At 37.9% G+C, this 125,832-nt stretch overlaps 7 protein-coding genes across 11 annotated transcripts; 4 read left to right on the forward strand and 3 right to left on the reverse strand.

Annotated features, from left to right (window-relative positions):
- Window positions 1-2,515: 2,515 nt before the first annotated feature.
- Window positions 2,516-16,173, reverse strand: gabra2a (gamma-aminobutyric acid type A receptor subunit alpha2a). The gene is made up of 10 exons (XM_053503077.1): window positions 16,039-16,173; window positions 15,505-15,590; window positions 15,182-15,297; window positions 12,918-12,985; window positions 6,265-6,485; window positions 6,103-6,185; window positions 4,839-4,982; window positions 4,518-4,670; window positions 4,179-4,381; window positions 2,516-3,036 (listed from the first exon to the last, which is right to left on the reverse strand). Exons 2-10 carry the CDS (start codon window positions 15,573-15,575, stop codon window positions 2,740-2,742), a joined length of 1,356 nt encoding a protein of 451 aa, XP_053359052.1. The 5' UTR covers window positions 15,576-15,590; window positions 16,039-16,173; the 3' UTR covers window positions 2,516-2,739.
- Window positions 16,174-37,336: 21,163 nt separating this feature from the next.
- On the reverse strand, window positions 37,337-50,346 carry gng2 (guanine nucleotide binding protein (G protein), gamma 2). Of its 4 annotated transcripts, none has more exons than XM_053501935.1 (4): window positions 50,164-50,346; window positions 39,265-39,357; window positions 38,314-38,434; window positions 37,337-38,221 (listed from the first exon to the last, which is right to left on the reverse strand). In XM_053501935.1, the coding sequence occupies exons 3-4, from the start codon at window positions 38,398-38,400 to the stop codon at window positions 38,093-38,095; spliced, it is 216 nt and encodes a 71-aa protein (XP_053357910.1). In that variant the 5' UTR covers window positions 38,401-38,434; window positions 39,265-39,357; window positions 50,164-50,346; the 3' UTR covers window positions 37,337-38,092. The 4 variants fall into 4 exon arrangements, with proteins under 4 accessions (XP_053357910.1, XP_053357908.1, XP_053357909.1 ...); XM_053501933.1 differs by having other exon boundaries at window positions 38,314-38,437; window positions 50,164-50,342; XM_053501934.1 differs by lacking the exon at window positions 50,164-50,346 and adding an exon at window positions 49,855-50,029.
- Window positions 50,347-59,641: 9,295 nt separating this feature from the next.
- Window positions 59,642-68,823, forward strand: pprc1 (PPARG related coactivator 1). Its single transcript, XM_053503036.1, is given in 14 exon segments — window positions 59,642-59,740; window positions 59,742-59,837; window positions 62,119-62,214; window positions 62,334-62,486; window positions 63,124-64,951; window positions 65,040-65,093; window positions 65,784-65,844; window positions 66,108-66,175; window positions 66,335-66,956; window positions 67,063-67,251; window positions 67,397-67,475; window positions 67,567-67,688; window positions 67,808-67,959; window positions 68,371-68,823. Coding segments are annotated over 14 exon segments (3,720 nt in total). The 3' UTR covers window positions 68,472-68,823.
- Window positions 68,824-71,475: 2,652 nt separating this feature from the next.
- oga (O-GlcNAcase) lies at window positions 71,476-83,077 on the forward strand. 2 transcript variants are annotated; one of them, XM_053501658.1, is made up of 17 exons: window positions 71,476-72,131; window positions 72,748-72,799; window positions 72,905-73,002; window positions 73,127-73,257; window positions 73,351-73,522; window positions 73,627-73,725; window positions 73,815-74,099; window positions 74,554-74,712; window positions 74,808-75,436; window positions 75,833-76,007; window positions 77,537-77,590; window positions 78,898-78,983; window positions 79,982-80,086; window positions 80,452-80,543; window positions 80,696-80,888; window positions 80,986-81,145; window positions 81,327-83,077. In XM_053501658.1, the coding sequence occupies exons 1-17, from the start codon at window positions 71,969-71,971 to the stop codon at window positions 81,461-81,463; spliced, it is 2,790 nt and encodes a 929-aa protein (XP_053357633.1). In that variant the 5' UTR covers window positions 71,476-71,968; the 3' UTR covers window positions 81,464-83,077. The 2 variants fall into 2 exon arrangements, with proteins under 2 accessions (XP_053357633.1, XP_053357634.1); XM_053501659.1 differs by lacking the exon at window positions 77,537-77,590 and having other exon boundaries at window positions 71,477-72,131.
- A 538-nt stretch (window positions 83,078-83,615) lies between these two features.
- Window positions 83,616-89,117, forward strand: npm3 (nucleophosmin/nucleoplasmin, 3). Its single transcript, XM_053502376.1, has 5 exons — window positions 83,616-83,790; window positions 84,177-84,262; window positions 84,393-84,512; window positions 86,547-86,640; window positions 88,088-89,117. The coding sequence occupies exons 1-5, from the start codon at window positions 83,718-83,720 to the stop codon at window positions 88,183-88,185; spliced, it is 471 nt and encodes a 156-aa protein (XP_053358351.1). The 5' UTR covers window positions 83,616-83,717; the 3' UTR covers window positions 88,186-89,117.
- Window positions 89,118-90,135: 1,018 nt separating this feature from the next.
- On the forward strand, window positions 90,136-96,667 carry arl3a (ADP ribosylation factor like GTPase 3a). The gene is made up of 7 exons (XM_053502042.1): window positions 90,136-90,143; window positions 90,376-90,496; window positions 92,350-92,493; window positions 95,055-95,171; window positions 95,383-95,433; window positions 95,709-95,894; window positions 95,998-96,667. The coding sequence occupies exons 1-7, from the start codon at window positions 90,136-90,138 to the stop codon at window positions 96,043-96,045; spliced, it is 675 nt and encodes a 224-aa protein (XP_053358017.1). The 3' UTR covers window positions 96,046-96,667.
- An 8,048-nt stretch (window positions 96,668-104,715) lies between these two features.
- On the reverse strand, window positions 104,716-119,302 carry trim8a (tripartite motif containing 8a). Its single transcript, XM_053502121.1, has 6 exons — window positions 117,023-119,302; window positions 109,116-109,211; window positions 107,566-107,799; window positions 107,235-107,266; window positions 107,033-107,148; window positions 104,716-106,949 (listed from the first exon to the last, which is right to left on the reverse strand). Exons 1-6 carry the CDS (start codon window positions 117,617-117,619, stop codon window positions 106,315-106,317), a joined length of 1,710 nt encoding a protein of 569 aa, XP_053358096.1. The 5' UTR covers window positions 117,620-119,302; the 3' UTR covers window positions 104,716-106,314.
- Between the last annotated feature and the right edge of the window lie 6,530 nt (window positions 119,303-125,832).

Below are 125,832 nucleotides of genomic sequence, written 5' to 3' on the forward strand. Positions count from 1 at the left end.
TGGTTCACCTGAACGTCCGACTGAGAAAGAAAGAAAATGTCCACAGCAGGCTGCTGTATTCAGCAAGCTTCCTGCTGTGTATTGATTAGCAGAGTTTCAGTTCAGCAGTGTATGGCAGTGCCATTCCAGCTCTCCTGCTGAGTTCAACGGTTTGGGCTTCGTTTTGTCTGCTATGCATGGGCCTATATGTGTGTAAATAAGAGAATAGTGTAAAAAGCAAACAATCTTTTTTTATTATTTCTGTCCTGTATACTAAAATTAGATTCAGGTATTTCAGTGACAAACCCAGCATGTTTTCAATGTTTAAAAAAACAACACAAAGCAAAACAAAAAAGTAAAATGTACAGTTGTTGAGAAATCTTACTAGCCAATTGAAAGTAAATAAGCTTCCTCCCTGTACTCTGCAACTGTACAAACACACACACAGGAGTGTATTAGGTTTCCCATGTAAACACCCTACTGCATTCCCTGAAGCCAGAAGAGAGAAAGCTCAAAGAAAGGTGCTGTTAGTGAGGCTGCAGGAGTTCATTCATACACCAATACCGCTGCAGTGAGACCTTTTACTCAGAACAACAGAGAAAATACGTCTATCTGAAAGTGACAAAAATAGGTCATATAAAAAGCCTGGCAAAAGGAAAAACATTAGATATAACTGGAGGGTTCTTTTAAGTGCTTCAAGCCTGCAAATCCCCTATAATGAGATATTTAACCAAATTTGATAAGATATCCGAAGCTGTCTTTGCTGTAATCAGGACATTATTCTTCCTTTTGCAGGGGCAACAGACACTTCATTTTCTTTGCTGTTCAAGAAAAAAAATCAATGAACGTAGACAGTTTTACAGCATCATCAGCCAATGTTATATTTTCATGTATCTTTAAAGCTTTACATGTCATCTTCTGTAAACAGTGACCAGTTAACAATTTAATAAACCTTTTGCTACTTTACATATACCAGTCAGTCAGCTACAACTCCAACAGGCTGAGCTACAGAATTAAGTACATTTTAGTAACTTTTTTTTTATTCAGCACTGTAAAACATTTGTCAGCTGTACTGTTTGAAGAAAGTGGCTACAGAGAAAACAGTGCAAATTTGACGACACTAATCACGATTCACAGTGAGCATTTGTAAATAGACACATATACAGTACATACATTATAGGAGATGTTGGTGATTTAAAGGGTTTTAAATCAAATCTTCATAATAATGCTTGTCAGACAAATTTTACAGCAAACATTCTCTGAGCAGGACAGACATTTGACACCTCAGCATTGTTTTAATACTAAAATAAAACACTCCAGCTATAATGTTTTATATTTTCCAAAAGAACAAAGTCAGCAGTGCATTTCAGTGTCATCAAAAATGATTTTTAAACATATATAAAGTTCCACATTTAGTTTGAAAATGCTACATGGGGAGCCAAAAAGTTGCTAGTGTGCACTTACACAATACATGAAGGGTATTCAAGTCCAACTGAGAGTTTTGTTAGTGCAAAATAACACTATTTATTACACACAGTTATTTGAGTAAAAACTCTTTAGTTTTCTATATACTCCTCTGCTATAATAATTCGATTATGCCAGTGCTGGGATATCGTCAAGGTACGCTTTGGTTTTCTAAGGTTTTCTCAGTACGCTGGAGTAAAGGTTTGGAGCGAGGTCAGGACTGCATTTGTGATGTAGCAATAACTCCCAGCCAAGTTCCTGTAATGTGCAAGTGGTGTTTGTGAATGATTGTGTGTAGACAGACAGATGCATCTCGTCCACACATTGGCCACAAGTTATCTGTTGTTTTTTTTAAAAAATCTGTTGTTCCATTTGTTGACTGTTTATTGGAACAACTGCATTCTCATTCATGAGAAATTTTATCACCGGTTTGTCACGAACACCACTCATACTTTAACATTAGAAAAGGACAGATATCTGACTGAGCATATTCGTATTTAGAATTAAGTCTTAAAATGTATAACAGAGGTGTAATAAATTTATTTGAAAAACTTTTTAAATATACTTCAAGAAAGTATTGAAGTAGCAGAGGCCCTGATTGATGTTTTTTAATATTACATTCAAGTGCGGAAAAGATCAATAATTCTACGAATGACTGCACAAAATATATCTAATATTACTCTCACAGCTGTGCCATGTGCTATCCTTAGTACTTAAGGGTATAATTGGCAGTGCTTTCACTGAGAGAAAAGGATGGCAGCCTTTCTCCTTCCACCTAGAAACGTTTAGTCAATTGAATAAGAACTTAAGCATGCTCATATCCTACTGTATCATACTGCATTGTATTTATGAAAATCGGGTAAAAGCTATATATTTTTCTTGCTCTTCCCAAGTAAACACGTGACAAATTCTTCTTATTTTATATACTATTTCATTGGTAGAATTTAATATTTTTTTTAAAAAATATTGAATTTTGCATATTATTGTAAATTGAATCTTGCAAAAAATACGGTATCAATGTCTAATAAAAAAAATAAATAAATAAAAAACCTTTGTAACCAACAGTCTTTCCCAAATAAAAAAGCCATCTTATTTTGAAGATAGGCCTGGCAGTGAAAGTTGTTTTGAAGAAGAATGACATGGTAAAAACTCTCAGTAGTAGGACAGAAATGCCAAGCATAACACAATACGAAACAGGTACAAAAGCTAAGCAATATTTGAAATCTATGTCTGTGTACGTAAAGATACTGTGTGTGCATGTCGGTGTGAAGTGTATATTTACATTTAATGGGATGATCAGTGGGAGGGAACCATGTTCTTGATGACAGGCTCTCGGTTGAGGTATGTAGCCCAGTAAACCAAGTTGAAGCTGCCAAACAGCACAGGGAAGATGATTCGGGACATACGGTCGATCTTGCTTACACTGTTAAACGTCTTCTTGCTCTCTTTAGCCACTGGCTGAGCTTTAGTGGACTCTGCTGTAGCACTCTTGGAAATGGTCGGCAAAGCTGAATCCTTACTGATGTGTGGAGCATAGTTCGCTACAGCAACTGCATAAGCGTTGTTCTTCTTCATAACAGAGCCCTCTTTTTTCTGTAAAATTGTTGTTTATTAATACTTAACTCAACAAATCAATTTATGAGAGCAAATAATGAAATTTGTGGGAAAACATTCCTGTATAATGGAGGATCATCTTAAGGAAATAAACACTAATAAATAAACAATTATGGTTACAAACAATTATAGTTATATTCAAGCAGTACCAGTTTTAAAAAAACAATTTGGCACAAATCAGTGAAGATTTTTTGTTAATTATTGTAATACTTTTTTATTATTAGAATTCTAAGAAATTATTGTACTTTTTGTAATTCTAACTGATTATACAGTATATTTATATATAAAGCCACTATTAATCAAATTTTCAAGATCTTAAAATAAATCAAAACCACACGACACTGCACATTCTACTTCAAACTACTCAGTCATGCACACCAAGAGTAGGCTTCTTACATCAGATGAATGTGTGCAGTCATTAGAGAGTTCTTAGAAATCAGTTCAAATAGCTTTTGAATGCATTTTCTTTTAACCATAAAGTCACAGTTAAGCCTATTTCAGACATGCACACCTTACCATGAATCTGACAATTAATTATTCAATTTAAAGGGTCTTTATGTCTGATTGCACTCATTCCATAAAAATCATACTGGAAATTTTAATAGGTTGGTCCTATTGACATTCATGGACAAGTTTAACATGAAAAAAGTTTAAATTCTATGCATTAACAATTATAGATAGGCATGCATACAGTAATATTACCAATATTGCCCTAGCAAAGGGCGCTGTAAAAGCTGAGAGAGATGTATTGTCAGACTGGGGGGGAATTTTCTCCAAAATTAGATATTTTTTTATTACCTTAGGGAAGGTAATATAATTTGGGTTAGTTTCAAGTAGTGTAACGTTGAAATTAGGCCTCATCTCTGAGTGGGCTGAAAGAGCAAGTCTTTGTACCCAGTGTTAAAGACTTTGACACTTTGAGGCAAGTAATTTTAGAACACTCCTGACAGAAGCCCTTTTAGGGGAGCACATGGTTTTATATACTGTTGGTTGTGGTTATGTCTTAATAAAGCTGTTAAGAACATTTATGTAAAAGTGACCTATGTCTGAATGACATGAAGACATCATGTTACTAGACTGATAAAGCCAGAAATATTACATATGTTTGAAAAGGGCTTTACCTTGTCATTGAGAATGCTCTTTCCATCCCAAGCCCAGCCCCGTTTGGTAAAATAGTTGACGGTCGCAAACTCAATGAGGGCAGAGAAGACAAAGGCATAGCACACAGCAATGAACCAGTCCATCGCAGTTGCATATGCCACTTTGGGCAATGAGTTGCGAGCGCTGATACTCAGAGTGGTCATAGTAAGCACTGTAGTCACACCTGGACAGACATTTGGCCAGACATAGACTCATTTGTGCACTTTACTTACACAATAATGCTGTTCAACATTTAAAAGTTTATATCACCAAATATAAATATTCAAACATTTATCACCAGGAAAACAAAAATCACGCACCAAAAACTGTTCGAGCAGGTACTGATTCACGATTAAGCCAGAAGGAGACCTGGGACAGGATGACCGTCATGATGCAGGGCAAGTAAGTTTGGATCACAAAGTAACCAATCTTCCTCTTCAGATGGAAATGAACAGTCATCACTGTATATTCCCCTTGTGTAAGAAAGAAACAATGACAGAGAGAGAGAGAGAGAGAGAGAGAGAGAGATTATACCAGTACATTTTCAGATACACTTTCAGCAACGCAATTATGGAGCAGTTAGAGATATGGTACAATATTATTTACAGCAGTGGCAACTAATGTAAAGTAAAATAACTTACCAGTACTCGATTTAATGGTTTCTTTGCCAACAGTTTGGCCCCTCAAGTCATACTGGTTCAATCTTGAGCCATCTGGAGCCACCTCCACAGAAAGAGTGGCATTTCGCGTCCAAACATAGGTCACCTCTGTGAGAGTATACGCATCTACACACAAAGAAAAAAAAAGTTAAGTTGAAAAGGTACATAACAACTGGAGAATAAGAATACACAATTTGATTATTTACAAAGAATAATTATCACTGTATATTCCCCTAATCAATATAATTTTTAATTATTAATTATTTTCACACAGATTGCAATTGTAATTTAAACTGTGATATGTTGCAAATAAGCCATTTTCTATTCAAATGTATTTACAGTATCTAGGCCTACAGCAGATAATTGAACAAATGATCTCATTAAATGTTTGCCAATATTGTTTTATCAACTAAATTTATAAAAAAAAAAAAAAAAAAAACCTTAAATTATTGACAAACTGAATGAATTTCTGACTACAGTATTTGCATATTATCTATAAAAAATTTTACAATTAAATAATTGGACTTTCATGAATAAATAATTGCAGAGGTCCATGTTGCAATTTCACTGTGCAGGCAGACAGGAGAAACATTAAAAAAAAAAAAAAAAAAAAAAAAACAGTATCGGTGTTCAAATTCTTCAAATTATGTATAAACTCCCTGGATGGTAGTCAGTCTTATCAAAGACACACAGTTCATAAAAACATTTTGACAGCACAATGAGATAACACAATTTGCGTAGTTTTAAGAAAGAAAACTTTTTTTAAAAGAAGCAAAATGAATCACAAGGCAAAGCCAAAATTGTTTGTATGTGAATTTTGTATAATTTTAAAAACTATAACTTCATCTCCCATAGTTTTTTCAGAATGAATGCATCAGACTGCAGTTGTGTTTGGGTTTCAGGCATCATCACTCTCCTCCTATACCAGTTTCAGCTTTACTTCAAAGTTGTAAGCTGTAAGCTCGCTCTCATAGTACAGATATGTGCCATTTAACCTCTGTTCGTGCATCAACCAACTGCATGTCCATCAGTCATCTGCTAAGATTATAGATTTGTAGTCCACGTGACAGAGAATAGTAATTTGACAAAAAAAAGTAAAAAAATGGCATTTATCACATTTGGCAGTGAAACTGTCTATACAGGATAGCAAAATTCATTTGAAAAGAGGGGGAGTTAAATGCACTGTAATCCTCAGCATCTCCCATAATAGTAGTGTAGTTGGGGGAAAAAAATAATTTGAGCTTACAGCTGCCAAATTTCAGTGGACATGAATGAGAGTCCATGGGGAAGTCTTCCAGATGCATCGGACATTCTGCTTGCACAGTCAGCCTGGACCACACACATGAAATAAAAAAGTTAATATCAGAATGAAAGAATGGTTAATGTGTGGAAAATGTAGGCTGGATACCTCATGGTATAAAGTAGTGTCCCATTCTCCATAATCCGCAGTAATTTGTTTGGCATGGTCATGTTGTGAGCCACAGACTTCTTGCCATTATGAAAGAAAGTGTCAGGGGTCCAGATCTTACTGGCCATCAGATTATTAAGCCTCAAAATGTTCATTGGCCCATGGAACTTTAGTCGCTCATCTGTCCAGCGCTGACGGAAGAACACATCCACTGTATACTCCTGAAAAAAGAAAACACAGTCAATAGCTTTAAAATTTGCATTAGAGTGCCTTCTAACAAATAAAACTGTACTGAATATTATGGTCATTATAGCAGAGGATTTGTTTTTGTGCTGTCAATCGATTAAAACTTTTAATTAAGGTAATGGCATCCATATTAAATGATTAATCCTGATAAATCACAATTTAGAAATATTCAGTTTTACTTGTGTTATAAACATGCAATGTTGGAATAAAAACATGCATGATAAACCTGTGAGAGGAAACAGATTATACTGTTTTATAATATCATTTATAATAACATTAACCTTCAACAAATATTAAATTAAAATCTCTTAAAGATGACTGGCACTGCATGCAGTGACTTGGTAGTATAGGGTGTGGCACCCAACCAACAGCGGGACTCGAACCTGGATCCTTATATCCAAAAACCAACAAGCTAGAGCCTTCGCCACCTGAGCCACCACTCCCACAGCTTATATTTACTGCATTCTTATAAAAATAGTTCCTCTTGAAGGTAGCTCAAGCACATAACTTCCATCTAGTAGCTTTTAATAATGAAACTAGCACACCTGGGGATGTTTTTTCAGTCATCTTATTATGCACACCGACAGACCATTATTACACACAGCCAGTGAACCGCACTGCAATTATAGGATGCCATTAGGGTCCAACTTGATCATATAATTAATTTGTATGAAAAAAATTGTAATGTGTTAAAATGTCTAGATAAATCACATGCGTTAACCCATTAATATTGACTCCTCTAATTTATTTACAAATTTATTCCCACATATAAGTAATAGTTTGACAATGCGAACCGACCAGAGATCAGTAACCAAATAAAACACCTTCCATTAATTAAAACACACACATTTTATTTATTGATACACTTAGTGAAATCAATCTTTTAGACAAGCACCTAACATTTACATGCTCTTGTTTCAATACATAACTGGATTTAATTGGATTACAGTTACACTGCTTATAAAACAGTAACATGGACTGAGCTACTAAACTGTATAAAATTGGGAAATTTGTGCAAGTTGAAAACTACAATTGCAGGTTTAAAAAACATCCTGCTTCAAAATTCACAGTAGGCAGTTTTATACTTCCAAACAAGGGATGCAAAAGACAGATAAAGGATGAGACAAAGCAGCGTGCCTCATGTGGCATCAGCCATATTGGCTACGTACTGTAAATATGAAGGCAGCAAGATCACTGGCTGCACATTGTCGACCAGAATCAAGATTTCATTCAGGGAACATAAAAGGTACTGGTGTCTATAAAATTAAATATTAAGAATAGTAAAATATTTAAATGGTATGTTCTCCCTTTTGAAAGGCACCCCAATAAAATAATCCATTCAATTTTGTCAATCAACAAAACAAGAAAAGAAGCCAATCTCTAATGGAAATACATTTCAGTGTGTGTGTGTGTGTGTGTGTGTGTGTGAGTGAGTAAATGTGCTCTTCAGGCAGTGACTTGAATAGAGCTATTTTACCTAAAATATTTACATAAAATATAAAACTAGTTAAATATACAGATGTAAGTACCATTAAGAAAACACATAAAATGTCAATCAGGCCAAGAAGTTTTTTCCAGTAGTTTACATACAATTTTTTTTACAATGCTGTGAAAAAGTATTTTCAAAATTTCCTGATTTTTTTCCCGCATATTTGTCATACTTAAGAGATTCAGGTCATTTAAATAATTTCAATATTAAGCAAAGATATACCGATATGCAAATACATTTTTTAATGATCATTTCATTGGGGGAAAACTCTGTCTAAACCTGTCTGCCCCTATGTGAAAAAGTAATCAAACCCTAAACCTAGTTGAGCTACCCTTGGCAGCAACAACCGCAGTCAAGCGTTCGCAATAGCTGGCAATTAGTCTTCAAAAAATAAAACAGTACTTGGTCACACTGTTATGTCTGTGAAAGGTTATGTGCACTCAACTTAGGTCCAAAGGCAGTCTACAGGGGGAAGAGAAGCCCATTTTAGGCCAGGTCTCCAACATGATACTTTCTAATTTCCTCAGATTAAAGTCAGACACTTTAATCTGCTTTTAAAGCAAAACACCACTCCATCAGACTGCCATAATATAGTTTGATTTATAAGATGACAAAATGTTACAGCACTGATTCCACATATTCACAGAGCTTCACTCCCTCATCTTCAGATCATGCTTTAAATTGTACCAAGACCAAAGTACATATGACTTTTAAAGCAGGTGATGAGACATAGGGCAGGACAGGGAAAATAAACATTTTGCCTATCATCGGGATTTGGAAGTACAACCATGCAATCACTTTAACAACACTAGAATGACTGGTGCCACATGTAGCAAGGTATCCAGGCCATCGTGGCTGCACAATCACACTAAGTGCCAGATGCACTCAATTCCTTCTATGTTTTAAGCACTAAAGTGAGGAAATCCACCCATCCATCTGGTACTCTGCTCATCCCTAGTGCACACGTTAAAGATTCTATACCGATTTAAGGGATTCAAGAAATTCAAGAGATTTTATTTCAGTTTAGATTTTTATTTCATTTTCGTCAACTTTCGCAGTTTGCAGGATCAAAAAATTTACTGTACATGGGCAAACACTCAGACACTGAACAGAACAGCTGGCTGGTGTCCTGATAGATATCTTTTTCTCCCTGAGCCAATTAGTCATCCCGCAGTGCTTTAAGGCTACCACCATCATATTGGTGTGAAATAAAGTGTCGTCTGGCTAACTGGCTAACTGTCCTAAAGTACCCACACCAGTCATTACAAAGTGCTTTGAGTGGCTTGTCATGAGTTAAATCAATTTCAGACTCTTTGCAGTTTGCGTACCACCCCAAAAGATCCACAACAAATTCAACTTTACATACTCTTAATTTGGCCGCTAATAGCCCTTAAATACATACATCATAATCTCCAAATCAGTATGCAATGCAATCATTCCCAAGCAGCTAACTGTCAACCTCATCAGAGATGTTACTATTCCAAAAGAAGGCATGCAGCTGGTCAGGATAAAACTGAAAACAGGCCTGAGAGACCCCAATCAGTTTGGGTCAGTAACAGGACCTTGTACACCAACACCGTCAACACTGGTGCGCCCTAGGCTGTATGCTCAGGCCACTGGCCTTTCATCTGTGACAGTAATTCTTAATATTAAAAGAAAGGGGTTAGTTTACAGTTTTGTACAGGAACAAACCATCTTTGAATGTTAACAAAATAACATTGTGCCAGGGAGCAAAGATCCACCAATCTTCCAACTATCCACACCATATTCTAAAAGTTACCACAGAAAGCATCTTTCATACTGTACCAAAGGTATATGCAGTCAGCCCTGCATGTTATACATGTATCTTGTGCTTTGCATCTGAAAGAAATACTATTTCCTCATGCTGTGTACTGCACAATATAAATGGCCCTGATAACAGATCTAACTTGATTATTTTCCCCACAGCTTCACAGAAATAGCTTGCTGCTAGTCACAAGTATACGATAAGACCTCTGCTGCAGGGCCATTCCTGATGCCTGTTACTTGATCCTACTTGGTCCTGACAGATTCATGCTCAGCTCCACTCATTGATCCCCCCCCCAAGTTTACGTGTATATCATTCCTTTCTCAAACCTAAATTAGAGGGTAGTGTAGTTGCGGTGCAGTTTTAGAATATATTACAAACCTTGTTTGTTAAAACAGTTAGAAGCGAAACGTGCCATCTAAATTTCATTGACAAAGATATTAGTGAGTGTATATAGCTTACTGGCCATACCGGATACATGTCTGGCGCATAGCCACAGTGAAGGAACACTTTGTTGGTGTCGGGCTAAAATAACCAAAGAACACTTTGGTAGCAGAAACATGTCTATTTAACTAGCATTCCATTACTATGAGATGCAAGCCCATTTTGTGCTTCTGTTCAGTCTCTGTCCATAATGTGAAACACCCATGAATCTGGTGTTAACTTTGTACGCACAAAACATTATGCACAAAATCTGTAATGGATATCTGGTAATGCTTTTTGACAATGACTATTGTTAAAAGTGCTATACAAATAAAATTAAATTAAATTGAAAAGTCTCTAAATGAACAAGACTCTAAGATGCTTAAGACTTCTAAGATTCTCATAAAACTGTATATCTGAATTGAATACTATTTTAAAGACATGACATTGTTTAGTTTAGTTATTGATTTTCTAATTTATTCATATTTATTGTTAATTTAATATGTACTATACATACAGAAAGGTTAATATCAAAACTCCAAACAGACAGTTACACATGTGAGAAGGAGTTTGGATGGCACATGTGTGTAGTGATTACATGATCAAAGTGATTATCCTGATTATAACAATCAGCCTGAAAATATTCACCCTACTTTAGACCATTATTGCATGTTTATTTAAATCTTCGCATTTGTCATTTGCATATAATCATAGTACTAACATTTTTTAGTCCTTTGATTTAATGCTACATCTTACTGCAACTGGCAGAAAATGAACACATTCTTTGTAGTGAATATTTTCTATGCCCTCTTTTTAAACTTAAAGGAAAATGCTTGTTTTTAAATTTTTTATTATAAATATTTAAAAGCAAAGAGTCTGTGAAACAGAGTGAAATGGGTTTCTCAAAAAGCTTTTAGGCATGCAGCACAAATCAATGCTATGAATAGACAACAGAGACATGAGTGAGAGATAGAGAGAGAAGAGGGAATAAAAATAATATTGAAAATAATACTAAAAGACATACACAATATTGAGACACAAACATGTGATTACTGACAAGAAAGAAGAAGATAAAAAATATTTGACAACATTTTCACATTTCCATCTAGTTCTGGCCTAAACTGGTGACTTAAATGTCAAGTTGTATTTCTGTCACTTTGAATCCGAAGCAATTTAACAATTGTTTTAGACCAGAAAATTCAGACGAGCTCTTTGTATTCTGGATTGATGAGTAGTCATAAGTACTCATGAGCTATGTTGTGATTAAAATCAAGCCCTAGTTTTCTCACTAGCTTAGCTCTAGCTTTTAAAATAAAAATGATAATAATTGTAAATTCCTGAACTATTTTTCAGGCACACATGATTATTTGTACATGATTGATGTAACACATTGAAACTGCAAGGCCAATTCTTGTTGTTTTTGCTTTATACTGAACTATACTGGTTTGAACTCTCGTTCTGTTCAGTGGGTCATAAGCTTGATGCAGTAATTGCAAGAAAGGAAGCTGTAACCTTGGACTTAAGTGTTATTTATTTATATTTACTTAAAGACTATCTATTCTTATACTTCTGCTGACCTACACATTGTGTGGTCTGCCACCAAAAGATTCCACGTTGTTTCCAGCAATTTTGTTGGGTAATTAGTGGGATTTTCTTTTTAAGAGTATGATAGATAGCAAGATGACAGCCTAAGAAGTACTGCAGGAGAGGTACAGATCTGGTTTTATAACACAAAATTTTATTTCCCTCCTATTACTAGCATCTAATTTTTTAAATAATTTTTAGTATAACTGTCATAAAGGAATTTTATGGCAATATAACTACAGTACTATAAAAAAAATTGGTAAATTACTTATATGATTAAATAACAGATTTGTGTCATCGCCACGTACTACCATCCGACATCCGCCGAACATTCACGAGCATGTCACATTTTTCAGTTTAATGGCACTGATTGCCTGGTGATTGTATTTATAAAATGTCCTCACCCCCACTGCGTCCACATATTTTCAAATTACTTGCCCTGGCTTACTGATATAGTTAATGAAGAGAGAAAACTAGATAGACTATTATTCTTCCTGTTTTTTTCCCCCTAACATGGCTGTTTTCATTTCCTTTAATAACACTAAGAATACTCTGTTAAATGCCCCATTACCTGAATCTGGGCTGTATTATTATGCATCCCCCATCACTGCAACAATATTGTAAAATCACAGTAACTCTCACAGAATATTATTTAGTAATTTAACAAGGAGATCCGAACCCACAAATGCTTTACAGCTGATATATACCACTGAATAATAGAATAATGCAGTGAATGCAGGATTAATAGAGATCTCAGAGCTCACATGCCCTCCTTCTAAACAATTTGTGTCGAAGTATAAAGAGGTCAGAATATACCAATGTGGATAAACCAGAAAGCATTGAATAATACGGCCAATTCCTCCTTTTCATGGTAACCTCTATTCTGCTTTTTTCAAAACATTTAAAAGCGGAGAGAGCCTGTGAAAAAGAGTAAAATGGTGTTCTGGGAACGCTTTTAGGCTTACAGAGGAAATCATTGACATGAACAGGCAAAAGAAAGTGAGATTGTGAGAAAAACAGGGAGACAAGATATGTCTATATAAACACACAATGTAAAAAATACACAATATCAAGAAACAGCACACTATCACTGATGAAAAAACATTCTGTATCAGAATATTTTACCATGTCTGCATCCGATACTGGGCCAAAACTGGTCACATAAATGTCAGTCTTTACCTCTGTCACTCGATCTGAAAAAAATAAACAATTAACTCATCATCAGTAACAACTGGAAGCTGGGGAACTAAGAAGTAGAGCAATGTTGTATCATTATTAATCTGGAGCAGACAGCAATGACTTAAGTCATAAAACTAAAAGAAAAAAAGAACATGAAATGTCTTAGCGTCTTAGTTCTGGTCACTAGAATCCACAGCTTTTAGTGTACCTTCGTATTGATTCTAAAAGAATGGAACACAATTTTCCCAAAAGACATTCTTTCAATTCTTGTTTTGATCTTTTGACTGCAAAGGCAAAAACATAGGTTTTTCAGCACTTTCATCCTTATCTAACCATTCAGGGAGCCCTTGTGATCTGTCAATGGCTAGCCTGTCGTCCTGGAAGAGACTACTCTAATTTAGATAGAAATGTTTCATGGCAGGAAAAAAGGTGATCGGTCACAATGATGTTGTATTGATTTGCGCTACCTTGCCAGCAAATACCCCTCCAGAGAGATCTTTTTTCTTCACTTATCTGTACCTCTGCATTGATTGTGTGTGTGCCTATGCATGCAAATGTTTGCATTCTTAATGAAAAATCTCACACAATTATTTTTAAATGCTACAATAATTGTAACCAATGTCGATGAGCATGTCTTGATATGTAGTCAGCAATGTTTAAGACTATTATCTATTTGTAGGAAGAACTTCAAAACCAAGTCACGATTAATAATGACAATCGTCACTCATATATAATTCTGCTCTTTGTTTAATTTCTGAGAAAACCCTGACAACACATTAAAGCTTTGTATAGTCATTAAAATATAATCCTTACATTAATGCCACACACATACTGTAGATCAGTTGATTTGACTGAATTTTAGTGAATGATACTTTAGATCATATATACTACATAATAAATTGCTTTAAAAGAAAAAATTTAAATGGCAATGGATAAACATTGTTTTTATTTTGTTTTGTTACTTTGTTTTTTACAAAATTTCCTCAATTAGTGTGTTCATAATGGTAATGTTGAGCGCTGTCTAACAAATTAGTCCAAATCTGTTATTATCCTCCATAGATGTTCAACTGGGTTGAAATGTGAGGATTGAACATCATATAATTTACACTTTCATTTACATTTTCATACTTGTCAAACTATTCATTAAGCCCTCATGTCCTGCCAGTGGGGGCATTGTCACTCCGGTGGAGATCACTCCACCGGATAGAAGTGTTTCATCATAGGACAGACATGAATAACTTTGCATTAATTTGCTGTGACCTTTCTCTCCTAAGACAGCAAGTTGACCCAAACCATGACAACAAAATGACCCCAAAGAATAATAAACACCCTATGGTAAGGGTCACTCTTTTATTCTTGCATTGTTTTACTGTTGTGGAGGGGCATAGACTCCAATAACTGCTGAGAATTCAGTGAAGGATGACTCTTGTGCTTTGTGCTCCACTGAACTCTCAAATATGCATTTGTCTTCATAATGAGAAGCTTATACAGAATACTGCAATCTATAATACCCCTCTCTCTTTGAATAACTGTTTTTGTCATTCTGATTAACAACAGCAAAGTTGCTCTTCTGCTCACAAATAACACTGTCACTGAAAGGGTCCTTTCAACCACACCCTATTTACTGATGTCTTTCATATGGTTTTAATGCAGGTGTCACTTTAGACACTGTTGCTCATTAAACAAGTTGGGGACTGAAACCCTAAATCGTGTTTACTCCTGTCATCTTAAGCCAAAATTTAAGTTAACTACACCTACTTAGCACTGTAGTACATGTAATCGAACATGGGGTGTTATTTGTTAATGGGGGTTAATTGTGCCATGCAGTAAATATTTCTAGAAGCATATATTGGTTTTCAAACTATTTATCAGGTTGTTCCTTTACATTATCACATTAGGTTTTTATTATGTTTATTAAAAAAGTTGTATTTAGATTCAGTTTGAAACTAACATATACTTAAGCATTTATGAAGTTACACACTCAATTATATGCATTCTTAAATATTTGTTCTTATTATAGGATAAATGTAGAATACAGAATAACAGGCAATACAGAATGACCAAGGATCTCAAAAGGCAAATGCCTTCCTCAATATAACACATCCCTTTGCTTAAACCATTTGTTACAGATGTCTACAGACAACAAGTCCACAGATACGAGATGAGCCACCAGTCTAGTAAGAAGGCACTTTAAGTGCAATGTCACTCACCTCCCAGACCCGGTCTCAGCCTGTTATCATAGCCATCCAACAGTCGGTCCAGGATCCATGTGAAAAGTGTGATGTTGTTTTTGAAAGCCTCTGACCCAGACACATCTGATTTCGACCTTCATATATTGGCAATAAAAAACACAGTATTAAACATTTATAGACTTGCGACAGCACTGTCTCTAAGCCTTTGCACATTCTTATAAAACCTGCTTATAAAAAGAATAAAGGATCAAAAATCTGTCAACTGACACGAGAAACCTGTCCTCTGTCTCACAGAGGCCAAAAGCCCCAAGACCAAAAAAAAAAAAAAAGGATGCACTCACCTTGTTTGCCAGACTCCATTTAACATCAGGTAGATCAAGAATCCATAGGAGCGAAAATATCGGCCATTCATTTCTGAACAAGCTCTCTAATTATTAGAGACAAAGAGATTTTTTTAGGAAATAGCTTTGCAAAGGTAACGCATACACAAACGCACAGGAGAAGCGCAGCATCGTTTTTGGAGTATAGTTTTAATGGATTGCTTGTGATGATGCATATCTTAGTATTCAATGTGGTCTTATAAAGCATTTAACTTGTTCTGTCTTCCATCATAAGCTATAAAATCTCCTATCAGGCGCGTTTTGTTCCCTTCAGTTTCTAGGTCTGTTTATTAGACAGTAAAACCCAGAAGAAAGGTGGTTAGAGCAAGGCCAAAAACTGAATGAAGTACTGGTGAACTCCTGCAGGGTTAAATTAACACCAGTCTACATTATAAGTCAACTCTCTCTCTCTCTCTATATATATATATATATATATATATATATATATATATATATATATATATATATATATATATACTGAACAAAGAGTTTTACCTGCCGAGGACTGAGGAGTGTCTCTCCTCGCTTCTGCACTGGAGAATCTAATAAAAGATGTGCGTACAGAGACAGCTGTTTCCCAGTCCTCCCTCTAGGTCAGAATAGCTGTCTTCAATCAAAACCCAGCTCGTGCGTGCGCCGGTTTCCCCACAGAACCCACCTGTAAGCATCCGCCGCGCACGAGAGAGAGCGAAGCGTGCAGAGCGCTCGCGCACGCAAGCCACGAGGAAATCGCCGGGTTCTAAAGTGTGCGCGTGCGCTTGCTTGCTTTCTCTCTCTCTCTCTCTCTCTCTCTCTGTCTTTCTGTCTGTCTCTCTCTCGCGCACACAGACGCGCGCGCGAGGAGTCACAGGTTTCTCCTACTATTTCATATTGGCCCTTTCATTGACATAATTATTACTTCAGCAGCGACCCCTAACCTTAACCCCAGGGGTGAATCGAACGAGGCAGAAGCGTTGCTATCCGACATGCACACACTGTTCGCCGTCTCACCCCTCTGCATGCAAGTGCACGTTCAAAACACGCTCCATTTCAAACCGTCAGATATTATTTTTACGTTAGACTTAGTCTAATAATTCGACAGAATAGCAACATGTAATTGTCGTTTTATATTATCTGTTTGTAAAACAAATATGGATACATTGATGATATATAAAACATGAGAAGTAAGGAATTCATTAAGTCGTTGCCTCAGCAAAAAAAAAAATCTAATAAACAGCATAAAAAATTATCCATTATGACGTTTCATATTTATCTTTATTACAGGCTCTAGGCCCAATAACAGGACATACAACATATACAGGGGAAAAAAAAAAAGTTACATAAACATATTAAAAAAATACACCCTTTTTCACAAGAGTCTTAAAAGGCACTCATACCAATGCTTCCATAGATGTGATTGATATCGGACCGAGCTACATCTAGGACTTGTGAGCCTTACTATAATACAGTTTTGTAACTCATCAAGTTACAAATAATGTTTAAACTTAAACATTAGGTTCCTCAGAAGGGCCTGTAAACAACTTAGCCTCCCGTCACAAAAAAGCTTACTTGCACTGCTACTCCTAGGCTTCTTCAACAATATCCTCAGACAATCATTATATGCTACCTGCAGTTTGCGCATAGTCTCCTTTTTATAGTTGACCCATAATAGGGCTGCATACATAGGGGTGCAATAAACACGAAACAAATGAACCTTCACATCATCAGAGCAGTAATGAAATTTCCTGACCAACATGTTGGCTTGGATATACAACATTCATCTCTGCCTATACATGTCAGTATCATCTTCCATCTTGTCAGTAATAATATGCCCAAGATATTTTGTACATATATATTTAGCCACTATTATATACTGTATGTAGCCTTATTTTACATCCATCCACCAGGGACCGTAAAGGCCAGTGGTTACAAATGTATTTATTACCGCTGTACAGCAGTGGTAGGACCGCTGTTCAACATTCACATGAGTATTCAAACACTATGTGCAATTTGTGAACGCCTATTAGCCCAATCTGCATTTCTTTGGACTATGGGAAGAAAACCAGAGTACCCAGAGAAAACCCATTAAGCATGGGGAGAACATGCAAACTCCATGATTCTGGCCGGAAATCAAACCCAGAACCTGTAGGTACAAGGCAACGATGCTACAGAGTGCTTCAGTACTGTCTATAATCTATACTGGGGAAGGGGTCTGTGTCTTTGTCTGCTGTCTACATTTTGCACCACTTTTGAACCTTGCAGCAGTGACCGAGAGAACACAACTAGAGACTATGTCAAAAATGCTGAAAAGAGTGCGATGTTTGCAAGGTGGGGAAGGGTAGGTGGCAAATAGCTATGGGGCAGCACAGCACAGCCAGACTTGTGTGAGGTCATCACCACCACTCCTAACCTTTAAGGAGACGGCAACTGCAACCTCTTCTTTTTTGTCTTTCGGCTGTTCCCTTTCAGGGGTCGCCACAGCGAATCATCTGCCTCCATCTTACCCTATCCTCTGCATCCTCTTCTCTCACACCAACTAACTTCATGTCCTCTCTCACTGCATCCATAAATCTCCTCTTTGGTCTTCCTCTAGACCTCCTGCCTGGCAGTTCCAACCTCAGCATCCTTCTACCGATATATTCACAATCTCTCCTCTGAACATGCCCAAACCACCTCAATCTGGCCTCTCTGACTTTATCTCCAAAACATCTAACGTGGGTTGTCCCTCTGATAAACTCATTCTTAATCCTATCCATCCTTGTCACTCCCAAGGAGAACTTCAACATCTTCAGCTCTGCTACCTCCAACTCTGCCTCCTGTCTTTTCTTCAGCGCCACTGTCTCTAAGCCGTAGAGCATCGCTGGTCTCACCACTGTCCTGTACACCTTTCCTTTCATTCTCGCTGATACTCTTTTATCGCACAACACACCTGACACTTTTCTCCACCCATTCCAACCTGCCTGTACCCGCCTCTTCACCTCCTTTCCACACTCTCCGTTGCTCTGGACCGTTGACCCAAGTACTTAAAATCCTGCACCTTCTTTACCTCTGCTCCCTGTATCCTCACCGATCCTCCTGGGTCCCTCTCATTTACACACATGTATTCCGTCTTGCTGCGGCTAACCTTCATTCCTCTGCTTTCCAGAGCATACCTTCACCTCTCCAAATTTACCTCCACCTGTTCCCTGCTCTCGCTACAGAGCACAATGTCATCTGCAAACATCATAGTCCATGGGGACTCCTGTCTTACCTCATCTGTCATCCTGTCCATCACCAGAGCAAACAAAAAGGGGCTTAGAGCCGATCCTTGATGCAGACCCACCTCCACCTTAAACTCTTCTGTCACACCTACAGCACATCTTACCACTGTCTTTCAGCTCTCATACATGTCCTGCACCACTCTAACATACTTCTCTGCCACTCCAGAGTTCCTCATACAATACCACAGCTCCTCTCTTGGCACCCTGTCATACGCTTTCTCTAAATCTAAAAAGACACAATGCAACTCCCTGTTACCTTCTCTGTACTTCTCCGCCAGCATCCTCAAAGCAAATACTGCATCTGATGTACTCTTTCTAGGCATAAAACCATATTGCTGCTCACAAATGCTCACCTCTGCCCTTAACCTAGCTTCCACTACTCTTTCCCACAGCTTCATTGTCTGGCTCATTAGCTTTATACCTCTGTAATTGCCACAGCTTTGCACATCTCCCTTGTTCTTAAAAATTGGCACCAATACACTTCTCCTCCATTCCTCTGGAATCCTCTCACTCTCCAAGATCTTGTTAAACAAACTTGTCAAAAACTCTACTGCCACCTCTCCTAAGCACTTCCATACCTCCACAGGTATGTCATCAGGACCAACAGCCTTTCCACTCTTCATCCTCTTCAACGCCCTTCTCACCTCACTTCTACCAATATTTGCTACTTCCTGTTCGACAACAGTCACCTCTTCTACTCTTTGTTCTCTTTCGTTTTCCTCATTCATCAACTACTTAAAATACTCCTTCCATCTTCCCATCACCCTCCTGGCATCTGTCAGTACATTTCCATCTCTATCTTTAATCACTTTAACCTGCTGCACGTCCTTCCCATCTCTATCTCTCTGCCTTGCCAACCTGTACAGATCCCCCTCTACCTCCTTACTGTCTAGCCTAGCATACAAGTCCTCATATGCTCTTTGTTTGGCCTTTGCCACCTCTACCTTCACCTTACTCTGCATCTCCCTGTACTCCTGTCTACTCTCTTCAGTCCTCTCAGTGTCCCACTTCTTCTTAGCTAGCCTCTTTCCCTGTATACACTCCTGGACTTCCTCATTCCACCACCAAGTCTCCTTGTCCACTTTCCCCTTACCTGATGATACACCAAGTACCCTCCTACCTGTCTCCCTGATCACATTGGCTGTAGTTGTCCAGTCAACTGAAAGCACCTCCTGACCACCCATAGCCTGTCTCAACTCCTCCCTAAAGACTTCACAACATTCTTCCTTTCTCAGCTTCCACCACTTTGTCCTCTGCTCTGCCTTTGTCCTCTTCGCCTTCCTCACCACCAGGGTTATTTTACACACGACCATTCTGTGTTGTCTGGCTACACTCTCCCCTACCAACACTTTGCAGTCACTGATCTCTTTCAGGTTACAACGTCGACACAAGATGTAGTCGACCTGAGTGCTTCTGCCTCCACTCTTATATGTCACCCTATGTTCCTGCCTCTTCTGGAAGAAAGTATTTACCACTGCCATTTCCATCCTCTTTGCAAAGTCCACCACCATCTGTCCTTCTACATTTCTGTCCTGAAGACCAAACCTGCCCATCACATTTTCATCACCTCTGTTCCCTTCCCCAACATGTCCATTGAAGTCTGCACCAATCACCACTCTTTCACCTCTGGGGATGCTCTGCATCACTTCATCTAACTCACTCCAGAATTTCTCCTTCTCTTTTAACTCACATCCTACCTGTGGGGCATAACCACTAACAACATTGAACATTATCCCTTCAATTTCCAGCTTCAGACTCATCACCCTATCTGATACTCTCTTCACCTCTAGAACATTCCTTACAAACTCCTCTTTTAGGATAACTCCTACTCCATTTCTTTTCCTATCCACACCATGGTAAAACAATTTGAACCCTGATCCTAAGCTTCTAGCCTTGCTACCTTTCCACCTGGTCTCCTGTACACACAGTATATCCACCTTTCTTCTCTGCATCATATCAACTAACTCTCTTCCCTTCCCTGTCATGGTTCCAACATTCAAAGTCCCTACTATCACTCCTAAACTCTTGCCTTTCCTCTTCTCTCTCTGCTTACGAACACGCCTTCCTCCTCTCCTTCTTCGACCAACAGTAGCCCAACTGCAACCTCAATCAGGTGAATAGTCTCATTAACCCAAATACCCAAAATGCTGCCTCATATTACCCAAGCCCTGTCATTGAGCGAAAGAGAGGGAAGCAGGTACTAGTGCTTCCTGTAATGAACCCCAGTACCAGCCTAGACGCCCTGGAGTTCCCTACAGAGACATTTAAAACCCAAGGGCAAATGCAAGTGATAAAGATGTCCCCACAAGACATTGGCCAAGCCCCACAATGCCTGCCCAAAGATAAGAATGACAGCTCTGTCACTAAATCTGAAGATGACTCTGACCCATCAACTAACCTGCTTTCTTCTGTGATTTAGCAGGCTACCAACAAGGGTAACTTTGGCCAGGATAACTTTGACTCTGGTTCGCCAGGTAAAAGGCCTCCAATGCCCACATATGATACTAGTTTCTCTCATTGCAGCATTTTCTACTTCCAGGTCCAGCACCAAGCAGGGGCACAATGCAAATGGACTCTTAAGAAGGAATGCCCTGGGGCCTCCGAGTGGCACAGTGCTAAAGCACTCGCCCTATTATCCGGGGCTCGTGTGTTCAATTCCTGGTTGATGCTGTAACCTCTCGCAGCCGGAAGTCTAGAGAGAGCTGATTGGCTCTTTCAGAGGAGAGGGATGAAAGGTACTTCATGCTTCCACATTAATCACAGCTCTACTGCTAACTGGGGGAATCTGTAAGGAGCGGATAGCGCTGTTCTCCCAGTGTGTTACGCAGCCCTCAACGGTGCATGAGTGGGCAGTTCGAAAAGATGCGGTTGGCTGGCGTTGTGTGGTTCGGAGGAAACCGGAAAAAAAAGTCTTCGGCCCTCCCGACTGAATGGTAGTAGTAGCTTAATGTGGGAGCGCCCCTAGTGACGGGGAGGAATTGGGCACGACTAATTTACGGAGAAAATCTGGGGAAAATCCCCATCCCCCTGTCCCCCCCAATGCCCATGATCCTGTCTGTGTTCTGTCAGTCATTACTGGTTACCACTGGTTTCTGCAGACAATAAGAAAAGAGAAATATCTCATGATAACACGCCACAGTTGGACATCATTATGCATTACTTGATGGCTCAACTTGACCTCTTTGTCCATAGTCACTGCTCCCCACACAACAGTCATGATACCACTGAACTAAAAAGACAGGAATTAACAGTCATGAAATCACCATTCATACGTGTTCATTTTTGCAAGGGTTTTCAACAGCACTTGCAAGTGCAGTATTGCAGCTTGTGAGGAAGAAATCATTTAAGCACAGAGCTCAGGTAAAATGGATAAAAAAGTTACATGCTCTTGAGTGCAGTTGAAATCCCAATTAAAAATGAATACGTGTCCATGGATGTTTGATTTGCATTTACAGGCCTTATAAATCCTCATGGATACATGTCATTTGTGCTCACTGATTTTAAAATTATAGTTGAACCCAAGATCATAGAGCATAGAGCTCTAGAATCTTTGGTATGATCTGCTAATCCGATTTTTCTAATCTGATTATTTATTTATCAAAGGTGCCAGAACACTGTTTCAGCCCACCTTATCCCCTGTCTTACCAGCATTCAGATCCAAAATATGCCAATTTGGTGTCAGCTGTGTATTCCATATGCAAGTATAATTACTGTAAAAATAGTTAATTGTATCCTTTTAAGTAATAAAATAATGTTCTACAAGTCTCTCCCTACTGGGAGTTACTATCTACAAGGTAAGTTAATATTAACTGACCAGTTTATTTTATAGATAGCCGGCATAAAACAATGTAATTGGATAAATTGAACTCACTGCCTTGGCAAGTAATCAGTAAATACCTAAATACTGGCTACCAAAGGATCTTAAAGAAAAGGTTGTTAAAGTGTATAAAAACAAGAAAAAGCTGAAAATTTTAAAGGACTTAAAACTATTAATCCCAAGTTTTTAAACCCTGCTAAGGAAAATTGATTTTTTTTTTTTACACCAAGATATGGTCAGGTAACAGCAAAGATTTCAGCCAAAACTGTCAGGAAAATTGTTTGGCATGCAAAGAAAGACATTTAAATAAAGCTGAAATACAGCCTTTCTTCCAGAAATTGGTGTGGCTGTTCCAAGATGCAAACACTTAAAAAAACACTTACATTGTACAGCTCCTAGATCAAAGGTTCATTTGATGGGATGAGGCCCAAAATTGAACTCTTTGTCCATGACCATAAATGCTATGTACACCATCCCTACCACGAAGCATAGAGATAGACATCTGAGGTTTTTGGGGTGAGTGTCAGTGGACGTGAAATTTAGTTTCTACTACATTAGAGATTAAAAAATTCATGGAGAGTCTAGCATATTTCCATTCATCAGCATGGACTATAAAAAGTTATAAAAATCATCTGATTGCAGTAGGTCTTAGTATTGGGCAAATCCAACCTCAGACAAACAACATCATATAATGTTTTATTTAGTAAAAAGTAAGCCAAAAATATGATGTACTCCCATAACATACTAAACATACTAAATGTATGTTGTACTCCCATAATTCAGTGGCTTGTAAATACACCTGTAGCAATAGCAATAGCAGCAATAACTGTACCTGCAGTAACTACTGTACCTGTGTGATTTTATTTGTCTCTTACAACATTGTAGAGAATTTTTGGCCCTTTCTTCTTCACAACATTGCTATAGTTCATTAAGGGTTTTGGGGCATTCTCTTATGCACAGCTCTGGGTCCACCCACAGCATCACAGCTGGGTTGAGATTTGGGCTTGATTTTTTTTTTGTTGTTTTGTTATGATGTAGATTTTCTGATGTGCTTTGGCATGTTGTCCTGTTGCATGACCCAATTTTAACCAAGCTTTATCCATCTACAGATGGCCTCGCATCGGCCTCTAGAATACTATGGTAAACAAAGGAGTTTATGGTCAACTCAATGACTGCAAGGTGCCCAAGTCCTGTAACTGCACAATAAGACCAAATTATAAACCCTGCACCACCATGCTTGAAAGTGGGTATGAGGAGTTTCTGCTGAAATGCTGTTTGATTTTCACAGTGGCCTTAATGCTGCATGACACTTAGCATTAAGGCCAAATAAACCTTACTTGTTCAGTCTTCTTCTAATTGTCCTGTAACATTTAACATGCTCAAGGAGTGCTGTAAGGTCTGGGATGGGTTTTTTTTGGTTTTTTGTTTTTTTCATATGTCTGAGCATTGCACGTTCTGACCTTGAGGTGAATGTGCTGGAATGTCCACTCCTGGAGAGACTGGCAACTGTTGTCGATACTATCCACTTGTGAATCTTTCTCACTGTACTGTAGAATGTTGAACTCCAAATTGTTTGGAAATGTTTTTTATGACCCTTTCCAGATTGATGTGCAGCAGCAATTGCTTCTCTAAGACCATTGTTTATGTCTTTACCTCCTGGCATAAAACACACCTAAATGCTCCAGACAAGCAAACTGACAAAACATTCGCTTTTATAGCGGCCTGCACACTTGCTGATGATAAATTAACCAAGGGTTGTTGATTAGCAGCACCTGGCTTCAACTTACTCTCTTAAATCCTATGAAAGCAGTAATGGATTTTTAGTATTTGCCACATGTTTTTTTTTTTTTTTTTTCAGTTTGGCTTTGTTATTTAAAAAAAAAACATAATTATACTTTTAAAAGTTATATGTTGTTGTTCGTTACATTATATTCGCCTAATACCTGATACGATCAGATAATTTTAATTATGTTTTTTATACAAAAAACACATAGAATAAAAATAGGGCATGATTTTTAAAAACTTTTGAACATGACAGTAGTAAGAACTAAGGATATGCAAACTTCTATATGGGATAATTAGATTATAATTATTATAATTATAATAGTATAATGCTATTAAAATTAGTAAGGTCTAACGGTTTTTATTTTAAAATTCTCCTTCTCAGTAAACTGATAGTGCTGTACAGAATATATTGTAGTGTCTGAATATTTTCACCATTTAAAAATTTGCCTTAACATTATAACCTGCAGTTAATTAAGCAATATGACACAAATAAGAGTGGGGTTGGTAAAGGATGTCCCTGTGCCTGTGGTTCGGACACAGACACAAGCAGTGTGGTGCATGAAAGGGATAACTGTTTATAGAACATTCAAATTTTTTGCAAAATTGTGAACTGAACTGATTAGTTTTAAACTAAATAGTGTAAATGTGAGCTTTCTTAAACATTCAGAGGGAAAAACGTGAGTGGGAAAGACTTCCTGCATATTAATAGCAACACCCTGATGACTGCAAATCATATAAAATACCCCAAAAATCTATTTTTTAAGAGAGAAAGAGGGAGAGAAAGCGTACTAATTCATCTGTTCTTATCTAAAGTGAACCACTTACAGATTTCTTTTTTTGCATTTTTCTGTTGCCCATGGTGGGTTTAATGGTTGTAAAAGACATGTTAATGTGAGTTTAACAGCCTACTGTAATTTCTCCATTGGCATTTGATAGCTAACATAATTGAACTCACTGGCTAGTTGCTTCTCTGTACTAAGGCCCCATGTGATGAGCTCAAACATCCTGCTTACTTGGTAATTGAGCTAATAGATAATAGCACATAATAATTATAGATAATAGATAATAATAGATAATAGATAATAGATAATAATAGATAATAGCACATATATATATATATATATATATATATATATATATAAAATAAGAGTGGTCTGTCACAGGTAAGACTGCTCGGGCATTCCAAAGTTCTTTTTAGCACAAAGCCACAGAGTATGGCACAACTGCTGAGATTCTTTACTGTACCTCACTGCTAAGCACAACCTGCCATTCCAGGTGTGTAAGCGTTTTGGCAACAATTCAGGATAATATTTACACATTTCCTATGGGTAGGAGAGTGGTGGAGTAGTGGCGGGAGAAGTTACTGGTACTGATGAGGTTTTGCAAGGCGGGATATCTGTTAACATTCTGTAAACAGAAGAAAGAAGTTATCCATCACTTTAATTAAACCAGTCAGAGATGCAGCTAATTATATGAGAATTGATTTCTCACGCAAAGTACGACAGTGCATGCAGTCTTTTTGCGGTTATGAAAAAAGGCTTTCTACTGTTCAAAAGAGGGAGAAAAACTATGAAATTCTGATTTCAAAATTGTGAACTATAAATGTAAACTAGTTTATTAGCAGGATATCCCTATTATTATAGGATATCCCTGCTAAAGTATTGACCAGAACTAACAGTTTATAATGTAGCTTATGTTCCAAACTAAAATAAACTTATAAAAGGTCAAAGAGTTTTGGAATATTTGGTGGTCATGGTGACATTTACTGCTGTTATGAATTGGCAGCCATTTTCCCTACCATGATTTTATGAACTAGGCTTCATTCAGGCTGGTTGAATTAACAGTGCACCCTCGTTAAAATAGATTATAAGTTAACGTTTCATCGCTCTGACCATGAATAATAATTAGATGTGGACCTTTGAGCTAAAAGAAAAATTAGAACTCTGGATTAAAAAATATCATAAAATTTTTTCTGAGTTTTTTTAAAATATAAGCTAGTTAACAAGTTAAATATTCACCATTACGTGCAAGATATGCAGACTATTAACTTTTAAAGTTTACATGGGCTGACTTAAAGATCCATGCAAAATATCGCCAAACATTCATAACATTTAAATCATGACCTAGCACTGTCTCATGTTTGTAAACTGTTAATTACAATCTGGCCAAAATGTATGCATACTGGATCCCTATGTGGTATTTGGGAGATTGTACTTTTGGGAGTGATCTATACAGTGACTCTGCCATGACTTACTGTTCTACAAGACACATGAATAGACACACAGTGAAGCCTTTAATTTAAGCATATTTTTATTCTAATTTTTCCACATAAGTGTTTTTTTGGGCAATTGTAGCTCAAACAATTAAATCTTTAAATACTGATTAGAAGTTTGGGTGTTCACGACCATCAAGCTGACCCTGCTGAGCCTTTAAGCAAGGCATTTAAGCCAATCTGCTCAAAATACCAAACATATGCGCTTACTTATATAAGGATTATAAAAATAATTTTATAAGGAACAGCTAAAACACCTAATCATCACCTATATAAATAAAAGAGAGGTTTTATCTGTACATTACTCAGAACCTCATTCAATGATATCTTCACATGTCATACACTGGAGGATCCAAAACCAGTCTCTGAAAATGTTTTGTCTGTATGTTTGTATGTCTGTCCAGCCAATATTTGTCACAGCATCACACAAAACTGGCTGGACAGAATTTCATGAAACTTTGTTTAATGAAATGACTTACTATATGGCAGTCAATCTGTATTTGCCTAATGTGAAATCTGTGCCATAAATGAAATTAAAATGTTAAGCAGAAGGGAATTTATGTGCAGTTTTATGCCAGATTATGGCCCAGCAGCCAGCGAATTAAGATAAATATATTGGACAAATATAGAACATGGCTTACTCCAGAAAATCCAAGTACGCTATGAAACCTAAACCTTTAAAGAAGTATGGACAGATTAATGTATACTTATTTATCCTGCGGGAAGTTTAAAACCAGTTTGTCAATTGCAGTAAAGCTGTCATTGCAATTTTAGACATAAGCCATTGTGACCACACTGTTCAAATAATTTGCAGTCCAAAGCCAGCTTCATAGTTTCTTTGTGCAGTCCATATGGGGCCATCCTCAGCAGCAGTGAGTGATCTCCAAATGATCAGAATACCAACCAGAAGTAGGGCATCAGGATGGATCAAGGAGGTCCAAAGAGCAGAGGGGGTCAGAATCACTGCTGTCCCAGGAGATGTACACTACCATTCAAAAGTTTGGGGTCACTTGCAAATTTCTTTGTTTTTGTTTAGTGATTTATTTACATTCTACAACAATACTGGGGATTTCAAAACTATAAAGTAACACATATGGAAAATCCGTTAAGCACCATAATGAAACTGGCTCTCATGAAGGCCATCCCAGGAGGGCGAGACCAAAACCTATTGTACCTCTGCCGCAGACGAGAAGTTCATTTAGAGTTACTGTATCAGCCTGATAAATGACCAATAAACAGCACCTCAGATTAGTAGGTGCATAAGTAGCAGATACATCTCACCATTAACTGTTCAAAGGAGATTAATCCATTTTTTGGACGCCTTTAACATTTCTTTACAATGTAGAAAGTCAAAATATCAGAAACCAGAAACAATCATGGAGTTAGAAAGTGACCCCAAAATTTTGAATGGTAGTGTGTGTATAGCTTGAGGGCGAGAGAGAGAGAGAGAGAGAGAAATACATCTCACGTCAGCACACTACACATACCCCTAGCTTGACACATAATTTTTTAAGGTACTGTTTACTGCACAAAACATATAGATTGACTTAAGTTTTATTCAAACAGAACCTTCATGGTCCTTTCCAGTCTCTGGTCACACAGAGGTCTTCAGATGTGCAACGAAGAATAGAAATCCGCTGAAATATGAAAAACAAATTACAATATAAAAATGACAGAGCAGAAAAGTACATTTTTTTTTACAACATTATTATGATTTCACTACTAGGATATTTGTTTATTAATTTTAAAGTTTTTTTTTTCCTTTTTTATTCCTTCATTATTTATGGAGCTATTTATTTCTGTTATTGGTTAAAGTCAGTATTATTAGCCCGTTTTCTGCCAGTAGTTTTAGTTTTCTTCTTTTGCCTATGTTGACACTATTAACAATTGTAGTATAAATTCAAGAGGAACACTCTCAGTTCTAGATACACTTGAGGCAAGAATCAGTATAAACACAGTTTAAAAGAACTGAATATTCAAGGGGATAATGTTACTCAGTAACACTATTACATTATACAAACACTTACTCTATTACATTATTGTTTGGCAAGTTTATGTATAATAATCCCTAATGGGTTATGCTTTCAAGCCCAGGAAAGTAGCCTAGTAATAAGTTTTTAGCTCAGCTGGAACAGACTTTTTATTTGTTTCAATGCAACACAGACACAGAAACCATAATGACCGTACACAACACATACAGTCTTAAATGGGTCCCCAGTGCATTCTATGTAACCAAGTTATATCGCAGTTGTCTTGCACTGATGATTTTAATAGTTGTGCATAATTTAAACCATATAAGGCAGGAAAATTTGCAGTCCTAGTGAGTGATTATACACCACATTTTACACCATGTTGAATTATATAATATAATGCCATGGTATGCCGTCAGGTAAATCCACAGGCACCTACACCCTGAGTTGCTAGGCACATCCTGTGTTGCTAGTTTGACACGTTGTACAGTATATGGGAGTAAATCTATGTGACCCTGCTTGAAAGCTTTTGTAATTGATAAGTTTGTATCTTTACTACCTCCACACAGTACATGCAATCACTTCTGTATCCATTGGACCATCTCACCACTTCTGTGCAGTCTGCCCTAGACTTACCTGACATCTCCCTTTAGATGCCATTACATCAGGATCCCCCCACACCACATAACAGTATGTCCACACCAACCAGTGAGTCTTTGATTCAGTTTTTCAGATGATTCAGTTGATTCAGTTCTGATTGGATGTCAGAAATGGTTTGGCTATCCTCCACCCATGTTTCCCGATCAGGCAAAGATGGAAGTTCATGCAGCCCAGCACATTGTTCGATGTTGCAACAGAACGTGCATGGAAGAGGTGAACATGCCCAAGTGCAGGATTCAAGTGGTGACCCTGGATCTTTGAAGCAATAACACTGTCTAAAAAACAGGACTCTGTTTTTTTTTTCATTTATTAATTTATTCTACACTTACGGTATTTATTCAACCTACAGGGTCGTGGGGGGCCTGGAGCTTATCCCAGGAGACTTTGGGCACGAGGTAAAGAACACCCTGGACAGGGTGCCAATCTATTGCAGGGCACACACACACTACAGGCAATTTGGAAATCAACACCAGTTAACCTAATCTGCGTTTTTTTTAACTGTGTTAGAAAACCAGAATATCTGTGGGAAAGCCATCAAGCATGAGGAGAACAAGATTGCATGTTTTTTGGTGGGTGTCATTCCACAGTCCAAAGACATGCTCATTAGCTTAAATTGCATTAACACACACATTCCCAAGTGGGGATTGAACTCTCAATCCTGGAGGTGCAAGCCATGCTGAGACTTTTTAATATTTAATTCTTATTTTAGAATTAGTAGATGTATTTGTAATCAATCTACTTAAATAGCAATAACCCATTTATGACTAATCTTTACACTTGATTCTGGAATCCACTTTGCTTCACCATCTATCATTTCCCTAATGTTTGCTAGCAAATTACTGCTCATATAGTGCTTATAAAGCACTATAAAAGCTATAGTAAGTAGGTAATATTTAATAATTTGGACAGCTTTTCTCAATCTTAATCCCCATATATATATATTTTTATTTTTTTTTTTACAAAAAATGAGAACTAACAAAAATACAACTTATTCCTGAGGATTTTATGGCATTTTTTGTGTTGAATGAAATTATGCTAATAGTCAAGTAAAATAATAGTATTTAGTACACATGATATAAAAGAAAATGTGATTTAACAGATCACACCACCTTTTTCCTGTGATCCATAGTTTAGTTATAACTCTCACATGCCCATTGTAGACACCTTTGGCAGGGGACGGGGGTCAGCATGGGCATTCTGACTGATCTGCAGCTATGCAGCCCCAAGCTGAGACACACCATGTGTTCAGACACCATTAAAATAATAGCTAACAATAACAGCTTTGCATGGATTTCCTTCTGGTTCTCTATCTTCCCACTCAAACTGTCCAAGTAGACATCTAAATGTCTAAATGTGTCAATTAATGAATGAAAGAATGAATGAAAAAATGAATGTGCTGTTTAATTCAATGTTTTATGTCTAGTCATGCATCAATCTACTTTTGCTTTAGTCTAAGTAAAATGTAAACCCTGGGTAAAGTATATAGATTTAATTAACCACAGGAGTGTAAATGTACACTTTTCTGGTTCTATTTCATTTTAGCACTGATTCTAAATATGTAATTATTTCTTCTGTTTTGTGTGACTAAATGAAAGCTGGAGTACATAGGTTATACATGCATGTGTGGATGCTTGACCATGAGTGAAGGTCTGGAAGTTGAAGAGAAACAGAGAAAGAAGGAAAAATAAACAGAGAGAGAGAGAGAGAGAGAGAGAGAGAGCGTGCTGCAGTGACTCACACATTACTGATCTCCATGGAAACATGCTACACATTGTGCAAGGCATCTGCAGAGGGCTGTCATGATGAGTCTGTTATTTCACTAAAATATGGGCTTTGAGGTTGGCATATGGGCTTGTGTTTATATGTTCATTGTATAACTTTCTTTGATTTTTTCGTGCAAAAACCTTTACCTCTGTAATGCGACAATATGCAAAATGTTAAGAGCATTTTCTAAACGAACTGCATGACCACTAAGGCTTTTATTGTAATTCTATGGTAGCAAACTCTTTTTCTCATTACAAAAGCTATTAGAAGGATTTGTGCCATGCTTTTGTTGAATATTCTAATGTTCCTATTCCTACTTCCTGGTTTCCTATAACGAAAGGTTATGACAGTAGTCTGCTATACAAATCAAAGGATAATATTAGCCTTTGTTCTAAGACGTAAGACAGATGCATTTCTTGACCAAGAACATCACTGGCGTTTTTTTTTTTTTTTCCTTGGCAACCAGCAGTTTCTAAACTGCTTCTAAATACTCAATCAAGGCTGTCTGGCACTAACAAAAATGCTGCATTCAAAGTCAGTAGAATCACATTTTCCCCCGTTCTTATGTTTGAACATTAACTGAAGCCCTTGACCTCTATCTGCATGATTTAATGCTTTCAACTGCTGCCACATAATGTACTGATTAATTATCTGTATGAATGAGCAGATTTACAGGTGTTACTAATATAGTACCCACTAGGTGTATCTGTGCATGAAACAGCTGCACTTGAAGTCAACACTCACAAGAAAGTCATCATCACCCTTTAATGTAAGCCCTTTTATTTTAACTATTAAAATAATTAAGTTAAATACTATTAAGTTAATTATATTAACTATTTCATCAATTTGGTGTTCTATTTTGGTTAACAGTTTTCCCTATTACCCACAATGCTATTCGACTCGCATCTGGTAGTGGTGCTACAGAGACATAACCAGATTTTTACCTAAAGGCAGTGACACAACAGCACTTTAGCTCCTCACTTTATCCAGCTCATTGACCTCCTCATCTATACAACATGTTCAGCTGGAGTTTCAAACAATTTTGGTTATGAAGCCAAAGTGCCTGTCATCTTGTAGATCATTCATTAACCTCTGATGTAACTCAATACAACTGTATCGTAGAGCTGATTTGCATTATTTGCATTGACTCCTGTCAAATACACAGTGGACTGCTCATTAATATGAAATAGGACATTGCTGCAAAATGGTGAGTGAAAAAAACACCTAAATCTTCTATTCTATTTTTGAGAATAACAAGAATTCTAACATTTACTGTGATTAATATATTACTGTATGTGATTTAAGTCAGTGTAGGAAATTCTTTATCAAGAGAGCATAATCTTATAAAGATATATTAATAAGTACACTTTTCATGGTGTTGAGCTAATTTATTAAATGTTTATATTAGATTTATGTTTTAATTGTAATTTTTGTAATTTATTTAAAGTAGCAAAGTGCATTATGAGTACATTTTGTTAAATCCTGCTGTTAAGGATTCAGACTTTCTAGGTTTTACCTCCAACCCTAACTTTAGAGAGCTTTTCCTGAAATTAGTTGGGGTTATAAATAAAGTATATATATTTACAACCAGCCAGGATTGACACTTACTTTATTGTCACTTTACTCTGACTGTCTCTTGGATCTTTCTGAGATCCCATCACCAGTTTCTATTAAAGCGCTGGACTTTTGCCAACTGATATTGTTTGTTTGTTGTTTGTTGTCTGTATAATTCTTGTTTTGTAGCTTTATGTATGTACATATTTTGACTAATGTATGTCAAATATGAATGGATTATAATAATTTGTCTTAAATTTGAACATATTTAGCAGTATGTAAATATAATTGGGTTCTGTAACTTTTAGAGCATGATAGCACAGAAACTGCAACTCTTGCGTTCTGATTATGTGAAACTTGTAAATCCTCATAAATAAATATGGAAAAAAAAAAGTTTTTGGATTAGTTACAGGTCCCCTGTATGTAATCATAATAATGGTCAAATTAAAATAATATTTTGGAAGCTCTATTCTATAATAGTGGAGAAACCTTAGCCATCCCATCCATTAGAGTGATGTGTTTTGGACGAGACATGAAACAATAACAAGACATACCACTATTTTACATTCATAAATTTTTAGATCAAGTGAATTACGAGTGAGATAGAATCTTGAGATAGAATCTAGAGCTAGTAATGGGTCTTTTTCAAGGCCCTATTTTTTCTCCCTGCTAGCCAGTCACCAATTCATTGCTGATCCTCCACTGCCCTCTGTTGGTATTAATTTTTACATATTTTAATTATGTACCCACAGAGAAAAAAAACATAAGGATTTAGAGTTTTTTTTATTATTATTATTTGCTTTATCCTGTCAATTCCAGAACAAATGGATTTGTTTGCCACACTAATCCACATGTGATGCTATGGTTAATCGCAAAATGCAGTATCCATATACGTAGAAACCTTAGTGAGACTCTTTAGACAGAGAAAAGTCACCTTTCTGGTTTTAAGAACATAGTGGGAGAATATGCAATGGATCTACATAGTATCATGAATTTAAAAGATCTACAAAGATTTTTGGTGCCTTCTACCTTGTTGCCTTCTACCAGTGTGCAACACCATTAATTAACAAAGGCACTTTTGTATTTTTTTTAAGCAACACTGAATCTTTTTGGACAAGAATCTACCAACATAGCATATCTTAATTTTTCAATTTTAATCCACTCATCCTAGTAAAATAAAGACTCTCCCATTCTATCATATTGCAAAGTGATCTGCTGTACACAGCCCACATTTTTCCACATGTGCCAGTTCACATCATTCCACAGGTTTTCTCTTTTATCAGAAGAGAATTATGTGCATGAAATGTTAGAAAATATGTATGAATCAAAATTATCAGATTGTCCCTGATGAGCAAACCGAGGGCAATGGTGGCAAGGAAAAACTCCCTGAGATGGTAGTAGGGAAGAACCCTTTGAGAGGAACCAGACTCAACAGGGAATCCATCCTCATTTGGGCAATAATGGATAGCAGGAATTGTTTTGCAGTCATACTGTGTGTTAGGCAGCTGGAAGTTCGATATAACAGAAGATGTTAATATAGTGTCTAGTTCATAATTGGAGGCTCAAGTACAAAATTGTAAAAAATTCCACTGACATCACACAAAGTCTTCAAAGAACAGCAAGCAGAAGCGGGCCACCAGGAGGTTCAGAGGGCAGAGAGGGTCTGGATCATTGGCAGCTCAGGAGCGGCATGTGTAGCTCGACAGAGAGAAACAGGGAGAGGAGACGAGAGATAACATTTAGGTCTGCTCACAGTCACACAATGTATGAGGTAGAATGTATATTTAGTGCAATCAGACCACTCCACGATCAACAAACCTGATTGATCAATGAGAATGGGAAAGACAGCATTTAAACATACCAGCTCATTATAATAATCTACGTCCATAAGTCCCCAGATCTGCTTCTTTACCTAAGGCATATTCATTCACCAAAATGCTTGGCTAAATAAATAGCCTTATAGCTTATCCTTAAGTCTATTCCATAACTTTGGGTCTCTGTAAAAAAAATATTTAAAAAAAAAAAGCCCGTAGGCATGGCAGATTGTAAGAAACTAGCAGTTCCCTTACAGTAAATAACGTGGCATGAGACCATTTAGTGCTTCATAGGTCAAAGTGTTTAGTGACATTATAATCATATACTGTATTTTTGCAATATTTCTAAGATAAAGAAATGCTATTCTGGTAAGATTATCTACATGAGCTTTAAATAAAATAGGATTTAGATCTGGTATCTGGATGTGCCATTTTAAAATTTTGAACATCTACTGTCTTTCCTCTTGTGGTGTTAATTTGCAGGTAAAACCTTTATATACAGTTGTCTAACAGAGTCCTAAAGGTTTTGTTCTAAAATAGATTGGATCCAGATTTGGAGCAATCCATTATTTCCAGTATGTTGACTACAGCCACAGTCCCAGCTGTTCTAGCTGCTTCACTGTGAGCAAGGTGTTTTTTGAGTAATAAGCTGTCATGTTTTTGTGTCAAACATACACTATACAGCCATAAGTTTGTAGACATCTGAGCATCATACTTCACACCAATATGCAGTCTTTTCCCAAACTATTGCCACAAGGATGGAAGCATATAACTGTATTAATATCTTTGTATACTGTAGCATTACAATTTCCATTGATTGGAACAAACATGTAGTAGCATGACAATGCCCCTATGCACAAAGTAAGGTCCATGAACACCCAGGCTTTCCAAGTTTAGAGTGGCCTGCACAAAAGTCCTGCCCTCATTCCTACTAACCACCTCTAATGTTAATGTTCTGTATGTCTGTTTACAGTCCCTCTGTTCATTAAGTTTGGTGGGATGTCATTATCTCATCTTACCTTGTCACTGTATTCCCCCATTTTCTCCACTTATGATCTTAAAGTGAGACATTACAACTGTTCTCTCCTTTTCGCTCTTTTCTCCTCTCTTTCTCCCTCTCTCTTTTTCCCTCTCCCTGTCTCACTATCAAGCTATACATGTTGCTCCTGAGTTGCCAGTGATCCAGATCTCCTCTTCCCTCTGGACCTGTCTGACTCATCCTGGTGTCCTGCTTCTGGTTGGGGATCTCGTCACATGGATGCCCCGTGTGGTCTGCCTGGGATGCGTGTGGTGACTGGGGACGGTTCCACAGTCCTGTCCTCGAATGATGCAGACAGTTGTTCTCTGAGGACTTGAGACTTTCCTACAGTCTACCTGAGCCTCCAAGAACAAACTGGACTCCATTTTAAACACATCTCCTGTTATACTGAACTTCCAGTCTCACACAGTATGATGCAGATCAATCCCTGCTATCCGTTTTATCCAAATAAGGATATGTTCCCTGTTGAGTCTGGTTCCTCTCAAGTTTTCTTCCTATTACCATCTCAGGGAGTTTTTCCTTGCCACTGTCACCGTCGTCCTCGGCTTGCTTATCAGTGTCAAGGTCTTATCATTTTGATTCATACGCATTCACATTTCATACAAACTTAAATAATTCTTTTGAGTGTGTAAAGCTGCTTTTATGACAATGTCAATTGTTAAAAGTGCTATACAAATAAAATTGAATTTAAATTGATTTAAAAATGTTATTTTTTATAAATAGTTTGTACATCTCTCCTGATGGATACATTTTCAAAGTTAGAACGTGTATGTACTATACTTTGTAAGCTCTATGCAGACCATAGCTTCAGAAGTCAGATGAAATGAAGAAGATATCAATATCAATTGTTTTTCTATTTACATATCGTTAATGGCCATTAAAAATGAAAAATTGGGGGTTCTTATTTTCCATTTTAATAGGAGTGTAATGACTTTTCATATACAGTGTAGTGATTTTTAATAGTGTTTAGCACAGTTGCCTTTCAACTGCAGGGTTGTGTGCTGAAATGTGTATCTGTTGTGTCTTTATTTAGTTTTCTCCCCATGCATGGTGGGTTTCCTGAAGGTACCCTGGTTCCCTTCTAAAGTCAAAAGATATTAGCCTAGGATAAATGGTGCTCCAACATGCCCGTAAGACATGCACATTGTTTATGTGTAACCAGGGACAGAGATGTACAGTAGTTAGTCATCAAATAAGGAAGGGTTGTGTTTATTATTATTTATTGGAATTGTGAAATGATAATTCTGCATGTTCTGGCATTAGTACAGAATTGCGATTGTGTCCTATTTGTAGTGTGAGTTTTACATACTGGGAATTTTGAGAAACTGTTTGCGTTGTACTGTGTATTGATTGGAGAAATAGAGTACTTACCACCCTTATAGACTTTAAATATTACATTAAACAAGCAAGAAAATCAAATAGGTAAGGGACAGAAGTTCACTGTCAAGTCATTGAGTCATATAGCTGGAATTCCTGTACATTTACTATCATAAAAAAGCAGGAATTTACAATGAAATTATTCTTTTATTATATTTTTAATTATTATAAGTAGTATCAAATTACTTGCATAATCACTTACTGTTTTTTCCACCTTCCTTGTCACTGTTATGGATATCGAGGGCACTTTTTTTTTTACTATCACCTTTTAATGCTTATTCTGCTTTTGAGTTTCCAAGTAAGCAAAGAACAAAAGCATTTTTTGGTGTAGACAACCAGGTAATAGTGTGGTTATGTTATGGATTTCATGTAAAAACACTTCTTCATTTGAAATTAAATACTTATTTAAATACTTATATTAAATATCCAAGCTAGAATATCACAATCACAGTTGAAATTCCTAATTGTAGTTTTCATAATTAAAAAAAGACAAAAACCGGGCCATTTTTCATGCAGTTATTATTGGAATCACCACAGACATTCAAACCATACAGCACAACACAGTTGATTTTTACAAATAGTAAAAAGACCTATTTTTTTTGAAGAAGAAGACAAAAGATGAAATTGCCTGCTATACATATTTAAATGTTGTAATCAGTTTCATAAAGATAACGTATCTGATAGCAATATTTCTATGTGTGCAAATCTTTCATAAAAAATGCTTTCACCTATCTATTATTATTAAATTAAAAAAAGTACATACGTAGAAAGCTACCTAAGTATATATATATATATATATACTGTACTATATATATACCAAATTCATTTAAGAGAAATCAATGATTATTGAAATAGAGCAAACAAAGGAGAAATCAGAACATTTTCCATGGCAATCCATGGTTCTTTGCTCAGTGATCAGCTTCACAATCATGATCAAATTCTTTTGCTTAAAAAAAAAAAATGTAATACCTCATAGGGACCACAAAATACCGCATTAATACTGCAATTTACACATCATATCCAGCTTTAGCTGCTGTAATGCCAGTTGCTCATGTTGGCTGTGCTTTCCCTTGTAAACATGCACAGCTCTGGCTCTCCCTCCATGCTGGGGTTTTGCACGGGGCACATGGAGAACCAGGTGAGGTTGAAGAGTCACCGCACGCCTGCCCCTCGGCCCTCACTAAAAGGTTTACGTTCTTAACATCAATGTGTGTGGGTCCCAGATGGAGCAGGCATGCCCAATGCCAGCCATCACTGCTTACAGGATGGCACAGAAGAACTTCTTCTCCCTGAAAGGATTCTCAGAAGCAGGCACGGGTGACAGCAGAGGGTCCTCCTTAGCGTGGGCTTCGCAGTATGACATCAGATCTGCAGCCGCTTTAGACACCTGCCAATGAGAAATGTATAAACTTGTCGTAGATGGTAAGTTCACATAGTTCCGAATAATACATGAGGTAGCACCTTTTTTCTTCTTCTCACCTTTATGCGATCAATGTTAGCTTCCATCTTGAGCTGTTCCACCAGTTTGCGTGCCTGGGCGATGCTGGCAGTGTTGTTGCTCGCCATGAGTCTGCTGGACTGGGAGGCTTAAACACGAACACTACTGCACAAGAATAAACACTGATAATAATTATGTTTGTACACTGATTCATGTGCCACAAAATCACATGGTTGGACATTTCCTTTTAATATCAGTGCGTCACTGTGCAAAACTGCCTTCCATGCTGCCTAGCAACACCATGAGATAGGAACTGCTGATTTGACTGCCTTCGTGCTATTTTTTTTTCTTGACGCAAAAGGAAAGAAACAAATAACCCTAATATATCATGCATCATAAATAACAAATGAATGAAGTACTTCTTGCTAGTTGAAAGAAGCGATTGCTACAAATGCAGTTGTTATTTGCAGTTGGCTCCTGTTTGCCTTCACCCATTTTGCCCTCCTCCTTTGACCCCTTAAATCTACAGGATAATTTCTTTTACATAATGTGCAATGACTGGTAGTTTGCTTTGCATTTCATGCAATTCATAATTAACCCATTATTAAACCCAGAATGACATCCATTTTGGAGATGCTATAACGGCACTGAGTGGCATTGTGCTCAGCGTTACTGGGATTGGCATGTGTTGAATGACTTGTTGGGCCATACATCATTTCATTCGGGTCCATTTACGTGCCATCATTTCTATGGCAGTTACTTACAGGGATGGGTTGCCAGTTTGACACCTGATTGTATCTGACTATTTGGGGTAAAGAACCATAATTAAGGTTCCAACAGTAATGGCCTGGCGGCATCAGGGCTCGAACAGGGACATCCTGATCAACAGTCCAACACCTTAACCACCAAGCCACCCCTGCCCCATAGGGTCATACAGCCAGTGTAAATGTTGTGTGTGTATCTAATATATAATCTTTGTAAGAAAATTGTACCTTGGATCTTTCTCCCTTGGTCTTTTTAGCTCAGTACCCCTTAAATATAACTACTCAAGGTCCAGTCTTGTGTTCCTCTGTTCAGACTTTGGCCTATAGGAAAGAAGTCAAACACAGATCATTACATCTGTATACACACACACACACACACACATGCACACACTTATCAAAAGACATTTCTTTCAGCAGTGTAGACTCCTGGGTTAGCTCTACTGGGCGTCAGCATCACAGACTAATCTCTGCATGATATTTCCCAGTTATTAATGTGAAATGGTAGGGTGTGTGTGCATGTGTGTGTATATGTGTGTGTGTGTGTGTGTGTCACTGTTGTGCAATATTGCCACATGGACAACAACGACATGCTGTGTCAGAGGGTGGGAGTGTGCATTTAGGCTTGGTGTTGTTTGTTCCTCTACATGGATGTTGGTAGCATGCTGTGACACACCTGTCAGGACTGTGAGCTCAAAGGGTGTGTGGTGTATTAGAGTTTTTAATCTCAGTAGGCCCATCTGCAGAAAGGTTAGCCACAAAGGCCTACTAATGAGACAGAGCAGCAGGGGGCGCCAATGTGTCAGCTGTCACTGACCCCAGTCTCACTAATGAGTCAAGCTTAGCCTGCTGGCTTAAATATATCCAGGGGGAAAAAAAGAAAGAAAGAGACAGAGAAAGGAAGATGGAGGAAGTAACCAAGCAGTCCTTGATTACACTGTTCTATTATTTTCTTTACAGTAATGCCTCCATGCCTCTATAATTTGTCTAAGCACAAGTGTACAATCGCCTGTGTCTCTAGTTAAACACATCCCGACACAGCTTAACTTCATCAAGACTATCAGTTTACTGTAATGCAGTATGCCGTACTAATAAACTTTTTAATGAAGTGAGTCTCCTGCTGTCTATACAATTATTTATAATGTTTTCTTTCTTAGCAGATTGCATCCAATCACATTTCCTGGACTTATCGCATTATTGCACTGAAGTCACTGTGTCATTTTTAAATCCACGCTTAACAATGTTATTGTGGCAAGCAGGAAGCAGAGCCCTACTGGGAATTCAACCTAAAATGGTATGTGTACTCTCCAGAATAGCTCAAATCTAAATTGACCAACTGCTGCTGGTCTCATTTTCATCCTGAAGCTCAGAGCTAAAAAGAGAAGTAAACCTTTTCACAACCATTAGCCTCTGTTAAACATGACAAGTCGGTGGTTAGGACAATTTCAGGCGATGTTTTCATTAGTGCCCTTCATTAAGACTTAGGGAAAAAAAATGTCACACTGAAACCAGTAACCCCTCTTTTGCAACGAACATCAGTTGCTAGGCAACCTAGATGGCAAAGCATCTAGGAGAGGTGAAATGTTCCACTCTGAAATCAACACGGAGGCTAGACCCAGGCAAAGCACACAGGAATCTGCATTTAAGTAGCTGAGAGTGGAAGTCAGAACCAGCCCAGTCTTGCTCAATCAAAACGAAATCAGTTTATAGAAACTAAGAACATCAGCATACATCGGGAACAGTGAACCTTTGGATGTCAGTTCCTGTTTGTTCTCACATCATACTGCTCACTGTTTTACCTTATAGGGGATCAGAGAGAGAGAGAGAGAGAGAGAGAGAGAGAGAGAGAAAGAAAGAAAAGTGAACTGAGTATGTCAACTTAAGAGTTTGGCCAGACTCAATAATATGCAAACTGTGGTATGTGAGGTGAGAGGTGCAGGAAGTGGGAGCATTCCTGTGTAATGGTTGGTGTATCTTATATCCTAAAGGTGTAGATTTCTGTGCGGTGAATCTGTATATATATATATATATATATATATATATATATATATATATATATATATATATATATATATATATATATATATATTCTTTCGGTGTCTCCCCGAGGAAATGGTTAATAACAGAGGATGTATTAAGTGGGGGAGAGCATTGTGGATGATTTTGTTTAATCTGAACTCCTGGAAAGGGGACCATATGCCCACTCTTTACTCAGCTCAATCTCCTACGGATACACAGGAAGGAAGCTTAGTCTTTTCGCACCATTTCAACATTATGCAATATAAACTGTAAAGCTGTGTTCGTAAAATAAAAAATTAAATAAAAAGACAATGGAAAATCTTTCTCTGGTAAGAATTAATAATTGCACTTGGTTTTACTGTCAAAAAGAAGAATTGAATCTAAAAGAAAGCAAATATACTCAGCCACTAATTACTTATCTCTAGCTACTGTAACGCAGATGTAAAGCCTCTTTAGAAGGTAAGAAACAGCTCTGTGGAAGATGCTGGTTAAAGTACTGCTTTGGTTATACATCATAAGATCATAATCTTTAGTAGGGTAAACAAACCAAAAAGTTTCACTGGTGTGACTGCTGCGAGTAGCCAAGTTGTGGGTATTTGTAGAAAAGAATAAGCAGTATGTACAGTATATTGGGACATATCGCAACCTCTCTTCCTCTTTTAATACGGTGCTCTGTCTTTCACTCACATCTTACCCATGATCTTTCTCTTCCCTATTTCTACAGTCTGCCAGTGGTGTGATACCATTGTTTTTCTCTTTTATTTACCATATCTACTTCAGCTACTGTAGAAACAGAAATAAACTCATGAGTTAATGTTTCATCAAGATCATACAAAAACAAGACTTGCTTTTATCCACAAATTAACGAATGCAAAGTAGTTTAATTGGAAATTGATTTAATAGTGTTTAAATAAGTTTTAATGTAGTGACTAAAAGAGCCCTATGATATGAATTATAACAGACATCATGTAATTCTGGGCACTCCTATCAGAAGATATACAGTAAATTCTAAACTTAATCTAATATAGCACGGTGTTGTCATTCACTTTGCTGAAACAACCTCAGGGCAGAGGAAACTATTTTTTGGGATATTAAAATGTGTGGTTTAAAAGATTATAGCACCCTTCTGGGGTCATACAGTTCCACGTAGAAACTGCTTCAAAATGTAAAACCTTGGGCCATTCAAAAAATGTGGTCTAATTAATGTGGACTAAATTAGACATTACAGAAAGAGTGAGAGCAGTGTTATTCTTTCCAGAGAGACTTAACTCAATCCAGTCTTGAAGAAAAGTACAGTGCTGCTCAAGAAACTGTTTTATGTTTGAAATAAATATTATTTGTTGTTTATTGAGCTTATTGTTTGAATACATGTGTCTAAACACAACCTGTGTTTAGATATGTATGATCAGACCATTTTTAAACAAGGTGCCAAAATGAGAAAAGGGAAATATTACATTTTTATGGATTTTTCTTTCAGATTTTTATTATAATACTTTTGTAGAAGTATAAAAGAAATCAAATAAAACTATGCAGCATAGTCTTGTGATGATTAGCATTGGCCCTTTGCACTTCGAGGGTCTGAGTTCGATTCCCTTTCCCCGTGTGCATGGAGTTTGCATGTTCTGCCCGTGCTTGGTGGGTTTCCTCCATTAGGAAATCTCATGCTCCCACATTCATAAATTGCTTCCCCACATAATTTACTCTTCCTTAGTCAATAGATGTTTTGATGGCAGTTTGATTACAACAAATCTGATGCACTGCTATACAGTAAAATCCTACATTCTAGTAAACTAAATTTGGGCTCATAGCTTCCAGAAAGGTTCTTGCAATCTTAAAGGCTTTCTGAGGAACAACTCAAAGTTTTTTTCTAAGCATGTATTTGAAAGCAAAGTGAAATCCTTTCATACAGAATATCATTTGTTTAGAATAAAACACTAAGGTTGTGCTATTATAAGAATATAATCTACAATGCAATGCAATGTGGTGTGTTGAGTTTCCACCCCAAAGTTTCCTAGAGTATTTTATACCTTTTACAACTCAGCAATTTGTCAAATTAATAAATGAAAAAATGTAATAGTTATGTTTATTGTTTCAGAAAACGTCAGCAGTAAGATGTTATGTACTTCTAGTCTATTACAACTTTTAATAGACTACTTTTAATAGAAAGACTAGTCACATTTTCTGGCTGATATATATATATATATATACCCACACACACACACACACACACACACACACACACACACACACAAACACCATCCAGAAAATGTATATACACAACAGGAAATAAACAATAGTATTAGTATGATGCCTGTATATTATTGCTATAATATTAATAAAATTATCATATTACAATACTTCTACAAGTTTTCTTTTCCTGAAGTAAGTATGTATAAATTTTTTTGACTGACTTGTGCACTTAAGCAACCACTTTTTAGACAAAAAAAAACAAAAAAACAAAATGGAAGCTGCTGTGTTTTGCATTCAAAAAAGAAGCAGGTGCAACAGTCAAAATCCTCAAAAACTGTGGGTGGTTCTGCAGGACGCTCAGTAAAACTTAGTAACTAATTTCCCTATAAAACTGCACAAACTGTATCTGACACTAAAAGCATCCTCAAAGCATTGTCACACAAAATACTGCGGTTGTTTTATTGATTACGGTTTACCAGCCTTTATAATTTTTAAGGCATCCTTGATCTACAGCATTTAATGGCACGTGCCTAAGACTTTTGCAAAGTAATGTACATAAATAATCAACTGCTTGATCATATTAAAGAATTAAACAGCGCTGTGATATAGGTGCAAAATAAAGCCCTTTCCTCCAGGAACCTAGAGTCATGTACACACTCCAGATAAACCAAGCCTTGAACACAAGTCTGTTATTTCCTGGGGTGAGTGACTCAGCTGTTAGATAGCCCATTTGTTCCTCATCACCATGGCCTCTGTTAAAGCGTGTGCATAGTTCCCTAAAGGTTAGCTTATACCAAAGAGTTTCACATACTTCAGTTCATTAACACTGTGGTTTTGTGCAGGTCTGTGCATCTTAGTTCTTTTTTTTTTACCAAGAGACAGATTGAAATGTATACTACAGCAGTTTTTTGTGTGTGTGGCCTTTCACCAATATAATTTATCTCCTTCATATATGTATTTAATCATATTTAAATAAAATGTTCTTGATAAAAACAGAGGATGTAGAAGCATTTTTGACACAGCAAGGTTTGGTGGATGACCAGTATCCAGAACTGATTGCCTAGAAGGATTGTAAAGTAAACTATGAGGGTTTTGTTATAATAGTTTGTCCATCCCAAGGCTTTTCTATTTGGTCAGTTCTATACAAAGTGATTTTCTACTATCATGTTATTGTTTTATTTTGTTAAATGATTAACTGAGTAGAATAATACTAAATAAAATAATAACATATAACAAGCCAACTTTCTGTATTCCAAAAACAGGAAGTTTAAGAGATCCACCTAACTGAAAACTTGCAAACCTCTATTCAGCATTTCTCGTAACTTTCTGTTTTCATCATAAACGCCAAACTAGAAAAGAAAAACACAACAGTCAACAAATTATAAGCGTAGAGAACTGTGCATGGGCTCACAGGGTACTGTATGCGCAAAACAAGGCATAAGATTGGTGCCTTAATTATTTTTGAAATGTTCATGGCCATCAGTGCAGATGTTATAAGTGGTGCAAATGTAAAGAGGAGAAGGGTTTAAGCGCATAAATAATTAGAAAGTGGTTAAGTATGCTAATGTGATAGATAATTAAATCAGTAGAAATTTTGTAATGACATAAAAATAGATTTAGTAAAATAGTCTCTTTATTTCTTTTTTTACTGGTAACAATGACTGATCACATCAAACAAATCATTATCTGGTGCTGTTTTTTGCCATGGTGACACGCTAGCAGTTAGTGTTGTCTGTGTGCAACTCCAGTGTTTGAGGTTTGATGTTCTCGTGATTGGTGGTTTTCCTTTTGGTACTCCAGTTTCCTCCTTTAGTCTAAAGACATGTGTTGTAGCTTTAATACTGTTTCCAAATTTCCCTTAGTACAAAGGAATGTTCAAGTCAAACTGGGTCTTTCTGATGAATAAAGGTGTAAAACCAATTGACATTTACAGAAGACTTCAAGCATAGTACGATTATGAGACTCTTAAAAAAACATTTCAATTATATGAACATTTACAAAGCAGGCCATATATGTCCATAAATGATGATCCACGGAGTCCACTACAGTCATTCCTATGAACATTTAGCGAGTGGGACGTCTGACCCTTGAGCCTTGGATAACTTGTGGAGGATTTGCAACTGTTTGTGGAATCTGTACACAAAATTATTCACAAACACCACTCGCACCTTACAGGAACTCAGCTGGAAGTTACTGACACATCCTGACCTCGCTCTCTGATATTTCCACGTTTGAGCAATTATAGGAGGTCATGCAAGGCCAGTGTGTCAAAGAGGTAGTCCGATCATGTATTCGGCAAACAGAGAAAACTTTCTTTTTTGGTGGTATTCAAGCAGTGGTGAAACGCTAGGTTATAGGCATTAGTGTATCAGAGGATTATGTAGAGATATAAAGTTGTTGTTGTTTTTTTCGCTCATAACTGTGTTCTGTTATTCTGTACAACCAAACATCTTGGTTTGATGTGAACACCCCTCGTAAATGAATGATGGAGTGTGAGCTTGTGCCCTGTGTTGGGTTTGCACACCCACTTAGGATAGACGCCAGTCCTCAGATGACCCTACACAGGATAAGCAGTATGGTTTTTGCCTTGAATAGATTTCATGTCGATATTTACTGGTAGTGTAATAAATATGTAATAGTAGTAGAAGAAGGAGAGAATGATACAGAGAATGACACTCCATCCACGTCAGCACAGATCATAAATTTATGACCACAAAAAGACCAATGTGTGCAAAAGCAAAAAAATAAATGGCTGTTTTGGCCAACAAAAATAGGAACAGGCCATCATTATCCAGTTAATTGTAGTTGTATTGGCACAAAAAAAGAGAGACATGTGTGCTTTGTCAGCTCTCATTAAATAGAAGATTAAATATTACACATAATTTTTAAAAAACATTATTAAAATATTAGTAATATTAAAAGAGGAGATTTTTAATCGTAGTCTTCTTCCTTTTTCACCACAGGTCACCCAGTGGTTACTTAAAATTATGTCTCCAGTTACATTTACAGTGGCTGACAGTGGGGATTGTGAAAGTACATCAGCTTTTCCATGTCCTCTGTACTTCTGGAGCTCCATCAGCCGTATCCATTTGGTTCTATTACAGTAAGTCATTTAGGTTTTTATTAATTGGCAGAGGTTGTTTAAAGTGCAGACTTTGCTAGCATAACTCTTGCTCTATATATTCTGCATCACTAATGATGCACCATCGTTGAACTCAACTCCAGAATCTACTTGGAAAAACATTCTGGTGTGCACTGTTGTGTTCGCTTTTTAATGTGTGGTTTGTTTTCAGCGCTGGTTTTCCCTTATTTAAACTTCTTTATCCTTCTGTGCACATTGCTCTCAATGGTGTCATCTCCATAAACATTCTATAGCCTTCTGTGAATGTCGGACGGCCTGCATCCCTCCTTTATCAAGAACTCAATGATAAAACAACATGAAGAGGAGTTAGAATAGTTCATTTAAATATTTTGCCTATTTTGCAGTACCTTCAGTACAACCCTTGTATATCAATACCAAATATTGTAGAGCAGCATATGCAAGACGTATGACTCAAGGTTAGTCTGCTTGCATGTTTCTCATAAACACACCGCTCAAATGGACTGTGAAATTTTTATTCTGAGTATAAAGTGCTTAATACATGCAACCCCGCCTGACCCGGTTTTAGCTTACAGCTGCGAATGAAGAACATACAGCAACAGGTCACAGCACTGTTTCACAGCCAGTCCATCCTTGAGGATTAAGAGATCAATCTAGACCACATTTTAAACCTTTAATGCTAAAACAAGCATGGTCACATCATCAAGCTTAGGTTGTGATTTGAAGGTTGCTGCCATATGTAGTTGATTAACATATCATCTGAAAAACATATGCAACACAAAATACAATGGCAAGAATTACGTTCTTATATTATTTATCTCTTACTGTTTGCATGTTGACCACAATTATAATTTGCACATGGCTTACAGTAAAACGTGATGAGACAAATTGCAGGTCTTTCACCTGAATTAGGGCTTGAAAAGGCTTTAATGATACCAGTTCCAGAGAACACTTTGTTTCCAGGGAAACAGGAGCAAGTGTCTGAGTGTGTGCATGTGTGTGTGAGTGAAAGAGAGGGAGGGTTTGTGTGTGTGTGTGTGTGTGTGTGTGTGTGTGTGTGTGTGTGTGTAGCTGGTATAAACATGGTTTCCTTCAAAATGGACCACGCTGCCAAGAACTCCCAAGACTCCTGGGAGGTTAATAATATTCCAAACATTTAAAGCTATAAACTCTGCACATTCTACAAAAGTAGAATCCACTCGCGCGTGCACACACACACACACTCGCTGTTTTAAACAGTGCAGTTGAGGAATCTTCAACACCAACATAAATATAATTCAGTTTGAAGATAAATGTTAGACATGGCTTTTCCTGGATGCTGATATCAGGTTGCGATTGGTTTTCATTACCTCTATGAATCATTGAAATGCATTCTATTAAGGTTTCTTTTAAACTTATTCTTCAGAAATATATTTATTCCTGGCAGCAGATCGTTAAATCTTTTATCTCTGTCGACTCCCCATTAGTGGTCAGCTTTGAATATGCAGCAGAATGTATTACTTGTAAGCCAATGTTTTCACAATTGCAATAAGGATTTGACAGAAAGCTGCATATTACATGATTTCAATTAACCACATATTTTAGAGTTTCTATAGGTACGTGGAGAAATCACAACATTCGGATGGTGCAATAAATTTGAATTATTTTGGTATATTTTAATAATATATGTTAATTTAACCAACGCTAAATTATTAGTTATAAACATCCAGGGCACAGCAGGCCATGCCTTGCATTCCTTTTCTCCTGTAACCATGTAAATTTTCTATTATTACCCCTTCTGATCCTAAATAATTCCTAACAGATGCGTTATGTGATTGAAGCTTAAGAACTAGAACGATGAGTTTATTATATTGCAAGGTATGTAGTGATCACGAAACATAGGGCAACATGACTCCACCCATGTCATGCTGCCCTATCTCAGACACAGTTTAAAATGAACTATACAGATAACATGCACAGTATATTAGAGAGGTTACACTATACCCCATTCTACAATCAGAGGCATGTGGCTAATAGTCTTCCATTGTGAGAAGGACCACACCATGTTTGGCTGTGTGTATGTGTGTGTGTGTGTGTGTGTGTGTGTTTGTGTGCACACGCAGTGTGATTATCTGGGGCCCAGGGTGGACGAAAGCTGCTAAGTCATTCCACCTCTCTGATGACTGGTTTGACATTTTACAAGGCTTAATCATAATGATAATCATGTTTTTTCCCTAAGCATCGAGGGGAAGGCATGGGAGGGAAAACATTATATCATTTGTCTTGTTTCTCTTTAAGTGCCTGTGTTGGCGTGGGACTAATATAAACACATTTTCCAGTGAAAAATGATAAAAACTTTTTTTTAAAGTCACCCTAAAACAACACATACATCTCTTTCTTTTCTCTAACTCTCACACACATTTATCATTCATTCCAATCAATTCAATGTTCCATTCTTTCTTTTTAAACTTTAGTCTTATAATGTATTTTAAATGAAAATACCACACACACACACACACACACACACACACAAATATATATATATATATATATATATATATATATATATATATATATATATATATATATATATATTGCCCAAATGTAGATAGACAAGAATGCACGTATACCGCAACGCCTGAACGTAATTAGACGCTCACTGTTACATAACATGGCACGTTGTTGTGGTAAGCACAGAAGAAACGATATTGCAAGCACCAGGGGGCCAAATAAGAACTCATTGTATGCATTATGTATTTCCGGATCACTCTGATCTATGTTACTTCACTATATAATGTGTTATGGGCTCCATTCAGCAAAATGAATGATGAGATGAATTGCTATACAGCTTACAGCACTACATCATCAGCCTTCCTTTATACACCTAAACATCTCATAATAATTGTCTTACAAGAAAGCAAAACTGTTTGACCATTATGAGAATTCGCCAGGGACTCCTTGGGGATTCCTCACAAATAGGCTACTTTTTCCTCCCTTTGCCATCATTCTTTCTCCAGTATCTTCTCTATCCCCTCCCCCATTTTTTCATGAATCCTTTTCTTTTTCTAACACATACACAAAGGAAGTACAAACATATCCTTAAAGCATTTTCTAACAGGTTCCGTTCTACAGATGGCACACTGTGGAAATGATTTCTTCTCGTATTCTTTATTTAATAATAAGCTATCAAGCCCTTCGGGAGTCTTCTTCTGTCGTGTTAACGATGATGTACAGTGACACACATGCAATAGCTATGGATGAGTCGTGTTTCCACACAACACCACCCTGATAGAACATTCTACACATAGCCACATACTCACACACCAAGGCATTGTTCACAAACTATCATTAATCAAATACACCTGTACAGTGAGCTGAAATCACACTGTGGAGGAAATGCCAGTCGATTTTGTTGAATTATGCTGTAACGCCCACCTCTCACAGAGAGAAAGATCTCCCTTTCAGTCTTGAATGTACAAGGACACATCTGCAGCTTCTTCATTTGCCACAGTGAGCTGATGAAAAAGTCTTACCTTCTCAGAGAGATTGTGTTTCGGTTTAGCTCTTCTCAGAGACTCCGATATTGCAAAGGATGCAGTAGTAGTGGCCAAAGGTTTTCTCTCTCGCACTGTCCCTCTTCCTCACACTTTTGCAACACACACACATAAACACGCAAACACACACTGTCTGCTACACCACTCTTGCTGACAGCCCTTCTCATGCTCCGCCCTACAGCTAGTGGAATCACTCAGGAAGCCAACTCAAGCCCACTTCCCCCTCTCTCAGGGAACACACTTACACTTAGCCAGACATTGTCCAAAGAAAAATACAAAGGCTCATACCTGCCCTCCTCCTACAAATACTTCATCCTATGGTCACAACGTTGAGTTCGTGCCCCTTCGTTTTGTTCTGCCAGGCAGGTTTTATATTTGTACACTAGAGACACTAATTCCAAGTTATGTGATGTGCTGCAGAATCAGATCTCTTCAGTTGAATTGCTCCTCTATACAACCTCTGCCTTTCACAGAATGCACTGTGTGGTTCTGGTACAGTGTTGAGAGCAAGAAAAGATAAATGTGCACAACTGCCCCTCCCCCATTGAGCGTGACCGAGAGAGAGAGAGAGAGAGTCAGAGAGAACGAGAGAGAGAGAAATTTACCATTTTTCTTGATAGACTCATTCTTTTTTTTTAGATTTTTACATGCACACAATTAATCCAAATCTAAACGCCCAAGCTCCTTTAATCTTCACATTGACATTATTATGGCTGCAGATTATTTTTTTTAAATCCAGGTGGCACCCACAGATACATACAAAGGTACCAGACAAATGGTATAGTTATTGGATTATAAAATATGTAAGTAAATGACAAATGGAAAAGTATGCATTCCAAATACTTTCTCACAAAAATAGATAAATTGGATGAATGATTCAAGTGTAGCATGGATGGATGGATGGATGGATGGATGGATGGAATAGTATATTTTTTCATGTAAAGAATTAAATGGGAATCAAAATAATTTGAGACTGTGTTAAGTACATGTTAAGCCAAACATTTTAACGTCATTGATGAAATGCCCTAACTTTATAACTAATATCATCATTTATTAAATCAGTTGAGGAAAACAAACCAAAACTTAGCTGCAGTGATTGGTCACTAATTCCTTGCTATATAAATAGACATGCACACTCCCACATCTATTATTGACATGACAAAGCCCTTAAGCAGACTATGATTAACATGTTTTTTTTTTTATTATTTATTTATTCATTTTTTAATTCCTTTTTTTTGGGGGGGGGGGGGTCTGGTGTCTATAGCAGCTTCTGTCCTGCCCTATTGCCCTGTGGAATTACTGCAAGGTCATCAGTGTAGGCACTGTCACCCAGAGCTTTATCCATGCCTACTAAACAAAGCCTTCAGTCAGCTATGTACACAACAGCATGCACACACAGATGGGTTTTTTGCTTTTATATGGCTTTTATCTTTGTTTTTCCAATTTTTATTAAAATAACACACCAGATATCAGCAAATAAGCAAAGGAAATTTCCAATATGAAAAAATGGCAATCCAGTATAGTTATGTTGATGGTGGTTGTGGTGTTAATTCATGTGGCCTAATTAATGATCCTGCATAAAACATAAGCAGACGAGAAAAGAGACCAAAGAAATTAGGGTAAAAGAAGGAAAAAGTGGGTGGGGGAGGGAAAAAGAAGGAGCAAAAGCAGGAGGAGGGCAGTATGACGAAGACAGCTGATGAAATGGATTTCCCCTCTAGTCGCCATGGCAACAGTAGTGGTAGATGAACGATTTCCTGTACAGCTGGGTAGCAGTAAGCAATAGACTTACAAGAAGAACCTGTTCTTATTTTAAACAATATCTTGGTGCACAAAATGATATTAATATTATCTAATCTAATATTTCTTTCCCTCACATGATAACTATTTTTTATATCACCAAATGAACAATCAGACAAATACCCAACACAGCTCTTTCGCATGTTTCTATTCCTTAATGTCTTTTAAGAGAGAAAAACACACAGACAAAGGAACCAACAGCCTCTTACACCAATAACCAAATTACAGTAACACACTACTGTAACAAGTAATATTGCAAAAAAGTGTGATATTTCTGAAATCTTATTTGATGCTGACCACGCCCTTTAACAAATAGGATATTACTTAAATATGATATTGCATAAATATGATATTGCATATACTGTTTACTGTATATGCACACTGACAGCACTAACATTATGATAAGATTGAGTGGGTCACCCCTTATATCACCAAAACTGTGATGCACTGTTTTGACATCTTTCTATCAGAACCAGATTAAACTTTTCATCAATTTAAGGTACTGTAGCTCTTTTATTGAATTAACATTTACTCCTTCACTAAGGTGAGTCTTAGCCACCCATGATGGTGTTGCTGGTTAACCTTTTTTTCTTCTTCCTAGGACCACTTTTGGAAGGTCTTGATAAGAGCAGACTGGGAACGTCCCATAAGAGCTGCAAGTTGTAGATTTGCTTTGATCCAGTCATCTAGCCATCACATTTTGCCCCTTATCAAAGCCACTCAAATCCTTATGTTTGCCCATTATTTTCTGCTTGTAACAGATTAAAGAAAAAGGTTCACTTTCTGGCTAATATATCCCACTTAATCTCAGGTACCATTGTAACGGAAAATTGTTACTGTAACAAGATTCATGATGGTTTTTGGTGGCGAAAGGGGGGACCTACTGAATCTTATGCGTGTGGTCGTAATGTAATGGTTGATATGTATGAACTATATATGACTTTTTATGTGTCAGGAGAAAATACAAAGACTAATAAATTAAATTGTCCCAATAGACCTGAATTCACTTTTTTTTTTACCTTACCCAGAGTGGCTATATATATATATATATATATATATATATATATATTTATATATATATATATATATATATATATATATATATATATATATATATATCACAAAATATATATTTGTTTTTTAAAAGAAGCCATTGTCTGTAAATACTACAATGCCAAAATTCTGAGAAGAAAACTACAGTATGAATTAAGGGTTTTTTCATGTTGGTTTGACACATCGTCTTTCTTTTAAAAACAGGCCATTAGGTTTGCACCACCAGACCAGAGAAGAATCCTGATGCATGTACTGTATGTCTTGTGGGCCATATTGAACCATGCTAGTGCAGAGCAGGGTTTATTAGGAAATGAGAGCTGGGCTTATATGCAAGTAAAATGGTTTAAAATCTGCCAGTTGAGGAATAGCAGCAGCAGAGTGATTTGGGAGAATTTATGCATGTTTGAAAGAGTAAAATTGCTTTCTGAATCACGGTTCTGATGGCAAACAGTGCCGTATTTGCACTTATAAAAATACCACACCATTTAATTCAACTCCCAATTCAAGCTCTCAATCTTGACATGACTGAAAATATTTATTTTTGTACAGTATCATCCTTTCAATTGCTCCAATAATTCATTTTAATAAAATAAATAGTTAAACTAAATAACTTCAATTCTAATCTGGTGACATTTCTGTTATATATCCATAAAGAACAACTTGACTGATTTAGGGACATAACCCATTACTACAATGGTTGAATCAGTTCAATCAGCTGACTGAAGCCACAGGCGCTTTGCAAAACTGTTTACTTCAACTAACTGATAAAAATGCGATGTTATTCGTCTAAACATCCGTGTGAATAAAACACTGCGAGCAGGCGGGTGGAGCATGGCGCCGTTTTCACTCATGAACACGCTTACGTCACCATCAGCTCCCTACAAACATGTACAACATCGCCACCTTGTGGCAAAAGTCGTATTTCAGGCGATACCACAATAGCATACAACATGGTGTGCTCAGATTTTAGACAAATTAATCTCACGCTGAGAATTTTCAGCTCAACCTTTATGTGAAAATCTGTGTTTTTCGTATTGTATGGTTTTCTGGGGTTCCTGTTTAATACAATCATGTTATACACATGTAGAACTTTATGTATTAACATATAAACTTTCAACTGTTTTTACTTTCAGTAAACTTAATGTGTAAATATTTGTATGAACACTAAAAGAGTCAACACCATAAGACATAACATAAAAATGTTTCACAATGTGTCCCTGAATGAAGGGAGGCTCAAAATCAAAAGTACCAGTCAGTATCTGGTGTGGCCACCAGCTGCTTGAAGTACTACAGTGCATCTCCTCCTCATGGACTGCCTATTGCGGACAGTCTGAGCACTGATGGAGGGATTGTGTGTTCCTGGTGTGACTCGGGCAGTTGTTGTGGCCATCCTGTACCTGTCACGCAGGTGTGATATTCGGATGTACCGATCCTGTGCAGGTGTTGTTACACGTTGTCTTCCACTGCGAGGATGATCAGCTGTCCTTTCTGTCTCCCTGTAGCACTGTCTTAGGCGTCTCACAGGTCGGACATGGCAATTTATTGCCCTAATCACATCAGCAGTCCTTATGCCTCCCTGCAGCATGCCTAATGCATGTTCACGCAGATGAGCAGGGACCCTGGGCATCTTTCTCTGGGTGTTCACAGTGTCCTGTGTTTTTAGAACTGTGACCTTAAATGCCTACTTTCTGTAAACTGTTAAGGTCTTAATGACCATTCCACAGGTGCATGTTAATTAATTGATTATGGTTAATTGAACATGCATGGAAAACATTGTTTAAACCCTTTACAATAAAGATCAGTAAAGTCATTTGGAGTTTTACAACATTATTGTTGAAATACACAGTCCTGAAAAAGGGATGTTTCTTTTTTTGCTGAGTATAGTTACTAAAATACCACACAAAATGCCCAAACACCAACAATCCCCAAACAAACAGGTTTTTTACCCCCTGTCTAATAGTAGTCATGAAACATGAAACTATAATGGCTTTTTAAGCTCATGCTGAACCTGAGGAATTTAAGGAAGCCTAAACTCAGACTAATCACACTCACTCACTCATTGCCTATACTGTATTGCTTTATCTTGTATACAGGTTCACGAGGAGCCTGGCAGGAGGTGAGGAAAACCCTGGACAGGGTGCCAATCTATTGCAGGGCACACACATATACACACACGATCATTCACACACACTGTGGGCAATTTGGGAACACCAATTAACCTAATCTGCATGTTGACTAAATCACGTTTAAATCCCATATAATTCCATTCAATAACAATTATTATTTCTCTCCATCCGTCGCTTGATCCATGCATCTAACCCTCCAGTCGTTTTTCCATCTTTTTTCCTCTATAAATATTTGGAACTTATGCTTTTCCAAAGCATTTTGTCATTTTCTCACACATTTCAATAATCCCAAAATCCCAAGTTATAATCCCAAAACTATATAACATGGCTTCTTTGTGTGTGTGTGTGTGTGTGTGTGTGTGTGTGTGTGTGAGAGAGAGAGAGAGAGAGAGAGAGAGAGAGAGAGAGAGAGCGTGTTGTACAGCATATGTCGCAGCTTTTAACAGCCAATAAAATGTAACTAGATAAACTTTTAGAACGCCTGGTATGATTTTACAAAAGCTGTATGTAGTTGCCTGTTTTTAACTTTTTAGCTGCACACATGCACATATGCAGCCCTTAAGCATGCACACACTCCAGCAGACACTTGCATATACTGACACACACGCTCTCCAACATTTAAATTTTTAATCTTAAATCTTAAACATTTAAATTTTGCTGATTTTTTTATACACAAATCCCAACCCAAATGCATAAACAATCAATTAACGATAAGTATAGATTCAACAAAGAATAAAAGATGCATTTATTCCAAACTTAATTAGGAGACGTTTAATTACCTTTCATATCATAAATTATACAACAGTTTTGACCAAATCATTTGATTGGACAAGAGGCATTCTATAAGTCTATGATCATAAGAGCATAACAACAATGGGCCATTTAACTATATGTATTATGCCCCTTCACAGTTGTTCTAACAATCATTAAACCCTTAGCAAGGGCACTACTCAGTGTGTGAAACAAGGGATTCTAAACCCTACGTAGCACACTAGCTTTCCATTTTACATAATAAGTGAAAATATAAAGAGAAAAGTATAAGATTTAAAGGACAGTTTACCACTTCCATTGTTTATTCTCCTCACCTTTTGCCTAAATAACAATGGTAAAAAAATTAAACTTATTATTAAAACGTAATTACACTAGATGACAGCCGCTCACTGCCAGTCTCCAGCTTAAAGCTAATTCTGCCAGTTGTGGAAGGATAGGCTATGTGTTGGCAGAGGAAAGTAACTAGTTAAATATATAAACAAATCATAATCTGCTGATGGCATTTGTAGAACTTTTGTATAATAGCAATACGACACTTGAAGTTACCCAGTGGTTAAATATTAACACAGCTGTGATATCTACAACAGCATCACAGTCGTACTGATATTCAGTACAACAGCACTTCCTTTCATGTGGCATTGCTTATTTATGCAAGTTAGTTTCAACCAAGCAATCTGATTGAAGGAGAGCCGTACCACAACTGGTGATAATAAAGCATAACAGCACTGGGACTTTTTACAATATGCATCACTCTCTGTCACTGGCATTCTAACAATTATTAATTGCACTAAATGTTGGTTGCCAGCATTGGTAAGAGTAGGTCAGTATGGTCCCACAGAGCAACCTCCTGTTTTGATGAATGAAGCCATGCAGTTCCTTGAATGTCCACTGGGAGCTGGCTCTAAAAGTGAGTCAATCCCCATAATCTCCCATAATAAAATTACATGAATGAATTCTTATGTAATTTTTAGGTTAAAATTAGGATAAGCCATAAAATTATACATAAATAGGGGTGTGGACGTTTGAGTGACAGCTGTAATGGAGGTGTCAAACTACATTAAATGTAGAGGTTAACATGGAAGGGTGTGTAGTTCTCCATGTGTAATGACATCATGAACGAGTTTAATCAAAGCACAGTAACATCAGCAAATAAATTATCATTAGCCAGTTTACCATTTTAGCTAAGCTAAAGCTAAGTTAGCTAGTTTGTGTTAGCAGAGGTAAGTTGGCATGTTCCAGCCAGAAGCCAGGCACTGTTTGCTCCACCCATATGGCCATTTATAGGCAGAGTCATAAGAGTCCCACAGTTCAAGAGCTTGAACTGTTCAAGAGCTTCGAGTTGTTTTGTCTCGCCTTCCAAAACTCACAGTCAAAATCAGTCAGAGAAGCACTTTTATCTGATTACGCTATGTAGTCTTAAAAAAAAAAAAACTATATTGTCTCCTTATTCATTCTTCTCAGTTGCTCAAAATTGCGGCTAAACCATATGTTTGGTTGTTTTTATTATTATTCATGGCTAACGTGAGCTACAAAGATAACTAGCTTTTAACACAAGGCTGAATACCAAGTCCCTAACTACTTGGTATATGGAAGAAGGGACCATACATACTGCACCAACTTTCCATTTTACACTACTTTGGAATGAACCCCAGAACCTGAAAGTTAGCTGATATTCTAAAGTGGAATTATCAAATATACAGTACGTTTTGTACATTTCTTAGGTCTGTCCATCACCTCCATGGTTTACTCTTCTCACCCTTTGGCTATATAATACTGGTAAAGATTTAAAACTACTTTCACTTCTACTTTTTCACTTAATTACACTAACTTCTGTGTCGCAGATGTGTTGCAGGTGTTCCTCTACAAATGTAACAGTAGCCTCATCATCAACTTTTATGTCATACTGTGGGGTAATAAATATAAAGTATATTAATACAAATCATTAGATTACCAGATTACTGGATGGGTGTGTGAGGAGTCACAGATAACCTTTAGTATATCTTTATATAATAATATATTATATAAATAATATATAATAATATAGTTGCAGCAATTTTACTCATGACAAAACTGAATTATTAATGTTTTTTTTTACAAGGTAACTTAAACAAAAAGTGTGATCAGCACCAAAGTCCCTATATTTCCTTAATATAAAAGGGTAACTTTACCAAATCTTTAAGAATTAAAGAATATGGTATCCTCTAGAATAAAAATGCTGTTAAAATGGTCATTGACTCTTTAGGTGAGTAATTAAATAACTAATTTAGTCAAAGCATTAATTCGTGTTTTAGGACTTGACCAAGAGTGCATGACATTTTTACCCCTATATGGAAGGAATCTTTAGAAATGTTTGTGGTTATCTATTTGGATGATAATCCATGACAACTTCCAGAAAAAAAATCCGTAACTAGAATTAGGTCTTAACAATTTTCCTCGGGTCACAGATTGTTTGCTCTGCCATAGATTCCTTGGATGTTTTGCAAAAATCTAAACAAAAACTTCAACATCTAAAAACACATTAACTTATATTTTGCTTCTATTCAATGAGTTGGAGTTTATTTTAGTTCCATTTTATTTATTTTTCTTTTAACAAAATGGCAATGACTTGTACTTCACAAAGTCAAAAATTCAGAACAGTGAACAATAATGCAAGATGTGTATTACGTTATAAGTTTGTGTTTATATCGAGAATTCTTTTAAGAAAACTGCAAAAAGCACCATTCTAGAATTTGCTGATTCGCAGTTCACAGAAGTTTTAAGCAGCCACCTGGAGATATTGTACAAGAGCAATAAGTGGGTTTTTGTCACGTATGGTAAGGAAGGACCAAACTTTGCTTAAGTTATTATGATTACTATTGGTTTCCTTCTATCTAGCTTGGACTGTGCATTAAGATAGATAGTCCAAGTTCTTTCAGAATGCCTGGGCAAGCTGATTAATAGCTCAGTGTGACAGATTTAAAATTTTAGAAGATAAATGAATATGACAAAGATATTAGTCCACATGCGAAATATGCAATCTTTGGCTGTTCAGAATCCACTCTGCATCTACCTAAAGCCTTACAGAAATCATTGATCCTCAGTATGAACACATCCAAGAGACTCATTCTAACAGACTGGAAATCTCACTCTACTTCATCTTTTCAAAGGTGAATTATGAAAATAGTGTATATTATCTAGATGGAAATATTAACATACACATGATCAGGATAATTGTTCATATTTAACTTTTTAGAACCTACTAATGTATATTGTACATTCATTGTATGCCCCTTGCAGCCCATTTATTTATGTATTTATTTAAATTTTCTTCTTTTTCTTTCTTTCTTTTGAGTATGTGCACAATTGTTTATATTATAATAATATTATTTTTGGTGTGTTTCTTTTAGGTACAGTGCAGTTGTGATGTTTTAACTCTGTTGGCTGTTATTACAATGTAAAAACTTTTCTAGTTTCTCATTTTTAACTGAAGCAAGACATGAATATAAAAAAAAAATTATTTGTTATAAATGAAATATACCAAGACATATTGGACGCTACAACTTTGTGGCAACAGTTTGGGGAAGGCCCTTTTCTATTCAAACATGACTATTAAAGTGATGCTGAGTTCGGTGTGAAAGAACTTGACTGGTCCACACAGAGCCCTGACTTCAACCCTAACATAACCTCGGGATGAACTGGAACGGAGATTGCAAGCCGTGCCTTCTCGTTCAACATTACAAAGTTCTCAGAAACACGCCAATATCTTGTAGCTAGCCTTCCAAGAAGAGTGAAAGCTGTTATTGTTGTAAAAGCGGGAACAATTCCATATTAAAGTATATGCATTTGGATACAACGTCACTGCAGGTTTGGACAAATACTTTTATCCAAATGTATATATATATATATATACTGTGCAGGTTTGGCCATATACTTACAAACTCTTCGTTGAGGGAAGATTATTATTATTTTTTTAAACAATTCGGGAGTTCGTCTTTAAATTTTCAAGGCGACTTTTAAAACGCAGCTTGGGCGGAGTCATGAAGCCGTGTGAGTCGTTTTGCCGGGAACTGCAGCACCACGTGTGTCCGGGCCGGCGGCGTGAGTTGAGTCAGGGCGGTCTGATTCACATTTTCGCTTAGTTGGAGTTGTAAGATGGCGGCCCGCTGGGGAACCGGTGAGGAGATGTTTCCAGCGTGTAAACTAGAGTATTTTTCACCAACGACCTATGACGAGGTAAGATTATTTATATTATTTACTCCGTAGTTCTGTAATTAACTTTAAACGGTTGTCATTCTTAACTTCGCTTACAATTCGAGCTAAAGCACTGGATGCGCTGGAGAAATGACACGTGGGTTGTGATGGTGTGATGGCCTTTTGGTAAACTAGATTCCAGGTGTTGCTTAAATGATCGCATGGATCTTTGCAGAGGTGATCTCGAATATTCTTAAATCCATAAGATTAATAACATTTAATAAAAGCTTAATTCATTAGTTTTTAAAGTATCTAAGAAAAGCGAGCTGCTATTTGGTATAAATGTCTCCATGCTATATTAAGACACTCTAATCAAACTATTTCTTTGTTATTATCGGTGTTGCCCCAGAGTTGATTTAATTGTGCTTTCTTTTTAATTGCACTTTATGCAATGGTTTTCATTCAATACCGGTCAGGAGTGCAGAGATGTGGGCTCACTGTACGAGTGTGAGCAATGTGATTGCTTGATGTGAAACGTGTCGAGCACGAGTGTTGTATAGGCCAGTCGAAGGTTTGCACAAACTTCTTTTTCATGATATTCCATCTTCATCTGTATAAAAGAAATTAACCTAAAGCCAGTCTCTTATTAGTATATGTAACTTCTTTGGGATCAAACCTTAAACATGTCTTTACATGTTCCTTCTAAATGCCCCACGTGCGTCCTGTGATGAAGCACACAGAAGTGCAGTATTTTATTTTCTAATACATCATTTATTCAACATTGAAGCATAGATTTCTTTTATGCATTTTGTTGCCATCATATTCTTTTCAGCAGGGGCAAAGTTCTTGACTATAATCAACTTTAAATTGGGCATATTTATAGTATGTTATAGTCTATGTTGTGACAGAATACTCATTTAAATGCTGCTCTAGTGTTTTTGGAATTTCCTTCGTGATCAATAAAGTGTGAGATATATATATATATATATATATATAAATACAATTACACACACTGTGGTGTTGTATTGTATATTGTTATTTTTAGGTTTTATTATAGTCTGTTTATCCCTAAAGATTGCAGCATTCCACCATAGTGGTGATTAAGTGGGCCTGTGTTGTTTTGGTGTTATTCGCATAAACACTTATGGCGTGATTTTAAACAATTAAAGAACTAAACCTCATCTAATGCGTTTGTTGTAATGCAACACGTGTGTGTACAGCCGGTCAGTGACATGACTTTGTGTGAGTACTAAATGTTTCCCTGATTCTTTAACACCTGCACTGTGTAAAGCATGAAGTAATGCTGTAGCGCGGAACATGCCAAAGTAAGGCTATTTTCTTATACACGGGATACATAGCAAAACATTTGCCCATATCTTTGGGAAAACTGCAACGCCCGGCTCAGAGCACGTGTCCTGTTACAAACCAATAAAACCTGACAGTTGTAAACCTCGGGTGAAATCTCGCGCGATTATGGAAGCCACCCGAATTTCCTGGTGGACGGAACGTTCCATAGCGGCTGCTCTGCGCCCGAACGCAGCAACATGCGGAAGTACAAGCGACGTCACACGGCTGAGGCGACCGCATGTTTTCTTTTTCACGTGTCGCTTAAACGCATGCTTTTCTTTTCTTTGTCTTTGTTTTAGTAGCATTTAAACAAAAGTTTAAAATACAATAAAACTATTACATTAATGATATCCCTGCAAAGAATGATGGAAATGAGAAATACAGGATTCCAGGCTATTTTTATAGGGTTTAAGCACAAACCTAAAGTAAAAAAAAAAATGCTTTAAGAATATAATGTTCTTGAAGCATTTAAGCTTCTTTTTATTACCTTCAGCATTCAGGTGTAGCCAGTGTTTATTGCACAACAGTGTCACAACACTTGGAATGTGACGCATCTGGGCCCGAAACATTTAGGGAGCCACATTAACATCCATCTCTCCTCAGAGTATTCTTTGTATGAAGATGATAATTGAAGACCACACAGGTTTTATAAAGCACCGTCATTTACAAAACTACGTTAAATCAAAAATGGTATTCCATTTACATTTGGTGGCTATTTTATAGCATCTTATGGATAATGTATGTACATAAATAACTTCTACATGTGTGTCCTCTACATTGGGCAGCAAGTTTACAGTTAATAATTTTACAATTGATTGGTGGTGTTGATATTCTGTATCGTTATGTGTTAGCAACTGAAATGTAAAACAAAATGTCAGTATTTTTCCTCTAGTAATGGCACAGTCAGCAAATAACAAGTCACTGTGATGTATTTACTTTATCCTTTAAAATTTTTCCTACTATGTTTGTTCTGCAGCACAATGGTCTAGACACTGGAGATGCACTTGAAGCCTTGCATGGCTGTTTGGATCCATCCATTCTTTCAATCTTTGAAGATTGTACAAATGGAGAGGTAAATCCCTGTTTCATTAAAACCTTTAAGTAGTTTTATTTCTGTTTTATGATATGATTTATACCTTGGTAGATTTAATCCAAATGGCTTTTTATCTTTCTTTTTTAAATTTTTTTTAGGTTAAAAGTGGTGTTGATGAAGAAAGTGAGGCAACACTGCTTACTGCTCTGACTGAAATACTTGACAGTGTAGATGATGAAAACTTGTCTCCTTTTGACACTTTACCCGACATGGAACTTTTACAAGGACAGAAGGACCATGACTACTCACCTGTGAGTATGCAGCTTTATCTCTTCTTTCTAAAGCCTGTGGTAAATATGAAACAATAAGCAAAAATTGTTTTTTTTTGCCTGCTCCTATTAAGGGGCTGCTGCAGCAGACCATCCAAACCACATTTAACCTGGCACAGGATTTACACCGAATGCCTTTTATTCCTTAATTTTTCCGTCTTTGCCCATACTTGGGACAAGTATGTATGGCATCCAATAGCTGGATTTAGGGTATTGGCTAGTAATTGAACTCGATGCCCAAACAAACAAAATTGTAAAAGATAATCACCGCCAATAAACTTTGTCATCTGTACTAAAAATAAACTCTAGATTTATGTCAAACAACAAATCAACAAAAAATCTAAATCAGTTGTGACGGTGAAATAGTCTTTTCATTGAAATATTTATTTATTTTTATTTATTTATGCTCGAAGTATACATATACATTCACCATAAATGCATTTAAGATTTCTGTAGTTGAGCGTGGCTTTAGGTCATTATGTAATTATGTAATGTTTGGTTGCTGATTCTTCACGTTTTCTCTACGAGATGTAGACATGTTCACAAAACATATAAATATAACTGTACCATGGTTCAATTGTTTAAATATGTGTTTTGTGTGTGTTTGGGGTCCCTGCAGAGATATGATGGTGTTGAGGATTGTGCTGCTAGTTTTTCTCAACTTGTACATGATTTGGATGTATCATCTGAATTGGACTGGTGCCATCCCATATCCCTGGAGCAGGATGGGGAGACAGTGTCTGTTACTCTCAGTGATTTGGTCAAGCACCTGCACCCATATGCCATGACATTATGTGTAGAAGGAGAGGAGCAGCTTCTGTCTGAAGGAGGAATCATTTTGGAGGTGATGGATAAAGGAGAACATGGAGAACCTATTCTTACTATCCCAGACCTGAGCTTTCCCCTTCCTCTGGATAGTTTAGAAGATGAACAAAGTGTTCCAGAAAGCAACCCAAAAAAGGTGACATTTAATCATGATCATGCTGCACCAGAGGTGTCCCTGTCTAAGGTTTCAACCATCATGGGCAACACAGTGGAGAATGGTGAAACAATACTGTCTAAGAAAGAGTCAACTGAAAAAAGTCACTCAAAAAAGAAAAAGAAACAGAAAACTGAAGAACCCAAACCTGTTAAAGGAAGAGTGTTAAGAACTGCATCGTCTAAAAAGGTAGTTGAGGAACCAATTAAGGACATGGAAGAACAGAAGAGAAAGAAAAAGGTCACATTTGCACCTGTGCTTAGTGTAGATGAGATCAAGAAGTGTCCAGCTAAACCTTCAGAGGTGCAGACAACTGGGATGCTCCAGGTGCCTAAGGAAGTTACTTCCTCTACTATAACCCCCACAGCAAATCTGCCATTAAGTCAAGTCTGTACAGATGTCATGGAATCAAAATACTTGAATGTCTCTGAGGAGAAATCCACACCCGATGAATTGTCTAGTGATCAATGTACAGAAACTGCTGTTCCTTCAGAGCCTGAACTCAGCCAGCCAAGTGAACCCAAGCAAAAATCGCTCAGTTTACAACAATACCGTCTTCTTCGCCAGCAGAAGAAACCATCTCCTGTGACGAAAGTTGGTGACAACCAAACTAAATGGCCTACTTTACCTGAAGCACCCAAGGAACTTCCTCCAATCCCCTGCCTGCCTGTCCCCAGCCCTAAAGACCCACGTCGTCCAGCCTCTGCTTCTGTGGAGAAAGAGTCTGTCCCTGAAATCATGCCTGCCTGGCAGCCACGAGGCCCTGGAGCACCCCCAACTCCTCAGGCATTGCTGGTTCCACCAGCATCAATGTTGGCTGCTTCTAAAAAACCTGTGCCCTGTAAATCAGTTTCTCAAGGTCCCACAAAATCTGCAGAAAATTTTGCTACGTCCACAAGCTCCTCCACACAGCCTCAGAAACTACCTGTTCCAACCGTTGTGCCAGAGAACACTATTCCTAACCAGGAATCTCAGGCTGCTAAGAAAGCATCAGCTGAAAACACTCAATCACTACAAGTTGCCCCTACAGAAGCTCAGAATCTCCATGTATTTGAGCAGGCGACATGTTTACAAAATACCCCTTCTGTCACAGTGAGCCAGTTATCAGCCCTCGCTAAGGGTCAGGAAATTTCTCAAACTCAGGTTGTGCCTGAAGTCACCGCAATCACTACGAAAATTGATATCCCTGTGGCTGCTTCTGATGATCTCGATACTGCAAGCATAGCTGAGGAAACGTTGAAAGTTTCTGTACCTAAACCAGCAAAGCCCAGTCAGTCAGCCAGTTCCACCAAGCCTTCTGTCGGTGCCCAGCGTCATGTTGCACCCATAGCTCTTCAGCCCTTCTCATCCGCTCCAATTCAGGCCAGAATTATGAAGCTGGCGGAGCAGATGAGGATGGCTTCTGCTGTAGTGCCGAAAGCAAAGAGCCCAACTGCAGCACTTATCGAATCCTTTACCAGTGAAATTGGTAAGCATAGTTGGAGTAAAGCAGGTTCTGAGGTCCAACTTATTGTAATGTACACAGGAAATCACCATGCATTTTCCCCCCCCTGTAGGAATTGAGGCTTCTGACCTTACCAGCCTTTTGGAGCAGTTTGAAGAAACTCAGAGTAAGTCATGGTCTTTGTTATAATGCTGTAAAACTAACAACTCTGTCACCATTGGTTATGCTTATTGCCTTTTATAGCAAGACAGATCTCACAAACTATTATTTGATCATAATTCGTAACATTTATTATAATAACATGATCATACTATACCTTGTCTGAAACATTGGTTTTCTTTGGCCAGCACGGATATACGTTTTGTAAGTTCATCAGAAGTGTCATATATAGATGTATCATAATGTGCTTGGCAAAAAAACAGACCCTATACATGCATTCTAAAAGAGGAGGTAATGTATTGTGAGGAGGGGCTGTGGTCCTAAGAGATCCCCCTGTATAGCCGAAGCAGCTGCTATGACCTCATGCTCACTGTGCTGCTGGAATTCTGCACTGTTTGCACATCCAGTTTAACTCTGTACGAGCTATCTTTTTGTCTGTGCAAATGTGCCAGCACATGAGATCCACATGTATGTGCTTGCTTGCCTGCCAGGGTACAGTACAATACTATTGTCTTCTGGATCAAGAACTATATAATTTTAAAGCACATTTTACACAGTAGTTTAATGAATCTCAAGAAATAATTCCCCACTGCTCCATACATTTCATTTACAATTTTAATTTCCATCACACAAGAGGAAAAGGACCACAGAGCTTGCTCTGACCCTTGACATTTACCAACTTCCATTTCCTTTACAGCCAAAGGGGAGCAGAATGTGCCTGAGGTCTGTGGTAAAGCAGCTGCTGTAGGAAACTCCAGGTGAGTACGGTGCAGTTTTGGTGAGAGACAGGAGTTACCCTACAGCCCTAACGCTGCTGCCACACCAAACCTTCTCTGTTTGTGTGTGCACGGTTGCGTTTGGTTTAACCAAGAACAGCCAAAATGGCTCTGGACTACAGAAGTGGATAACATTGAACATTCAGTGCATCCACTGAAACGGTCTACATTTGTTATGAACGGCTTCTTGTTTAATGTCCTTGAGATTTGACCCCATAGTTATAGCATGTCTGTTGCCTTTGCAGTATGGAGCACCATGCAGAAACCACAGTGCTCAAAAAAGCATGCAGTCCTGATCTGGGCAGCACAGCAGGTAAAAAAATTAAATTAAATAAAAAAAAAAAAGCATCTGTGATTGAGAGAATTCTCTTTCAACAAAGTCATTTAACTTAAGGGTTTTTTAATGTTATTTTAATTTTCATTGCACAAACACAAATGTATCTGACTCCTCTCCCTGTTTCTTGCTTTATAGGCCTTACTCCACCAGCTACACCTCCTCACCAGATGTGGAAGCCCCTGGCACCAGTTGCTTTATTAGGAAAACCAAACAAGTCCGATATAGCCAAATCAACACTGACTAAGACCATACGAATAGACCCATTGCCTTTGCCTGCAAGCAGGCTCCAGAGCAAGCCCCAGACTCTTGGAAAAGTCCAGCCTTTTTCTCTAGACCACGATTATTGTCTCCATTCAAAGGGATGTTCCCAGAATGAGCAACAATCAAGCATTATCCTAAATTCTGATAAGACACCATGCTCAAACAGCAAGGCAACTGTGCAGACTGGATCTAAACTCCCTTCAAACAAGACAATTAAAGAAAGCATTCAAGAAAATGTTAAATCTCAGCCCCTTGTATGTGTGGGTCAGACAGAGAGGGAGGCCTTGACCAGTACTCCAGGCCTCGTAACTCCCGATGCTTCTCCTGATAGGCTGACTTTTGAGAGATGTCAGGAATATTCTGAACGTTCCCCCAGCCCATGCCACCAAAAGAGAGGCCGCACGCAGAGAAAATACAGAGCACGGTTACCTAGCAGGTCTAGATCGACGTCAAGCAGCTCTGGATCCTCTGGATCACGCTCACCACCCAGGAAAAGGTTTGTTGGTTTACATTAATTCTTGGAATTATGGATTCAAGCTACCCATATTTCCATTTCATGCAGTATTACTTTGTCTTGAACTCCATATTTTCTCTTGTTATAGGTATAGGTCTCGCAGCACTTCCAGATCTCCTCCAAGATATCGCACACGTTCACGCTCATCATCTCCTCGCCAGCGCAGGCACTCGTATTCCAGCGCCAGCTCTGATTCTTGGAGCCGCAGCCGTTCTCGGTCCCGATCACATTCTCGGTCTCCCTCTCGCAGAACTCACCACTGGGACACGCATCGCAGGTGAGAATTGTTGTCCTTGTTATGGATTTCCTCCTAAAAATGTTTCATTAGTTTCTTTAGTGATACAATCAAAATCACTCAATGTGAATTTTATTATTTGAAGTATTTTTTCTTTAAGTGAAATTTTTTTTTCCCCATCTCGTAGCCCTAGCCATAGAACTAACTACTGCTATGATGTTAAGCATCATAATGAAGAAATTAGAAAATGCAAGGAGAAGGCTATTGTGAGTATGACTGATTTTAACAACAGAAAGTATATATATTTGATACTAAACTTGCAGAATCTTCATGAAAAAAATTATTTGCTGATTTTAGGAGGAGCGTAGAGTAGTTTACGTTGGACGCATTCATGGAAGCATGACGCGTAAGGAGCTGAGGGAGCGTTTCTCGTACTTTGGGGAGGTTGAGGAATGCACTGTACACTTTAGAGAGCATGGGTGAGTCAAAGTAGCAATTTGTGTTTCTTGAAAAATACAAGCTTCAATAATAAATTACAATAATTTTGTGTATTTATGTCAATTTTCAAGAATTGTAATAAATATTCTTTTCATTGTAGAGATAACTATGGCTTTGTAACATACTACAACAAAAAAGATGCATTTAATGCCATAGAGAATGGAAGCAAGCTTCGGCAGCCCAATGAGCTTCCTTTTGACCTGTGCTTTGGAGGCAGGAGACAGTTTTGTAGGACTAGTTATGCTGATCTAGGTGAGTATTTATTCTTTTTGCCAAACTATTATTCACACACATCATGATCATATTCACATATAATTCACACAGGCACTTGATCATAATTGAGGTTGGTCCTAGATTAGAATAGATAAGGATAAGTTTAAAGATTTGAATCATAATAATAGCAATGAAATAGACCATCCCCATCGTTCACAGTAAAGATATGAGATTTTGTAGCGTCAGCCCTTTTAAACCTTTTGTTTACATGAAATACCATCCAGTATCCATGATTTTTAAGCTGAGTATATGGTAGTGTGTGAGCCTTTCAATTTCCATTAGATTTCCAAAAATAAGCTTACATTACATAACCCTAAGGGAAAGAGAGTGAACATCTTAATTTCTGTTATTGAACAATCCTTACAAATAAGATGCTCTGTTTTCTTTCAGATTCCAATTGTGGCTTTGATCCAGCCCCAACGAAAACCAGGGTTAGTGCACTAGACTTTGACACTTTACTTAAGCAAGCTCAGAAAAACTTGAAAAGGTAACACTTGAGGGGAGAAGAGGAAGACTGAAATCAAATCATGTATTACCTCAGTGCTATGCACAAACCTTCAAAGTGCTGCCATTTAGTTAATGTAATTTTCTTTATTTGTGTTTCTTCAAGTTTACACCTTCTATTGAAGTGAAGATTTGTATGAAAAGTAAAAGGAAAAAAATGAAATAACACAAAAGTATATAATGTCATGATTTTTTAATGAAGAATTTATTTAAAATGTTTAAACTAAAATGTTGGATGCATTTTAAGAATTACGTTAAACAGTTGACCCAATGCTGAGAGGATGGATTTACATTGCTAAAAAATGTAGCTCACTCCAAATAAACCCATACAAGAACTTTGATGTGCATTATTTATTAATGTTTTTACATTGTACTGTCTAAATCTTGTACTGTCAAACCGTTTGTAGTGTTTGGCTAATTAGTCCAACGAGAAATGTCAAGGGGTATGCAGCAACCACCTGATACACTGCAGGGGGATACTGTAAATGTGAGATTTTAAACGTGATGCATTTTCATGAAAAAGTGAGAAGAAAATCCACAGTGCTGCACTTTTTCGCATCTGATTCCATGGTCCAGCTAATAAACAAGTAATAACTCAAATCACTTCAACACAAAAGAGAAGTATGCTGATGTAGAAAATATTGAATCACTTAATTTTGAGAATTTTTAAATTTCCTTGTAAAAAATGGTGGTTGTTCCAAACATTTTCTAAAACTTCATGCAAGGATAAACCAGATAGAAAGGTTATAAAAAGGTAAGTCAAGTGAGGCAATGAAGTGCCAGGATGGAAAACTCAAAGTAGCAAAGAAAATACAGAAGGAAAAATGGGTAAAAATGAGTCAATGTTTTTGACATAAGCTAAATGAAATAGTATTTGCATCCAGAAATCCAAGAAGAAAGCAAGGTTACAATGTGTTAAAGAAAAGCAATTGGAGTGTGTGGATGATTTAGATAAGTGATGTTCAGTCATGAATCACAACGCTGCTTTGGCCAAGGATATGATCCTGGAATGTTGTTCTGGTGCCATTTTAATGAAACTTACATTACCAAACCAATAAAATAAGTCTCAAACTAATACACAGTGTTTAAAAGTTGGACCATCCAAAGGTTTTTTTTTTTTAAGATTTTAAGAAAGATCTTGTTTTGATAATACTTTGAGTGGTTTGACTCTATTTTTTTATTCCTTCACAAATAAGTGATAAGTTTCAATAATAATAAGTTTCTCTTATGGCCACACATCTGTTTAGTAACAATCGTGAGTTCTCGACATGGTTGATGAAATGCTCAAAAGTAATTGGACAGTTGCTTGATCTGCAGTTTCGTGGCCAGGTGTACCAAAGGTGACCAGGGTGCTCAAAGCTTTTTAGAATTCTCTGAGAGAGATCATATCTTAGCCTAAAAAGTCCTAGCTGAGAGTCCTAGTTAGGCTCACTTTTTGGAGAATAATTCTTCTTTCTGCCATTTTGTCATCTGCTATAGAATCTCTTAACCTAAAACCTCTACTCTTAACAATTTTTACCTAAGGAGCTGTTTTTAGGACTAACATGTTTTGGAAATCATTTTTATATTTACTAAGATTTAGTTCTAAATTTAAGGGGAAATTTGACATAATTCTAGGAATTTTCCTAGAATTCCGTTACTAGGATTAACTTTTAGGCTTAAGAAGCTTTGTGAATATGGGCCCTGGAGTTGATTGCAAGTGTTGAATTTGCAAGGGAAGCATCATGAAGTATCATTATTTTAGGAATGGCCAAATCAACAATTTGGTAAATTCTTAAAAAGAAGAAATGCACTGGAGAGATCAGCAAAAACAAAAGGCCTAGAACACCACAGAAGACAACTAAAGTAGTAGAAGAAAACCCCTTTCATGATAGCTATCCAAGTTGGGAATCCTTTTTTTTTTTTTTTTTTACTTAAAAAAGATAAAAACAAAGGGTGCGCAATGGCTTGGTTATCACTGTCGCCTTCCACCTCCAGGGATTCCCGCTTCAGGTCTGTGAGCATATTCTCAGTGCATGGTTTCCCTGTGCTTGGTGGGTTTCTTCCACCATGTCTTCCACCAGTCCAAAGACATGTGCCCTGAGATGGAGATGGAGGGTGCAGATCCCACCCCGACCCTGTATACCGTATAAAGTGGCATAGACAATGTGTGGGATCAAGTGATCGAGTTGATGCGTACAAGATTTCAGGCGGTCACTGTATTATATATATATATATATATATATATATATATATATATATATATAATACTTATATTTCTAATTATTATTTTGTCCAAATATTTTTCAACCTCTTAAAAGGAATGAACTGTAAATGTTAAACTCCTTGGATTCAAGTTAAAAGTTCACATTTCAATTACATTTTACTTGCTTTATTTGGAATCCATAGTGCACAGAGGCAACAAAGAAAAACTAAACTAAAGTTTAGTCACTGTGTTGTATAATGTAATCACAAGCTTCTATTAACATTTTGTATTTGAATTGTGGCGCTGACACACACACACACACCCTTTTATACAGCATACAGGATGGAGGATTACTTTTTTTATTTTAAATATATCACTCACCCTGATTTATATTTTCAGAATCCATCAGTTAATTAGCAGCAATAAATGCATAAATAATTGACACTAAAATGCATTAATTGCACATTGAAATCCCATACTTATTTTCGTTTTCATAATACCCCAATTTTCCCAGTGAGACTTTTATGAATGCGCAGAGACGTGAACAGATATGCACAAAAGGACACAGTTCAGTTTCCGGTTTGAACAAATTCTCTAAACTTTATTATTCATAGCGACACACTTGTGTTACATTTTATATATATATATATATATATATATATATATATATATATATATATATATATACACATATTTTTTTTTTTTTATTTTAATAGCCTATGAATGTACTGCTTGTCACCTTCGAACGTCTTTGATAAAGCTTTCTGTTTTTGACGCTGTGTTAAACCGGCTGTGACTGGTTCGAACTGGTCCAGGGAGTTTGCGCAGTGAGTGTAAACAGGAAGAGGAAAAAATAGTCTGTTCAGGGACGAGACGTGAGACTTTATAGGTTGCGACTGATTTTTAGTAAATAACGTAGAGCACGAAAATATCCGCGACGAAGTATGCGTGTTATAACAGAATCTTGGCAACAACGTGTGTAAGACGAAAGAGCTAACTCGTGTTAGTGATCAGTCCGCAGCTCTGACAGGAATTTGACGCTTTTGTACATCTCGTTAGCTGACCTGCCTGCATAAACAGTTGCATGAGTAAGAAAGGCAGACGTATTACTTAAAAGGTACTTTAACTAACGATAAAGTGTTATAACTAAGTAGAAGCAATACGCTTTATTTCTATCCGTGTTCTTCGAGTCGACGCCATGGCCCACTAACCGTAATATCTAGCTACTAGCTAAGTTAGCCACTTTTCAGAAAGAAGAACGCCTTTGACCGTTTAAAACTACATTACGTGCTTCTGGAAATGGTTGAGAAAGATAAAATTGCGGAATTGTCCCAATCGGACACAGAATTGTGCCCGGGAGCGACAGAGGACAGTGTGGTGGATGTCCAGAGCTCAGGAGAAGAACACAGTGTTGTGGCTGAAAGAACAGGCCGCAGAAAATTCATCAGCGGTGTTGTTGAGGGTGAGTTAACGGGCTTCTGTAGCTCCGTGGTTTACATTATTGGCTTCTGACAGATGCCCTTAGCCAGAGCGACTTACGGTTTTTCATACATTAACCATGTGAGAGGGTGGCGTAGTGGTTAGCATTATCACCGTACACCTCCAATGTGTGCATGGATGCCCCCGTGCTTGGTGGGTTTCCTCCGGGTACTCCAGTTTCCTCCTACAGTCCAATTTCATGCAGCTGTGTGTGTCTGTGCTAAATTGGATTGGCACCCCGTCCAGGGTGTACTATAGTCTCCAGGCCCCCTGCGACCCTGTATACAGGATAAAGTGGTATAAAGATGAGTAAGTACACATCTGAGCAGTTAAGGGTTAAGAGGCTTGTGAGGTTTAAACCTGGGATATCCTAAACTATAGTCCAATGCCTAAACCAACGAACTATCCAGGGAGCTGACACTAAGTTATAGTTACTTGTTGAGCATGTTAGCGTAAACGAGGACATATGCATTAATGTGTGTTAAGCATACAGTGTTGAAATGTGAATGAAATGTGGGTAATTCTTTACCAGTACTCTTACCATGTTTTTTTCGGGATTGGAATGTGTGTGATGATTTCCCTTTGTCTGTTTTTATTAGGCTTTTATGGTCGACCATGGACAATGGAACAAAGAAAAGAACTATTTAGGAGGTACTGGGTCCACTCACTATTGCAATTACAAATAACATATACTTAATATTAATAATATAGTTTGAGCATTAATGTAATGCATATTACTCTTTTCCTATTTTTCAGGCAACAGAAATGGGGATTGAACACCTATCTTTATGCACCTAAAGACGACTACAAACATAGGATGTTCTGGAGAGAGATGTACTCTGTGGAAGAAGCAGGTACAGTCTGGATTATGTTGGAGTTTACTGTGTTATCCAAGGTTGTTGCCTAAAATGTTAGTCATTTTGCTGTTAAATTGTTTAATTACAATGCGGTTAAATTTTTGTTATATTTTCTTTAAAGAACAACTTATGACACTGATAAGTTCAGCAAAAGAGCATGGAATTGAGTTCATCTATGCAATTTCACCTGGCCTGGATATAACATTCTCAAACCAGAAGGAGGTTTCTACACTGAAAAGAAAATTAGACCAAGTAATGCCAATTTATTCCATTTTGAATTCAATAAATTTATATTTATAGACTAAGCATTTCCTCCCTTTAACTAATTCTTCATTGTTTATACAGGTCTCTCATTTTGGGTGCAAGTGCTTTGCTCTACTCTTTGATGACATAGATCACAACATGTGTCCAGCCGACAAAGAAGTATTCAGCTCCTTTGCACATGCACAAGTTTCTATTACCAATGAGATCTACCAGTATCTGGGAGAGCCAGAAACTTTTTTATTTTGCCCCACAGGTAAAGTAAAAAGTTGTTGTTTTATTTTTTTACTAGTCTGCAATAGGGATCTTTTGTTATCTCTCTCTCTTTTTTTAATTTAACTTTTATCTTGCTTTTTTCAGAATACTGTGGAACGTTTTGTTACCCAAACGTGGCCCAGTCTCCCTACCTGCGTACAGTTGGTGAAAAGCTGCTGCTTGGAATTGACATTTTGTGGACAGGTATGATTTCAACTGATAATTTATATATACATGTAATACTGAAAACGTTTATATTTAAATGCTAACCGGCAAGGTTTGTTTCTTTTAAGGTCCAAAAGTAGTGTCTAAAGATATAACGGTAGAGTCTATTGAAGAGGTGACAAAGATCCTGAGGAGACCTCCTGTCATCTGGGATAATATTCATGCCAATGATTATGATCAGAAGCGGTTGTTCCTTGGTCCTTATAAAGGCAGATCTACAGAACTGATTCCTCGGCTAAAAGGAGTCCTCACCAACCCCAACTGCGAATTTGAAACTAACTTCGTGGCAATCCATACATTAGCAACATGGTATAAGTCTAATATGAATGGTGTGAGAAAGGATGTTGTCATGAGTAAGTAACAGTATTATTAAGTAATTTGATTAATAATTGAGAGCTGTATTATCTGATTGATATTGGGTTGGGGTTTGTCTGATTTCTTGTTATGTAAAATATTACTCAAAGGTATAAATTCTGGTAAAGATTGCTTTGCTGATGTTAAAGAAAACAGTGGACAGCTTAAGGCTTCAGTTTTAGCTGTGTGGTCTTCCATAACATGACCGGTATTACTAGGTAGTTTTGATGTTAACTAGCAGATTTTGAACATTGAATCACAGGGCATCAGTTTGCAAAGAATAACAGAAATAGTTATTTTGGATTTATTTATATGTGTAATATTCTTTTATTATTATATAATAAATAATTCTAGCCATTTTTGAGGTCTGTATCTTTGTCAATTTGTAAATGTACTCATCTGTTTGATTTAAAGTAAATATGCACATTTTCTATTTTTAATGTGTTTTCTCAGCGGACAGTGAAGACAGCACAGTGTCCATTCAGATAAAGTTGGAGAATGAGGGAAGTGATGAGGAGCTGGAGACAGATATTCTTTACAGTCCACAAATTGCCCTAAAGCTAGCTCTTACTGACTGGCTCAACGAGTTTGGAGTGCCTCACCAGTACAACAGTAATTGCCATTATTCGCTAGTAGTTAAATTAATCCTAAATTAAAGATTGTCCTTTCAACAGTAAATATATTGCTTACTCCACTTATTCTTGCAGGTCGTCAGGGAGCCCACAGTGGCCCGAAGAGTGCCTCCACTGATGTGCCCTCAATAACTGCCCCCAGTCTCGGATCCTCCACTACAGTAACCACTGTTTTTCAGCAGCCCATTATGAGCCCCACTGCTCCCCTCAGTGAGGAGCCACAAATACTGCACAAAGAGGAGGAGGAAGAAGAGGTGGAAGTAGAGAAGAAAGATTCAGATGAGGAGCCCATGGAGATGGTGTTGGAGAAACAAGACGAAGTAGAGGATGCCAAAAATGTCAACCAGATTCTCACAAAAATTGTTAAAGCAGCAATGACTGAAGAGCTCAAACCCATGGACACTGATAAGGAGAGTATGTCAAAGACTCCTGAGATCTCAGTTCAGGAGGACTCCAGCAGTGACATTGCACCCATGCAGACTGATGAGCAGCTCAATAAAGAAATGTTTGTTCCAGGACCCAATGAGAAACCGCTGTTCACCACTGAGGCACTCACACTGGAGGACTTGTGTTTGCTGGCAGAACTGTTCTACTTGCCATATGAGCATGGTTCTAAAGCAGTGCAGATGCTCAAAGAGTTCAACTGGCTCAGGGCTAACACCAGCATTGTTAGTGTAAACTCCAAATGCAAAGACTCAGAGAAAGTAAGTATTAATTAATAGTTGGAAGTGTTGCAGTAAGTTGTACTGTTTGTTTTTTGCTTTTTATAATCTAATCACCGTCAACTCTCTTCAATACATAACTGTGTACATTATTAAATTAATAATTAACACTTACTTATTTTACTGATTATTTCTGTAACCTTTTGACACAATTTGTGCGTTGGTTCACACTCTTACCCATTCCATTCTCTAAACATAATTATTGTATCATGTTAAGGGAAATGGCATATAGCAAGGAACTACAGTGCATCAAAATGGAGGAAATGCAGCCTGTTTTCTGACCACTTGGTGGTGCTTTTTTAAAAACTAAAAAAGGTCTCATTGCAGAAAGTAGTTGTACTTTTTGTAGCAATTAATATTGATTTGTGCTTCTGTCAGGTGACTGAGTGGCACACACGAGCGGAAAACTTTGAGGACATGTGTTGTGCCGTCATGCAGATGTTCACCAGACTCTCCAACTCGGCCAATCGAACCATTTTGTATGATTTGTATCCCTATATTTGGGATATAAAGAGTATCATCTCTATGGTGAAATCATTTGTCCAGTGGTTAGGTAGGTATGACCACTCAATTTTATTTCTTAAATGAAGTTGATGGGGATCACCGTACATTAAGCTCACAAGCATATGTAAACTGAGTTTAGCTTCCATCTTGTGAAGTTTACTTTAGATTGTTGTTTTTTTTTAGATTTAATATAGAAAAAAAGGAATGTCCCTAGAAAAGACAGAAATATATTCTTAGAAGTAATAAGGTCATTATTAGATCATTCTCAATTTGTTATTTTATGGGACACAAACTATATATTTTCTAAAATTCCATGCATCTGCATCAGTTTTGCTAGGTAAGAAAATTTATTTGGAAAAAATATACTTTAGATAGGCTTGTATGCCTATGTTGCTTTCTTTTTTTCCCCTCCCTTTTCACTGTTTTGTGAATACTGTTTTCTCCAATGACTGAATGCTGTCTTCAGTGCTAGGCTTTTCTATTTGATGTAAACAAACAAACAAAAAAAATAGGTAAACCTTAATTGGCCTACCTGGTTAAATACAGAGATTCTATTTTATTCGGCCACGGTTTGAGTTGCCAGTATGGGTCCTGCTGCTTGCTGTGTGTCCAGGATGATTGAGAGTTAACTCAGCAACCCCTGCTGGCATTTTTTGATCAAGGGCCTGATCGTGATGGAAAGTTGATCCTTTATGCCCTAGCGCGCCGCGCATGCGAGCTTGGAACGCAAAACAAGTGTATAAGGCTATTCTGGTGCAATTTTTATTTAATAATAATATTTGTAATCATTGGCACACAATCAATACGATATAATGTGTACACAAAACTGATGAATGCTTTACTCTAACTGTACTGATCTATGCTGGGAGAGTACACTTTTTCAAGTGTTCTGTAATACATAATAATCTGTTTAAAGATTTAGTTTAAAGAGAAAATATGTAACTTTTTTAATGTAGTGCCTTATATTGTTGGTTTTTTAGGAACCATGAGAACTATAATTAATATGATCTATCTGAATTATGAATCTGTATGGTTAGAGTACTGGATTCTGTTCCAATTGTTTGTATTGGTAAAAACAAGGTGATTGATTAATTATAGCACCAGCATGGCCTGTGTTACCGTGGTGACCACATTTCATTCACAGGTTTCTGTCCAGCTATATGACAAAACAACACAGCAGGCAGCAACCAAAACCTGGTCAAGCCTCATCTTGGTCTATAAGAATGGAGGAAATAAGCATGATAATATATGCTATTGATCACAAAATGTCTTGAGACAATTTGAAACAAATACATTTTTTAACAAAAACATTTTAAGTATATGTTTTTAAAATAAAAATCAATTTGTGGCTACAGATCTTGCCATGTGTGGTGTAAGAGCATGTAATTTCGACATGTTTCTCAGCTTTTTTATAATCCAGGCAAATGAAGTATGCCTGCAATTCTACCTTATACTCATTACCTCCGTTTCATTGGTCTAAAGCAGTGCAGATGGCAGTCAGTCAGCACCTCGCTGCTATTGTACTAAAATTACTTACTAACGAGCTCTTCTATTGTCTTTTCCCTTCATTATGTACAGATGGAAGAATCCTCAGCACGAGTTTCTACTGCTATTGGATCGACAGTGGACTATGTATGCACTGTGTTAGAGTTCTTAGGTTTTTTTTGAGGGGGCTGGGGGGGGAGCTTTTATTTTCTTATGGGTAGTCTGTTAGGTAACATTTCCATATGTTTTAGAAAAAAAGGATTTTTAATGAAGTCACATTTGCGCAGCGCTAGTTGCAGGTATAAGTGTTAACCCCCCATTTTTTTCTGGCAGCTCTAACATCGTTTGTTTCTGTCAGTAGGCCTGATTGAGATGGCTTCATGACCAGCCATGAAGTACCACCTTAGGGGAAACATTGTGTTCCTGGCTTTATTTGATTTAATGTGAAGTTGTATTTCCTAATGTATTATGTGTACTAATTAACAACATTTTGATCAGCTGAATTCCCCTCAGATGGTGCACATTTGTGCTGTGTCCTGCCATTTCTTCAGAGGATGTGCGCTTAAGTATTTGTATGAAATCCAGGTTAAATGGGAGCCTATTGTCTCCTGTGTACTTGCTGCATTTGTCTTGTTACATGACTCTGAGTATCACTTCCCTTTCATTATGGTCAATAGACATGAACAATTTAATCAAAATGGGATAAAGTGATAAGCATTAGTCATTAAAATTTCTCAAAGTCAGGGATACGCTCTTTCAGCAGCTTTGCTTCCCTTTAAAGGGAGTCTGCTTGTGTAATAACTTGGGCTCTATGTCTAAATTGCTTGAGCTGAAGAACAGTACTTGTCAGTCATGTGACAAGGCAGATTAAATGTGACTTCAGATGAGTTGTAGAATTCAGAGGGGCTTCAACAGCTGAAGTTTAATTAATTACTAGCAAGCCACTGATGTAGAACTAACAAAATCTTGAAACAGACTGCCGTTAACTAGAGGGGCAGCTTATTAGACATCACCTGCTAAATGCTTTCTTTCGGCATTATTTTAAAAGAATACTTTGTCGAGTTTTTTTTTGCAAATTAATGTTAGGTAAAAAAAAAAATTCCCAACGTAATTGTGAACACCAGTTACTTTGTTTAACAGTCTGTGATTTTAAGGCCTATCCTGCAGCACAGCTCGTGAATCCTTTGATGATTTGGCATTGCATATGTTTGTTCCATCAGCCATTGTCCTGTTATCAATCTAAGCTTTAGCTGCTTGAGCCCAAAAGACCCAGGTTTAAAGTGTTTTGTTTATATTTTGATATAGCACATAATTTTAGTGCGCAAAAGTATTACCATTTACTTTTCAATGGAGTGATCTGGAAATAGGCTCCACTATACCCCATACCCCCTTCCTCCTCATTTTGGCAGAAAGCCCCTCACATAACATTCTCCGCTTGGATCTGATCTCAACAGGGTGTCGTAGTCAATCCTCAGCACAGTTCTTAAGTGGAGACCAAGAGCCCTGGGCCTTTAGGGGCGGTCTAGCGGGAGAGTTCCAGGTATCCTATATTGAATTCAAAGCCAAATGTTAAAAAGGAGTATTATTTTCAATTTTGTTTCTGGTGTGCTTGCACAATGTTAAGGATTGGTCTGTTGAAGGTAAGCTGATAGCTACAACAAAATAAATCCTAAAAATCTATTATGCTTGATCAGCAGAATTGTGAATTTATTCTAAACTGCATTATAAAAGGAATATGAATCGCTTCACATAAAGTTTTTAAGATGATAGTGTTTTTTAACACAACCTAAATTTGGGTTTCTTTCAGCAACTGCCCAAAAGAGATGCAGCTTTTCCCCCATGCGCTTGCGACTGCGCAGCATGGTTAGGGATTATTTTGATGACACCTTATTCCTTTACAGAAAGCTCAAATATTATCTACTGCGCCTGCATCTGAAATACCGCGCTCAGGTTTGCGCCTGCGAGTTCGCCTGCGAGAAGCTCCATGAGCAAATCTAAGATTTTATTATAGATTAAAATTATTAATAATTTTACAGTGATTTTATATTTATAGTTAAAGCTTGGAGTAAAAGTTATGTTTTGAACTGATATTTGGTCATGGAGTTTTTGCTTGATGTGTGCCCACATCATTTTCTCTACAGGAAATGCGCAGCGAAAATTTGCGAAGCCTTGCTGTGGGAAGGTGGCATCTCCTTTAGCCAGTTAAGCCTTTCTCAGACCAAGCCAGCAGCCACATGTTCCCTTGTGTATTTGTTTTTGGTTTCTTTCAAAAACATATGAAAAATGCAAAGAAAGGTGTTTAACGTAGTTATGCTGTTTACCTGCTCTTGCTGATCACTGACCAACCAAAAGAGCCAGTAAGATCCCATTTTAAAGCATTTTTATCAGGCCAGCATTTGTTTATGTGGTGTGCTCTTAGGTGTCAGGTTGGTTCAGCAGGGGCAGAGGAACTCAGAAGTCTAAGTCTGATTAAAAATCTGCTCAGTCAAGCACTTAAAACTGGTCAAGTACTAAATATGTTTGCATTGGTCTTCACAGCGGCTCTTGCCAATAGATGGGGCAAACGACCTTTTCTTTCAGCCACCACCATCACTGCCAACTTCCAAAATCTATTCCATAAGGCCTTACTTTCCTAAAGATGAGGTAAGTGTTGAATTTGTACATTTTATATGGCAAGATTTTTTTAAGTAGTTTCTGTATACAGTCCATGGTTGAAATGCGTATTTAATTTACCCAATTGCAAAAGTCTGTAGTCCACTAAAGCCATGAAATGACTGAAAAATGTAACATTAATTACACAGAAATTGTTATTATTATTGTTATTGTCCCAGCTTGCACAGTGTTGTTAATTTAATTTTCAGCACTATTAATCACTTGTGCTAAATCAGCAGTCTGGTCTACCTGGTCTGTTGGCCTTCAGAAACCTTATACACTGAATGTCTTTCTTTCCCTCTGTGTGTGTATGTATGTGTGTGCGCGTGTGCCTGTGCACATGATTGCCTTTTTAGGCTGCTGTCTACAAGATCTGCAAGGAAATATACACAGAGAGTTTCGAGGACATTCCTTTCCCTGACCAGAAACCAGACCTGATTGGGGACAGGTAACAAATAGATACTTTATTATCATTATCTGTGTTGAGATAACTATAATTTGTTAATAATTAACATTGCACATGGCTCACAATTTAATATGTATGAAAATCCCTGTATCTCTGTTGATTCTGTTACACATGACAATAATTATGTCCTTCAGGTTGGTGGGAGGCTTTCTGACCCTCAGTCCAGATTATGGATTTGTCCTGGAGGATGAGGAGGGGATCTGTGGCTATGCCTTAGGCACTGTGGATGTCCAGCCATTTGTCAAGAAGTGCAAGTTGAGCTGGATTCCATTCATGCAGGAAAAGTATAACAAGCCTGACTCTGAGAAGGATTTGTCTGAGGCAGAGGTAACACACGGTCCTTTACACACACCCCTTCCATGTTAGCCAGTGACCTTAAATGTACAGCATAGTGACCTGACTTTTTATTTTTGCATTCTTGCAGAAAATGATGCTCAGCTTTCATGAGGAGGAGGAAGGTTTGCCAGAGTCGTTTCTTAGTAACTTCCCCTCACTCATAAAGGTGGATATTCAGGCCAAGGTGACTGACCCCAGTGTAGCCAAAAGCATGATGGGCTGTCTCCTTTCATCTTTAAAAGCCAACGGTATGGGCCATATTATTTCTAATTTCATAATTTTTCTGTCAAGTAGTATCCGACTTTCTGATCTTAGGATTTTTAGGATATTTACTACAGGTTTATAGCTGCCATAAGATTTACAGGTAAAATCAAGCAAAGTTTAAGTTTCTTCTTCAGATCATAAATTCACTACTGTTTCCTTTTTCAGGCTCTCATGGTGCCTTTTGTGAGGTCCGACAAATAGACAAACGAATGTTTGACTTCTATGGCAAACTTGGTTGCTTTGAAGTAGCCAAAATGGAGGGCTTTCCAAAAGATGTTATCATAATGGGAAGGAGCTTGTGAGAGGAAGTCATGTGGAAGAGTACTGCCCCGGAAAGAACTTGTACAATGCTACAGTGGTCTGCATGGAAGATATGGAGTGTCTTACTACCTGTTAAAATGTGCACATTGGTACCTGTGGTTGCACTCATTACAGCCTGTTATTATAGTTTTTTTTTTTCTATAATGTGTGCTCTTCAGAAACATCTCGAAGCATTTGCATAATTTAAGCAACTGATGATTTCTGTCCTTTGCAAATCAGAGGTGTGTGCTTGTATTTTTTATTTTTTTATTATTATTTTTTTTTTTTTTAATAGGACCGTTCTGCTGGTATAGCGAAAACAGCTTGAGCTGGCCCGATGCTGTTTAGCTCATTACGTATATGGTTGGTTACTTTCAGGACACATTGAGTGTATTGCAGGTTTCAGTGAGTGTATTTAGGTACAACACAATTTGGTAGATTAGTGCTGCCACTCCACCATTGAGCTGAGTTAATTTTCCATGCCTTTTTATTCTTACGTTCCAAGCTTCACTGACTATTCAGCAGTACTCTAGAACCAAGTTTTCTTGCTCCATTTTCCAGTCACAGAATGTTAATGCAGAGTTATAATTTTTACAGCATCTTTGGATATTCTAAGAAAAATAATTCAATGTGCTTTAAGTAATTCTTTGGAACTGCTAGGAATGCACATATAAGGAACTTAAATGACCTTAGAGCTGCATGTTCATGACTTTTTTTTTGCTTAAGTGCTAGGCATGTGTATCTAGATGAAACCATTGTGGTTTAATTTGTTGATTTCATCAGTATTTAGCAGAATTTTACCCCTTTAAAAAATATTTGTGAGGTATGTGGTTGGAAGCTATGACATTTACACAGGGAGCCCAAAATCTGGATCCTTATTCATTTTTTTCCTTGCTTAAATTTTTATATTTTTCTTTTTATTTCAGATTCAAATTTACAGTGGAAGGTTGAATACAATTTATTCTCATGATTTTTATTTACACTTAAGTTAATGCCTAATTGTTTTACCGTTTTCTTGTTTGGCAATAGATCTACACCTTTGGACCACCCTGTATAATTATATTTTCAATTATATGAATGTCAATATTTCTAACTAAAAGTATGTGACTAAGGAAGTCTAGAAGCATTTAATCATTGTTTCTAGTTGCTTGCAAGTCACTTCCTAAGGTATGAAATCACAATTTTATCTGTAAAGGACACTGGGGCTTCATTCAGACAGTGTTTGTTTTTTGTTTACTGTAATGTTTTGTTTGTTAGTAGCAAAAAATTTTTTTACCTAGTCCATATACATGGTAATCTCTTAAAAATAATAGGCTGCCTAAATACAGATTGAGTTAAGTAATATCTGACATGACCTTTGATTTGTGCTCAATTATACCCTGTCCCCAAATGTCCTGAGTAGTGCTTTGCATTTTGTTGCTTTACAGTATTCAGTTTCAGGAGGTTGAGATGACATTCAAGTGGAAAGGGCTTCATTTGAAGCCATAAATACATCTAAGAAAACTCAGTACAAGTTGTAATTATGAATATGTATGTAATATAGTTGTACTTTCTGTAAGGTTTGTATGTAATAAAAATGGTTCGTAACAATAAAGTATGTAAAAAAAAAAAAAAAAGTGGGGAACTGAAGCATGTGATGTGTGTGTATTTAGTGTTGACTGAAATGCCCATATTATTTTAAGTAGTAAATTAAATTTTATATTTAAAATTATTTTTGTTTTAGCAAATTTTGTAAAGACTAAAAAATATGAGAATATACAGAAGAAAATATGATGTCTTGTAACAGTACCTTTAGCTTTGATTGGAAAAAGAAAATAACATCCTAGTTCTCTTTTCATATGATTCATTATGATTACAGTTGGAAGTGTACTTTACCAATAAAACGATATTTCGGTGGGAATCCATTTCAAATTGCGTGTCATATAGAAATTGTTTTTTAGCATTTATTTTGTTTATTTATATGATCTAAGAACAGAACAAAACCTAAACAATTACAGATAAAATAATAGGCTACATAAATATTATAAATTATTATTTAAATGTTAATAGATCAAGAACTAAACAAACGGCGTGTGCAAATTAAACTTACTAATATCTATTTTTAAAAACGACATACTTTTCGTGTTAACTACGTCATATGTTCTGCGACGGGGTTAGTGTACTCGTCATATGTTTTGAAGCTAACTTGAAAGTGTGAAGAATTGCTTTTTTTTTCACGTTCAGTTCAGGTAAAGGGTTTTGTATATATTTAAAACTATGTCGTTTTTGGAGGACGAGAGCGCGAGCAGTCTAACCGGTGTACATTCACGACTGGAAAGCTATGTTTTTAGTAAGTAGAATTTCTATGGTTTTTTTCTGAGTCGTTAAGCGTTAGCTTGCTAGCGAACACGTGGACTACAACTATATAATTCTTGCATGAGCAACTGGGGCAAGAGTCCAGTTTTGGTTGGGGAGCTATATATAAGAAAATAAATAAATAACATAAAATGTTATTTACAAGTTTTAACAGGAAAGCACAAAGTCGGCTAATGGGAGCTTTAAACACAAAAAGGAAAACTCGACTTGTAGATTTCTCACTGTTAACGCAGTCAGCAGGTTGAAGCAGGAATACTGTTCATTTGGTGCAGCATTTATGCTGTAATTAAATACTAAGTAACTATTTTACAATTTGGTTTCCTGTCTACAAAAAATAAACTGTTGTTTTCTCCTGTGAAGGCTGTGAATTGTCATCTGAGGTACCCTTCTACACCTTTCAAGGCGATGAGGAAGAGGACTTGGAGCATTTTTTAGAACTCCGGACGGTGTGTGATAAAAGTACATTTTATAGCATTTTTATATTAAACTTTAAAGATGTACATATATATATGTCCGTAAAAGTGTACTTGCTTAAGCACGGTTTCTCCACGCTCTCTGCTGTCCCACCTGCTATAGATCTGCCTTGGCGAGGGGGCTAAAGAGGAGAACAATGTGGTGGAGGTGACTGCCATTAACCACCAAGGGAAGAAGATTTCAGTGCCAGTAGCCAACCTCCACATATCTTGTCTTCCCATGGTAATGTCGTTTGTACTGCTTATAGATATATACTTGTCATCCACTTTAATAGCAGCAGCAGGCTGTCAAAGGCACTTTAATAGCAGCAGAGTTAGAAATTAACCGCATCCTGGCAGTAGAATGTATTATCTCCTTGGTTACCCTTACACTTTCTCCATCTGTCAACAAGCTTTCATATTCCCTGGTTAAAAAATGTTTTAGCATGAGCTGCGAGCCACAAATGCACCACTGTCTTCACTTCTTCATCAGAATTGGCCCCTTGTAGGGCTGCTTTCAGGGGACCAATATAGTTCTGATCCTGCTCCATCAGACCTTAAAATTTATGAGGACCATAGGGAAGATGCTGTCTGCGGACGTGCATTGTTATGCAAGATCACAACGCCCTTGAAAAGCAGTCCTCTGCATTTAATCTGAAGATTTGGTATCTGTAAACGAGCACTGTTGATTCTGATAATGATCCAGTATTGGCCTTTGAGAATCTCAGAAGTCGCAGTTACGATTGAATTGATGTAACACGTTTACGCTTCCAAAGCATTAACTGGGGAGACAATAGCCTTGAATGGAAAGTGCTAATAAGTCTGTGTGGCCAACAGAATTTTGAATATAACTGGAGTGCAATAATTTTTGACTCACCCTGGTACATTACAGCACATTTAAAATTCTTTAAATTCTTTCCCCCCCTACATATTCCAGACTGTTAGGAAGGTTGGGTCAGAGCGCAGGGTCTGTCACGATACACAGTGTTGACATGATTCTGTGTGAAAATCTCAGGAGAGCAACATTATCTGAACCACACAAACCATCCCTCCTAGCTCATACAAAGCTGCAGTTAAAGTCACCAATATTTTCTTCAATCTAATATTACCCAAAGCACTTGACCTTTATCTGCATGATTTTATGCATTGTGCTGCTGCCACATGATTGTGTGGTTAGATAACTGCATAAATGAGTGGTTGTACAGATTGAAAAAAAATGCTGAAATGGTTGAAATGCTACACATTTATTATCATACACAATCATCTGCTTGATCTAATATGGTTTGTTTTATTTCCAGTTAATTACCTTTAGAGTTTTGACCTAATAGATATCACTAAAACTTGCAGTATTCAAACTAATATTCACAGAGGGGTCTGCTTTGTGCTTTGGCAGCTTTCAATGTAATATTGCAAATTGGTAGGCTAATGAACTTGTAGACTGTAATGTTTAGTAGATGTACAGATCAGCCTTAAAATCACTGGTGCATTATTCTGATTAAAGACGCCAGTACCATTAAGGGAATACAGTTGCCTTGAAAGGATGTTTAGATATGTGGTACTTGTTATTGTAACATTCACATGAATGGCAGGGGCCCAAGGATTCCCAGCACAATATTACCCAGACTATCATATGCTTGCCCATTTTTCCTGCTTCCAACTTATCAACTTTGAGTACTGACTGTTTATTTGCTGCCTAACGCGCACCCCCCCCCCCCCCATCTTTACAGATGCCACTGTAAACAAAGTACTTTTTTTTTTTTTTTTAACTATGTATGGTAATTATGTGTCCACGTAATAATGTTTATCTAAAATCATACCCATAGTTAACCATTCAAGCCATAGTATAACTATGGGGCACTCAGAAAACTCTTCTTTTTTTTTTTTTTTTCTTTTTTTTTTATTCTTATGCAGCATTCTGGTGGCTCAGTGGTAGGTGTTTCACCTGCCATGCGGAAGGCCCGGGTTCGATTCCCAGCCAGTGCCCAAACCCCAGCCACTGGATGCAGTGCCGGTCCCCAGCCCGGATAAAATGGGAGGGTCGCGTCAGGAAGGGCATTCGGCGTAAAAACTTGTGCCAAGTTGTAGTGCGAACTGGGTATTCTGCTCTGGGTATTCCCTTGCCGGGAGCAGCTGAAAGAACAACAACAAATGCAGCCCTAGTTTTATTTTTATTTGGCCCTAGTTGACGAACTGACGAACGATAGTTGACCACAAGCCAAACTTAAGTTGTTCAGACTGAGTATTTACAGTCCTAACTTGGTTGTTATATGTTTTTCAGGTAAGCCTGGGAGAATTTGAATTGATGGCACCTGTAACACTGCGCCTGAAATCAGGAAGTGGGCCTGTGACTGTTAGTGGATTACACTTAGTTGGTAAGTTGCAAGTCCACCTCTGTTTTGTTTGTTTGTTTGTTTCGACAATTGTTCTTTTTTTACCCCCGTTCTTGCTTCTTAGGATGCAAGAAAGGGATGTAAAATAAAGGAAACAGGAGAAGAGGCTTTTTGAAAGAGATGCTCACGCTTAAAAAATGACTATTTTGTTGCTGATTCATTGTCTAGATATAATGCGTGTACTGTATGTAGCCAATATACACATACAAAATGCTGTGATTGCATACTGTATAATATTGGTTTAACATTGCTGCACATGTATGTGTACATGTTAATGTTATAGCCTATTCCAGAGCCCCTAACACGTTTTTAAACTAATCCTACTGCAGAACTAAGCTTAATTAAATAATAAGCCGCTGATTACAGTTCAGCGGACATACCCTGAAAGAATTGTGAACTGTTTACAATTCAGACCCGTAAAACAAATGTGGTGATGATACATGCTACAGCCGTCTGTAACTGGGAGCCTAGAGAGCAGATTGGCCATCCTCTCTTGGGAGCAAGGAGTGGCATACTCCCACTTCCACTGCAACACTAGTTAAACTGGGTTTTAAACGATGTTGTCTGCAGCTTTATGTGCACTAGAAGAGGCAGGTGTTAGTCCTCCCAGGTTCGAGAAGGGGGAGGGAGGGGGGGGGGGTACAGTTTTTTCCTGTAATGATTCTGCAACTACATGTTTATGTGACCAGTGTATCACGCACTAAAGTTAAATAAAGCAGAATAGAGACATGATTACTTGATGGTCAATGTATGATTACTTGACGGTTTATATGTCGTCTAAAGTTAGTACCCCCTATAGTTCTGTGTTATTGTGTAAAAACATAAAAATTGTCAGATTATAGAGGGTCTTGGTATCAGGGAAGTACAACCTAAGATAAACATGTTACTTTTTTTTTTTTTACCATGCCATTATTTTTACTTAACAGAAATGAAAAAAAAAATTGTATTTCCTTAAGCATTGCACGGTAGTAAATAAGGTTCTGGTGGGCATGTTTCTCACAATTATTTCGCACATTCAAAAACAAGATATGTCACTTTTCCAACACTAACACATAATTTAATGTGTTCCAAAATTTCATAAAACTAGTTTTTATGTTATCTGACATTTTTCTATCAATTATTTTTTTCATTGAAAATAAAATGACTTAATGCCTAATAATAATAATAACACATACCTAATCTGCTATAAATTAATCAATTAATTATTTATAAACTATTTTTATTACATTTTGATTAATTTTTCGAATAGTGTATTAGTTTTAAAACATAAAAATGTTCAATTTTTGTTATGTAATATTCGTTATTTTTCGATTGTTGTAGAGTGGATGTTTTTGTAAGCATGGAGCTGCTTTAATATGTGTTGGTAAATTACCTCAAAATTAACTCTTTGCTGTATGACTGATTAACACTAATATCTCCTCTTATTCAGCTTCAGAGAATGAAGAGTCTGAAGTATCTGATGAAGATGATGACTCTGAGGAGGAAGTGCCCCCCATTAAACCAGCCAAAAAGAAGCAGAAACTGTAGAGTCAGCAGTTGAAGACTTTAATACGTTTTATACAACATAATGTTCCCCTAAATTGTTTTCAATCCACTTACAATGGACTGCAAAGCAAAGAAATGTGAAGCTTGAATATTTTTTTAAAATAACTTTGTGGAGCAGCTTCATATGCATTTGTGATTTATCATGTCTTAAATGTTTTAAAAGATAACCTGTTAAATTCCAAAATGTAATACAAGCCATTTTGCTTGTCTTTATAATTCTTTAGGATACATGCCATTTTGGAACAAAACTGTATTTCATTGTGTATCTATAAGATCTATTGTTTTTCACTTGTCAAGGAACAGCTAAAGGTTCACTAAAAATACATAGTGTTCAACTACTATACAGTGTACAAAAAGTCTCCATACATAGAAATTAACCGATGGTTAGATCAACAGTTTTGGGGTTCTTGGATTGGCCACCAAACCCCCATAGTGTGCCCCACTAGATGTGTGCCAGTTGGGGCATTTGAAGGCCATGGTCTTCCAGGAAGAGGTACAAGATACAGCACAAAGATTATTATAGGAACGCATTCAAAGTGCAATTACATGCATAATATTAGGTGTGTTAACACAAGTACATAATGAGTAGGAGAGATGACTGTGTAGTGTGTTTACAAAGAAATGTTGAGGATGTTTTGCAGTTAAATTTCGCTCCAAATTTTTTATTTTGCCTTTGTATGGAGAGTTTTTGGATACTTTGTATTAATGAACTTTAAGGACATTCACCAGCACTGTTTCCTGCAACTGTGCAAGTGTTATTTGTAATCTTTTTTATTGTTTTGTTTTATTTTTCGGAATGTAGTAAAGGTTTTGCTGGTGCATTTTCACTTATATGTGTTAAAACACAAAGGACTGCCATGGCTGACTTTTTTGTACATTTATAGTTTTTCTGAATTAAAATAGATCCATCTGTAGCAATGGATAATTTTTTCATGCTGTGTTTAAAAAGAGACAGGCCCTTTCTCTTTTCTTAGGATAAGTCAGTCAAATTATGACTGCACTATAAGCTAGAATTTAGAAAATAAGCTACATTTTGATTATTTTCTAAATGTACTTTAATTCAAGGTTAGATTTCTGCCATGTCTTTAGTGTGAGATTAGGATAATTCATAATTTTTTAATACTCATCTTTATCAAGACTGCTAATGATTCTAGAATTTTAGTGTGAATGTTAAATTATCCTACTGCCACTGGTTGTTATTTATAGGTTTTCTTCCAGTGTCCTTGCACCACTTAATGTTCAAGCATAATGTTAAGTGTCCTGATTCATGGACTTGGCACACCAAGCTGGAGACTGCAGACACAAAATGAAGATTGTTTCAGTTTGATAAAAGAGAAACTAGAGGGGGGTATGAGTCAGGATACCTACAACATGATACATTTCTGAAATTCTCAAGGGCCATCTGTATGCTTAGGTAAAAATACTTCATGTTCTATAGAATCATGGTGGCTTACCCTTTTGTTTTATTTATTTTCATCAGTTTAGTACTTAATGTTTATCCTTGATCTGCCCACAGTCCAAAGATATAGATTAGGCTAATTCACCTTTCCGAATTGCCTGTGGTGTATAAATGAGTATGTGTGCTTGTCACACACTACGGGCAATTTGGAAAACGCTAATGAGCCTTTGGATTGTGGGAGGAAACCGGGGTACCCGGAGGAAACCCACCAAGCACAGGCAGAACATGCAAACTCCAATACAGACCCAAGGCAGGAATCGAATGTGGAGGTGCAAGGCGACAGTGCCGACCACTAAGCCGCCCCATACATAATTATTTTGATTTTATTCATTATGCACAGAACAAAAGCACAAACAAAATGATAAGTACTATGTATCTCTTTCTCTGAGTTGCAGCTTGTTTTTGATTTCTTACAAATAAACATCATCAATCCTTACAATTATCTGGGAACAATCCCAGAGTAAAACTACTCAATGCCAGGGTGAGGTATGTCAGTTTTTTCTAGTTCGTCTTATTGTCTTGCTTCATGAATATAAAAAAATGTAGAAAAACCATACATAATTTAATGCACATAAAATCAATGAGTGGATCAATATCAGTGTGGTGTTTCAGACTAGAAAATAAAGTTTAAACTTTAAACTTCCCCGATATCCAGATGGAAGAATTCACCCTGCTGATCTTCATCATTGATGATGATGCCTGTGCTGTTGCAGGACCAGGCGTTTATCAGACCCGTGTAGTGTGGTGTTTGTGTGGATTATCTCTAAACCCGTGACGTCACTACCCTCCCCTAGTAACCCTCCTCGGCGTCTCCGGAGGAAAACCATCAACATGGTGCGTAGCGAATTCATTTCTTTATTAGTTTAATGCTCAACAGACAGGTCGGGAATCACACCGACAATTCATGCAAACACTCTACGTGGAAAATTAACGACAGACTAGAGTATAACGTCTAAAGGGCCTGGCTGGCTAACGTGACAAATTTAGGTCGCTGGCTAATTAGCTAGCTAACGGATTGTGCCGCTGCTTGTGTACTCCCTGGCCAGCTAGCGCCAGTTTAAACAACTAGGAACACAGCTAATTACACCACCAGCTGTTTGGGGAGTTTTCTATCTGTCAGGTTGAAAGGAAATAATATTACTCAGAGCAAGATGTGTTTTAATCTAATACAGTCATGCCGTTTGAATTAGATTTTAACCCAAAACTGAACCTTTTGCCTGTTAGGAATCTGAAAACTAATTATAGAGCTAACTAGTAACTAGTCAGACTTAACGAGTAAATTAACTAGAACGTGTTCGGCGTGGGACAAATCATACACTATTATTGGACCACATTTTGCCTTAACTATGAGCATGGCATCATTTTGATGAGCTTATACAATGTCACAACATTTATGTCCAACCAGAGTCGCCTCAATGTTTCTCCAAGATCTTGCATTGGCGGCTTAGTGGTTAGCATCACTAACCCTTCAGGGTCCGGGTTCAATTCCTGCCTCTGGGTCTGTGTGTGTGGAGTCTGCGTGTTTTACCCGTGATTGGTGGGTTTTCTCCCACAGTCCAAAGACATGCCCAATTTGCCCATAGTGCCACAGGAGGTCAACAGTTCCAGATGTAAAAATGGGAATAAGTACAATGTCACCATTGGCCCCCACGGTCCCTGGTTGGACGACAGAGGTTCTTGGATAGATATAAAATATTTTGTATTGATGATGGGAATGTTGGGCCACTGTGTTAATTCTTCTCCAGCACATCCCAAAATGTTCCCAATAGGGTTAAGCTCTGAGCTCTGAGTGGTGATGGCCAATCCATCTGTAAAAGTTATGTTCTATGCTTCCTGAACCATGCTTTCACAGTTTGACCTTGATGAATTCTGGCATCATCATCATCATCATCTTGGAATATTCCCATACCATCAAGGAAGGAAAAATCCATTAATGGTAGTAATTCGGTACAGCCCAGTCATCAGCTGACTTTATTTTTTGACCACATAATGTTGTTAAAACTGGACCTGACTAACTGAAGCAACCCCAGACCATAACCCTTGTACAGGCACTAAGGCATAATGGGTACATCACTTCATCAACCTCTCTTCTTACCCTGATGTACTGATCACTTTAGAAGAGGGGAAATCTGAAATTATCAGGTCATACAATCATCTTCCAATGCTCTACACTTCTATTCCTTATGCTCCCTAGCAAATTAAAGCCTTTTGTCCTGATTAGCCTTACTGATAAGTGGTTTTTTTAAGGGTACACAGCTGTTTAGTCACAATCCCTTAAGTCCCTTCAAATTGTGAGTGAAAATGATGATATTTTTAGTAGCAAACATAGCTGTAAGTTAAACTGTTGTTCCCTTTATGAATTTGATTTTACAAAACATTTAAGTGATTTCCTGTTACACTCATTCAGGATGTTTTTGTAACCACATTTGTTCCTTTTTCAAACTTTTTTTCAATCAGTTATGTAATCGTATGTATTGTTCTTGATGATCTGTGAATTACATGTGTTTGTAACAAATGGGTGAAATATATATATATATTTTTTATTACCCTGACAATATGAGAATCTATCTTAACTACTGGAAATATAATTTTTCACTTTTCATCAGATTTTTTGTTATTAAATATGGCAGGTTTCTTTTGAAAGGGGGTTTTGATATATAGTATTTATTGATTTGTTTGTACTTCAGGGTTTATTATCAATTCTCCGGAAACTGAAGAGCGCTCCGGACCAGGAGGTGCGCATTCTGCTCCTGGGACTCGACAATGGAGGGAAGACAACACTACTCAAACAGTTGGCTTCTGAGGACATTAGTCACATCACTCCTACACAGGTACAGGATTTAACTAGGTACCTAGGGCACATATACAAATAAAGAAATCGTGTTTTTCCTGCTTTAGCCATCCAGTTCTGTTTTGGTATTTAAACTCATCCTAAGCCATGTCAGGTGTGTTTGATTATGACAACCATAAAAATGCTTAGCGTTAATTGTTAGAGTTAGATTTGACTGAATGCCACGAGACATGACTGAGCTCTCAACACAGCATTACCCTGCAGTCACATTTCTACTGGTACATAGATAAATTTAAGATTAATTAATTAGCAACTTTCTTGAGTGTAGGTCCTCATTACCCATGTTTTACTAAAGTTTGGTGTAAATATTTGTGCAAGTCAAACTAAATTATGCCAGGTTTAAAATATTATACCACGGCCTTGCACAATATTTGTTGTTTGGTGACAAATCTTATGCAATTGAAATGACTACTAAATGACAAACAGTTTTTGTACGTGTAAGTGATTTTAGCTCATGTTTATGGTGAAATCCCAATACCTAGGTGCTGATTCAGTTTGTATTTTAAATTCGTAAGTATCACAATTTCATAAATGACTCGATTCAATATTATTTTTAACTTGTATTAAAATATAAAAGTATAAAAATGTAACTAAAAAAAATATATATATAATAACATTTAGTTTGCCATACCACATGGGATGCTATGCTGCCTGCCAGTGTGTAAATAGTTTAAAGCATGCCACCTGTAAGATTATAGAAGAGCAGGAACATGTTAGAATTGTCTAAGTTAAGAATTATAAAAAGAAAAATATTTATGGGTTAGGGTGACGTTACGTGAATTGCTATACAAAATAATTGTGATGCTTAGCTAAATGGATTCATCTATCACTCCAAAATGATTTTTAAAATTTTTTAAGTTAGATATGTTTGCAATAAAAAAGAAAGATTTAAGGGTATGGTAGCAATACATTCATTTCTATACAAAATTATTGTGATACATACTTGAATTAGTTCCCCACCATCACAACCCTCTTGCCTACTATATATAGCGCATTAAAAAAAAAATTGAATAACAAAAAAAATCATTGGGTAAGATGCTTCTATTGTCTGTAGTTTATGAGTGGCTTGATACTAGGAATGCAACCGTTGTAGCCAATTTCCAGGAGACGACTGTCTTTGGTGGTTCTTGACTCCAGCCTCAGTCCACTCCTTGTAAAGCTATCTTAAGTTCTTGAATCAGCTTTGTCTCAAGCTAAAGCCTGCAGACATCCCTGTTTCTTGTGCAACTTTTCCCATCCACACTTTTCCCATCCAATCAACTTTGTATAAATATGCTTAAATAGAGCACCTTCTGTGTACTAAGCAATTTCCTTCTAGGATTAATAAAGTTATTCAAATCTTAATAATAATTCAGTTATTTGTCACATGTACCTTATAGCACAGTGATTATTATTATTTTTTTTTTCCCCGCATATCCCATTTAGAAAGCTAGAGTCAGAGCGTAGGGAGCACCTCTGGAGCAGATACGGTTAAGAGTCTTGCTTAAGGGTTTAACAGTGGAAGCCTGGCGATTCTGGGGCTTGAACCCCTGACCTTTCGATCAGTAACCCACAGCCTTAACTGCTTGAGCCACCACTGCCACAAAGAAGGTTTAGTCAGTCTACCCCATGCATGTACTGAAGTAGATAACTACAGAAGATTGAGAGATGCGCTGGATTTATGTTGTATAACTGATAATTTTCTCAAACTTGAAATGTTCTTATATTTTGAGATACTAGTTTTTTTTATATGTTAGCTAATCATCAAAATTATAACAAAAAAGGCTGGAAATATTTCATTTGATGTGTATAAATAGAATATATTCATATATATATATATATATATATATATATATATATATATATATATATATATATATATATATATAATAGTTTTTCATAATCTTTATGTTCCATAATTTAATTTTATTAGATGTCCTGTACACAATATACCAGACATAGTATAGACTCAACACATAGGAAAAGTTTTTTTTTTGTGTGTGTTTTTTTAATAGTTTGTTTGTTTTTGTTTTACTCTTGATTTGGTGACTGTTGACCAGAATACATCAATGCACTCTCCCCGATGGCATATTGGAGAAGCAGGAAAGCAGGAAGTGTCATAGGAAGCCCAGTGATGGCACACAAGGGAGCATACTGCACATTGCAGCCAGACAAGACATACCACACTCATCAGTCACATAGTGCTGGTTCTAATAAAGTGTTGCACAGCAGTAAACTAAGAATGTTTTTCAAAAAAAATTAAGCATGGTCTAAACCCGCTCTCTTTTCTATACAGTATTTTTTATGGAATTATTGATATATGCCTTTTTTGCCCCCAAGCGATTTACAAATAAATCTGTTCATATCCAGCCTGAAGCTTAAGTGCGGCACACAAAATGCTTCTCTACGTTATGTGGGGGTTGATTGTTCTATTTAAAAAAATATATATATTCAAGGAAAACATTATGATGTGTCTCTTTTTTTATTTCTCCAGCTGTATGGAAGAGCATTTCCTTTTAAGGAAATCTGCGTGTTTCTCATCTTCTTTTTTTCCCCCACCAGGGCTTCAACATTAAGAGTGTGCAATCCCAGGGTTTCAAGCTAAATGTATGGGACATTGGAGGCCAGAGAAAGATTAGACCATACTGGAGAAACTACTTTGAAAACACTGATATGCTTGTAAGTATTTATTTTGAGTGTGGTGTTTCCTGTGGATGTTCTTAAATTCAGTGGATGTTACAGTGCCAGTTTGTGACTTTGGATTGCTTTGCAGCATGTAACTAATCAGTGTGATCTGAATTTTAATATGCTTAACTGAAGTTTATCATGTCTGTGCTTGTCCCTTTTTTCTGTGCAAGAACACTTTGTTTAAAGAACTTGTCTATTTTAGATTTATGTCATAGACAGTGCGGATCGGAAAAGGTTTGAAGAAACGGGGCAGGTGAGCATAGCGGTATCTGAGTGTGTGTGTGAGAGAGAGAGACTGGAACAAACTCTGATATGATTTCACTTTTAAAACAGTGTTGTATGGTGGATTGAGATTGAGAAAGTCACAGCATGTATGAAATGTATGTCTGGAGGATAAACTGTTTATATTTGAATGAAAATGGGTTCCTTAATAGTCAAGATTTCATTTTGCAGAAAGACCGCATGAAATGAAACATTAAAAGACAACATGAGTTTTGATGTTTTGATTTCTTTACTTCTGCTCCACAGGAGCTAGCCGAGTTGTTGGATGAGGAGAAACTTAGTGGTGTCCCTGTCCTAATCTTTGCAAATAAGCAAGACTTGCTCACTGCTGCTCCAGCTTCAGAGATTGCAGAGGGTCTGAACCTGCACACCATTCGAGATCGCATGTGGCAGATTCAATCTTGCTCTGCTCTCACAGGCGAGGGTGTCCAGGTACAAAGAAATTTTGCACTTCTTTTTTTATTACAATAGAAACCAGTACTTTAAGAAAAAAATTAATCAGCACAATTGTTTTTATACGATTTCATTCGTTTAGGATGGCATGAATTGGGTGTGCAAGAACGTCACGGCGAAAAAGAAGTAGGAGTGTTAGTACATTTTTGAGATATCCAGGCACTGCAAGGAAAAACAAACGCTGTGGACTATGTGGAATCTTCACCAGCTGGATCAAGTTTTAGGCGATTGATCTCCGTATTGATAGCAGCTGAGGATGCCTAGGACAAGACCTTAAACCCCACCGACTCTAGTAAACCTTCACCACTGTCTCACTGCAAGCTCTGAGCCGCAAACCTCCTGGATAATCCGGTCTACTGACACTTTACCGTTTAGTCTCAATACTAACCAGTGCATCACTACATCTAACCAAACACTACAGCTATTAAAGCCTGACACTCCAAGGTCTTGATTTAAGCTGAGATTTTAGTTTTTTCCTAGACACTGTATGTGTTGCCTAAGCAGAGGCTTGTTACTTCATGTAATGCGGATTGATGATGTGCTATCAAAAATGTATGTGCATGTGTGCACATGTAAGTGTGCACGTAGAATGAGCAAAACTAGTTTTACAGAGTGCAAGAATTTGATCTGATCTGATTTATACTTATTTGCTTTGGCAAAGGGCACACAAACTTGATTTTATCTAAAACACTGTTTTGTGTTCCTCCAAATTATTATAAATTTTTTCAATTATTTTACTTTGTACTTTTTTTTTTTTTTTCTTCTTTGCTGTACTAACTTCCAAAGAGCACTTTGCTGGCTTGTAACATGCTGGTAAAAAAAAAAAAAAAAAAAAAAGTGTTTCTTTTAATTTGGTTAATGATAGACGAGCATCAGGATAAGCCAGAGTGTGGGAAGGATAGTCACCTCTCTCTTAGCAAAGGACATGAATGAAACTGACAGGTGCCCTTGTAACAGGTTTAGAAGGCTTAAGCATCTGGTTGTGGCAGTGGAGAAGTGCTTTATGTGGCGGTCTGAGTTTGTCCACTTTAATCACTAGAAAAGGGAAGAACTGACATATTGGGTTTTTTTGTTTATTAGGAAAGGGGTTTTGTGAGTGTTTTACTTTGTGTATTTTAACATTCCATTTCTTAGACATCAGTACATTATAACATAGTAAACAAGGTTTATGATTGTACACATATATCCTGTTACTGTATTTTCTTCTCTTTTATTGTTTCAAATATTCCACTGTAAATGATTGTAATGATTGATAATTTTTCAGAAGAGGTTATGAAACACTTTCTAGAGAACAGAATTATTTCAGTATAATAAACATATTGAAACAGCAACAAACTATGACATGCTCATAGGGTCATTTTTTTCTCCACAGCCATCATTTTGTAGAGCGTGAAACATTCATGTTGGTGTCCTTCACTCAGTATTTCACCTTAAACATGTTTTTGATTTGCATTAGTTGGGAATGAGAATGTAAGCCTCATTTCTTTCGGTTAGACCTTGTATCATACCAAATGTGGGCTTGTGTTAGTTTTAGGAAAGAGTGGGAGGATGTTAAAATTAAATACAGCCCACATTCTAGATGTAAGGTGGGCCTAACATGAAAAAGCATTTACCTACTCTAAACACAAGATTCTCCCATTGCTGAATTATTATCAGATACTGAGTTTAAGTGGGTTTTTTATTTTTTATTTGGTTGATTCAGCCTGAATTGAAGTATTGTCAGAATTTAATTTTTCATTTAATATTTGAGTTCTATTAATTTTGTGGTGCCAAAACAATGTGTTATCTATTTAGATTATGAATCTTTACATACTATGAAGCCAAAAATTTGTCAACACATGCAGTCATTCTAATTATTCCAGAAGTGTTCACAGGGTTGAGGTCAGGACTCTGGGCAGACCACTAGAGGTCTTCCACTCCAACCTCAAAAAGAATCATGCATTTATTGAGCCCGTTTTGTGGATAGGGGCATTGTCGTGCTGGGACAGGATTGGACCTTTTCGTTCCAGTGAGGCGAAACTATGCAACAACATACAGAGGCATTGTATAACGCATAGTTGTGTGCTGCTGCCTTTGTGACAACAGTTTAGGGTTTTAAGGGTCAGGCATCCACATTACGATTGACCATATAATCCTATGTAGTCTCTAAGCCAGTAAGTAAAAAAAGAGGCCCCAGGTGAAGAATGTCTCAACCTGGTAAGGTAGGCAGTGCAACTCTTTTTTTCCTCTTACCCTCATTTACAGTATGTTTGGTTTTGTGCCACCAAAACAGGTCTGACCTATCTGTAGGACCCGCATGGATCAGACATTTGTGTCGGGTAGGATTGTGTCAAGTGGATTGAGAGCTAAGGAATTTGGAGGTCAAGTCAACACCTTAAATTCTTTGTCATGTTCCTCAAACCGTTTTTAAATTTAAGTTTTTGAAGTGAGGGAGGGAGTATTATCCTGCTGCAGATGGCCACTGCTATTAGGAAATACTGTTTCCATACAGCCTTATACACAACAAACTAAGATATGTGTCAGCAGTGCCATGCCATTGATGCAGTCCTTTGGACTAAAGGAACATTTACTTTCATGATCCTCTAATTTTCTTTGTCTTAATCAAAAATTTGAACATACCTTCTCCTTTAGTGTTGTTTTTTTTATTTTTATGAGTTTCAAAGTTGTACAACAATACTTGGCACACACCCAAATCAATCCCTCATCAGATTCATGAGCTAGTCACTTGGAATGGTTTTTAATTGATAGGTGTGACGTGTCAAGAGTTAATTTGTGACATTTCTTGCCTTCTTAATGTACTTTAGACCATCAGTTGTCTTGTGCAGAGGAAGTGTGGGTACACAGTCAATAGCCTGCTTGCCCTATTAGTGCTACTAATGGATTCATCCTACTAGTGGATTCTTTACAAATCCATATTATGGCAAGAAACCAAGTTAAGTAAAGAGAAAAAAACAGTATATCATTACTTTAAGAAATGAAGGTCAGTCAATCCATAAACTCTTAAGAACGTTTTATCTTCAAGTGCAGCCACCAAAACTATCAAACGTTATGATGAAACTGCCTCTCATGAGGAACGTCCTAGGAAAAGATGACCAAAAGTTACCTCTGCTGCAGAGAATAAGTTTGTTAGTATGATCAGCCGCAGAAACCATTCATTTACAGCACCTCAGATTAAAACCCACACAATTGCTTTTTCAGAGTTCAAGAGGCAAACACATTTCAACATCCGCTGTTCAGAGGAGACTGCGTGAGTCAGGCCTTCATGGTTGAACTGCAGCAAAGAAACCATCACTCCGGAAGAGCAACAAACAGAAAAGACTTGCTTGGGCGAAGAAACACAAGGACTGGGCATTAGATCAGTAGAAAACTGTCCATTTCTCTGATGAGTCCAAATTTGAGATTTTCGGTTCTAACCCATGTCTTTGTTAGGCTTAGAGCCCAGCATGACTACCACAGCATTTTACAGCGAAATATCATCCCATCTGATATGAACTTAGTGCGACCATCATTTGTTTTCCAACAGGACAATCACCCCAAACACACCTCTAGGTTATGTAAGTGCTATTTATCCAACAAGGAGAGTGATGCATCAGATCACCTGGCCTCCGTAATCACCTGATGTAAATCCAGTTGAGATGGTTTGGGACAAGTTGGATAGAAGAGTGAAGAAAAAGCAGACAAATTACTCAACACATCTGGGAACTTCTTTAAGACAGGTGACCACCTCATGAGGCTGACTGCGAGAAAGCCAAGAGAGATGATGTACCCAGGAACTACAGTGAAGGGAAGCCTACCTGGAAAAGGTTGTACAGTAAAACCTACACGAGACAGAATAGTGAAGCCTTGAATAAATATTCATGTACTAAAGGATTTTTGTTTGAAACCTTTCTGGGATCAGCCTAAAGCAAGTTTAATCACATTCTGTTTGTGTATGTGAGTCTGCTTCACTGTCAACTTGTCAGTGCGTCACCACTCTGTTGTGCATTTGATGTGTGTGTTCACAGGGCCGCGGCTAGCTGCATTTGACAGCTGTTTTCCTGTGACAGCTGTGTGTGTGTGTGTGTGTGTGTGTATGTGTACGTGCCTGCGTGTGCGCGCACATTTCCCGGCGCAGGGGCCCCCATGAAGGTGTGTTTTACCACCGCTGCTCTACTGGGAGAGACAGCCTCTCAGCTGTTGTGCAGCTGCTGTTTGCATTAGCTGCTCCTGAGCTCAACACATTTACCCGCTCCACACTATGACACATCACAATTCTGTTTCCAAAAGCCCCGGTCTAATCAAAGACATATACAGAGTGTGGGATGAGTCAGCCCGCCAAATATTGCAGAGAACCACTGGTTTCATATTCCTGTAATGAGCAACTAGAGAGTGGGGAAAACTGCTGCTCTGGCTGCCCTGTTTGTTACCTGAGCCCTCAACACTTTCTAAAATTATTAGCGTTGAGGTCTGGGAATTTAGTATAATGATTCTCCAGCTTTGAAACAAAGGTGCAATGTTATCTCCGAGCTTTACCACTGAAGAAGATCATTATTTGGTATAATGGATCCATTCGTGCAGTAGTACCATTAGTGCCATTAAAATATATACTGGACACAGTGGTCAAATAAGTTTGAACATTTTTTTTTTTTTTTTTTTTTTTTTTAACAGCCACACAAGATTTTAATTTGCTAGAATCAATTAATGGATTTTTATTTAAGTTTAATGATTTAATTTGACCATCCCGCTCTCCCCGCCCTATTTTCTTAGAACTCAGTAACACAGCTCCCATGTCCAAGAAATTACCCACATGCCTCTGCAGCTTCCTATCTCGAGGGCTTAAGAGGGATTTTGGATTATCCTGCCTGGATTTAGCAATTGGAGTCATATTGTGCTGGAGGGCAAAAATTATAATTCTACATGGTAAATATATTATTCAGCATATAAAGGGCTGACACCATGTTAGAAGCGGAATGTGTGGGTGTGTTTGCATATGATTCTTTTTCCTCTTTGCTTAGTCACACTGAGGCAAGTAAGGTTGAGGGGACTAAGAAGAAAGAGAGAGAGAGAGAGAAGAAACGGAATGCATTAGCCAGCTTGCTAGCAGCATAGTACGCTGGTGTTTAGTTGCTTTAACAATCTTGTGCCTCTGGCCATCTCTGTGTCAGGCTGATTCCTTATGCACCATTCCGGGCGTTTATATTTTCTGTAAAAAGATTTATATATATATATATATATATATATATATATATATATATATATATATATATATATAAACACATCAAGTTTAGACTTCACTACTGTAACCACAATTCTGTATATTCTGTATATATATATATATATATATATATATATATATATATATATATATATATCCATTTAAACACATCAAGTTTAGACTTCACTACTGTAACCACAATTCTTTCTTAATTTAAGGCTATTTATGTCTTATGTTTTTTTGTTCTGATATGCCGTTGTCGTCGCACTGTCACTTTGTTGTTGCTCGTTTTGCACATTTGCACGTGCACTTTATGTTGTTGTCTGTTGTCTGGGAAGAAGAAACCTGTAGATAGTCTTTTAGTTAGGTTTTTTTTTTTTTTTTTTTAATTTAATTTATGTTGTAATTTATGTTAGGAATATCTGTCTTGTCTCTGCTAGCCAGCTAACTAGGCCTCCTAGCTAGCTAGTTTAGCTTCTTTGTTAATTTATGTTGTAAGTTTATGTTGCATGTGGCACCTTGGTCCTGGAGGAACGTTGTTTCGTTTCACTGTGTACTAACTGTATATGGTTGAAGTGACAATAAAGCCTACTTGAACTTGAACTTGAACTTTAAGTAATAATTCATATCAGTTACTAATAATATTTACTGAATAACTGCATGAAGTCTTTAGGGAGTAAAATGGAGAACGAAACGTCATGAGGAAACTACGTAGTCATATTTTATGACTGTGTACATGACTTGTACACATAGGGTTAGTCATGTTCATAAACAAAGATGATCCCGGAATTTTCCCAGTCATAAGGATAAAGCATAAAACATTGAGAATGGACTCTCTGGAAAGAACTGCAAAATCTTAATATTCAAAAATACAAACGTTAATAATGCATCATGTCTACCGTATGCATAGCGAGAATACACAATAGAAAAGAACAGACTGGCAACAATGCAGGCCTACACCGCAATCACACGTAGATCCATCAGATAACCAACAGATCTTGAACTACAATAAAGCACGCTTGAAACTGTACATCCTTCCTGAGGACCACTATTAACAAAAAAACAACATAGCCCTCTCCCAAACAGCTATCTGAGTGGAAAAAGAAGGCTGCATACAGTTGCAGACACGGTTTAATAATGCATGTTAAAGGAGGGGAGAGCTCATAGCGAATTCTCTTTAATCTGATCAGCTGTCACATATGACACTTCATCCAGCACAGAGCAGGACTACAACACTGAAGTAGGGTTTGCTTATTGTGTAAATGTGGGCTATAGTGCACTGCCTGTGATGCTAGAAACAGGGCAAAGGCCCTGCAGCTGTTCTATCAATACATCTACACATTTATCTTTGTCTCTTCCTGTAGCTCTCTGTCTCATGCTCATGATAGCACATCCACACCCGAACTTGGAAAGAAAGAAAGAAAGAAAGAAAGAAGGCAACAATTTATACGATTGGATCTGGACTAAAGGTAGAAAAGGTTTTTAAGGGGTCCTAACAGACATTATCTGTTCTCTCCAGACCTCGTGAAATATGACCAGCGATCACATGCGAAGAGGAGCCTCGACTGAGTTTTGCAATCAATGCTTCTGGAGGCCAGAGTCCTCCCACGGGCTGTAGTTGGTCTGCATGAGCAGCCAGCACGATTAGCATCATGGGACAGTGGAGCGTTGAAAAACAAACCCATTGTGGAATACTTTGAGCATATGGCGTGTCCACCCACAGCAAGCAGAAGGAAGACAAAAAGAAAAGAGATGAATTTTTGTTCAGATCTCTAATTGGTCACAATGTGTTGGCGGTGCTGTATGTGTGTGTGCGTAATGAGTGCGGATGTGAAGGGCAGTGGGAGGAGAAGGGCAGGAACGTTACACTCCATAAATAAATGATGAGCTTCTCTTGGAGACTGATGACTTTCCCTTTCTCCTCCCTTCTCCATCCTCCTGGTGCTGACTCTCTCCCACCACCAAAATTCCAATGTGCTATGCTATAACAGGACTGTTTTCCATGGCTTGACATGTCACACGGAAACCTGTAACCACCATCACCGCATCCGAATTTGACAACACAGGAGCACTATAGGAAGCCTGTGAGATTCGAGGTGACCCAGTTACTGTCCTGTGCAATTCCAGGCAAGTGTTTCCACCGCCACCAAATACGTAGGTATGACGCAAGCAAGAGCCATGCAGCTTTATTTATTATTATTTATTATAATATTTTTTGAAGAGGAAAGCCAGATATTTTAGTCACACCTCAAAAAGCTCAACAAATGGGAACTATATGTTCTCTGAGCCATAAACAAATGATTAAACTGGCATGACGAATGATTAACTGTTTCTCAAACATAACTTCCCAACCTTGCTGTAATGAATCAAGGCTTTGGAAAGATCACCAATTCACTGAATTCATTTTGTATGTCAATATATTATCATTTTAGCTTGTGTCTGTAAATGTCTTAGAGCTGAGAACGTTATGTGCTGTAGTCAAGGATACCTCAACATTCAACTTTTCAAAGTTGTGAGAGTCTAAAGTGCAGTTAGATGAACATTATTCTGAAAAAGCTTCCTCAAAATTGATAGACTACCAGTTTATAGGACAGTTAACAAAACAATCAGTAACCATTGCAATATGCAAAATTATCAGTATTTAAACAAACAAAAAAAAAAAAAAAAAAGTCACACCCAACAAATGGTGAGCACATGGATGAATGTAACTTTAACATAAAAGCAGAGGATTAGTTTGTTGGCCAGGCTTGAATTTTGTGCTTTGTCCAAGAGCAGAACAACACTTACACTCCTATGTTCCAGGATGATAGCTGTAGGAGGCACAGGGTCAAATCTGCCTGGGACTTGTTCAACAAGCATGATGGAACACTGAGATCCCATTGAAAAATTATGGGATTATTTAGAACATCTGAAGTTTATATGATCTCTAGCTGAACTGTGTGGAAGAGTGAATGAAAATAAGTACGAAAATAAAAATGCATAGAAACTCACAGGATGTCAAGACTCCTTGCCAGAAGAAAAAAAATAGAGCGGTCATTAACATTTAGTGAACAGAACTACACAGTGCCAAAATCTTTGAACTCATCAGACCACATGGCCTTTTTTTCCCATTGCTCCAAAGTCCAATCTTTATGCTCTCTAAAAAAAAAATCTGATTATTCTCACAAACAAATGGTTTTCTTATGGCAACACTAGTCCCAATCCTGAGTTATCAGCACATTGTGTTCAATAGAAATGCTATTACCTTTACTATTAAACATAGCTATGTTTTTTTACTGTTAATTTTTTAATATGTACACCTCTCCATTTATGACTTATTACCAACCACATTTCTTCCACAAGGTTGATGGTCCAGCACTATCCTTCCAAGTGTTGATAATGTTTTGAAGCAATCTTAACTTAAATTCCAGTCCTTTCTGGTCCAGTCCAGTCAAATTTCCCTAGTTGTTTTCTTTGCTTGATGCAGCCCAATAATTTGCTCCTTCTGAAATGGCAACAACTTATTTTTTGGTCAGGCACTGTATAAAGTGTATACTGTACCCATCATTATACCTTAACTAATTATTTTTTAACTCCCATGAAAAAAACAACACAAAACTGTCTCCGTTAACTGCGGTTTATTTTATTTTTTTTTACATTAGAGCCACACCTTTGTGTTGCACAAAATATGTACAAAAAGACTGTACTGTGTTTCCCTCCAGGTACTCCGGTTTCCTCCCACAGTCCAAAGACATGTAGGTTAGGTTAATTGGCGTTCTCAATTGCCCATGGTGTGTGAATGAGTGTGTAAGTGTGTGTGTGTATGTATGTCTGTGTGCCCTGCGATGGATTGGCACCCTGTCCAGGGTGTACCCCGCCTCATGTCTCCTGGGAAAGGCTCCAGGCCCCCCGCGACCCTGAATACAGGATTAAGCGATAATGACGATGAGTGAGTGAGACTGTACTGTATGTTTTAAACCCCATTTAATACTCTCTTGACGCAAATGATAGAGGTTCAGTAGTCCGTTGTATTTTTGTAAAAAAATATGTGGAAAAAAGTCTGTAATCATTTTCTATTTAGGCTCAGAACAGACCCTTGGAGTTCATGGAAAATCTTTCTGGACTGCTTAAAGTCACAAACAGGATGTCAACTGATTTTAGCATGTTCCTGACAATCAGTGCTGGGCAGTGATCACACAAACCCATTGAGGTCCACTGGAGCTGACAACATTATTAAAGAACAAGGATCCCACATATATATAATTGATCTACAATTAAATGTTGCTGATCATCATGAACATGCTTTTCCTGTGCTTTGCATTCAGGAAGTTATCCTTCCCAACATAAAGCAGAATCCAGGAAAGATTAGTTTAAGTGCAGTAACTATAAAGTATAGGAAAGACATGTGAAACATGTGAAGTGGGCTCCTGGAGCCTTTCCGGGAGTAAGACAGATATTTGAGTTCGAAATTTATGCTGTTTGATTCCTCCGGAGTGATTATTTCTTCTAAATAGAATTAAGACACACCAGTTGAATAAAAAAAAAATACTAAGATGTAATTGTAAACATGATACCAGATCCTGTTGCCTTTTAGGCATTTACATAAGAGCTCACTCCCAGCTGGCCCCATGTTAAACATGGTTTTGACCTTGGGCAAACAGCCACACTGTCATGGTGTGGTTGAAGAGCGTAATAAAAACAACCTCCTTCTTAATCTTTTTACCCATCGTTTTTTTAACCCTTACCTTAAAAACCACTTCTATTAAGAAAAAAGGAAGTTCAGGCATCATATAGACACAGTAAAAGAGCCCCCCCCCCTCCCAATTTAATATTACACAATAAATAACAAAACAAATATATGATATAAAGATGCCTTCTCCTGCATCTCTCCAAATGCGCTAAAGGCTGGAAGATGGGGCAGAGAAAGCGCCTGAAGCTGGCCCTGTGCAAAGCCTAATATTATCTGCTCTGGGTCAGTAGCATCTGCAATTATGCAATTATCCCAGGCCTATTTTCAATTTTAAAAGCACAGCCACAAATTCCCTCTTTAAAAAAAAAAAAAAAAAGCTGCACAGGGGTTTTATACACTCAAGAAGGAAGTTATGTGGTTGGGAGGCCACAAGGCTCCTCTCGACTAATATAAAATGGAAAAGTGCCATTTCAATGCAATGGTTGTTTTGCTTGAGACAAAATAAAAAGAGAGACAGCAAAAGTGAAACAGGATGGTTAACTGGTGACGTAGTGTTTAGTAGAAGGTTCTCCATACAGACTGTAGAAGTCAGGGTGTCTGTGGCTCTGTGAGGTGCCAATCCAGTTGCCACGCACTGAAATGTTCTGCATTGGCTGGGCCATTGAGGGGGCTGGGGGAGGCATTGGGTGCGAGAACTCTTGCGCCCAGGCAAAAGAGGGTGAGCGCGGGTAGGAAGGATGCCCATGGTGTCCGGACACAGAGGGCATGCTGGAGCAGTAGCAGTTGTCCACTGTACACATGAGTATCTTACGGCCATTGTACTGTGGCAGCATAGCCTGCTGGGTGGAGCCAGGATTGGGGTAGTGGGCGGGACTAAACACTGAGCTGGAATGATGGACAGCCTGAGCATCGCTCACTTCTGTGCCGCCACTGTTGAGGCTCACGATGTGTCGGGCAGAACTGCAAGAGGCCACAGATGGCCCTTCGTCAGAACTGGTACTCGGAGCCAGGAACTGCTGCTTGTTCACAGGACCTGATGAGGACTCCATAAAGCTTGCGCCACTCTCTGGAAATGCGGACGAGTGCTTGCGCTTTTCAGATCCTGAGCTGCTCACTCTGCACTGGTAGACAGGAACACTCTGGAAAAAGTGTGCAGGAGCGGCGAAGGGTGCTGGACACAGGACATATAAGATCAGAATAGAACTCACAGCTTAAAAGAGTTTCTAAAAAAGCTGACTAGCAGCAGTGATATACCTTCCAGCATTTTGCGTAGGTTCTTCTCCTTTTTAGTAATCTCAGCGAGAAAGACTTTAGAGTTAAGGTGACCTGCATTGTAGGGAGGTAGTGCACCGTCTATAGATGTCTGAGATCTGGGAAGTGAAGGCATTTACAAATGGATCATGATTTAAAACACACAATTTTTGGCATAAAATGTATTATATAGTCAATATCTTACCTATCCAGAAGAATTTTTACAGGTTTTGTGTTCTGTAAATCGAGAAACAGAAGCAAACATTAAAGGAAAGATAGTCTATATGCTGTTTTGTTACTTCCTTGTTGCCTGAGAGCATGGAAAAATCTGGAAGCCAGATCTTTTGACGAACACATTGTGCTGAAGTATTTCTCACAGGTATGGCCACATTCACACTGTGCATTTATGTGAGTGAATGTGAGCATGTGGGCGTTGGCGTCTGCGGGGGAGATTTACAGCACAGTGCATGCACAAGAGACTGATAAAGAACAAAAAGGAGGTGGGGGTTGTGGGAAAGAAAAGAAACAGGCCTCACCTTCATGAAGTTGATATTCTCTGCCTTCTCCAACAAGACCTGGGCAGAGCTGAGTATCTTCTTGGCCTCCTGGCGCCGCTCATTGAGCTGCAGGACCTGTCTGGAGTTTTCCTGGCAGTACTTTGATCGTGACTTTTCCAGCACATTCAGAGCTTTCCCCAGGTCCTCCTCCAGGAGCTGCTGCATTTTCTGATATTGCAGGCGCACCTCTTGTTTCAGCTGATCCACCTTATCCTGTACGCAATAAATGCAAAAGGGTATGTGTGTGTGGAGATATATAGCCACAACAGAAATGCACCAGAACCCCTACTGCACCACAGCCCACTACACACTGCCAGACCCCAAGGCTGCTGACCCGGCCTCCAAATCCTAATCCAATCAAGCACCCATGGGATGTGCTTGATAAACTTTCTAGTGAGAGACTAGTCTAAGATGCTATGAAGTCTATAGTAATCATTTATAACCACGGTGAGCAGAAAAGTTTCTCAAAACACTTAAAATTTTGGGGGGGTGGTATGGGCTACAACACAGATTCTTATTCTTGTTTTGACTGAAAGGAGTGGAACTTAATGTTCTGCGATCATCATGGGCACAGATTCACCCAAGCTGGACAGCTAAAGAGTATATAAATGGTTTTTCAGTTCACATAACTGCATGGATGTGTAGATGAACATGTCTTTTAATCAATGCAAAAGGGTGTGTGTGGCATACATGAGTATAACACACACCAAGAAATGTATCAAACTACGAGAGAATAACCAAAAATACAATGACCCAAAATATAACAAATGTCTTCAATAAGGGGGAATAATTGGCAGGCCCCCCAATCACAGGATCCTAATTCAACAGCACACATTTGCAGCACCAACTGAAAAGTACAAGCCTGAGAAAGGATCATGAAAGTAAAATGCAACAGTTTGGTAATGTGACCGAGTTGCCGACTTGGTACAGTTATTTTAAATAAGAAATGTGCAATATAAAAATAAATACTACAATATTGTCCTTTATTTTCTTTAGGTTTATCTGTTCCAATACTTATACTCTCCAGAACACTGTATGAGTGCCATCTAAGCTTCCGAACACATTTAAATGTAAATATCACAAAATTAATAAAGCTAAAAGTCTGTCTATTATAATAGATAGATCATCTATTATCTTTTAATGTTAAATCCAAATGTTTTCAGTCAAAAGCATAAACAAAAAAAGAAAAAAATGGTCTTGCCTTCCAATACCTTCGTAAAAAAAATTTTTTAGTTAATAAACATGTCTAACTGTTTTAAGCTTGTTTTTTTTTTTACATCCAGATTTGGTCAAAACTCTCCTTTGTCAACTGGTACTTTGTGTTAGAAAAATGCAGCTGGTACATGCTGGTATTTCAACCCCCCACTACAGAGGAGCCTAATCCCAAAGGCAACAAGGCTTACCACTGACAAACCATTCTTTACAGAAAATGTATAACATGAGATGTAATACATGTGCGAGGACAAAGGGAGAAGGAAGGAGGAGAGAGAGATGATGTGTGGGTGTATCTAAATGCTTTACATTATTACCTCCACCTGCCGTTTGTCTGACTCGAGCTTGTACAACAGCTCTTCGATGTCCTGCACTCGATCATCGATACGATCCTGCTGTTTCATCAGCATGTGCTGAAAGACAACAAGAAATCAAGCATTAAAACCCCCATCACATTCAGACTCAATATAAAATGGAAAACAAATGTTTTTTTTTTATTTGGGTATATACAGTACAAGACATATACAGTACAGTCAAGTGGGAGTAGCATGCATGGAAATCAGAATGTACAACTGCCCGGTCTCAGGAGAAGGCCTGCAGAACCAACTAAACACAGTAATTTCAGTCACCTCTGCAGAGCAACCTCCAATATCCTGCTGCCTGTTTCAGCATCTCTATGACAACCAATCCAAGCAACCGTATTAAAGCAAATGAGGAAAACAAAAGCTGTGAACAATGAGACTAATTAATCCAAAACACTCTGTTTTCTAGGATACAGGCACATTTGCCCATCTGATTCTGCCCCTTATCATTAGGTGTCTGGACGGGTCTTAAATTGGATCTGGAAGAAGGCGCTAACCCCCAAACATTCCCCATCCCCCCAGCCAAATCAAAGCATGTCAAAGCTTTATAATCTCCTCCATTCTCTCTCACTCTTGCCAGCATGACTGGGGCAGAAAACACAGCACCTAAAAAAAGAAGAAGAAAACAAAAACAAAAAAAAACAAAAAAAAACACAATCCACAACAAACTATATATGACGTTCTATTTCAGTTTTAATCTAATAACAGGATATGGCATACATCAGACGGGTAACCATGGTTGGGAAAAGAGAAGCCAGCTTCCAAGACAACAAATCTTGTGCTTACATGTGTTTACATTAATCAGCATGAACACAGAGATGGCAGGAAGAGAGAGAGAGAGAGAGAGAGAGAGAGAGAGAGAGAGAGAGAGAGAGAGAGAGAGAGAAAGTATGGTTATCTTGTGCTTTTTCCTTTTGTTTGTGTGTCAGTAACAGATTGTTAGCTGGTAGAGAGTTTAGGCCCTGCCTTATAGTGCGAGTGTGTCTGTGTGAGATGGCTGAAGAACCGTTGCTTTTTCAGGCAATATAAAAGAACAAACACACACACACACAGACACACACATTCTTGGGTCCTCAGCACTAAGACTGAGAAGAAAGAAATAAACTTCTCTTTTTAAAATATACATTACACTTTTCACACACACAAAAAAAAGAAGATATTTCTAAAGAAATTGAGCAGCATTTGATCAAGATTATTTTAATGTTTAGTAAAAGACGTTAGTAGAAGTACGTACACCTCCTTTGACTCAAGCTAAGGCTTGTGCCATCTGTGGTATCAGAAACTGAATTAGCCAACGTGTTACTCAATAACCATAAAGTGAGCACAGGAAATCATATATCAAGAGTTCAACAATGGCCAAACCCCAGAACATGACAAATACGCTCTGATTGTGACGGGAAGTACAGCAAATTACTGCACTCTTGCTAACACACATAGTAGCGTGTTTCTAAAAGAACTCTGAATATTTATTCTACAGTTAGAATAGGCTCTGAGTGTTGAGATGAGTGTATCCATATACCGTATTTCCATCTGTCCCGCTCTCTCCTATTTCAAAACCTCACAGATGTGCAGACATGTTCTATGCACTCCTTTTGTTCACACGGCTGAAGGTAACATCTAAAGACTATTTAACACGACCAACAGTAAAAGATGTTTTTTATAACAAATATAAGCTTTTTAATTGCAGTGATGCAATGAAAAGGCTTTTTTGTAGTGTTTTTTAAGCTCTTAAAGCTGAAGTAGATGGGAATTCAGGCACAGACCAGAATAATCTGGTTGCTATGAGTGTGTGAGGGGTGCCTGTGAATTTCATAGCTAAATGCTGAGAGAGAGTTGATTTATTTCTGCAATTTGTCAGAGAGTGCCCTGTGACTCAAAACAGCCCACTTACATTGCAGGCAAAGACAAAAGGTCATGCATCAATACAATGCAAAGCTCTGAAGAAGGAGTGTGACTTTACAGTGGGATGCAACACTTTTACTGTACACCCTATACTGTATTCATTCATAACGAGATGGTACTGGTCATGAAAAATTAGATACTTCATGACTGTTCTCTAATGAATAGTAACCATGACTCCCTGCTCAAAACATGTCCAGAGCCCAGTGCAGTATTAAAGGAAAGGTCAACACATTTCAGGCTCTTCCTCCTCACAGCAGGCCTGTGGGAAGAATCCCATCGATCACTGAGCTCGACTGACTACGTTCTCTGACAGGCATGCTGTGTATTCATCACTTTACAAAAGCTTTTAGAGAAGAATCCAAATGGAAAGTTCAACTATATCATCACTGATTGCATTTCCAATCAGGTTGTTCCTGCCATGAGATCTCGCTGGATCAACTGAACCAACATGTGGCTACTGAGACGAAAGTGACATGATGAAAAAAAATTTGAAAAGAACTGACCACATGAATTAGACCAGAAAATATAGGCCGTGCTAAAAATATGGCATTGCGTTTAGCACTGATTGACTCTCTTATAAGATTAGAAAGGATCTGGCTAACGAGTAGATTAAGCAAAGAATATCCGAGCTATCTTCACTTACTGTTACATGGAATGGTCTGTGAGGGTCAAACAAACATATACATACATAGTTATTGTGACCTTTTCATTATTATTATTATTTTAGATAATTAATTATTTAATGAAAATGCATAATTGGACAAATAACTGTTTGACTGTTCCATATCCAGGTGTGAGTTACTGCCTCATTTCACTTATAAGTACCCAGATGAAGTGTCTAGAGTTTATTTCTTTTTTTTTTGGGGGGGGGTCCAATTTTCTCCCCAATATTAGTCGTAGCCAATTCCTCCCCGTCACTAGAGGGCTCCCACATTAAGGCTACTACTACCACTCAGTCGGGAGGGTGAAGACTATCCCGTGTTCCCTCCGAACCGCGTGACGTCAGCCGACCGCCTCCTTCCGAACTGTTTGCTCACGCACCGTTAAGGGCAGAGTAACACACTCGGAGGAAAGCGCTAGCCGCTCCTTCCGCGTGCGCAAGCTCACAGACGCCCCTGATTGGCTGTAGAGCCGTGATTAATGTGGCAGCGTAGGTACATCTCATCACTCCCCTCTGAGAAAGCTCGGCCAATCAGCTCTTTCTGTGCCTCCGGCTGTGAGAGGAAAACAGCATCACCCGGGGTTCGAACCAGCGATCCCCGGATGATAGGGCGAGCGCTTTACCACTGCGCCACTCGGCGGCATCTAGTGGAGGGTGGTATTTGCATTTAGAATCTGTTGCTCTTTATGTGAAGTCCAAAGAGCTGTCACTCCCAATAAAGCAAGCGATCATTAGGCTGAAAAATCAAAACAAACCCATCAGAGAGATAGCAATACATTAGGAATGGCAAAAAAAAAATCTATTTGCCACTCCTAATATTTAATAAGTTCTTAGGATGTATGCAAAAACCAAAGTATGGTGGCTGACATAAGAAGTATCTTCATGGCCAAAAAATAAACAACAGAGGTAGGCGTATTGATGTTGGATCCAACAATCAAGATAAAATAAGCACATTCATAGGGTTTATGCCAAGATTTGAACCATTGGTAAACCTTAAAAGCAGGGAGACCACATTGGAAAAAGCAACATGATCTGAAGTGTACTCAGATTCTGCCAAATGCTGCAAACCCTAGTAGGAGGTGTGTCAAAGTGCAGATGGACAACAACCTGAAGAATTCAAGACTTTTGGTTAGACAAAGAAGTGGAATGTTCTGCAATGGCAAGTCAATCATCTGATCTGAATCTAACCAAGTACAAATTTACCTTGCTGAAGGCAAAACTAAAGTCTAAACACATCAAGAACAAGCAGGAACAGAAGTCAGCTACAAAAAAGGCCTGGCAAAATATTACAAGAAGAGAAACACAGCGTCTATGGGTTTCAGAATTCAGTCATCAAACACAGTGCATTTGGAAACCAAGTATTTAAAATGACTTATGATTATGTTAGCTTGTCCAATTATTTATGGTTCCACTCCCATATGCTGTGGTGGACAGCTGAAAATAACAATGCCAATATACAAATATCTATGTACCTTGGCTTGCCACTGGCCACAGTTTGCATAGCTGATTAGCTTGCATGCTCAGACATCCTGTGTGTGTGTGTGTGTGTGTGTGTGTGTGTGTATGTTCATTTCTCCTTTGCATTATACTTATTTTCTTACCAGAGTTTGTACTAGTTTGCCTTTTGTTCTAAGGAAATGAGTAGAAAGGGAAAAGAAATCATATTACTTTCAAAATCAAGGCTCACTAGCCCTTAGGCGTAACAAAGACCTCAAAAAGATGATACGACTTGCTATGCTACAGACGTCATAAATTCTTTATATTCTTACTGAATCTTATAATGTTTAATTATAAGATTCAGTGAGCAGATTAAATGTAGTTCATAACATAACATCAAATGTAGTTCATAACATAACATGCATGTTGTATTTTTATGGTGATAATTTTGGGATCAGTAGTTAATTTAAATTAATAAGTTGCAATAACAGTGAAGGTTTTTTTTTTAGGTTTCTTCGCTTCAGGTTTATATGATAACTTAGGGTTAGGGTTATTTTAAGTCAATCGAACATGATGGCGGCAATCAGTCTAATTTTGCAAAAAAATCCAAATGCTCCAAATCTATAATGTAAAAGGTTGCTTTGAAATCATAACATGCATTAAAAGCACAATAAAGATACAATGCCTCACCAAAAAGGGTCAAATTATTAAGCTGAATGAAGCAAAGAAAACAACTGAGGGGATTTGAAATTAATGGAAATGGGTTAAAGGACACTTTTTAAAACCTGGAAGGATAGTGCTGAACCGTCAACTTTGCAAAAGAAATGTGGTTGGAAAAATACATGAATGGAGATCATTTAACTTAGTGAAGTTGCATGGTAAGGAGAAGTCAAAAGATTTGGGATTAAACAGCTGTGTGGTCATACAAAAACCACTTGTTAGTGAGGCTAATCAGAAAAAGGCCCTTAATTTGTTAGGGAGCATAAAGATGGACTTTGGGGCAACAGAAAAATGATATGTGGTTTGATGAGTCCAGTCCGACTCTGTTTCAAAGTGATGGGTGCATCACTTCATGCGCTTCCCCTCTTACCCTGATGCACCCATCACTTTAAAACAGAGTCTGACTGGATTTATCAAACCACATAATTTTTTTGTTATAATCATGCATAATAGCCACTGTACAAGCCTCTGAAGGCAGTGTTATGATCTGGGGTTGCTTTAGTTGGTCAGACCCAGGCTCAACAACCTTATGTGGCAATAAAATGAAGTCAACTGATGACCTGAATGACGAGGAGCTAATGATAAGTGATATTTCAAGTTTTTCTTTCCTGATGGCACAGGCATAATCCAGGACTCAAATTGCAAATGAGTGGTTCAGGGAGCATGAAGAATCGTTTTCACACATGGCCAACAGGCCACCAAATTGTGTGCTGTAATCAAAGATAAATGTGATTGAATTGAATATTATTGTGTGCAACTTTTTTTTTTGGCCAGGCAGTAGATTACTCCATTGGCTGGTATTAATTAATGTTATGTTAACTATTATAAAGAAGCTAAAAAACATACAACATACTTGTTGTAAAATCTGAGGTAAAGATTAAAAGGGTTAAATATCTACCTAAGCAAATTGTCCAAAGAGATGCAAGGATGTGCGACATGCTCTACCTTCCCACACCCATCAAACCATAATCAAATGTTCAGGTGATACCTTAACCTCAGAGATATTTTTCATTTTTCAAGCACGGTTAGCCCTTTCATAAACAGCTGGGACACTTAAGTTTTAAAGTATCTGAAATGGATTCAATACTACATAGTGCTTACCAAGACAAGTAGAACACTGTTTGGACTTGTTTGTCTGCAGATTTCATTAATCCCACAGAAATAATTCTGTGAAGCATAAATCATATTTCTCAAGCTTTTGGAAATCCTATTAAAATATGATAATGGCTCAGTTGACGAATGATCAAATTTATGCTGAACTGGCTCCCCAAACAGCATTGAAACTATGTCTTACAGTACGACGTATTCCAAATGCCTATGTTAAGAGGAAAAAGTCAATACTGTGCACAAGGTTTTAAATCATCTTTTCTGTTGTCCTGGAAGTCTTCCTACTGCAGCCACATGCAAAACAAATAAAACTGGAAAACAAGAAGACGGGGCACAAAGAAATATGACAAGGACAAGGGTTCAGCAGCACTGGCCCACTTCCTCCAAGGGCTCTCATATGATGTCATCAATAACTGGAATGAGAATGCACTTGTTTGCGGGAGGAACTTCCTGCCTCTGCTCTCCCTGGAACTCAAATTCCTATCCCCCGCAACTGTACAACTGCTTGTGTCCCTGTGTATGTGTGTAGGTATACATAAATATACACTCATAAATATACACCAACACACACGCAGACATATACACACATAAACATAATATATACACACACTTACATACATACAGTACGTCTGTAGCTGCAGAAGACAGAACAGAGAGATGTGTGTCTTTCAACAGCAGCTGTGAGTAGCATAAGCTCGCCCCCTAACTCACCCCACCCCAATTTGCTGAGTCTTGGCTGCCTTAGAACCCATGACACATTGCCCATCTGAAAAGCATTCCTCCACGCATCCAGGAGTCACGCCTGCCAAGTCCAGCAGCAGCTCACCTCACAACAGCTCATTATTCTTTGTAAAGCAGCTGCTGAACCACCATGCAGTCTTCCTCATACACTTTAGTGTGTCTTAGCTACTTTTCACTACCACACATCTGTCACATGACTGGATAAAGGAACACCAGGAAGTTGCATATGTTTAGTCGGACTTAACTTCTCAGTTAGATTCATATGATTAGACAGCTGACAGATACTGGCTTGTCAGCTCGAGTTTATTCAGGAGGTAATCCCTTACTGTTAAAGACTGAAACAAAAGGGTAAGATGAACAATTTTGTTCAGGCTTGTTTTTTTCTGGTTATTGTTGCCTTATTATCATTTGTCCCAGAGACTTACTTATACACACCTGCACACAGAAGATTCTGTTTTCAGTTAGTAGGCCAATCATATTTTTAAAAATGCATTGGCTGAAGCTGGGCCATGCAGTACACAGGGTGCATAGTACATGATGTTATAGATTCAGAAGCAAATTGGAGAGGTAGACATAAATTCATATATTGAATGTGTTGTTGCTATTGTGATGACATGCTAACAAAGAAGTATGGAAGATCACAGCAGGCCAACAACGATTATGAGCAACTTACTCAACAATTTTAACGTATCTGTTCCTCAAGTGTGAGACTTCAATCTTGGGTTGCCCTTTTGCTTTCTAATGTGTATATATCTAATTTTCTTCTAATAATGTAATAATACTATATTATCATTCCTCTTATTATTATAAAACCATATAGAATTACTGGACGTGGTGCCACAGTGGGCAGTGATGCTGCCCTCACAACTCCAATTTTCCTAACTCGATCCAAAGCTTCAGTTACTGCCTGTGTGCAGCTTCTATTCATGCTGTACCTGTGTCCACAGAGATTTCCTCCTGCTTCCCAAAAAACCTGCCAGTAGGTGTATTGGCTACACTAAATTGCCCCTAGGTGTAAATGAGTGTATGCATAAAGCCCTGTGATTCCGTTCCCAGAAAAGCTACTGCTCTGGCTTAATCGAACACAGTTTTTATATTTCTGAGAAGACTGAAGAATGAAAAAAAAAAACATGTTTTGCTTTGGCACTACTTATGTATCTGTGCTCGGTCAGGAAACTTGCCCTCATTTCTGTGAACTCACAGCTCAGGCCAACATTTTGACTGGGCTATTTTGAAATGTCTGCCTGTAAGCCAAACCATCCCCAGAGAAGAGAGACAGATAACTTCCACTCACCCTTATATCGTTCTGACGCAGTTCTACGTCACAGACGCCGTGTCCATGGCCGACCGCACACCTGGAGAAGCAGCAGTAACGACAAACAGCCACCTGCTCTGTCTCGCAGTGATACAGCCTGTACTCATCGTGCTGAGGGCAACTCCAGGCCCGCACATCTTCGACATCGACCAGCAGATGACCGGCATTTGAAGATGGTTGTTGAAGGTGTGTTTGGATGTGTGACTGGCAACAGGGCGCGTTGCAGCGTAGGCATACTTTCTGCGCCGGAAGTGCGGGTCCCCGTCGGCACAAGATGCACTGCAGTACAGCTGGTTCTTTCTCTGTGTTCAAGGCGTTGAACTTCTCCACTATATTGATTAGCTTGATGTTCTTGTCGAGGCTAGGCTTCTGCTTGTACGGCTGATTGCACTCTGGACACCGCAGAATGCCCACATCTTTAGCCCAGGCCTCGCTGATGCAGCCGTGGCAGAAGTTGTGCTTGCACGGCAGCTGCACTGGGTCCACGAACACATGCAGACATATGGGGCAGATGAGCTCTTCCTCAAAACAGTTCTTCCAGGCCTCAGCCATCTCAGCTGCTTGGGCAGAAGACATGCAGGCCAGTGTTAAGTTTAGAGCCTATTAAACTGTTTAAAATAAATCGCCAGCAAGTTGACGCGCTGGTTCAGTCATCCTCATGGCACTCTTATAAAAATAAGCGTATGACTCTGCTTGTCCACACAGGCATAAAAGTCTGCATAAACAGCTGTTGATAAGTCTCCATGAACAGGCCAGGGAGTACCTCTTCCGCCCCTGCTCAAGTTAAATCAGCAATCAAATTCCACAGCTGAGCCAGAAATCAGGGCTTTGACTGGTGCAATCAGATCGTCATGGACATGTTACTGAAAACCTGCTTGTATAAGAAACCAAACCGGAGTCTTGGCTGTCTGATATGAGTCTGTCCTAACACATTATTTAGGCTATGTGTGCGTGATGAGAATGGAAGTGCACAGATTTTTCACACTGATCCCTGTTAATTATCCTGCCTATTACAAAATAATAACAATAAAAAAAAAACAGGACAATCAAAAGTTGCTAAGAGCTTGTAATAGAACTGGACAAGGCGTTAGGACGCTGGGGAAGCTACAGCATCTGCTGTATGCGCGTTTAACGTGAGGATGTGCTCTGGTCTGGAAGTTGAACTCGGATGATAAATACCTGCATAGTGCTTACATGTATGGATTTCTCTAAAAGAGGTCTCTATAACGCGTCCAATCATGGACAAAGTTTAACCCACACGTGAGTCGGATACCCCTAGTCCGGAAACAGCACCGGTTTTGTCCCATGCAGCAAATGGTGTATAAATAAGCGGTGTCATTTGCGGTCTTTTTCAATTACATACTTGCCTGGACACTGTGAATGTGGCGCAAGAAATTGTTATTGAGCACTTCTTTAAAATGAATACGTAAAGCAAGCGTTTTGTATAGACTGTCAGTTGTAGTAGTAAGAGTCGTTCTGCGAGTCGGCAGATCAAACGAAAACAACGCGCCTCCGCGCTCTGAAACGTTACAATGTTGCAAAAATTAATTCAAACTAACAAACGTGTATGAGCATTAATTAATCTGCATTATGAAACGTTCCACGGAGCTCGAGCGCTCCCTCTCTCTCTCTCTTTCTCTCTCTCTCACACACACGCGCGCAAACACTCGCACGCAAATCTCTTGATCAAACTCCTCTGTAAAGCTATTCTCTTGCTATCTATAGTCGTTAAATGTTAAAGGGTTTTCCGAAGCGCGTTGCCTCTCCATGTCCAGGCTCTCAGCGGTCACCTGCGCGCGGCTCACAGCAGCGTCTCGCGAGCGTTTCGCGAGCGTTTCACTTTAAAACGTTAAGCATTATTTGTTCTCTCGCTTAAATATTTATGTATTTCACACAGACACAGTTCTTCTGCTTAAAGAGGGTAAGAGCGTTTTTCCCTCGTTATCGTTTTCTGTCACCAGCCATCTTGTTTTTCCTGCTTTTTAAAGCGCGTCTGAAGCGGCGTATCTGTTTATTTTTCTTCTCATGTGTGTATACTCCTTTATTTAGCCGGAGCCGTCCAAACCAGAAACACAAATACTACTGCGCGACGGTTCGCGAACAACATAATCAGCCTTTAAAGTGTAACTCCATCAGCGATCCGGTGGATTTCCGCCGTATTCCAGTCTGTGTCCGTGTTTTTATTTATGATTTCTTTTTTTTGTTAAAGCAAATCCTTGATGAGAGGAATGCAGGCTCAGGACTGCAACTCAGGATACAGTTCACATTTACACCCCCTCCTTTCCTCGGTCACGTGACTCATCAAGGACTTGATTCATAGAAAGGGGCGGGGCGGATTGATGAGGGGCGGTGTTTCATTTAAAACGGCAACATCTCGAGATAAGTTTACGGACTGTTAAAATAAACAATTTTCAGAATTTAGAGAATAAAACATATATTTTTGTTTCTGTTTATTTGTATCATACAATGTTTAAACCGGTGAGTGGTTAGAATGTGAAACTGAAGGCACTGAACTCTTAAAAATAAACGTTGCCAATGGTTATAACGACAATATTCATATAAAGGGGAAATTCAGTCGCGGCTGTAAAGCGTCTGTGGACCCCACCACAGGCAAAACGCATTAGCCGATCTGTGAACATGTGTACGCTCGCCGTCCATGTTATTAGACACACCTGCTCATGTATATAGTTTTTATTTATATCAGCCATTCAGCTGACAGGAGCACAATGCATAAAATCATGAAAATACACGTTAGTTAATGTTTAAAAAAGAAGGATCTGATCTATGTGATGTCACTAATGGCATGGTTTGAAGTATTTCAGAAACTGTTGATTTGTGAATTTTGCTATACAAATTTCTAGAGCGGTTCGGACCCGGATCGCACGCGGTGTCAATCCAGACCCACAGGCCACACCTCAAATTAGCAATGCAATAATACAATGTAATGAAGTGTATGTTTCTTACCTTGAAATAAAAATTTTATATAAATAGACTGTTCGTTTTATAAGTTTTCTTGTGAGATTAAGGCTAAACGTAACAGTTTCCCTGTTTGACATCGTTGTCATGGCAACGTTTAAACGTATTGCGTTTAACGTTACAGAGATCAAAATGACTTACAGTGCATCCTATATAAGGTCCCACAGTTGACAGTCCATGTCAGAGCACAAACTAAGCATGAAGTCAAAAGAATTGTCTGTAGACCTCCGAGACAGAATTGTCTCGAAGCACAAATCTGGGGAAGGTTGCAAAAAAATGTTCTGCTGGTTTGAGGGTCCCAATGAGCACAGTGGCCTCCATCATCCGTAAGTGGAATGAGTTCGAAACCACCAGGACACTTTCTAGAGCTGGACGGCCATCTAAACTAAGAGATCGGGGGAGAAGGGCTTTAGTCAGTGAGGTGACCAAGAACCTGATGGTCACTCTGTCAGAGCTCCAGAGGTCCTCTGTGGAAAGAGGAGAACCTTCCAGAAGAACAACCATCTCTGCAGCAATCCACCAATCAGGTCTATATGGTAGAGTGGCAGGTTCTCCTGTCTTATTGTGTTTATTCAGGCATTAATAAAAAATACACTTTGCTTATTTATATATATATTATAAATAATATATATATATATATATATATATATATATATATATATATATATATATATATATATATATAATTTATTTGTTTAGGCATGAAAATCAGAAAAGATTTTTCTTTTGCTAAAACTCCTTTCAATTTTGAAAGTTGAAGCTGCCTAGGTTCACAACAACAATTTGTAGACAAACAGTTCCATTACTCATGCATTAGCTTGGAACATATTTTGAAACCTTCTGAAACTTGAATATAATTCAATTCAATTCAATTCAATTTTATTTGTATAGCGCTTTTAGCAATTTTCATTGCCGCAAAGCAGCTTTACATAGTCAAAAGAATTATTTAGGTTTGTATGGAATGTGAATTTGTATGAATCAAAATGGTCAGGTTGTCCCTGGTGAGCAAGCCGAGGGCGACAGTGGCAAGGAAAAACTCCCTGAGATGGTAAGAGGAAGAAACCTTGAGAGGAACCAGACTCAACGGGGAACCCATCCTCATTTGGGTGAAACAAAAAGCAGTAAATGATCTGCATTTATACAGTGTGTAGGGTGGGAGGCAGTTCAGCTATAATAGCTGTTGTTAATTGATGTTAATATGGAGTCCAGGTAGTTATTGAAGACCCAGGTAGACTTGTAAGAAGTTCCAGTCATGAACTATCGAACTGTCAAGTCCCCAGAGAAACAGCTGCCAACACCAGTCAAGGCCAGAACCATCTTCTAGGCAGAGAGAATCATTCCCAGACACCAGACGCATCCCAGAGAGACACACGGGGCATCCATGCGACGAGATCTCCAGCCAGAAGCGGGGCACCAGGACGGGTCAGACAGGTCCGGAGGGCAGAGGGAGTCTGGATCACTGGCAGCTCAGGAACGACATGTGTAGCTCGACAGAGAGAGAGAGAAAGAGTGAAAGGGGGGGACAGGAGGAGAGAGGAAAAAGAAAGAGGGGGGGAAAGAGAAGAAGAGGAGAGATGGCAGTTAGGTATGGTCACAGTCACACCCTCACCGTCAGCAAGCCTGAGTGATCAATGAGAGTGAGGAGGACAGCATCCAAACATACCAGTTCACCATAATACTCTACGTCCATGAGTCCCCCAGATCTGCTCCTTTACCTATGGCAAATCTATTTATAAAAATGCTCGGCTAAATAAATAGGTTTTTAGCCTGGACTTAAACACTGAGACTGTGTCTGAGTCCCGAACACTATTTGGAAGACTATTCCATAACTTTGGGGCTTTGTAAGAAAAAGCTCTGCCCCCAGCTGTATTTTTCATAATACGCGGTACTGACAAGCAGCCTGCATCCTTTGATCGAAGTAGGCGTGGCGGATCGTAAGACACTAGCAGTTCGCTCAGGTACTGCGGCGCGAGACCATTTAATGCTTTATATGTCAAGAGTAGTATTTTAAAATCAATGCGAAATTTCACAGGGAGCCAATGGAGTGAAGATAAGATAGGGGTGATGTGCTCATATCTTCTGGTTCTGGTGAGGACTCTCGCTGCTGCATTCTGGACTAGCTGAAGCTTATTTATGCATCTAGCTGAACAACCACTGTCCTGCACACATTGCTCAATTTTAGTAAGCTGTTTTTTCTCATCAGGTTTTGCTGAGACATACAACTGTGTATCATCAGCATAACAATGAAAACTAATACCATGCTTACGGATTATGTTGCCCAGAGGAAGCATGTAAAGGGAAAAAAGCAGTGGACCTAAAACTGAACCCTGCGGAACGCCAAACTCCACTAGAGAACATGCAGAATAATCACCATTTAAGTCTACATACTGATAACGATGGGTCAGATAGGATCTGAGCCAGGAGAGGGCTGTACCCTTAATTCCCACTACATTTTCTAATCTGTGAAGAAGAATAGCGTGATCAACAGTGTCAAAAGCTGCACTGAGGTCAAGTAATACAAGCATAGTTACACAACCCTGATCAGAGGCCAATAGAATGTCATTTACTACTTTAACGAGCGCCGTCTCTGTACTGTGATGAGGCCTAAATCCTGACTGATACAGTTCATGTATGCCATTCCTATGTATATATGAGCATAGCTGCTCCGCTACTATCTTTTCCAGGATCTTAGAGATAAAGGGGAGGTTTGATATTGGTCTGTAACTGGACAGCTGACAGGGGTCGAGGTCAGGTTTCTTAATTATTGGTTTGATAACTGCTAATTTAAAAGATTTTGGAACATATCCAATGCTGAGTGAAGAATTAATTATTCTCAACAGGGGTTCTATTATTGCTGGTACTATCTGTTTAAGAAAATGTGTCGGTACAGGATCTAATATACAGGTTGATGAATTTGAAGAAGAGATGAGTGAAATTAGTTCATTCTCTTCAAGGGGAGTAAAGTATTCTAGGTTCTGGTCTGACATGGCTAGATTAACATCTGCATCAATTACATTGTTCGGTTTCAAAACCTCAATTTTATGCCTAATATTTACAATTTTATTATTAAAAAAGTTCATGAAGTCCTCACTATTGCATGATGTCGTTGTGGAGATTTCTGCAGTGGTCTTATTTCTGGTTAATTTGGCTACAGCATTAAATAAGAATCTAGGATTATTTTTGTTATTTTCTATAAGAGTGGAGAGATATGTTGATCTAGCTACACTAAGAGCTCTTCTATAGTTCAGGATGCTCTCCTTCCATGCTATTTGAAATACTAGTAATTTAGTTTGACGCCATTTACGTTCTAATTTCCGAGCGGTCTGTTTTAAAGTGCGCGTGTGATCGTTATACCAGGGAGCAAGTTTTTTATCTCTAATAATTTTTCTTTTGACTGGAGCTACATTATCTAGGGTATAGCGAAATGTCGACTCTAAATATTCAGTCGCCTAATCGAGTTCTGTGGGGTCAGACGGTAATCTAATCGAAGTTGGGAACTCTGGGAGATTACTGATAAAACTCTGTTTGGTAGTTGATGTGAATGTACGTTTCATACGGTAGCGCGGCGCTGTGTGTACATTATTATTGTGACACACTTGCAATGAGACAAGATAGTGATCTGAGATAACTTCAGATAGTGGTATTGTGAATAAATTTCTTATACTTAATCCAAATAATATTATTAAATCTAAAGTGTGACCTGCTTTATGAGTGGGTCCTACTACACACTGATTTACTCCTACCGAGTCCAGTATAGACATAAATGCAGTTTTCAGAGGGTCTTCTGGGTTTTCAAAATGAATATTAAAATCTCCAGCAATTAACACTTTGTCTACAGAAATGACTAGGTTTGAGAGGAAATCTGCAAATTCACTAAGAAATTCCGAGTACGGCCCTGGAGGTCTGTAAATGACAATTAGCGGGATCGACTGAGCTGACTTAATATAGTTAAATACACTTATGTTACTATAAAGAATTTCAAATGAATTAAATTTGTGTCCGTGTTTTTGTACAATAGTCAAATTATCATTGTGAATAACTGCGACGCCTCCTCCTCTACCAGTTAACCGAGGCTGGTGTATGTAGCTGTATCCAGGAGGGCTAGCTTCATTTAGAGCTACATACTCGTCCTAAATATAAGCACCTTACATTTGTATTTTATGAAATCTGGGACAAAATACCTTTACATTTACATCACATTTAGGCATTTGGCAGACGCTCTTATCCAGAGCGACTTACATTTTTATCTCATTACACATCTGAGCAGTTGAGGGTTAAGGGCCTTGTTCAAGGGCCCAACAGTGGCAACTTGGTGGTTGTGGGGTTTGAACCTGGGATCTTCCGAACCGTAGTCCAATGCCTTAACCAATAAAATATGAATGTAAGGTGCTTGTTAGTTATAAGCAAATTTAATAAGTCATTTGCTTATCGCTTAATTCCAGTGCTGGAGGGCCAGTGTGTCCAGTACAGTCTGTAATTTACCAACACACAAACACACCCAGTAAACCGGGTAATTAACAGATTAGTTGAAACAGCTGTGTTTGAGCAGAAGAATCATTAAACTGTGTTGGACACTGTTCCTCCAGAACTGGAGTTGAAGAACCCAGATCTAGAGTTTACACAGAATGCATCCAAAAACACACTATGTGTAAGAGCTGCAGGCTAAAACATCTTGTTGAAAAAAAGAGTGGCAAGATCTGTCTGAGCTGCCAGGAAGACTAACTCATATAATCACTTTTTACGACCATCAGGGGCAGAAAATCATATGTTCAACTCTCTAGTTAGGAAGAGTCTGTGCCCACAGTAGCCTTACATTTCTGTTCGTGACTAACAAAAGTGTAACCCAGTGTGGTTTGCTGGTGTAGCCCCTACACCTCAAGGTCTTATGCATGCTGACCCACCCTTCTGCTCATTACACGGGAGAGGGCAAGTATTTGAGTTACTATAGATTCCCTGGAAGCTCAAACCAATCTGGCCATTTTCATTAGAATTCTCTTAAGAGCAAAGCATTTAGACACATTACTCTTGCTCACTATGTTTTTCCACACAATTGTACATAAATTCAAAAGATTTTTGGGTGTGAAAACCCTAGATAGCTTGTTCATTCGTCTTCAATACTGCTTATCTTTTACAGGGTTGTGGTGGACCGCGGCCTATCTCAGGAGATTTTGGACATGAGGTCTGGTACTCCCTGGACAGGGTGCCAATGCATCGCTCACACTAGGGGCAATTTTTGTGACCTAATCTGCATGTCATTGGACTGTGGGATGAAACTGGAGCACCCAGGGAAGCCCACCAAGCACTGGGAGAACATGCAAACTCAACTTACACACACAGACTAGAGGAGAGAATAAAACCCTCAATCCTGGACAGTCCTAGTCCAGGATGCCACCCCAAGGTGATCATCAGTTTCTAAAAGACTCTACCATACCATGTTTAAAGTCGCTAAGATTACAATTTCTTCCTTTTTATGTCTGATATAAACATTAACAGTAGTTCTTGACATGTATCTGCATGATTCATGCATTGTGCTGTTGCCCCACAACAAGCTGATTGGCTAAGTGCATAAATGAGTAGATGTACAGGTGTACATGTTAAGATGGATGGTGAGTGTACTATTACATTGCCATTAAATCTTGCCCTGACCCTTTGTTTATCAAACACCAATTTTGAACACTGGCTCCTAGACATAGGAGTAAAACTTACAATACACTGAAATCTACTACATGTAACTAATTGTCTATTGTTTTTGGTGTTCCTGGAGATTTGGGGAATATCGGTGAAGCATTTTTTTTTTTACTGTCTTTTAAACC

The sequence above is a fragment of the Clarias gariepinus genome, chromosome 8 (assembly GCF_024256425.1).
Source record: "Clarias gariepinus isolate MV-2021 ecotype Netherlands chromosome 8, CGAR_prim_01v2, whole genome shotgun sequence".
Taxonomy (NCBI): domain Eukaryota; kingdom Metazoa; phylum Chordata; class Actinopteri; order Siluriformes; family Clariidae; genus Clarias; species Clarias gariepinus.

Coding starts and splice junctions, on each gene's coding strand:
- gabra2a (XM_053503077.1), bottom strand. CDS start 15,575: ATGAATGGCCGATATTTTCGCTCCTATGGATTCTTGATCTACCTGATG. Junction 6,186..6,264: donor ACACTACTTTATACCATGAG/GTATCCAGCCTA, acceptor TGTGTGGTCCAG/GCTGACTGTGCAAGCAGAAT. Junction 4,983..6,102: donor TCCACTGAAATTTGGCAGCT/GTAAGCTCAAAT, acceptor CTTTGTGTGTAG/ATGCGTATACTCTCACAGAG.
- gng2 (XM_053501935.1), bottom strand. CDS start 38,400: ATGGCGAGCAACAACACTGCCAGCATCGCCCAGGCACGCAAACTGGTG. Junction 38,222..38,313: donor CTAACATTGATCGCATAAAG/GTGAGAAGAAGA, acceptor TCTCATTGGCAG/GTGTCTAAAGCGGCTGCAGA.
- oga (XM_053501658.1), top strand. CDS start 71,969: ATGGTTGAGAAAGATAAAATTGCGGAATTGTCCCAATCGGACACAGAA. Junction 73,258..73,350: donor TGAAAAGAAAATTAGACCAA/GTAATGCCAATT, acceptor TTGTTTATACAG/GTCTCTCATTTTGGGTGCAA. Junction 81,146..81,326: donor TTCATCTTTAAAAGCCAACG/GTATGGGCCATA, acceptor TTCCTTTTTCAG/GCTCTCATGGTGCCTTTTGT.
- npm3 (XM_053502376.1), top strand. CDS start 83,718: ATGTCGTTTTTGGAGGACGAGAGCGCGAGCAGTCTAACCGGTGTACAT. Junction 84,263..84,392: donor ATTTTTTAGAACTCCGGACG/GTGTGTGATAAA, acceptor CACCTGCTATAG/ATCTGCCTTGGCGAGGGGGC. Junction 86,641..88,087: donor TAGTGGATTACACTTAGTTG/GTAAGTTGCAAG, acceptor CCTCTTATTCAG/CTTCAGAGAATGAAGAGTCT.
- arl3a (XM_053502042.1), top strand. Junction 92,494..95,054: donor GTCACATCACTCCTACACAG/GTACAGGATTTA, acceptor TTCCCCCACCAG/GGCTTCAACATTAAGAGTGT. Junction 95,895..95,997: donor TCACAGGCGAGGGTGTCCAG/GTACAAAGAAAT, acceptor TCATTCGTTTAG/GATGGCATGAATTGGGTGTG.
- trim8a (XM_053502121.1), bottom strand. CDS start 117,619: ATGTCTTCTGCCCAAGCAGCTGAGATGGCTGAGGCCTGGAAGAACTGT. Junction 109,212..117,022: donor TGCGTCAGAACGATATAAGG/GTGAGTGGAAGT, acceptor GTTGTCTTTCAG/CACATGCTGATGAAACAGCA. Junction 107,267..107,565: donor AGAATATCAACTTCATGAAG/GTGAGGCCTGTT, acceptor CTCGATTTACAG/AACACAAAACCTGTAAAAAT.